Source organism: Lynx rufus, unplaced genomic scaffold (assembly GCF_022079265.1).
Source record: "Lynx rufus isolate CCGP_SWC_20201006 ecotype Redwood Valley unplaced genomic scaffold, mLynRuf1.p SCAF_48, whole genome shotgun sequence".
In the NCBI taxonomy this organism is placed as follows: domain Eukaryota; kingdom Metazoa; phylum Chordata; class Mammalia; order Carnivora; family Felidae; genus Lynx; species Lynx rufus.
Window position 1 is genome coordinate 1,171,494 of NW_025814865.1, and position 144,179 is coordinate 1,315,672.

General features: G+C 47.3%; 2 protein-coding genes, 1 non-coding gene and 1 pseudogene across 3 annotated transcripts in view; 3 read left to right on the forward strand and 1 right to left on the reverse strand.

Moving 5' to 3' along the window:
• Positions 1 to 41,068: 41,068 nt before the first annotated feature.
• Positions 41,069 to 94,938, reverse strand: LOC124525805 (G-protein coupled receptor 143-like). The gene is made up of 9 exons (XM_047098387.1): positions 94,671 to 94,938; positions 89,410 to 89,519; positions 88,026 to 88,120; positions 81,501 to 81,593; positions 78,312 to 78,421; positions 75,732 to 75,840; positions 73,807 to 73,924; positions 71,659 to 71,902; positions 41,069 to 41,163 (listed from the first exon to the last, which is right to left on the reverse strand). Exons 1-9 carry the CDS (start codon positions 94,936 to 94,938, stop codon positions 41,069 to 41,071), a joined length of 1,242 nt encoding a protein of 413 aa, XP_046954343.1.
• On the forward strand, positions 73,431 to 73,639 carry LOC124525814 (uncharacterized; annotated as a pseudogene).
• Positions 94,939 to 107,685: 12,747 nt separating the features above from the next.
• Positions 107,686 to 107,770, forward strand: TRNAQ-UUG (transfer RNA glutamine (anticodon UUG)). The gene has a single exon. It is a non-coding gene; the product is annotated as a tRNA-Gln (tRNA).
• Positions 107,771 to 142,070: 34,300 nt separating this feature from the next.
• LOC124525806 (protein Shroom2-like) overlaps positions 142,071 to 144,179 on the forward strand; it is a 90,076-nt gene continuing 87,967 nt past the window's right edge. Inside the window, exon 1 of the mRNA XM_047098388.1 lies at positions 142,071 to 142,211. Within this exon, the coding sequence (XP_046954344.1) occupies positions 142,071 to 142,211 (141 nt within the window). The remainder of the gene's footprint in view (positions 142,212 to 144,179) is intronic.

Consider the following 144,179-nt stretch of genomic DNA (forward strand, 5'->3'; position numbering starts at 1 on the left):
CCATCTTCCCAAGTCTGTCAGTAGGTCTGGAAGAGGGACTCCATCAAGTCAACCATTGCTTGTGGCTTTTCGGAGTATGGTGGAGTGTTGTGTTTCCAATTGAGGAGGTCGGTTGTAGAACAAGGTAGATAACACATCATGGAATGGCCGGTCTGGACTGCTCCATCCTCATTCTGTCTTTCATGCTCTCTCGTCTCCTTTACATGCATTTGGAGAGTTTTAGGTCTGGGTCTGAGGCGCAGTCTGGCTGCTGGCCCATGTTGGGGTGGGTTATCTGGGTCTGAGAGCGGCGGCGAGATGGGCGGCACTGACTGCAGTGGCAACTGCACTGACTCTGGCTGTGGCTGGAGAGACAGATGCAGGAGGAGTCTCAAGCTCCGGGGGAGGGGGGAGGGAGCTTGAAGAGTCATGAGGAGGTGGAAAGACAATATCTTCCTCCATATCTCCTTCAAATATTAGAGGAGCAATGGGTCACTTCTTTGGCTCCCTGGGTGAGCCTCCAGATAAAGTGGCTAAAACCTTTGCCTGGCTCTGTTTGCTAATGATGAATCACCTTCAAGGCAGTAGATTTGGGGCAATTTCATGCCAGGAGTCGATGTACGGAAATTGATCAGGGTGGCCTGGGTTCCCAGTGACTATTAGCCAAACCTGCTGCACTATTTGAGCATCTAAAGTCCCTTCTGGAGGCCATCCTACATTGAATGTGGGCCATTCTCGTTCACAAAATTTCCTTAACTTCTTGGGTGTCGTTGTCACCCCATGGTAACCTGAAAACCCCTTTTAACATTTTTTGATCACGACCTCTAAAATCGTAGGCTTACTCTGTTTTCATCCCATTATTAATTTTTTTCTCATATTTGGTGACACAAAGACGGACAAAGTTAGGGTATACCGCCAGATGGAAGGACTATTCAGATACTCCTCTGGTCGCATTCCTGAGGGAACGTTTAGGGGAGGTTTGGCTATAGTGGGCTCGGCTTTGTGACTTGTGATAGGAATCTGATCCGATACCGCCCTAGACCTTATACTCTCACAATGACACAGGGGAGCCCATTCAGACTCCATAGACCTTAGGGGACCTTAAGGGTGCCCGTCCATAAAGCCACAAACTCTAACTCGACTGGCAACCCTGGCTTAGCTGTACATCCTCTCTCTCTCTCTCTCTCTCTCTCTCTCTCTCTCTCTCTCTCTGTCTCTGTCTCTCTCTTTCTCTCTCTCTCTCTCTCTTTCTCCTTCTCTCTCTCTCTCTCTCAGACACACACACACACACGCACACACACACACACACACACACACACACACACACACACACACACACACACAGACACCCACACACACGGACACCAGAGTCTATTACATTTCCCTCCACAAATTTTCTACCTGGGACACCTATTAAGTCCTCTCGGGATTGATCATGTCCCCCTTCCGCTCTTTTGGGTATGCTTGCCTTCTTCGGGGTCCCGGCCTTACCAGTTCCATGGAGCAGGACCTGCCCAAGACAATGGAGAAGGAGGCTGCTGAAATTCAGGCAGAGCATGCACTTTCTCCCTTGTGAGCCTTTGCTTTGCCACCACCTCGCCGTTCTCCCAAACCGGTGGCAGCAATGGGCCAGTGCGTTTGGGTTTCCTGCTCAGCAATCTAGTATGTTATGGAACCAGGCTGGAACACTGGAGGAAAAACCAAGTGGCACTCAGAGACTTTGGTCAGAGAGTTTGGCTCACCAAAGGTCTGAGCATGGAGTCAAGTGGGGAGGGTAATTTATAGTCGTCAGCTTCCATATCTGTGGGGATTTTCGCACATGCACCAAACAAAGGAAGAAGAACCCAGAAGCGAGGTCTCTAAGCTAGAGACCAGAGTCTGTTTGAGCCCTGTTTACCACCCCGTACTCCAATAAAGTTGGAGTACTTTATTCACTTCTCCAACAAGAGTAGAGCTCTAAATACCACATAGTATATGCTCATTAAATCTATATTAAGTGAATGAATTCTATTGCTTCTGGATCGGACATATAACAAGATTTTTGACAATCTATATGGTAAGAGTCCCCAGACCATCACATTATAGGGATTTCAAGGTTGTCTAGTCTCCACACAATATTAAGGTTTTGTTACAACCACCATAAGCTAACCCTACAACCTCACATCCTGGATCATATAATGCCCCTGTCTCCTCCTCATTCACAATCTTTTGCAACTGAGTGCAGACAATTCCGTAATGTGGTCTTGGTTCAGAAAGCCAAATTCCTCAGTTTCTGTCAGTCAGACAGAATTAAATCTGACTGTGAACGTCTGCCAGTAATGTTGCAATAGAGATGAAGAAGATCAATTCAAGTGGACTCCCTGAGCTGATCCCTATAATCTCTTTAGGGCATGAGTACAGTTAAATAGAAATGCTGCACTCAGAAATATGTCTGCTGCTTATCCAAGGAACAAAAAGCAAGCATTGAAAAAAGTAAGCCGTTTCCCTGCAGAACAGCTTAATCAGGGAGAGTGAGTGGTGCAAAGTGGGTGAATTCTTCTCTAGGGCCTTAACTATTGCAGAGACACAGTTCAACCTATGGGGGTGTATAACAGAGACATGAGACCTGAGAGCTGCCATCGTTGGGTAACAATGTTCTCTAACTGTGCCTTATGCATTGACACGATAATCCAAGGGAGACAAGCACTAATTATAAGTGGCATAGAAGTGTACAATTTCTACGTGCTTCAACACCTCTTTGTAATAATTAATCCTGTCTGCTCTTTGCACGTGAACATTCCGTTGTTGGTCATTTTCCCCAAGAAAGAAATGGCCCCCTGTGTTTCAGTGGGCTTGTAAACTTAGCCTTCCGGAATAGGGTTGGAGACATCCAAAGGGCATCTCTTGGTACCTGTTGTTTCATTTTGTTCGATAGTTATGGACCTACCCCGATAAAAGGATTCGGAATTCTCTTAGTATGTCTTAAGACTGAATTGGAAGCCCATTTTCTGTATTCGATTCAACTTAACAAAGAGAGTATTGCATGTCAGACATTGTGAAACATATAACTGAAGGAATATTACTTCCCCAAGATTGACCCTCAAAATCAGTACACCTTGCTAATGATGCCTTGTTTTTTGGAAGGTCATGAAGGTGTGGATCAAGGGAAGAATGGATGAAAATTAAATAGAACCAATAAGAAAATATAAACGTACATTTACCCTTAGTACGGATAACCAATAATTCATGAAATGTTGTTTATTTCATTTATTTATATGTATGTGTATGTGTATGTGTATGCTTATACTGGGCTGTGGCAAAATATGTGTTCCTTACAGTAGATTGGGGATAAAATATTTGAAAGATGCTGTGCTAATGCACCTTATCAAGCTGCCTGGTGCCTCTGTAGCTTGGGTTCTTGATAGGGCTTAGGTTCATCCGCTTCATGCGCTTGCATGAAATTTGGAAGATATGATGGCTAATTTATGTGTCAACTTTACTGGGCCACAGAGGTCCAGATGCTTGGTTAAACGTTTTTCTGGTGTTTTGTGATGGGAAATACTTGAGTCTGTACAGTGAGTAAAACAGATTATTTTCCTAATGTAAGTGGGCCTTATCTAATCACTTGAAGGCCTGAATAGAATAAGGATGATTCTCCCAGGGATACTAGGGAATTACTCTTGCCTGCCTGAATGTCTTTAAACTGGGACATTGGCCTGTTCGCCAGATTCAGACTGAAACAGCAGCTCTACCTGAGATTCAAGCCTGCCAGCCATTGGACAAGAACTATGCCATCAGATCTCGTGGGTTTCCAGCTAGCCAACACATCCTGAAGATCTTGGGACTTGTCAGCGTCCACATTTATGGGAGCCTATTTCGTATAAGAAATAAATAAATAAATAAATAAATAAATAAATAAATAACATTCATAAGTATATAAATATATTTATATTAATACATTCATATTTTATATGAATGCATAAATATAAATAAATATAAATATAAATATAAATATAAATATAAATATAAATATAAATATAAATATAAATATAAATATAAATATAAATATAAATATAAATATAAATATATATTATACACTATAATATATATTATATATATCTGAGAAACAGAATTTTTCTCTGTTGAATCTTACTAATTCAGAAGGTGAAAAATATTATCTATTGGTTCTACAGCTGTTTTTTTGTTTAAAAACAGAATGTGGTAGACATTATTCTAAAAGAAAAAAAAAATAGCCCCCAACGTTCCATACCTTAAAGCTGACAACCCATGAACCCATATGAAGAGAGACCATTTCTATAGTCGTGTTGTATTATAGAGAGAGATTTTCTGGATCAACCTAGTATCATCATGAACCCATGCATCATAAACCCATGCAAAACAGAGAGTTTTCTCTGGCTGGCCATCCCACAATCTGAAAATAAAGAACTCAGTAGTATAACTGCAAGGAACTTAATTGTCCGAAACCCAAATAATCTCAGAAGTAGATTTCTCCAGATAAGAACCCAACCTACTGACACTTGACGCTTACCTAGTGATACCCTAGGCCCAGAACACCAGTGTGTCTGCCTGGACAGACCAGTGAGTCTGCTGGGGTTATTCTGGCAAGACAATTCTGCAGGGTTGTCTTTGGATTCTGGGAGTGCAGTGTACACCCCACTTAACTAACACTTCTCCTGATGGTTTGAACACACCATTCCTCATATTAAGTCACTGCTTGGATATAAGGTAATTTCTGCCATATGCTACTGAAATTTGACTATTTTATTTCCACATATCTCCTACTTGTGAAATGCAATGATACCTGTAGCTTATTTCAAACTCAAGGAAAACAAAACACAAAACTCTAAAGAACGGACCACTCCTTACCTCTTGAAAATACCTCTTCTTTTGTTTTTCATAACATTTGACTCTCCTGGTTTCTCTTATATATTCCCTCTACTAATTTTCACTCTATTCTCCTGCCTCATGTCCATTCATCAAGCATGCATTGAGCACGTACTAGGTTGTAGGCACTGTATACAGGGAACAGAGGTCTTATCTAGAACTAATAATGGACCTTGTTATCCAGGGATTTGCCACTGTGTAAACAAATTAATGATACTGAGTTGATAACATCTGTAATAGAGGTGGATAAATGTACCCTGGAATTGCAAAGAAGAAAACACATGATTCTCTAGGGCACCCAGGGAGTGCTTTACAAAAATGAGAGTCACTTGAAGTGAGTCTTCTAGAGAAGACATATTTCAAATCAACAGAGTAAGGAAGGGCATTGCAGGCAGGAAAAAAAAAGGAGAGAGAGAGAGAGAGAGAGAGAGAGAGAGAGAGAGAGCAAGACATGGAAGTTTGAAAATGTGACACATTAAAGGAGTAGCAAAGTTTCCTTTGGATGGATTTCATGTGGGAATGGGAGATTGGTAAAGAGTGAGGATTAATGTAGAAGGTGACATATGAATTGGATCCTAGAAACAGTTAACAGGAGATAGTGATTGTGCCCAAATGACTTTGATGACTACCCATTGTATTCAAATAAACCTGAAGACACTTCTTGGCTTAGTTAGAACGTTGCTCATCATCTGATTAATTCTATAAGGTTAATCTAATCTTATGTTCCTCTTCTCTACCAACCATTCACTCATTTACTCATTTATTTATTTAGTCAGAGAGGGTATGTGTGGGGTGCATATCATGAAGAATGTGAAAGTCATTATCAGGACTTTGACTTTTATGTTCGATGAGATGGAAAGTCAGTTGAGTAGTCTGACCAAATTCACATTTTAGTTGTTCTATCTATCTATCTATCTATCTATCTATCTATCTATCTATCTATCTATCTATCTATCTATCTATCTATCTATCTATCTATCTATTGAATTTAATGAGAGTGCCCGCAGGGGTTTAGAGGGAGAGAGAGACTGAGACAGAGAGAGAGAGAGACAGAGAGAAAGAGAGAGAGAATCTCAAACAGGCCCCATGCCTAATTCATGCCTAGCACAGATCCTAATGCAGGTTCTGACCCCATGACCTCATGATTTCTGGATCATGACCTGAGCCAAAATCAAGAGTCAGATGGCTAACCACCTGAGCCACCCACGTGACCCTAATTTGTATGTTAAACAAATCACTCTGACTACTGTCTGGGGAGCAGGATGGAGTGGGAAGCAAGCATACAAGCAACAACAGCAACAAAATAAGGAGGCTACTATAGTAATCCTGAAATAACTTCCATCCTGAATAAGGATGGAAGAAGGGGACATAGTGAGAAACTTATGATCATGTGTATATTATAAATGTGGATATAATAGGATTGCTTGTGGTTTGAATACAAGGTATGAGAAAAACAGACATAAAAGATGACACCAAGGTTGTTTTTTTGTTTTGTTTTGTTTGTTTTTGTTTTTGTTTTTGTTTTTTGGGCTGGACCACAGGTTGGTGGTAGTTGTAAGTTGTCTGTTAGAGATCATGGGTTTTAGGGGAAACATCAGGACTTGCTCTTTTAACATGGTGATTTTGAGATGCTTATCAGACATCCAAGCTGCCTTTTTGTGAATGTAGTTAGATATAGGCATCTGGAGTTTAACCTAAGAAGTTTAGTGTGGACTCTAGGCTGGATTACTTAGTATGCGATCGCATGAGATCAGCTAGGGAATGAGAATGGATGAGAGAGAAGACATCCAAGGACTGGGCTCTGGGGTCTCTAACTCTTAAAGTACTGCAAGATGTGGAAAAACTAGCGAAGGAAACTAGACACAGTGGCCACTGAAGGAGTAGGCGAGACATGAGGAGGGTCTTGAGTCCAGGAAGCCTGGTAAGGAATGTGTTTCAAGGAAGGAGGTATCAAATTGGTCAAGTGCTGATGGCAAGTCAGACAGGATGAGGCCAAATAAATGATCATCAGGGTCACATGGGGGGCGTCACTTGGTTAAGTGTCTGACTCTTGGTTTCACCTCAGGTCATGATCTCATAGTTTGTGGGTTCAAGCCCCAGGTCGGGCTCCATGCTGACAGTGTGGAGTCTGCTTAGGATTCTCTCTATGCCTCCATGTGTCTCATATCCTCCCCTGCTCACTCTCCCTTTCTTTCAAAATGAATATATACACTTTAAAAATTAGTAAAATATAAATAATCATTGTGTTTTGCAAAGTGGATGTCATTGACATGTGATGAGAACCATTTCAGTAGCACCGGGGAAAAGCCGAATGGGAGTGGATTGAACAGAGAATTGGAGGAGAATGACTGTAGACAGGGAGTAAGGCAATTCTTTCAAGGAGCATTGTGACAAAATGAGGGCGAAAAAGGAGGCAGCAGTGGGAAGGGAAGGGAGCAGGGTCAAGAGAGGGCTTTGCTTTTTCTTTCTAAAATTTGAAAAATAAAAGCATTTTTGTAATTTCCATATTGCTGATGGAAATGGTGATATGGCAGAGTGGAGGAGATTGCTGACAGAAATGTTCTTAACAGGGCAAGAGTGACTTTGGCCTAGTGTCCAAAAGATAATTGGCTCAGAGAGGATTGAACAGATCCTTCATATTAATGTTGGTGAAAGCAGAGCACAAGGAAATAGATGTAGATGGGATGGTAGATGCGATGGGTGATTTTGCAAATTCTCTTTTCACTGACCTGGTTTTCTCAGTGCGGCAATAGGCAAAGTTATAAGACCAGAGTGAAGAAGGGTTGGGAACAGTTGGAAGTTTGCGGAGAAGGATGTTGTGAACTAGATAGAGGTCTAGGGGTGTGAGGAAGTAGCCTTCTGACCTCACTTTAGTCAGTGGCCATCAAGTAACTTTTGTGTCGCTTTCCTCCAATTACATAGGATGTTGCTATGTGCAGGCAGTAGATTGAACTTCCTGCGGTTGCCCACTTCTTTACCTTTGCATAGGTAAGTTTGCATCTGCCTGAGAAGCCCTCTCTACCCTAATCACTCATATTTCAAATTTGCCTCAACCATTACTTACTTAATCCCACCAGGCAGAGTTAATTAGTCCCTTCTTGGAACTCTTGTGGTACAGTACAGTGCCCTGTACTGTAATTTTTGCCATAGTGTAATAATTTGCGTCCCCGTCTCCCTAGATGATTTGGCCACTCCTTGACGGTGTCAATTTGGTCATTGCAGTTCCCAGTATCCAGTTTGACTTATGGTTAGCCTTTGTTAATTGCCAATTGAATTGAGTTGAATTGAGTTGAATTGAATGGAGTTGAATTGAATCGAATGTACTGAATTGAATTGAATTGAATTGAATCGATTGTACTGAATTGAATTGAATTGAATTGTATGCAGGGAATTAGTAGAAAGAATTGGCAGGTCGGAGGGCAGAGCCTAGAAAGAGTGGTGACATTTAGAACAAGACTTGTCTGATCTACAAGGAGGGGAACTCCTGCTCATGAGAGTGGGAAAGGTAACTGTTTACTCACCTGTAGTGGTGGAGTGAATGGAGCCAAAACCCCAAATGAACTTCTGTAAATTGTGTCAACCATCCTTACTTCTATAGTGTTTGCTTTGAGGACCAAAAGAGTTCATATATGCAGAAGGATTTTATACATAAAAATGTGCTGCATAATGTAAGTTACTCTTTCTCACAACACTCTGTGCCAAGATAAAAGAAATGTGTTGATTTTATATATTTTACTAAAGGGTAGCATGTATAACAGAGGAAGAGAAGGATGGGTTAAAAAAAAAACAATGAGGATAGTTATACTCATCTTGTTGACCTTTCTACTCTTCAAAGTCTCTTTAGAAGATATCATCATGGTCTCTTTCAGTTACAGATGCCTCTTATTGTCTCTGAGACAATAGCCCTAATATGATCTAATTTGCTAAGCCAGGTGGTGTGGAAGACAGATAAAACTGCCAGCTCATTCTGCAGGAAGCAGCATATAAGGAGCCCACTGCTCTGACAGGCTTGTGTCACAATGCACAAGTTTGGGAATTGCCCAGGCTCAGAAAAGGCCACTTTTTCGCAACATTATAAAACTCAAGAGAACTCTCTAACACAGAGGCGATGTTCACAGTTCCACAGAAATAACATGTCTGATTCTTGATGCTGACTAGAAGTCAAGCAGGTATTTTAACACAGGTTTTAACTCTTATTGGTTTCACTTCACTTTCCCTTAAGTTTCAGGTTTCTTAAGGGCAGGGACCATGTTCTGGGCTTCATATCCTCTGCCCACACATGTCTACCATGGTATTTCCTGGGCGCTCCATTATCATCTGTTATTAATTGGGTTTTTTAGTAGGTGTCAGGCAGCTTTCATGGTGACCACGTTATTGGCAGAGCATAAAGAGAGTGGCAATAGTGGAGCTCTCTCTACCATATGAACCACATGTTACTATCTTAAAATTCCTGGAATATATGTATGATGTCCTGTATGAATGATTGTGAGTTTATGACACTCATATTCTACTCCTTTTTCCCAACAGTGTAAAGTACCTTTATGGCAGTTTACCTTCCTTTCATTCCCTAACTTAAAATAATTTACTTCTTTGGCTTTGGACTACCTGCCCACATGCTAAAAGATGCAGCACTAGAAAACATGTTTGCATTTTGATGTGTTCTTAGCAGGCTGCCTTACTTGCCAACTCTGCTGGGTGGGTTGGGTAACACTGTTATTTCTGGGAGGATCTTCTAAGATACAAGTATATTTCTTGGGCAAAGTAGCATGTTGAGTCCATCATCATTTGGAGTGAAACTCAGTCTACGTCCAGTAGACTTGGTCCCATTGGTTACATGAAAGAATGAAAAACAGGCCATATTCATTTTGATGTCATAACATTCTGGGACATGTAGTGATGCCCATGAAAACAAAAAGAATCAGACTGGGGACTCCATTTAAGAGATGTCTCAGCAAGCAGAATCAAGATGCCAGAATGAGGAACAAAGATGAATGCTGTGTAGGTTCTAGAGGTTGGAGACATTGCTTCAGCAGAGAGAAAACTCCTTCAGGGTTAAGGGAGAGGCTGGATGGTGATCTACAGGCCCCTTGTTACCACCTCCAGGCCATGATCTTTCTACTCCCCTGAAATTCCTGCCTTCACCTCCTTAGTCCATCTATTCAATCCCAGAGTGCCACCCTTTTCTTCATGGAAATTTCTGGAGTCCCTTCCTACTCTTCTTTCTTCTCATGTTGCTCCTGCCTCTGTTGTGGGCAATTTCAGAATCCTGGTAAAATTGCTCTAGCAATGTAGCTTCAGTGTTCTTTAAATTTTCTGGCTCCCACCACCTTAAGAGTCAGTTTCCTCCAGTAGCTAACTTCCGTGATGGTGCTCTGAGCTCTATGATCATCCACATGTCTCCTGCTAGAATGTCAAACTTAACGTGCCAATATCTCAGAAGATAGCCTCCCCTAACCAGGTGTCTCACTACTTGACTTCACAACTTGTCTTCTTCAGCCCGATAGAGACTTGTGGTCCCTCCTTCCTCCCTCTCATTTCCCTGCATATCATCCCTTGTGGTTCCACTTCCCTTCCTAATGCAGTGTAGACACCTCAGTACGTCACTTTGTGCTGGAACGTCCTAGTCCTCTGCTGCATCTGCTTTGGTGGCCTTGAAGCTTGGATGAGTCCTCCACTCTGTCAGCCCATCCTCTGTCTCACTCAGCCCAGTGAACTGTTACAGGGACTCACAGTCACTAGGGTCACTCACTATAATTTTATGGTTGCTGATGTCAACATACCCCCAGAGCTTCTTGCCAATCTTAAGCGGTCTTCTCCCCACAGCACCTATTCCATACCTCCATCATTTCCCTCAACCTATCTTTTCCACCTTTCCCTGGGAAATGGCTCTTATTTCATAGATAGAACGTAGATTGTAGACACCTTCAAACTCTCACTCAGACCTCATAATGACACCTTTCAACACAACTTTCAACCCCAACCCCAGTATGAGAGACAAAAATGTTCCTATTCCCACTCGAGATTTATTAGTTCATTCGGCAATCACTGAGAGCCAACTGAGTCCTACGAAGCACTGTGCTATATGCTTGGGGCATTAGAGATGAGGGGTAGACCCTACTCACAAGGCACTTACAATCACAAGGAGCTTACAATCATGTAGGGGAGACAGATCTTATGGTGTAATGGTCCAAAGATGCACAGAGCATTAGGAGAGTGTGAAGGGAAAATCCACGTAACTCAGCCTCCAGGCGAAGGAGATGAAGTGTTGTAAGGGACTTTTCAGATGGGGTGGTATCTTGAACTAATCCTTAAAGAGTGAGTAGGTATTAATTAGGCAAGGTTGGAGTAGGAAGGAGACAAGAGGTTCAGGCATTACACAGTAGAGAAAAATCACACTGGATATAGGGAGAGGGTATAAGTAAAAATTGGAAATTGAGTCATTCCAATTCTTGACTGTGTCCTACGCTTTGTTAAGAGGTCATCTCACAAAGAACCTCAAACGAGCACATTTTCCCAAAATTTCCTTCTCCATTTTTTATTCTTTATCCTAGTGTAATTCCTCTCATTCCCTCACCAGTATGATTCAATTAGTAACTCACTTCTGTGGATACTATGGCAACCACATTTCCTCTATGCCGCACCCTTCTGTATCTTTGCTTGGCATCAGTGGAGCCTCATGATGGAGCTCATATCTCTACTCCCCTTAGAGTGGACTTTGTAACATGCAAAAGGTATTACATCACTGCCTTCCAAGCTGTGGTTCCCCCACACTCCCGCATGAGAGAAAACACCTTTCCCATCCACACCCTGCCCCCACCTTTGCATCCTTACTGGTCCTGGGCCAATTGTTCATGCCCTTAGACTCCCTCATGATCAACTATCAGCAAATTCCTTAATATGCCCTATTGTTTTATACCTAGATGTCTTCCCCATCACCATGGGTATGTTTTGATGCAGCGTCTTAATTCGTACATATTTTAAGGCAGGCTAAAATAACTATCAAATATCTAACCTATTCTCTCTTTTTTTTTTTATTTCCCAGATAACAACTGTAATAGATGATCTTTTTTTTTTCATTTTTAATTTTCTATTATTGAAGTATAGATTACATACAGGGTTATTTTAGTTTCAGGTGTATAAAAATAGCGATTTGATAATTCTATACATTATTCAGTGCTCTCCGTGGTAAGTGTAATCACCATTTTTCACCATATCGTGTTGTTATAATATCAACTATATTTCCTGTGCTGTACTTTTCATCTCTGTAGGTTATGTATTTTATGACAGGAAGTTTGTAACTCTTAGTCACGTTTCCCTATCTTACACACCCCACCCACTTTCTTCTTGTGACCACAAGTTTGTTCTCTGTATTGAAGAATCTGTCTGTTTCTTTTTCTGTTTTGTTTTTTAGCTTCTACATAAAAGTGAAATTATATGGTATTTCCTTTTATCGGAATAATCCCTCGTAGCATAATACCCTCTGGGTTCACACATGTTGTTGCAAACGGCAAGGTTTTATTCCCTTTTTTTTTTTTTACAATTAAATCATATTCCATTATATGGACGCTACATTTCTTTATGTATTCATCTGTGGACAGACACTTGGGCTGCTTCCATAGCTGGGGTACCATAAAGAATGCTTTAATAAACACAGAGGTGCATGCCTCTTTTCAAATTGGGGTTTACCTTTTCTTTGGGTAAATACCCAGTAGTGGAATTATTGGATGATATAGTATTTCTGAGTTAATTTCTTGAGGAACCTGCATTCTGTTTCCTAGAGTGGCTGCACCTATTTACATTCCCAGCAAGAGTGCATTGGTGTTACTTTTTCTCTTACCTTCCCACCAATACTTGTTATTTCTTGTCTTGCTGATACTAGGCATTCTGTCAGCTGTGAATTGATGTGTCATTGTGGTTTTGATTCAGGTTTCTCTGATTAGTGATGTTGAGCATCTTTAATGTGTCTGGTGATGTAGTAGACACTCTTAATTCATCCCGTTCCACTTTCCTTTTGATTCTTTCCAGGGTGGTGATGACACTGATGATGTCATCTGACAGCTTAACTCACCATTTTAATCTTCCATCAAAGGTCATACATTACTTCAAGTGTCCTGCTTTCCTGCTTCAAGTTACATTGTTTCCAATGCGTTACATGACGTCCCTTTCACGAGTCTTCCTAGGGCACCCCTACTCACCTTTTATTACTACCCACCGTCACTCATACTCTTAGACAGTTGTTCTAGTTACTTATCCTGATCCAACACTCTCTTTCTATGCCCCGACTCTAATCTCTATACACACTTCAATTGACACCTCTTACACTTAATTTTTCCCTAATGTTTGTTTGTTTGTTTGTTTGTTTATTTATTTATATTTTTGGAGGAGAGAGAGACAGAGCATCAGTGGGTAGAGGCAGAGAGACAAGGAGGTGTAGAATCCGAAGCAGCCTCCAGCTCTCAGCTGTCAGCACAGAGTCCTACATGGATCTTGAACTCACAAGCTATGAGATAATGGCCCAAGCTGAAGTCGGCCCCTTAACCAACTGAGCCACCCAGGTGCCCCAACACATCTTACACTTTCGTGTCTGAAACATAGGACTTAATATTTCTGTGGACCGGGACTATCCATTCATTAATTTCTAGCACCTCCTACAGTTTGGAAATAAAGTAGACACTGAATAAATTGATGCTCAATTGACAAATAAAGGAAGGAATGGGTCTGAAGACAAAGGGCTCAATAAAGACTTTTGTTCCTATGAATTCAACCCAGAGTAACACTAGAGCATTTGAATTCAACTGGAGGGTCCTTTAGCCAATCGTGGGAGAATTTACCATATTCTAAGAGTTGTACGCTGAGAGAGTAAGATTTTTTTGAAGAAATATGAAAGGTAGTTTAATTTCCTAAGAGGCCAAGCCTTGAAAGCTTAGCTATAAGAACTATATGATGTAAGATGATTCTGGATCATGATGAAACTCAAGTGCAGTGAGAGCCGTGACAACATGGGGAACACACAGTAAGGACCACAGTAGTCCCGGAAGTGCTGTCCTGTATGAGAAGAGGGCTTAGTGACCCTGTATGGAGGGAGAGGATTAAGGGTGGGCAGAGTAGGGAGGGAGCAAGTTGGGATCCAAACTGCAATATTGAAATATCAGAGGAGTGTTATTGTCATATTCATAAACTTCCCTATATGTATCCTAAGGAAAACTTTTTTTTTCCTTTAACGAGCTTTTTAAAGGTAATATAGACATGGTAAAAATTCATATAGTAGCAAAAAAAGTTATTCAGTGAAAGTAAATCTATGTCTTCGCTAGGCCTCCATTATTCTTCCCCAGAAGGAGACCACTTTTAACAGTTTGTAGGGTTTTTTTTCCAGAATCTCAAAGTATATAAATATGCATATCTCACATGAAAAAAAGAATATATATATATAGCTGGTACCAAGATATTATCTAGAGCTCTCCATTAAAAAAATTTTTTTTCAACGTTTATTTATTTTTGGGACAGAGAGAGACAGAGCATGAACGGGGGAGGGGCAGAGAGAGAGGGAGTCACAGAGTGGGAAACAGGCTCCAGGCTCTGAGCCATCAGCCCAGAGCCCGACGCGGGGCTCGAACTCACGGACCGCGAGATCGTGACCTGGCTGAAGTCGGACGCTTAACAGACTGCGCCACCCAGGCGCCCCATAGAGCTCTCCATTTTATAGAGACATGATTTTTGTGATTGTGAAAAGGTATGACATGAGATTTGCCCTCTTAAAAATTAAAGTGTCTGGTCCAATGGGACATTATTTTTTAAATATACTTCATGGTATTTCCTACCCTGGCTGCATTAGAGGCATTTAATCTGTCCCCTGTTTATGTGTATTCAATTTGTTTGTAGTCTACGACTATAGAAAACAATGCTGCAGTGGAAGTCTTTGTCCATATGTTTGCCTGCCAGAGTCCAGCAGAGTGTGGGTGGTGCCTCGAACATCTTACGTGGAAAGAGTTTAATGGAGGAACTATGAACACAGGTGCTGGTGAGATAAACGGGCTCCAAACTAAGTGGTTGAGTCCTTGGGGACTAGCAAGAGAAGACTTCACCTCTCCCAGGCAACAAGGGACAAGTAACAAGTGTTACTAGAAGCCAATGAGCCCACAGCTGGGAGAGAAGCCACCTAACAGGAGATGTGGCCATAGACTGAGGAATAAGCCACTGCCAAAATTCCAGAGTTCAGAGTACGTATAATGACTGCTTTTCTTTTGCTCTCTGGCTACCTATAGTATACCTGCCAACTATGGATGGAAGCCAGAGGACAAGAAAGCCTAAACGATGCAGTCCATGGAGGTGAGCTTACTGGCAGGCATAGGATGATCAAAAATATATCTGCAAGGATGAATGGAGGACAGGCAGTCCCTGGCTTAATATCGTTTGACTTCTAGTTATTGGACCTTACAATGGTGTGAAAATGATAGCATTGTTTACAAATTGCGCTTGGAAGAGCACCTGGCTGGCTCAGTGGTGTAAGCATCTGACTTTAGTTCATGTCAAGATCTCACGGTTCGTGAGTTCAAGCCTGCCTCAGGCTATGCTGACAACTTGCATCCTGGGGCTGACTTGAGATTCTGTGTGTGTGTGTCTCTCTCTCTGGCCCTCCCCTGCTCGCACTCTTTCTGTCTCTCTTTCTCTCCAAAACTTGAATAAACGTTAAACGTTTTAAAAGATAATTTGTACTTCAAATTTAAGTTTTTGACCTCTCCCAGTGCTAATGAGAGGCGACACGACCCTCTCCTGTGATGCCTGGCAGAGCAGCCAGCCACAGCTCCCAGTCCACCACACGATCGTGGTGGCGAACAATCTATATGCTTACAGCCATTCTGTACTCACACAACCGTTGTGTTTATGCTTTCGACACAGTATTCACTGAAATACATGAGACAGTTAAACTTTAATGTAACATAGGCTGTGTGTTAGATGATGGCTCATAATTTCAGCTAATGCAACTCTTCTGAACACACATAATAGAGGCTAGACGAAACTAGGATATTCAGCCCATTGTGTGTGTTTAATGCATTTTTGGCTTAGAATAATTTCAACTCACACTGGTTTTATCTAGAGGTGACTCCATCCTAAATCAAGGAAGGTGTGTAATGTAAAAATCTTGGGAAATTTCCTAGAACTGGAATTGTGGTATCAGGAGGACAGAAAGAACCTCTTCCACATCCCTTCCTCCACCTCCTTCCCTTGCAGGTTATTACCAGCGCTTAGCTGTGCCTACGGGCACTCAGAATGAGGACTACATACCCCAGCTTCCCTTGCAGCCAAAGCAATATAAGAGGAAGTGTCATGTGGCAGCTTCTGAGAAAGTTGAGACAGCTGTGTGCCTTGTGTCCTTTATTTTGTCTTTGATGTCATTCACATGCTGCCTTGGATCCTGAACTCTAGGGCCAAACCATTTGGATGGAAAGTGAACTGAGACTCTTCCAGCAAGAGCTGGTAGGAACTAGATTTCTAGGCACTTCATCGAATACAGCTGCCCAATCAGACTTGAGCTGTATACCTCCAAAGTTCATTTATTTGGGAGAGAAATCCACTTTTACCCTGTTAAAACCATAGTTCTTCCTTGTTCTGTGTCGTAGGGAAAAACCTAACCCTCATGAAGGTATACAGATAACAGGTATAAATACGTTGAGTTTTTATGGATATTGTCAAGTTTGGTATTTTAAAGTGAATTTTAACTACTGCGTTTGAATTCAGCTACTCCATTCACAGCACATGTCTTAATCTTCTTGTGCCACTGATGTCTCAGAGGGGTAGTAATACAAAGCACTTCATTTGGTTGTTATGAGGAATAATTAAATAAAAATATGTGAAATAGATCAGTGTCTGTCCAACATGCCAAATACTCAATAAATGTTATTACTGTTATTTTTACCATTATCTTGTTTAACTGTCTTCCCAAGAAGAGGTACCAGTTCACCAATTACATTTCTGAAATGCCTCTTTCCTCTTCCCTTATCTATAGTGTGCATTACCAATGTTTTTGTCCAATAGAAGACTAGTAGTATTTCATTTTTATTTGCAATTGCTTTCTTTTTTTTTTTTAATTTTTTTTTCAACGTTTATTTATTTTTGGGACAGAGAGAGACAGAGCATGAACGGGGGAGGGGCAGAGAGAGAGGGAGACACAGAATCGGAAACAGGCTCCAGGCTCCGAGCCATCAGCCCAGAGCCTGACGCGGGGCTCGAACTCACGGACCGGGAGATCGTGACCTGGCTGAAGTCGGACGCTTAACCGACTGCACCACCCAGGCGCCCCGCAATTGCTTTCTAAAAATGTGGTTGTACGTCTTCACAGTTTTTAAAAGTCATTTATGCTTGTTTTCTGGTGAACTTCCTTTTTCTTTCCTCTATTCCTTCTATTGGATTTTTGTTTTGTTTTACAGTGTGGCTTAAAAAAAAAGCAATACAAGCATTATGGGAATGTGTCTTCTGTGTTTCTATTGGTGGTGCAAATATTTCCACTAATTTTCATTTGCCTTTATTTTATTTTTTTATTTTTTTAATTTAATGTTTATTTATTTTGTGAGAGAGAGAGAGAGTGCGAGCAGGGAAGGAAAAGAGAGAGAGGGAGACACAGAATCTGAAACAGACTCCAGACTCTGAGCTGTCAGCAAAGAGCTAGATGCAGGGCTCAAACCCACAAACCATGAGATCGTGACCTCAGTCAAATTTGGACGCTTAACCTACCAAGCCACCCAGGCACCTCACTTTATTTTTTCTTTTCCTTTTTTTTTGGCTTTATTTTTTCTTTACAAAATTAAAAAATATATGTTCAATATAATAAAAATGATCCTTCTCTACTATCGTTACATCTGAGCTTAATGTCCACCCCTATTTTAGAAAGATCATTGTCATTCTGGATTATAAGAATAATTCCCCCATGTTTTCTCCTAGGACTTCATAGATTGACTTACATTAAAAAATATCTTCTCCATTTGTAATAAAACTGGGGGAGGCAGTGAGATAAGATTTAAAGTGATTCTGCAGATGACTGTGTTGGAGCGTTGGCAAAAATGAACGCTTTGACACTTAAATCTTACCTAAGAAAGTTATAGTTTCCTTTGATCCACATAAAAGATACTTCTTAAAGAAAGCATGTGGGACACCATCCTCCTTGCAGGTATGGGGTAAGCTTGCCTCCTGGGCTTTTTTCTTTCTTTCTTTTTTTTTTTTTTTTTTTTTTTTACTGTTAGGGTAAACGTATAGGTTGTTTATAATGGAATTTTGTATTTCCAGATTAAGGTGCTGCCAGGTTCAGTATAACTAATTTACCAGTGTATAAGACTGCCTCTCACACATCGCTTCCTGGTGGTAGGCAAAATTTCTTTCTCTGCAAACAGGGCCATACTGCCACTTGTTCACAGGTTAAGTAATGATGCGAAGACATTTTTATGCCTATGCTAACAATGACCCACCTGTGGACAAGTGCAGGCAGATACTGCCTACCTTTTAAGACCAAGGAGGGATTGAGCCCATGGCCTTCCACTGGGCTCCACCATTGTTTCTGCTCTCTCTGGTGTTTGTCAGTTGGTATCATCACGTTTGAGAACACGCGCTCTAGAGTAAAACTATCTGACTATGTACTTCCATCTTGAGCTATAGGGAAACAAATAAAGTCCCCTTACCTTTTTTGTTCTTTGGTTTCTCTTTTGTGAAACGGGCATTATCACAGTGTGGAAATTCAATAATTAAATAAATAAATACGTAAGTGCTTAAAATTTCTTAGCAACAAACGCTCAGTAAATATTAAGAAGGCTTTTCCCAATAGAGAATAGAAAAATAACTTTCTTGTTTTCCCCTAGGATTTTATAGATGCATTTTTATAAGGAAACATATAACATTGGTAACAATATGATAGCATATAATAATATGACATAATGCAAATTAAGACATTTAAAGAAAAGTATTGAAACTTCATGAATAGTGTCATTGTTACTATTATTCGAACAATGCATTTGCTTTGAAAGGTTCACTTAGTTATATACTAAATTTGCATATGCTTTGAATCTACTTCTGGATTCTCTATGATGATTCATTCATTCAGCTTAACCACATTTCCTTTACAACATAATTTATTATCTGGTAGAACTCGCGTAATTCATACGCTACCTTTTCAGAAATTTTTTTCTGGATCAGCTTGAATTTCGATATTTATACAAAAATCTTCGAACCAGCTGATCTGATTTAAAAAATCCAAAATTTATTGGGCTTGCAACAAATTTACATAGTAATTTAGAGATAGTTGGCATTCGTACAATAACTACTTTTCCTATTCCAACACAAGGAATGTCTATATTTAAGCTTTTTTTTTTAAATATCTCTCAGATGAGTTTAAAGTATTCTGATAGGCTTATTTATATACTTCTTTCATGTTTCTTGTTAAGTTCCCTCCTTCCTTCCTTCCTTCCTTCCTTCCTTCCTTCCTTCCTTCCTTCCTTCCTTCCTTCCTTCCTTCCATCCTTCCTTCCTTCCTTCCTTCCTTCCTTCCTTCCTTCCTTCCTTCCTTCCTTCCTTCCTTCCTGCCTTCCTTCCTTCCCTCCTTCCACCTCCTTCTCCTTTTACTTCTGTTATGGCAAATGGCGCCAATTCTCTGGCTATATTTCTAATTATTTCTTGTTTCTATGGGAGAAGGCTAAATTGTTACCTTGTGAGCCTGGATCATGTAATTTCATCAGGAAGACTCATGAAAAATCTGATCTCCCTTCCTTCATTGCAGTTATGTATAATTGACACTTGTTGGAATAAACAGATAAACAGAGTCAAGAGAATTTCAGTCTTAGAAGAGAAGCCCCTGAGGTGAGAGTAGCCTGAGAGAGCAATTGGAGAGGGAACAAATGTGAGCCAGAAAGGAGCTCACTGAACAATGCGATTGGGATAACACCCAAAAAGCCGGTTGATTAGGAAGAGCACCAAAAAGTAATTGTCAGATATGATCACAGCTGTACAAGGGCAACTTTAAAGTGTTAGATGTTTTCCTTAAAAACTTTTGTATTTAACCAAGAAATTAAAAAGTTAACCAAGATAAAGTCAGTAAAATTAAAACTTTTTTCTTGTAAACAGAAAATTCAAGGAAACCAAATTATGAAAGTAAAACATGGGAACATTATAGAGCTTTTGGTTATTAAAAAATCCTATGTACATATGCCAATAAAACAGACAATGAATGGTTTGGAGACAATGTAAATGACTACAACTGGTTTAAGAAAAAGCAGCAAGAGAATGAAAGCGATGCAAGTCATTTCTTTGAAAAACTAGCATAACCCCATAACTCTAACACTGGAGCAAATGAGTAAGACTTGGGGACCAGCTAGCCTGGCTGAGATGTTTCTTGCCAACACTTAGTTCTTACTCATACCAGGTGAGCTTCTGAACATTTCACAAGTAATTCATGTCATTCTCCTTAGGGCCCTATGAGGGAGGGGTTACTATTCACCTCCTTTTACACAGCAGCAAATTGAAGAAGTTCAGAGGTGAAGGAACTTGTCTGCTCCCAGGGTCAACACAGGTGGCATGTGATGGAACTGAGAGGTGGCATGAAATAGTGTCCTCTAGTGGCAACTCACCCAAGTTTACATCCTGTCTCACCAGTACTAGGTGTATGATCATCGGCACAGATTTTTTTAATGCTTTTGTGCTTTAGTTCTCATATATGTAAGACCAAGAGATGAATATAATGATCATATAAAGAGTTTAGAACAATATCTGAAACATAGCAAACACCTCTTATATAGAATCCTATTATTACTGCTATTATTAGTATTAGTAAAACAGGACAGGACAGAGAATACCTAAAAAGATATAATAACACATATGCAAACAAATGCATTTCCTGATACCTAAAATATCAGAAAATCCAGTAATTTAATTAGGTGCTCTAAAGTGTTTTTTTTTCTTTTTCTTATAAATTGAATATATTTTTAAACATTTTATGGTTTTTAAACAATATCTTATTTATTTCTGAGAGAATGCAAGCAGGGTCAGAGAGAGAAGAATAGCATATCTGAAGTGGGCGTGATGCCTACAGCAGTGAGCCCAATGTAGGGCTTGAACCCACGAACTGCGAGATCATGACCTGAGCCAAAGTTGGATGGCCAACCAACTGTGCCACCAGGATGCCCCTTTTTTTTTTCACATATAGTGTTATATTAGTTTCAGATGTACAATATACTGATTCAGCAATTCCTTACAATACCCAGTACTCATGGCAACAAGTGCACTCCTTAATCCCCATCACATATTTCACCCACTACATCTGCATCCCCCCACACACTGGTAACCAGTATGTTGTTATCTATAATTAAGTGTATGTTTCTTGGTTTGCCTATTACTCTTTTTCCCCAACATTTGATCATTTGTTTAGTTTCTTAAATTTCACATATGAATGAAATCCTATGGTATCTGTCTGTCTCTGACTGACTTATTTTGCCTAGCATTATATTCTCTAGCTCCATTCATGTTGTTGCAGATGGCAAGATTTCATTATTTTATGTGGCTGAGTACTATTCCCCTGTGTGTGGGTATTATACATAATATACCACATCATATAATTATGTGTGTATAATACCACATTATAATACCACATCATATATACAGACTAAATCTTTATCCATTCATCATTTGATGGACACGTGGCTGTTCCATAATGCTGCCAAAATTATCAGGGTTCTCGTATCTCTTTGAATGATCGTTTCTGTATTCTTTGGGTAAATACACAGTAGTGTGATTGCTGCAGTTGTAGTTTTCACGTTCTGAGGAACCCACTATGTTTTCCACAGTGACTGCACCAGTTTGCATTCCTATCAACAGTGCAAAAGTTCTTTTTCCATATCCTCATCAACACCTCTTGTTCATTGTGTTGCTGATTTTAGCTATTCCAAAGAGTGTGTGGTGGTATCTCATTGTCCTTTTGACTTGCAATTTCCTGATGGTAATGATGATAAACATCTTTTCACGTGTCTGTTGGCCCTCTGGATGTCTTCATGGAGGAGTGTCTGTTAAAGTGTTCTGCCCATTTTTTGATTGGATAATTTCGTTTTTCAGTATTGAGTTTTGTAAGTTCTTTATATAGTGGATACTAATCCATTACTGGATATGTCATTTGCAAATATCTTCTCCCATTCTGTAGCTTGCCCTTCATTTTTGTGGAGTTTTTCCTTAGCTGTGCAGAAGCTTTTTATTTGGATGCAATCCCAATAGTTTATTTTTGCTTTTGTTTCCCTTGTCTCAGGAGATATACCTAGAAAACGTTTCTTTGGCTAATGTCAAAACATTACTGCCTGTGTTCTCTTCGAGGATTTTTATGGTTTCAGGTTCAGCATTTATATCTCTAATCCATTTTGGATTTATTTTCATGTGTTTTGTAAGAAAGTGGTCCAGTTTCATTCTTTTCCATATTTCTGTCCAGTTTTCCAACACCGTTTGCTGAAGAGAATACCTTTTTCCCATTTTATATGCTTTCTTGCTCTGTCAAAGATTAATAGACCAGACTTGTGGGTTGATTTCTAGGTATTCTATTCTGTTCCATTGGTCTACGTTCCAATTTGTGCCAGTACCATGCAGTTTTGATAACTACAGCTTTGTAGTATAACTTGATATCTGGAGTTTGTGATGCTGCCAGTGTTTCTTTGTTTGTCTGTCTGTCTGTCTGTTCGTTTGTTTGTTTGTTTGTTTGTTTGTTTAAGATTGCTTGGCTCTTCAGCTTCTTTGGTGGTCCCATATAAAGTTTAGGGCTGTTTGTTCTAGTTCTGTGAGAAATGCCGTTGGTGTTTTCATCGGGGTTACATTAAATATGTAGATCGCTTTGGTAACATAGACATTTTAACATTGTTTGCCCTTTCAATCCATGAGCATGGAATTATCCATTTCTTTGTGTTGACTTCTGTTTCTTTCAACCTTATTTAATAGGTTTCAGAGTATAGGTTATTCACCTCTTTGTATAAGTTTCCCCCTAGATATCTTATTTTTTTTTGGTCCAATTATAAATGGGATTGTTTCCTTATTCTGTCTTTCTGCAGCTTCATTATTAGTGTATACAAATGCAACAGATTTCTGTATGTTGATTGTACCCTATGACTTTACTGAATTCGTTCTTCAGTTCTCACAGTTTTGTCCGTGGGATCTTTCAGGTTTTCTACAGTAGAGTATCATGTCCTCTATAAATCGGAACATTTTTCTTCTTCTTTATTGATTCCATTGCCTTTTACTTCTTTTTAGTGTCTAATTGCTGTGGCTAGGAGTTCTCGTACTGTGCTGAATAAAAAAGTGTTGGGAGTGGACATCCTTGTCTTGTTCCTAAGCTTATGGGAAAAGCTTTCAGGTTTTCCGCATTAAAAAAGATTTTAGCTATGAGTTTTTCATAGATGGCCTTTATTATGTTGAGGTATTGTTCCTCTAAACCTAATTTGCAGAGGGTTTTATCATGAATCGATGTTGTATTTCTTCAAATGCTTTTCCTGCATCTGTTGAAATGATAATGTGGCTCTTCTCCTTTATCTCATTGGTGTACTGTACCATGTTAATTGATTTGTGAATATTGGACTATACTTGCAAACTAGGAATAAATCTACCTCAATTGTGGTGAATACTTTTTTTTATAATGTATTATTAGAGTCAGTATGCAAGTATTTTCTTGAGGATATTTGCATCTATGTTCATTAAACATATGGGCTTGTACTTCTTTTTCTTAGTGGATTAGTTTTCTGAGTTTGATATCAAGTTAATGCTAGCCTCATAGAATGAAGTTGAAGTTTATAGTAGAATTAATCTGGTGCTGGGCTTTTGTTTCTTCAGAGCTTTTGGATTACTAATTCACAATTGAGATTCTATCTCACCGTCTCTGTGCCCCTCCTCTGTACTCTCCCTCTCTCTCTCTCTCTCTCTCTCGCTGTCTCTTTCTCTCTCTCTCTTTCAAAATAAATAACTTTTAAAAAGATAAGTTGAGACATTTTAAAATCAAATAAAATATCAGCAATTTGGGCAATATTGTCGGATGGAATGAATTTGAGAAGCTTTTAAATATTGACTTCAAACTTGTCATCCCAATTTGCAATAAATAAAAACTCAAGAGGTGTAGCAAGATTGAAAATCAAATCATATTTTGAAGTAGCTTTTCAAAAATCATATATTAAAGCATAAAAAATTTGAGAATGAATGTTGAAAATAAAATCGTGAACAAAACAAAATACCTAATTTTTGATCAACCAATTTGATCACACACTCACACCCACAAGACTCCTGAAGGAGTCCTAGAATTGATGCCCTTGTTTGACCTTTGTTGTTTCTGAAATGACCTCAGGTTACGAATGGGGGGCCCAGATTGCAAGCCAACAGATGGGTGAGTCATGGGGAGGTGGGGCTCTTAAAGGCCACGGACACGCCATCCTCTCCCGTGTGCCCTCTGCCCTCTCATCGTCAGCCGTGATGAGTCAGGTGCTGCTCTTCCTCTGGGTCCACAGGCTTAAGCCGTGTGTCCAACACGCCATGTGAGACTTGTGAGAAGACTCCCAAGGGCAAACACCAGCAGGCGCTCAGAGAGGTCGCCTCGTCCCAGGCAGCCTGCGTTCCTTGGCCCGAGTGCCTGGACAAAGGCTGCCTCAGCCACACAGGGAACGATGGACTTGTGCAGCCTTAGCATTCTGTGCAGAGGTCCCGGGCAGGCCTGGAGCTTAGAAAGGACTGGGACGAGCCTCACCTGGGAAGAGGCGAGTGCTGGGGTACTCCTTACACAGCAGATGGCTGCTTGCCAGAGATGTCTGTGCTAGGGATGGGGCAAAAGCTCCACCGTGCTAGCAGGGCAATAGACAGAGTTCAGCCCTGTCCATCGCAGGCTCTTCTCTATCCCCAAGTTACACGGCCCCCAGCACAGCGTGCCTGAGACTGACATCCCCACACTAATCTTCCCATCTCCCAAGCTGCCCAAGCCCCCCAGGATCCCCACTGCACAGCTCTGCAGTACAAGAGCCTTCTCTGCAGTGGCTCTATTCCGGAGAAGGCATTGGCAGTCCCAATGCATGGAGGCTTCTTGCCCCTACCAGTACACAGACAACATGGTCAGCGGGCTGTCAGCACGCTGTGGAGTTGGGGATCTGTACGCCCAAGCCTTACCTCTTCCAGGGCAGAGGCTGTCGCACTCTCTAGAAGGGAAGGCAGGTCTTTCTCTCGCTGCTGTCTGCACACTGGCTGGAGAAGCACGTCTTCTCAGCTGCTTGATGTGTAAACGTCGGGGTACCCTGGAAAAGCTCCCTGTGCTGGCCCGTGTCTTTGGGTGTAAACATCCAAAGAAAGTATGGCCCATGATTCTGCAGTGGGAACACGGCCTCAGTGGTCACGGGGCCGGGCCCTTTGGGGCATCCTTCTGCACAAGCAGGCCGTTACTTGATAGGTCTTGCCCAGCAGGAACACTTTACGGGACAGGGGAACACAGGGTCCCCCACATGTTCATATCTGCCGCCAATACCTGCTGAGGGGCCAGGGTGACTTTTCCGCCCGGCCTGTCCCAAAGAGAAGGTACGGGCAAGGTGGGGTGTGGAATGCACTCACGGCCCCCAGAGCCGAACCCTCAAGTGTGGACACTTGTGTCCAGGGACCGTGGTCAGAGGCCTGGGTGCCCTGTGTCCGACGGATTACAGCCCTCATGCCGCACACCCTGCAGCCCCGGGTGTCCTCCCGTCACCGCAGCACTCCCTGGGGAGCCCCAGGGTCCAGGAGCTGCTAAACCCCCTGCACAACTCTATGTGCTGCCTAGCGGCCTCTTCCACCACAACACCAGCGTGTGTGGGCTCCAGAGTGCTGTCCCTCGACAGGGGACACCCTCAGCAATTCAGGAGCCTTCTGACTTCCATGTCTCTGAACCACACGTGTCTCTCATTGGCCTGTCGGGATCGTCCTGTTGTTCTCTGTGTACAGGAAATGTCTTGCCTTGCCTGTGCTCCTCTGTCTCCCTGAGTGAGCCCTGGCGTGTCTGTGTCCTTCCCTGGCTTTGCCTGTGCCAACGCCTCTCTGGTGATGCCTCCTTGCCTGGCCCAAGTGGGCACAGCTGTACCCGTGTAACCGCCTTCGTCTCTGCACACCTGTGTGTTGTGTCAGCTGCGGCTCTGCTGGCCTGTCTTGTCTTTGGTGTATGCTCCTGCGCTTGAGTGGGTTTCCCTCTGAATTCAACCCCTTTCTTCCACTGACAGATCCAATTGCTGTCCTGCTGTCAGGGGGAGGGGCTTCTGCGTGGTCTCTGATATGTTCCCGGAGCCAGAAATCCTTCCGTGCCCGTAGGACCTTCGTCAGAGGATTGGCCATGCACTCACTGCCAGCCAGGTAATGTCCCCAAACGCAGCTGCCTTGCTGTGAGCATTAAGTCGCGCCTCTATTTTCCGTCCTTCTGTTTCCCAACCCTTTGGACCCTAGGGGCTCAAACGTCACTGGCTTGCACGTTGCAGGTGCAGGCGTGAAGTGTGAAAAGCGGTCTAGCAACGTTTTCCCACTTACTCTTTTGCCATGTGGCATGTTCCTGGCTGGGAGAGACTTCCCCCTGCCAGCATGTGTCTCATTTCCGTGTGCCTCCTGTGCGTTCTGGTCCCTCATTGGTCCCTTACTTCCTACCTGGGAGTCTGATTCATGTTTGCGGGAACCGTGCAGACACCTTTGACTGCAGGGTACTGAGCTCAGCTTAGTCCACCAGGACTAGTGCGTGACTGAGGTGCAAGCGCTCCGTCCAGCCACCTTCACCGGGACATTTCTCAGCAAATGGGGCTCTAGTCATCCTGCTGGGAAGGCTTGCTCCCCAGCTCGCCAGGCCCAGCGCCCCCTCCCCAGCCCAGGGTCAGCTGTCCCTCCGGGCTGCGCTGCGTCTGCCTGCATCCTCCAGGATTCCGCCTCGGGGTTGGGCCTCAGGGTCATCCCGCCTCCCGGCCCATCCAGAAGGCCGTCTGCAGCCACACTCCTTTCTGCCCCCACGGCACACTGCGGCCGCCTGCTACAACTTTGCACCTGTGCTGTGTTGCGGCATTTTGTCTCCGGGCTGTTTGCTCTGGATTTTGAGCTCTTTGCCCTCCTCGAGGATTTTGTCTGTGGGTGTATCTCTAACAGTTACCACTTGTACGGCCGCGTTTGTCTGCTGGTGCGTTTAGGCCACGTGGCCTTCCACCTGCGTTAAAGCCCTGTCTTAAATCTCCTCCCACCCCTCCCGCCCCCGCCCCCACCCCCACCCCCAGAAGAGAATTTTCTGGGACGGATCTAGATGGAAAGCAGCCATAGTAAAAGGACTTAGGAAAACGATTTTCAGAGTCAGTTTGTAAACAACCGTGGTCTTCCTGGTTTTATGTGCTGCCCTGAATCATGAGTAAATTCACTTGGCTCCCTTCCTAGTTGAGTCTGTGTTTTTCCTTAGACAAATGCAGATGAGGCGGCTGGTTCCGTGTGGCACATGGTTGTGCTTTTATGCAAATGTGAAAGGCGGAGTAAGGAAAAGAGGGAAATGAGAGGAAATGCCACTGCTTCTCCATCTTTGTCATCCGGGAGAGAGGCAAATAGGCTCCTGGTGGAGACGACAGAGCGCTGCTGCCACCTGGTGGCGGGTTGTGGTATCTGCTCGCAAGCCGTTCTTTCTGAAACCCTTTGCTCTTTCAGAACGAGGTGAACGCCATCAAATGGGATCCTTCTGGAATGCTGCTAGCGTCCTGCTCTGATGACATGACATTAAAGGTACGGCTGTTGGGGCGCCTGGGTGGCGCAGTCGGTTAAGCGTCCGACTTCAGCCAGGTCACGATCTCGCGGTCCGTGAGTTCGAGCCCCGCGTCAGGCTCTGGGCTGATGGCTCAGAGCCTGGAGCCTGTTTCCGATTCTGTGTCTCCCTCTCTCTCTGCCCCTCCCCCGTTCATGCTCTGTCTCTTTCTGTCCCAAAAATAAACGTTGAAAAAAATAAATAAATAAAAAGGTACGGCTGTCTGCAAGGACGTGCTGCCTCCTGCGAGCCACAACCCGCGTACTCTGTGCGGAGCTTCCACTCACTGTTCCTCACACTTTTCCTGCCTCTGCACTTTGTCCCCATCGCTAACTAGATGTCACTGTCACCCACTTAACTCCCGTGTGTCCGTGTGTCCGTCACAGATCCTGCTGAGAGTCCTTCCCTTCCCCGTGGCGCCCTAGCCCTCTGTCTGCCCCTGTTCTGGGCACTGCGTGGCCGGCCACCTGCCGACCGGGCAGCGAGCTTCCCAGGAGCCAGACACGTGACTTAGGTTCACGGAATAGGTCATGTTGAACCATTTCTGGCTGCAGAGACGGCGGCTGCTCACATTGTTCCCGCTGTGTTCTCTAGACAGGAGTATGAAGCAGGATACGTGTGTCCATGACCTTCAGGCCCACAGCAAAGAGATCTACACCATAAAGTGGAGTCCCACCGGGCCTGCCACCAGCAACCCAAATTCCAACATCATGCTAGCCAGGTAAAGGGCACACGGTCCACAGCCCAGGCACGGTTCCTGAAAGCAGCCTTGCTCACTGTCTCAGCTGGCCACATGGCCAGTAAGAGTTTTTTGTATCCAAACAGAACAGGAAGTTTTGCTGAGGGGTGTTGCGAGTTTGCTCATGCCCTTCCAAAGGAAACGAGGTGGCTAGCCCACTTTGAATGCACCTCGAGACTCTCCGGTGACTTGTAACTGGAGGGTGAGGGTCATTTGAACCATGAGGTTGGTGGGAGGGGCTGGTCGTGGGGCCGGGCTTTGAGCCCTTGCTTTGGTGAAGGTTTTTGTGAAGACACAAAAAGGAAACGGAATTCAGTTGGGACACCGGAACCGACCCGACCATTTCTGTTGTGACACCAGCATCGGGTGGAGAGGAATGACCAGTCAGGCCACAGTTGGCCAGAGTGGTTATAAGTGATGCAGAGGTGGCCTCCCCAGAGCCACGTCACTTTAGGCCGCTGTCTGCGGAACTGGTTGGTCGCAATGCTCGTTGGACCCCTTTCAGGATGTAATGTTCTACTCTGGGTATTGTGTTTTAAAAAGAACATTCAGAAAACAAACCAAAAAGACTCTGAGACTGAGCCAGGAGACCTAGGGATCTGGGAGCCACAGTCCAAAGCCGCGTGGGTGTGTTTGCTTCACTGGGAAGGGATGAGACTTGGGCGGGATGTTTCATTACCAGGAACAACCAGGGGCTGGCTCTCACACTTGCACAGAACGGATATGCGGGCACAGGTGACAGGTGTCGATCAGGAAGAACGCTCCATCTTTGCAACGGAGCGGGATGGGGTGTGGCGGCCTCGCTGAGCAGCAAGGACTCTTGTTGCCGTGAGTGCTCGACCACAGGCTGTCTCTTAGAAAGTACTGGAAGGCATTCCTACACCTGCTGAGAGACTGAAACCAGAAGAACGTGGAGACCATAATTGTCTTATTTCAAGCAATTCTCCTAAAATCCACTTAAATTACTACGAGAACACACTGAGAATCGGTTTTTGATAGCCCGAAAGGTACTCTTGTGTCACGAGCATAAATTATCCTTTCGGCGAACGGGTATAAAGGGAACATAGCAGTGCCTGAGTCCCTGGTGAGAGCACAGCAGATAACTGCTCTGTGATACGTGCTGTTCTTTTCAACTTGAAAATAAGTGCAATTTGAGCTCGAGACAGTGTGGTTGCATATTTGGATGTGATTGTATTTTAATTCCTGTTGGATTAAGAGTCTTAATCACTCAGGTTGCTCTTTTTCCAGACTGTTGGTATCATCTTAGTTGCTAACAATAGATGTTGGTTTTTGGTTTTTTTTTAATGTTTTTATTTTTGAGACCGAGACAGAGCATGAACAGGGGAGGGGCAGAGAGAGAGGGAGACACAGAATCCGAAGCAGGCTCCAGGCTCTGAGCTGTCAGCGCAGAGCCCGACGCGGGGCTCGAACTCACAGACTGTGAGATCATGACCTGAGCCAAAGTCAGACGCTCAACTGATGAGCCACCCAGGCGCCCCAATAGATGTTTTAAATTGCAGGAGTATTTACTTTTTAGCTTTTTTTTTAATGTTTTTTTTTTTAATTTTTTTTTCAACGTTTATTTATTTTTGGGACAGAGAGAGACAGAGCATGAACGGGGGAGGGGCAGAGAGAGAGGGAGACACAGAATCGGAAACAGGCTTCAGGCTCTGAGCCATCAGCTCAGAGCCCGACGTGGGGCTCAAACTCACGGACTGCGAGATCGTGACCTGGCTGAAGTCGGATGCTTAACCGACTGCGCCACCCAGGCGCCCCATAATGTTTATTTTTTGAGAGAGAGACAGCGTGAGTGGGAGAGGGGCAGAGAGAGAGAGACACAGAATCCGAAGCAGGCCCCAGGCTCTGAGCTGTCAGCACAAAGCCTAACGTGGGGCTCGAACTCATGAACTCAAGATCACGACCTGAGCCGAAGTTGGGGGCTTAACCGACTGAGCCACCCAGGCACCCCAAACTGTAGGGAGCATTTTAGAAATCGAGTAAATGTTGTACAAGAGCATATATCATTCATCTCCGTAGAACATGCAGAAAGCAATGAATGTGGATGTCACCTTGTTTCCTTAATGACAGCCCCGGAAGAAAAGATCCGTTTTCTAACTATGGGCTTTTTTTCAATACGCCCAAGTCACATTTTGGAAAAGGCATATGCCCAGTTACTGTCTCTCGAAACCTCAGGGCCAGGAAGGACAAACAGCACGTGAGATCCGTTGAACGTCTTAGGGAAGTAGAGAGAAACCAGCGTGTTTCTCTGATGATGTTTTCTCTCCCGTCTTTCTAGCGCTTCGTTCGATTCTACGGTCCGACTGTGGGATGTGGAGCGAGGCGTCTGCGTCCACACGCTAACTAAGCATCAGGAGCCTGTCTACAGCGTAGCTTTTAGCCCTGACGGGAAATATTTGGCCAGTGGCTCCTTCGATAAGTGCGTGCATATCTGGAATACTCAGGTAATCCCCCGATTGCCGTGACCGAATCCTTTCCAGAAGTAATGCCCAAACAGCGTTTGTGGGGACCCAGGCCAGGAGCGGCGACTGGGAAGTCTGTGCTTAGGAACGAGCGGCCTCACACAGAGCCTGGAAGCAAACCCTGCCTTGCCCAGGCGGACCTCGGGCTCAGCACTGCGGGGCTGTGGGCCTTCCCCCCCCTGCCCCCTCATCAAGGGATCTCCCCATCTTCGACTTTCTCTAAGCCCCTGGCATGAAACCTTCCACCTGAAGATGACCTGCGGTCATCTCAGCAAAGTGTCGCCCAGCCCTTTCCAGAGATGCCACTGTCGGTCACAAGGGTTCGAGGGGGAGAGGCGTCCTTCCGTCCGAGCTTACCGGGCAGGGGTGCCAGGCCGGCCCTGACCTTCTGCGCTCCCCGCCAACACCAGTACCTTCTCCGTGCAGCAAACCAAGGGGCACAAAGGAGTGCGTTTGCTGTGCTCATGCCATTTAATGGTTTTTGACTGAAACGGTGTTTGGGTAGCAAAGGATAGGTCAATGATGGGTCGTCGTGTTATCAGAACTAAAAGAGAATGTTTGGCTCAGTGTAGCCACTGTAAGTACGTGCAGCCATAACTGAGGGTAAATAGCATTCTGAATATAGAGAGTAGAAAGACAGGAACTGGTATAGTACAGAAGATTTTTTAAGTGATTTTTGAAAGAGGCGGAGAGAGAGGGAAACCGAGAATCCGAAGCGGGCTTCGCGTTGTCAGCACAGAGCCCAAGGTGAGGCTCGAACTCCCGAGCCCTGCGATCGTGACCTGAGCCACAATCGGGAGTCAGACACTTACCTGAGCCACCAGGCACCCCCAGTACAGAGTATTGTATCGGGCAGTCAGCTCTCGGCTCTCCTGACGGAAGACAAATGCTGTTACGGTAGGTGTTGAAAACAGCCCGTGACCCTTTTTGTTGGATCTCAGGGTGGATTATGTGCCCCACTTCTGTGCTTTTAATCTGACCCACCTTCTTGATCCCCTTTGGCTGGGTTGATCCCCTTTGGCTGGATTTGCATTCTCCAGCCCATGGCCTCTTGTGGCAGGGAAAGGGGGTAGTGAGCCAAGTTCACTGGCATGGGGGTGTGGGTGTCCGCGGAGACTTCAGGCTCCCCGGGGAGTGCCATACGTAAACCAGTTCTCTCACAGAAGGAGAGGCGATGGTGGGCCCTGCGTGCAGGCAGCCTGACACCAAGGCGAGTTGCGCGGCCCCAGACAGGCCTCCCAGAAACCCCCCAGCCCCACGCCAGGAACAACGTGACAGAGGCTTTTGGTGAAACACTAGAAATCGTGATGGGCGGGTCTGCAACATGACCTCATTCATTAAGTGCTGCCTGCTGTCAAAAAGTCGTCAAACCCTGACACCCCCGTTTTAGAAATCACAAAACTCAGAGACATTTTATTTGCTTTTTTTTTTTAACATTTTTATGTATTTTTGAGAGATAGCGAGCGGGGGAGGGGCAGAGAGGGAGACACAGAATCGGAAGCACGGTCCAGGCTCCAAGCTGTCGGCACAGAGCCCGACGCGGGGCTCGAACTCACTACCGTGAGATCATGACCTGAGCCGAAGTCAGATACTTAACCAATGAGCCATCCAGGCACCCCTTATTTATGTTTTTAAAGACTTTAAGTAAACTCTCCGCCCAATGTGGGGCTCGAACTTACAACCCCATCCACGATCAAGAGTCGCAAGCTCAACCAGGCCAGCCAGGTGCCCCCTCTTTGAGACGTTTTATTTGTTGTGTTATTATTTTGTTAACGTTTGTTTATTTGTGAGACAGAGAAGGGGAGAGAGAATCCCAAGCAGGCTCTGCACCGTCCATGTGGAACCTGACCCGGGGCTCAAAGCCATGAACCATGAGATCATGACCTGAGCCAAAGCCAAGAGTCTGACACTTGACAGACAGAGCCACCCTGGCACCCCTCTTTGAGACATTTTAAAGCTCACTTTAATCCTCAGAGAGGGTACTGTGTGAATGTAAAAAAAAAACGTACGTGACGTTGTTGGCTTGCTCCTTCCCCTGTTCCCATCTCGTAGGAAGTCTGAGAGGCCTGTGTCTACAGCCGCTGGAGACCTTATTGCAAGTCGTTTTCATTTCTAGGTGTCAAAAATACCTGAGATAATGTATCTGTGATGACATTTCAGGATAACGTCCACAGGAGTGCCCATTGCACCACATCCATGTTTTGTTTCGTGTGTAATGCTTTGAGAGCATGAGATTGAGGTGGGTGCGTGAGTTAGGGAGAGGCAAAGGGTGAGAGAGAGAGAACATCTCAAGCAGGCTCCCTGCCTAGCACAGAGCCGCATCTCACGACCTCGAGATCATGACTTGAGCCAAAACCAGGAGTCGGACGCTTAACCGACAGCCACCCAGGCGCCCCGGCTACCGCGTCCGTGTTTCGAGTGTCCTTTTGCGTCGTAAGTGATGACTGCTTTGCTTTGCAGAGTGGAAGTCTTGTCCACAGCTACCGAGGCACTGGCGGCATCTTCGAGGTGTGCTGGAATGCCCGAGGGGACAAAGTGGGTGCCAGCGTGTCCGATGGCTCTGTAAGCAGCACCTGTGGTTTGCCGGGGAGGGGCGGGGAGGGGCGGGGCGGGGCACAAAGACGAAATGTCGGGCAGCGGATACCCGAGTGCAGCTGCAGGGGGTGTGACGGGCCCTGGTCTCTGACTGCTTTGCACGCAGGCGCTGAACAGACGTGCTTCTGGTGAAGGAAACTTCTGGGCTGACCCCCTGGGTTGGCACCATCTGTGAATGGCCACCTCTTCCTCCCTTCCAGGTTGTCATTCTAGCCAGCATTTTCTTAGGGATATTCTGCCCCGTGAGGATGCCACAGGGGTGATCCTGCCCTGTCACAATGTCAGGAGGCACTCTGGGCTGTCACTACTTTGACAGGGGCGCTACTGGCATCTGGTGCGTGGAGGGCAGGGAGGCCGCCAGTCCTCCCACAATGCGCAGAATGGCCCCCGGAGCGGGGAAGGATCTGGCTATGGGTGTCACTGGTGCCGAGGCTGAGAAACTTGCTCCTAGCTTAGTTCCATGTTTGTGACCCTGACCTCTTGTGATAAAGGCATGACCTCCTGGTCTTATTCTGCTCCCGTGAGATGTCTAGCCTCTTGGTTCGTTCCCGCACTTGGGTTTGCCATGAGCCCCAAGGCGGGGGGCAGCAGTGGGGCTGGCTCGGTGACTGTCAGCGAGGGCCGCAAATGTTCCTATCGTCTGCGTGCTCGGGCTGGAGTCGTCCTCTCCATCACGTAGCCCGCCCCTCCCCCACTGGTTCCTGGCATTGTCCTTGACCTGGAGCTTCCACGTAGTGCTGTTTGCTTGGTGTTGCTGGGTCCATGCTCACACACTAGCCTTTTATTAAAGCTGCCAATAAAACTTTATTTACAGAACATGGGTGGCGGGCTGGAGTTGGTCCAGGGGCTCAAAAGGCATCTTGCTGTCATCTGTGAAGATAAGAGGCACCTTCTGTTTCCTTCCAGGTGTGTGTTTTAGATCTCCGAAAGTAAACAGAAACTATTCTAGAAGAGAATTCTAACGGACCAGCAGTGAATGTGTGAAGCAGCAATGCTCAGACACCGTTCTTTCCGCTCCAAAACTGTACGAACTTGACTTGCATTAGCGTGTACTTGGAAATCAGTTCATCCTGGCCACAGGAGTCTCTACTTTCTCGTAATCTTCATCAAGAAGTTTAAACCAGAAACATACACAGTCATATCAAAGGGGGAAGGAATGGTTTCCACCCAGAACATTCAGCCTGGGAAGCATGGAGCCACCGGCTAGGCGGGGCACGGTTTGCTTTCCATCCAGAACAGGCTCTGATAGTTGAGAGGAGAAAAGACGAAGAGGAGAAAAAAGAAAAAAAGCTGTGCCAAAAAAAAAAAAAAAAGAAAAGAAAAAAGAAAAATGCTGTGATAAAACCAAAAGTGGGGGAGGGGACTCTCCTCCATGTGGTGGGTTCGTTTTTTCCCCCTAACAATTTGGACACTGCACTTGCTCTCACAAAGGATGTTCAAAGACCAGTTTGTACTGATGAAATGCACAACTTTGTAATCCCAACACTTTCTATTTTCTAGAATCTTCTTTGTCCGGTGGTTTTTCTATTGGCTGGAATCCTGTTGTCCGGGGGCCTTTGGTCTGAGATGGAAACTGGTTTTGGTTTGTTGCTTCCTTCCCACTGTGTGCCCCCTCCACCTCTCCTTCGTGCGTGTGGTGTTGGTTTGACTACACCTTCCGTAGACGCAGCCTCGTGGACACCATGCCGGAATCTCTGACGGTCGGCTTTCCCGTCCCTTCGTCTTCCCCTCCGCCCTTCCTCCCTCTCCCTCACCGCCCCTCGCTCACTCGCTGTCCCTTTCTCATAGTTGCTTTGGATCTTCGGTCTCAAGGGCACTTTCTTTTTTTTTTTTAATTTTTTTTTCAACGTTTATTTTATTTTTTGGGGGACAGAGAGAGACAGAGCATGAACGGGGGAGGGGCAGAGAGAGAGGGAGACACAGAATCGGAAACAGGCTCCAGGCTCCGAGCCATCAGCCCAGAGCCTGATGTGGGGCTCGAACTCACGGACCGCGAGATCGTGACCTGGCTGAAGTCGGACGCTTAACCGACTGCGCCACCCAGGCGCCCCTCAAGGGCACTTTCGATGCATAATAAGTGCTTTATGTAAGAAGGCAGGGCACGGGGACTTTTTACAGGAGAAAAAAAAGTACTTATAAGAGAAAGAGCCCGGAGTATTTTTGGAAAAAAAAATATTTTTATGTTAAAACAATTTTAAAATCCTAAAATGGCCATCAGACACAGAGAGCTTTGTGTGATTCATATTTTAAGCAAATCTTAGGAGGACACAGGCAGGGTCTGAGGTGACCTTTCCGTTCCCTGCAGCATCATGAAAGGCAGTTAGGAATCTGGGTGGAAAAGTCTGGGTGGGTCCTGGGGGTCGGCGGGGGGATGCTTCTGCAGGGAGAGACGCAAATCCCGGCACTTTTTGGTTCAAAGAAGAGTGTCGCATCGTTTCGGGGGTGTTCACCCTCGTAGCCGGCACGAGAGGAGTCAAGAACAGAGCCCTCTGACCCCAGGAAGCATTTCCCAAACCAAATGGAATTGAAGAAGCCATCCACACTGACAGCCGGGCTCCCTGTCACCTGTTAGCGACCTCTCGTTCACGGCGCTCTGAGTACCCACGGTCGCTTCACCGAGAGTGTTTGACCGGTCCTTGCACAGCTCACCTAAAAGCCTCCGGGATCTCACCCGGTGTGATAGTGACAGAAACGAACGGGAAAGGGAGACTCTCAGTCCTGAAGGTGAATTACGTAGGTAGAACATCACTAATAATTTCTGCCGTCTTCATCATTTCTTTCTCTCACAAGAGACCAGGAGAAAGATTTTTTTTTTTAAATAATGAATCTTTTTACTGTTTTTAAAAAATTAAACATGGCTTTGTGTTCCTAGAGGAGTTTCCTTTCATTGGATCAGGTGCCCTTTGTACTCTCGTCCTAAGCCGACACTGACCTGTTTTTTACATTAGCATCAGGGAAGGAGAGAAAGATTGGGACTCTTCTCTCCTCTGTTTCCCAGTGGGCATACGAAGGGGCGAGGAAGCTGGTCAGGCCCGGGGGCAGGGGTGCCGGTCGGGGGCAGGCTTTGGCTGGGTGCGCATCCCAGCAGTGAGACAGGGTGTCGTTTGGAGGGTGGCGTCCGTCCGTGAAGCCAAAATCCAGCCGGCAGGACAGCGGCCTCCCGCCGAACGTGGAATGTGCGGGGACCGGCGGCAACAGCCAGGGTGTGTTCTTCCTTCTAGAGCGTTCATTGCCCTCCGCTTGGATACCCGAGTTATGCAAGCCCCGTCTGTAGAAGACCAAAAAGGGCTCTGTGTACAAGCTGGGTATTTGATTCAGGCTGCGTTCCCTAAGTGTTTAGCCCGGAAGGTCCGAGTTCTGTGGCGTCACATTCCCGTTTTTGAAGGTCGCAGACGACCACCGCCTGCCCTAAGAAGTCATTAGGTTTGGGACGCTGTTTGCTGGGGATCCAGACCAACACCGTCTTGACCCCTACCCCAAGTAAAAATGTCACCTCTGCAGAGAAGTTGTTGAGGGCTGGGCCACGGTCAGCATGTGGCTCGTGTCTTACAAGCCAGTCGACGTCGGGCGGTCATGGTGGGATGTCCTGTCGGGTTCACTGGATAAGCTTCCCGTGGACGTCAGTGGCCGGGGTCCTGTGGAGCTGTGGGCTTTAGCCTCGTGATTCATAAGTCTGAATCACGTGGGAATGATCAGCTGGGAGCCACGGGCTGCAAGGCACAGAATGGAGCTGGGGTGACAGAGGCAGATGGTCCCCAACCCTGCCTGCCCCCCCCACCCCCAGCAGCCGCAGGAGAGGAGCACCCAGGCCTGAAGAGGGACGGAGCCTGAGCACGCAGGGCAGGCCTCCGGGCCACCCCCCCCCCTTGGCACAACAGCTGTCCACTGAGCCTCTCAGGTCGGCAACTTCCAGCAAGCCGGGAGGTTCCCCTTCACCGAGGGGTGGCCCTCGTGGGAAGTTCCTGTTTGCCATTGTTTACGGCTCCTAAACAATGGTGGGTAAACGCTGAAATCTTAGTGACCAAATTGAACCTTGATTCTGAAAGCAGAGTAACACAGTCATCCTTCCTGGAATCTTCGCTCGGGCTTGAAATGACCAAGAGCGTGTCCTGGGGTCTGAAGTGACCAAGAGCATGTCCTGCACCACAGGGTCTAAACGCTCTGACCCCACACGACACCCGGGACTTGACCTCCGTCTTGTCTTTCTAAAACTAGATCACGGAGCCCAGTGAAGTGCACTTTGTCAAATGTAAGGGTCTGCTTTATTCCTTGTTACTTTACTCTATTTTTTAACCTTCTGTTCCATCTTGTTTTTTCTTTCTTTTATCCTGTTTCTTGTCAAATGCAGAAATGTTCCTTCCGCCACTCACTGAACTTTTGAATTTTGGCTTCTGCAGTTTTTATTGTCTGTGTCAGACGTACAGCCAGATGTGGTCCTCTGTCTGCATTTTCTAGATTCGGTTCCGTTCACATCACCCCTCATTTCATCGTCCTCCACCCCCACTCACCTTCACGCTCTCTGAGAAGAAGAATCACTTTGTGTGTCATAGCTCATTTGTTTCAAGAGAAAATCAACAAATCATACTCAGTGTCTTGAATAAATTGCTCTATTTTGATATTAGAGAACTTGGTGGCTGTGCTTTCTTGGGTCTTGCTCGGTTAACTCTTGGTTGGGCCCGTGGGGACATGGATGAATGAAGAGCAAACTGCATTTTCTCAGGAAGACCGTAACTTGAGGGCCTCTTGGCAGGATTGCTGGGCTGAAGTAGGGCCAAGGGAACGGAACAGCACGATGTGGGAGGAGCGGCGGCCCCCAGTTACCGTAACGTGTTGTATAAATGAAGCATGTGTTCATGTGTTTCTTCATTACTTTCTTCCAGGCTGGTTGTGGTCAAAACTCAAAGCAAGTGAGTGTTCTCCTATCAGCAGCTTGCTTTGCTGGGGCTTTGCGTTCAAGGATTAGCTTTAACTTGGAGAACCTGAGTCCTAGGACACGGGTGAGTTTAGGACACAGGCTACCCTTCAGACATCTACCAGTGTCTCGAATGTAACACATCTGGCAGGTGCTTCCTGTCCCTTTAACCAATTGGTGGGGGGTGGGGGGGCTACATAATGACTGGGCACTGCCGTCCCAGGATTAGGGAGGGGGCAGTTGACGAGGAGAGGCAGGGAGTGCTGTACAGGTACTTTTGCCGTAGGAGTCACAGACAAGGTCATGGTATCGTTCCCTCCAAGTCCAGCCCGACCCTGCACTACAAGAAAGCAGAGGGCTGCGGTCCCCGTGTTGTCTGGGGGCTCAGCCTGATGCCTTTTCTAACACCTGCCAAGTTGACCAAGCATGTTCCCATGTTTCAGGAAATGGGGTGAAGCACACTCAAGCCGTAGGAAGGTCCTGGAAAGATGGGAGTCCCCAGGATAAAGGTACATGTGATGTGTGGCTTTGGTGGCTTCAGCAACAATGCTGGGTCACCTATAGCTCTCAGGGGGATTCTTCCTACTATAAAGGAAACTTACGTAATTTGGGGCCTCTCAAGCTTCCAGTCACTCAGCAGAGAACTTTTCATCATCCACATCTTGTCTCCTCCATGACAAGGTAAGCCGTGCAAGGGGATGGACAGGGTGTGGGGCACCATGGGGGGAGCGTGAGGACCCATGCACGGCGTCCACGCTCTGAGGACAGGGGCTCTGACTGGGAGCAGTGTTCCTTGAGCACACGTCACCGGGAGAAACCACAGGAAAGCAGCCGGGTGGGGTACGTCCTCAAACTGCACGGTGGGAAAGGAGCACGAGGGCATTTTGGGAGCGGGGAGCGAGTGGAGTCCTCACGAGAGTTTTTGTGCTGTGATAAGCCGACCGGCTGATAAACTGAAATCCTATGAAAGCTACCTGATGGGCACAGCCTCCTCTTTTCCACCCAAACTACACTCCCGGCCACCCGTCTGTCGTGTCCCAGCCCAGACTGCTGGGGCCCGGTCTCCTCACCTTTTTGAAAACTTCTCTCCCATCAGTGTTGCTTTCTCTCCACTGGATCATTGCTTTCACACCCACCATCTACAAAACGGTAATCAGATGCCCCCGCAGCAACCAGCCTGACAGGGAGACTGCTTACAACTGAGCGGCCCGTCATTTTCTGGCTTATCCCCGGGTTTGCTCCGTTGTCCCTTCTCTTCACTAGATGGACTCGGTGCCCGTCGGTGATGTTCATTTGCAAGTTCTCCACCACACGGGCCCACTCGCTGCCCGGCAAGTAGGTGTGAGGGGATATTCATGCATCTTCTGGCTTTCAGTCCCCCCCCCAACTCCCTCGGGCATAACCGCTGCACCAGCTGGGGACTTGGCCACCCCATCTCGGAGGAGCTGTCATTGGATCATCAGATCAGAAAGGGTTCTTCCTTGCAAGTCTCTGAACCTGACTCACTGGTGTAAGGCAAAAAGAACAAACGAGGATACCGGGCCCTCTGAGGGATCCTGGAGGACCAGGCCCATGCAAGGGAGGTGCACACAGACACAGCCCCGGGCACTGCCCACGTGTGGACATGACACCGGAGTGGCCCCTCGGCCCCTCTCCAGACCTGCTTCTCTGCGGCCCTTTCCCTCGGGCGCTAGCTGCTAACTAGACTGGCTCAGCCAGGGAGGTGTGAAAGCTAGTACCCATGCCTACAGGTGGAGGTGGGGGGGAGGGCTGGCCTCATGCTGTTGAGGGGGTTCCTCAAGCAGAAGAGGGGCTTCTGGTGCTGCTGGGGACTGAGGAGTCCACGCGGAGGCAGATAAAGAAGGCACATACCGCTCCGAAAAGCTAAGCTTCCTTCGCACGCCCCTGACACTTTGGATCAAGGGCGGGAGTGATGTAGCTTGGGCCCATCCTCAGGAATGGGCATGCCCAGGGCACCGTGGCCACAGTGCAGGTGTGCCCCGAATGCTGCTGCAGCCAGGCGACTCTCTAAGAGTACAAGTCCAGAAGCTTCCTGGACGGCTTTTCTAGAGCAAAAGGGCATCCTTGACCAGAAGGGAGGTGTCCCGTGGCCGGGCGGTCTGTGGTGTCCCGGGAAAACACCGCCTTGCTTTTTCTATGGATCTTCCCATGTGGCCTGTAACTCCAATGCATGCGACAATATTTTGCCCATAAATACATTTAAAAACTTCAAATATATACCTATAGATCCACCTGGATAGACCTATATTTCAACTGATGCAAAGATTCTAACCTGGGAAATGGTGTCAGTCAGGGCCAAGGAGTCCTTAGACCAGGTCACTGCTCAGCACAGCATGGGGACCAGGGGCTACGTCATCAAGACCTTGCTCAAGAGCATTTGCTAGAGATGTTGTTCAGACAGCATGCGAGCCAGGCCTGGAGCTCAGTTACAACGACTTTATTCACTTTTCTAAGGACCTGGGTCTGGCATTTACATTATAGGCAACCTCAGAAGAGGGGAGAGCAGCTGCTATGTCTGGTCTGGAAGGAATTCTCTCTGTTCCCAAGCTCGTGCTCACGGATCGCGTCTCTTACCACGGCTACTCCTCGGGAAGGAACCGTTACAACACGGTGAGGACAGGAAGGTTTGTGGGGAGAATGCAGTTCTAAAGAGTGAGAAACGCAGAACCTGAGGATGTGGGGACCGGACCCCTGTCACGTCCCTCTCAGAGGTCTCCCTGGGGTTCGGGAACAGATTCCACCTCATTTTTGTTGCGGGACCCGCTTGTGACATGGATTTCAACCGTGCTGGCGTCAGAACCTGGGGAGGAGAAGAGGGTCTCTTGTCAGCAACTGATGCAGGACCTCGCGGCCATTTTCTGCCCCTTTTCCCAAGCGTCTGCCCTGGGCAGCCACGTGTGCGTCTCAGCAGAACCGCATGGATGCCACAGACCAAACGGAAACCAACTGTGGGCCGACACGGGGGCTTCGGGGCCCTGTGCTGTCGGACTGGGGAGCACGGGATCACGGCACGCTTGGGTGACCATCGGGACAGCTGCCACGGGGGTGGGGGGTGGGGTGCAAAGGTCACCAGGGCCCCACGGGGCCCACACGGAGGAGACCGCCAGCCTCTGTCACACGAAAACACCTCCAAGTCGTCTTTTCATGCTTGCTGCCACGTGGTTCCAGGAAGAAAAGGCGGGTGAAGGACAGCAGAATTATTCCTCCCAGAAGAGGAATATTAACACACCTTCCTTCAGAACCTGGGGGCGTCCTTTGCAACAGACCTCAGAACTCTTTTTTCATTCTGCAAGTAGCCAGGCGTGCCTCCTACATGCCAGGTTCCAGGTTGGATGTGGGCAGTTGAGATGAAGACAGAAAGAAGGGTGGCCTTCTCAACTGCGCATGGGGCAAGTGAGTAACCTTCACAAAAACCTCCAAATCCCAAACTGCCTCCACCAGTGGGCCTTGCCGGTCAGTGTAGTCTCCACTCACGTCCCTCTCTGTTCCCTCCCAACGCTCAGGCACACTGGCCTCTCTCACGCTCCCAACTCAGTCCTGCCACAGGGCCTTTGCACAATCTCTTCTGCCTGTAAAGCTCTTTTTCAGATTTTCTCATGGCTCCCTTCTACACTTCACTCAGATCTTAATTCAAATGGCCCTGGGAGAACCTCATCCTCGGGGAGAAATCCAGGACACCCGACCTGAAATCACTCCGCTGCCCCGTATGGCTCTGTTTTTCTCCAAGGTATTTCACTACCCGAAAGATGATATAATCGTTTGTATTTTTCATTCTGTCTCTGCTGCTACAGTGGAAAGTCCCGTTAGATGAGGGATCTGTCGTACTCACCGTGGTAGTGCCTGAAACAGCACCTGGCACATGGAATGTGCTCAATACACAAGTACTGAACGGATAAGCACAGGGCAGCAAGTGCCGTGCCATCAGCAGGGTGCAGCACCAGTGTCCCGCGGAATTGGGACTGATGAGTAAGAAGAACGGCGGGAACCAGCACAACTTAAAAAAGAGACACGTGGGGCGCCTGGGTGGCGCAGTCGGTTAAGCGTCCGACTTCAGCCAGGTCACGATCTCGCGGTCTGGGAGTTCGAGCCCCGCGTCAGGCTCTGGGCTGATGGCTCAGAGCCTGGAGCCTGTTTCCGATTCTGTGTCTCCCTCTCTCTCTGCCCCTCCCCTGTTCATGCTCTGTCTCTCTCTGTCCCAAAAATAAATAAACGTTGAAAAAAAAAAAAAAGAGACACGTGTACAGCTGTGGGGAACGCGTAAGGAAGAAAAGAACATTAGCGTTCTCTGGAAAAGACAAGGCAACAGGAGAGCTGTCTGCGGAAACGCCTCGGAAGGCCTGGGTTACAGGAGGACATGCCGACGTGACCGAGAAAAACCCAGCAAGGTGCTGCAGTGCCCTCCCCCCACTGCACTCCAACCCTCCTCCCGGTGTCGGGCGAACAGGAAATCTGGGAGAACATGGGTCTGGGTAAGTCAGACCAAGTTCGATGAGCCCCATGAAGAGAGGTGAATTTAGCGGGCAGTGGGAGGACCCACGCCGGCCATGGAGGCCGCAGACGGACCCTGAGGAGAGTCTGGGGTGCCGGCAAGGATGGTGGGAGACCTGCTGCTTGCAGCAGTGAGCCTGCGGTTCCAGGAAACCAGGCACAGCTGGGAAGAGACACTTCCAGCACCGCATTCCTGCCGGAGAAGCTGGTGGCACTTCAAAAAGACCACATTTTCACAGGGTCACCCGCTGTTTATGAGGACACCCTGAGCTCATGGGAACTCGTCCGTGTGACTTCTGCGGTCCTTACAGAGACTGCAGGGGAATATCGCACGGTGGCTTGTGATCAAGGTCCGGGCTTTAGACGTTTCCCCATGACCTCACACTTTGGGGCTTGCTCTGGATCCTGGGGCTTCTTCAGAGTTCCGGGTTCTTTCATCCTCCCCCAGAGGCCCCGCAGAGGAAATCCATTTGTACCACGACAACTTTCTCAGATGCCAGTGCTGCTGAAGCCACGGCCCCCGAGTCCAGCCCTGCCTGCGCGGACTTCAGTGGGTCCAGCAGGCCTAGACCTCCATGGATCCTCTCTTCTGCTCATGAAGGTCTCCAGAGAGAACACGCTGGCCGAGTGAGCAAGACTCTGAGAAGATAATCCAATGAGGCTATTGGGGGATTGGGACGAATTCCATTGGTGCAAAGGGCAAGTACCTGACGAGTGTCCCTGCAGGAAAGGCAGATGCCCACAAGCTCGTGGCGCCCAAGGGCCAGCCCCCTTCCTAGTGACTCTTGAATGACCCTTGCAAGCCCCAGACAGGTGCTTGGGAACGTCGGGGCCCCATGGAGACCTGAGACTCGGGAAGGCACCTCACCTGTTGCTCCCGGATACCCTGAAAGCCCGCAGCCCTCGATCAGAAAGCCCCATCAGTGGGCACCCATGAGCCATAGAGAACACAGGGCACCAGGCCCTGGATCTCCTTGAAGTGTTGAATTGGATCCAGGGAGCACAAGAGTCAGAGCCCCGGACACACTCTCTTCCACACTTCCCTAACAAGAGCCGTCCACAGGGCCACCTGGTGTTACATTCAGGAGAAGAGCAAGTGACAACAGGGAACCAAGGGTAAGACAAGGAACTGTGGGAGCGAGAACTGTGGATGACACAAGGGAATACAGGAGGGAACAGAACTATGGGAAAGAACGGGAATTCTGGAGAGAATGAGGAACTATGGGGGAGAGGTGAGACCTGGGGAGAGACGGAGTTGTCAGGGACGATAAGAAATTAAGGGAGAGAGAGGGATTCTGGGAAGATGGCGGCGTAGGAGGACGCTGGGCTCACCGCGCATCCTGCTGATCACTTAGATTCCACCTACACCTGCCTAAATAACCCAGAAAACCGCCAGAGGATTAGCAGAACGGAGTCACCGGAACCAAGTGCAGACGAGAGGCCCACGGAAGAGGGTAGGAAGGGCGGCGAGGCGGTGCGCGCTCCACGGACTGGCGGGAGGGAGCCGGGGCGGAGGGGCGGCTCGCCAGCCAAGCAGAGCCCCCGAGTCCGGCTTGCAAAAGCGGAGGGGCCTGACGGACTGTGTTCCGACAGCAAGCGCGACTTAGCGTCTGGGAGGTCATAAGTTAACAGCTCTGCTCGGAAAGCGGGAAGGCTGGAGGACAAAGGGAGGGTGAGCTGCGGAGCCCCCGGACGACAGAGCTCAGTTTGGCGGGGAACAAAGGCGCTCGCCAGCGCCATCTCCCCCGCCCATCCCCCAGCCAAAATCCCAAAGGGAACCGGTTCTGGCCAGGGAAATTGCTCGCTCCGCGCAAACACCCAACTCTGTGCTTCTGCGGAGCCAAACCTCCGGCAGCGGATCTGACTCCCTCCGGCTGCCACAGGGCCCCTCCTGAAGTGGATCACCTAAGGAGAAGCGAGCTAAGCCTGCCCCCCCCCCCCCCGCTGCCGTGCACCTTGCCTTCCCACCCCAGCTAATACGCCAGATCCCCAGCATCACAAGCCTGGCAGTGTGCAAGTAGCCCAGACGGGCCACGCCACCCCACAGTGAATCCTGCCCCTAGGAGAGGGGAAGAGAAGGCACACACCAGTCTGACTGTGGCCCCAGCGGTGGGCTGGGGGCAGACATCAGGTCGGATTGTGGCCCCGCCCACCAACTCCAGTTATACACCACAGCACAGGGGAAGTGCCCTGCAGGTCCTCACCACACCAGGGACTATCCAAAATGACCAAGCGGAAGAATTCCCCTCAGAAGAATCTCCAGGAAATAACAACAGCTAATGAGCTGATCAAAAAGGATTTAAATAATATAACAGAAAGTGAATTTAGAATAATAGTCATAAAATTAATCTCTGGGCTGGAAAACAGCATACAGGACAGCAGAGAATCTCTTGCTACAGACATCAGGGGACTAAGGAACAGTCACGAGGATCTGAAAAACGCTTTAAAGGAAATGCAAAACAAAATGCAAACCACCACGGCTCGGATAGAAGAGGCAGAGGAGAGAATAGGTGAACTAGAAGATAAAGTTATGGAAAAAGAGGAAGCTGAGAAAAAGAGAGATAAAAAAATCCAGGAGTATGAGGGGAAAATTAGAGAACTAAGTGATACACTAAAAAGAAATAATATACGCATAATTGGTATCCCAGAGGAGGAAGAGAGAGGGAAAGGTGCTGAAGGGGTACTTGAAGAAATAATAGCTGAGAACTTCCCTGAACTGGGGAAGGAAAAAGGCATTGAAATCCAAGAGGCACAGAGAACTCCCTTCAGACGTAACTTGAATCGATCTTCTGCACGACATATCATAGTGAAACTGGCAAAATACAAGGATAAAGAGAAAATTCTGAAAGCAGCAAGGGGTAAACGTGCCCTCACATATAAAGGGAGACCTATAAGACTCGTGACTGATCTCTCTTTTGAAACTTGGCAGGCCAGAAAGAATTGGCACGAGATTTTCAGGGTGCTAGACAGAAAAAATATGCAGCCGAGAATCCTTTATCCAGCAAGTCTGTCATTTAGAATAGAAGGAGAGATAAAGGTCTTCCCAAACAAACAAAAACTGAAGGAATTTGTCACCACTAAACCAGCCCTACGAGAGATCCTAAGGGGGACCCTGTGAGACAAAGTACCAGAGACATCACTACAAGCATAAAACATACAGACATCACAATGACTCTAAACCTGTATCTTTCTATAATAACACTGAATGTAAATGGATTAAATGCGCCAACCAAAAGCCATAGGGTATCAGAATGGATAAAAAAACAAGACCCATCTATTTGCTGTCTACAAGAGACTCATTTTAGACCTGAGGACACCTTTAGATTCAGAGTGAGGGGATGGAGAACTATTTATCATGCTACTGGAAGCCAGAAGAAAGCTGGAGTAGCCATACTTATATCAGACAAACTAGACTTTAAATTAAAGGCTGTAACAAGAGATGAAGAAGGACATTATATAATAGTTACAGGGTCTATCCATCAGGAAGAGCTAACAATTATAAATGTCTATGCACCGAATACCGGAGCCCCCAAATATATAAAACAATTACTCATAAACAGAAGCAACCTTATTGATAAGAATGTGGTAATTGCTGGGGACTTTAACACCCCACTTACAGAAATGGATAGATCATCTAGACACACGGTCAATAAAGAAACAAGGGCCCTGAATGAGACACTGGATCAGATGGACTTGACAGATATATTTAGAACTCTGCATCCCAAAGCAACAGAATATACTTTCTTCTCGAGTGCACATGGAACATTCTCCAAGATAGATCATATACTGGGTCACAAAACAGCCCTTCATAAGTTTACAAGAATTGAAATTATACCATGCATACTTTCAGACCACAATGCTATGAAGCTTGAAATCAACCACAGGAAAAAGTCTGGAAAACCTCCAAAAGCATGGAGGTTAAAGAACACCCTACTAACGAATGAGTGGGTCAACCAGGCAATTAGACAAGAAATCAAAAAATATATGGAAACAAACGAAAATGAAAAGACAACAATCCAAACGCTTTGGGACGCAGCGAAGGCAGTCCTGAGAGGAAAATACATTGCAATCCAGGCCTATCTCAAGAAACAAGAAAAATCCCAAATACAAAATCTAACAGCACACCTAAAGGAACTAGAAGCAGAAGAGCAAAGGCAGCCTAAACCCAGCAGAAGAAGAGAAATAATAAAGATCAGAGCAGAAATAAACAATATAGAATCTAAAAAAACTGTAGAGCAGATCAACAAAACCAAGAGTTGGTTTTTTGAAAAAATAAACAAAATTGACAAACCTCTAGCCAGGCTTCTCAAAAAGAAAAGGGAGATGACCCAAATAGATAAAATCATGAATGAAAATGGAATTATTACAACCAATCCCTCAGAGATACAAACAATTATCAGGGAATACTATGAAAAATTATATGCCAACAAATTGGAGAACCTGGAAGAAATGGACAAATTCCTGAACACCCACACTCTTCCAAAACTCAATCAGGAGGAAATAGAAAGCTTGAACAGACCCATAACCAGCGAAGAAATTGAATCAGTTATCAAAAATCTCCCAACAAATAAGAGTCCAGGACCAGATGGCTTCCCAGGGGAGTTCTACCAGACGTTTAAAGCAGAGATAATACCTATCCTTCTCAAGCTATTCCAAGAAATAGAAAGGGAAGAAAAACTTCCAGACTCATTCTATGAAGGCAGTATTACTTTGATTCCTAAACCAGACAGAGACCCAGTAAAAAAACAGAACTACAGGCCAATATCCCTGATGAATATGGATGCCAAAATTCTCAATAAGATACTAGCAAATCGAATTCAACAGCATATAAAAAGAATTATTCACCATGGTCAAGTGGGATTCATTCCTGGGATGCAGGGCTGGTTCAACATTCGCAAATCAATCAACGTGATACATCACATTAACAAAAAAAAGAGAAGAACCATATGATCCTGTCAATCGATGCAGAAAAGGCCTTTGACAAAATCCAGCACCCTTTCTTAATAAAAACCCTTGAGAAAGTCGGGATAGAAGGAACATACTTAAAGATCATAAAAGCCATTTATGAAAAGCCCACAGCTAACATCATCCTCAACGGGGAAAAACTGAGAGCTTTTTCCCTGAGATCAGGAACACGACAGGGATGCCCACTCTCACCGTTGTTGTTTAACATAGTGCTGGAAGTGCTAGCATCAGCAATCAGACAACAAAAGGAAATCAAAGGCATCAAAATTGGCAAAGATGAAGTCAAGCTTTCGCTTTTTGCAGATGACATGATATTATACATGGAAAATCCGATAGACTCCACCAAAAGTCTGCTAGAACTGATACATGAATTCAGCAAAGTTGCAGGATACAAAATCAATGTACAGAAATCAGTTGCATTCTTATACACTAACAATGAAGCAACAGAAAGACAAATAAAGAAACTGATCCCATTCACAATTGCACCAAGAAGCATAAAATACCTAGGAATAAATCTAACCAAAGATGTAAAGGATCTGTATGCTGAAAACTATAGAAAGCTTATGAAGGTAATTGAAGAAGATTTAAAGAAATGGAAAGACATTCCCTGCTCATGGATTGGAAAAATAAATATTGTCAAAATGTCAATACTACCCAAAGCTATCTACACATTCAATGCAATCCCAATCAAAATTGCACCAGCATTCTTCTCGAAACTAGAACAAGCAATCCTAAAATTCATATGGAACCACAAAAGGCCCCGAATAGCCAAAGGAATTTTGAAGAAGAAGACCAAAGCAGGAGGCATCACAATCCCAGACTTCAGCCTCTACTACAAAGCTGTCATCATCAAGACAGCATGGTATTGGCACAAAAACACACACACAGACCAATGGAATAGAATAGAAACCCCAGAACTAGACCCACAAACGTATGGCCAACTCATCTTTGACAAAGCAGGGAAGAACATCCAATGGAAAAAAGACAGCCTCTTTAACAAATGGTGCTGGGAGAACTGGACAGCAACATGCAGAAGGTTGAAACTAGACCACTTTCTCACACCATTTACAAAAATAAACTCAAAATGGATAAAGGACCTAAATGTGAGACAGGAAACCATCAAAACCTTAGAGGAGAAAGCAGGAAAAGACCTCTCTGACCTCAGCCGTAGCAATCTCTTACTCGACACATCCCCAAAGGCAAGGGAATTAAAAGCAAAAGTGAATTACTGGGACCTTATGAAGATAAAAAGCTTCTGCACAGCCAAGGAAACAACCAACAAAACTAAAAGGCAACCAACGGAATGGGAAAAGATATTTGCAAATGACATATCGGACAAAGGGCTAGTATCTAAAATCTATAAAGAGCTCACCAAACTCCACACCCGAAAAACAAATAACCCAGTGAAGAAATGCCCAGAAAACATGAATAGACACTTCTCTAAAGAAGACATCCAGATGGCCAACCCAGGCACATGAAAAGATGTTCAGCGTCGCTCCTTATCAGGGAAATACAAATCAAAACCACACTCAGGTATCACCTCACGCCAGTCAGAGTGGCCAAAATGAACAAATCAGGAGACTATAGATGCTGGAGAGGATGTGGAGAAACGGGAACCCTCCTGCACTGTTGGTGGGAATGCAAATTGGTGCAGCCGCTCTGGAAAGCAGTGTGGAGGTTCCTCAGAAAATTAAAAATAGACCTACCCTATGACCCAGCAATAGCACTGCTAGGAATCTACCCAAGGGATACAGGAGTACTGATGCATAGGGGCACTTGTACCCCAATGTTCATAGCAGCACTCTCAACAATAGCCAAATTATGGAAAGAGCCTAAATGTCCATCAACTGATGAATGGATAAAGAAATTGTGGTTTATATACACAATGGAATACTACGTGGCAATGAGAAAAAATGAAATATGGCCTTTTGTAGCAAAGTGGATGGAACTGGAGAGTGTGATGCTAAGTGAAATAAGCCATACAGAGAAAGACAGATACCATATGGTTTCACTCTTATGTGGATCCTGAGAAACTTAACAGGAACCCATGGGGGAGGGGAAGGAAAAAAAAAAAAAAGGACGTTAGAGTGGGAGAGAGCCAAAGCATAAGAGACTGTTGAAAACTGAGAACAAACTGAGGGTTGATGGGGGGTGGGATGGAGGGGGGGGTGGGTGATGGGTATTGAGGAGGGCACATTTTGGGATGAGCACTGGGTGTTGTATGGAAACCAATTTGTCAATAAACTTCATATATAAAAAAAAAGAAATTAAGGGAGAGAGAATTGGGGGAGAAACAGAATTGTGGGAAACAGGCAATTGTGAGAAGGAATTATGGGGAAGAACAGAGTATTTAGCAGAAACAAAATTTTACAAGAGACAGGATGTGGAAGAAAACAGCACTGTAGAAGAAAACAGACTTGTGAGAGACCAGGAAGAACCCAGAACTGTGGAAGAAAGTGGGGACACTGTGGGAAAGAGAACTGGGAGAGAACTAGGCTATGGAGAATACGGAGAACTGTGGGACAGACAAGGCATTGTAGGACAAAAGGGATTATGGAAAAGAATCGCGGGAGAGAAGGAATTGCAGGAGGTCAGGGAATGTGAGTGAGACAAGGAATTATGGGAAAGGAAGTCGAATTGTGGGACAGAAATAGAATTACGAGAGGGGCGCCTAGGTGGCTCAGTCGGTTGAGCGTCTGACTCTTGGTTTTGGTTCAGGTCACGATCCCAGCCAGGGTCGTGGGATCGACTCCTGCATTAGCCTCCTTGCTGAGTGTGGAGCCTGCTTAGGATTCTCTCTCCTCCCTCTGCCCCTCCCCCCATTCGCACTCTCTCTCTCTCTCTCTCTCTCTCTCTTAAAAAAACAATTATGTGAACAAAGGGATTATAGAGAAAGGGGAATTGTGGGAAAGACAGGCATTGTGGGAAAAAGGGAATGGTGAGAAAAATAGGGCACCGTGCGAAAGACGAGAGCAGGGCAGTGAAAGGGGAACTGTGGGAACAACAAATGGTTATGAGAGAAAGGGTATTGGGAAGAACAAGGGAAACTGTAGAAGAAATGTATTATGGCAGAGACAGGAAATAGTGGGAAAGAACAATCTTGGGGGATGATGAATTGTAAGGTAGACGGGCAGTATGTTTTTTGGTTGTTGTTGTTTTTTTTTTTTTTGGTTGTCCACTGATATTTTTTAAAGTTTTTATTTAAATTCCAGTTAGTTAACATAACTATAATACTAGTTTCGGGTGTACGATATCGTGATTCAACACATCCATACAACACTCCGTACTCCTCACAACAGGTGCACTCTTTAATCCCCATCACGTATTTTACCCACCCACCCACCCATCACCTCCCCTCTGGTGACCGTCCGTTTGTGCTCTATGGTTAAGACCCTGTTTCCTGGTTGGCGCCCCACCCCCTGCTTTTTTTGGAATTGGTCTTTCTCTGACTCATTTCTTTCGCTCAGCATAATACTTCTCTAGCTCATCAAACGTGTTTGATGTTGCAAATGGCAAAGTTTCAGTGGACACTTGGGCTGTTCCCATAACGTGGCTATTGTAGACAATACTGCAATAAACATCAGGGTGCGTATATCCCTTTAAGTTAGTATTTTTGTATTCTTTGAGTAAATACCTAGTAGTGTGATTGATGGATCATAAGGTAGTTCTTTTTATAACTTTTGAGGAAACTCCATACCGAAAAACACAAAGTTAAACACCACGAATTTTCAAAGATGCACTCGATGTTTATTGCAGCATTATTTGCAATGACTAAATTAGGGAAGCGACTCAAGTATCCATCAACAGATGAATAAAGGGATGGTATATACATAAGGTAAAATATTTAGTTTCATTAAAAGATTGAAATCTTGCCATTTGTAACAAAGTGGATGGAGCTAGACGGTATAACGTTAAGTGGAAAAAGTCAGAAAAAATACCATATGATTTCACTCATCATAGAATTTAAAAAACCAAACAAACAGGGAGAAAAAACAAAAACATCAGACTCTTAAATATAGAGAACTGACGGAACCAGAGGGGAGGTGGGTTGGGGGAGGGGTGACAGGTGAAGGAGATTAAGAGGACACTTCTGGTGATGAGCACTGAGGTACAGAATTGCTGGATTGCTATGCTGTACACCTTAAACTGACACTGTAACTATATTGGAATTTAAAAATACTACAAGTATTAAATCAACAACCAAAAACAAAACAGCAAACTCTGGGTGAGAACAATAAAGTATGAAAAGACAAAGGGTTATGGGAGAGCAAGACCCGTGTGAGAAAAGGGGAGTCGCGCGAATCAGCGAAGAACCGTGGGAGGCCAAGCAGTGCAAGAATGACAAGAAATGGAGCGAGAAGAGAGCTGTGGGACAGAAGAGGATTACAGGGGAGACAGGGCACTGTGCGTAAGACAAGGGATTACTGGAAAGAAACGATTTTCATTAAGAAATGGCATTGCGGGGGGGAGGGGGAGGCTGGGTGCCTGGGTGGCTCAGTTGGTTAAGCCTCTGACTATAAAAAAAGAAAACTTCTTTTACTTATTTTGAGAGAGCGAGAGAACGTGCGCTCCCGAGGGCGTGCAACTGGGGAAGGGACAGAGAGAATCCCAAGGAGGCTCTGCACAGTCAGTGCAGAGCCTGACGTGGGGCTTGAGCCCCCAGACGGTGAGATCATGGCCCAAGCCCAAATCAAGAGTTGCATATGTACCTACTGAGGCACCCAGGCACCCCAACTCTTAATTTTGGCTCAGGTCGTGATGTCATGGTTGTGAGATCAAGCCCCATGTTGGGCTCCAAGCTGAGCATGGAGTCTGCTTGGGATTCTCTCTCTTCCTCTCCCTCTGCCCCACCCCCACATACTCTCAAAAAAAGAAAAGGAATTGCTGGAATATGGGGTTAAAGCAGAGAATCTTGGGAGAGGGCATCATGGGAAAGACCAGGGATCACGGGCATCAAAGGGGAGTTTTCGGGAAAAGGGAATTCTGGGACAGAGAACTCCTGGTGAACATGGAATTGCAGTAATAATGCAGAGTTTTAGAAGAAAGGGGAACTGTAGGAACAAGAGGGCTTATGTGAGACAAAGAACTGGGGGACAAAATACGGAACTGTGGGAAAAACAGTATGACGAGACATATGGGAATAGTGGGAAAATGAGATTATGGGGGAGAATTATGGGAGACACAGTTAATGTGAGAAAAGAGGAACAGAATGCGGGAAAAACAGGATTGCAAGAAAGATGAAAAGTGGTCAAAATCACAAGTATTGAGAAAAATACAGACTTCTGAGTGCCAACAGATTCCCGAATTGTGGGAGAAAATTGTGGGCAACGGAAGAAGGACTTGTGAGAGCAATAAAGTATTGTGGGAATGACAGCCCTTCTCATGGAAGAGAAAGGGCAACTGTGGGAGACTGTAAAACAAACTCTAGGAAAACTGTTTTGTGGGACAGATTAGGAATGTGGGAGGGACAACGGATTATAGGAGAAAAATAATTAGATTGTGGGAGAGGTAAGCAATTGTGAGACCAAATAAATTAACAAGGAAACAAAAGGCAACACGATATAAAACAATCACCAAGGAAAATGGAGATTTGTGCCAAACAAAAAAGACACCAGGATTGTGAAAGAAAAGAAGGAATTTTGAGGGAAAAAAAAGGGTATTGTGGGAGAGACAGGGAATTGTGAGAAAAACATAGGCTCATGGGGGAGAGAAGGAAATTTGGGGAGACAGTTATGAGAACAAGGAATTATAGGAGAAACACGAAATTGTGTGACAAAATATCGTAGGGAAAGCAATTAGGAAAATAAAGCATTGTGCGAGAGAATGGAAAAATGTGGAATACACAACTTTGCTACCAATGAAACTATGAAGAATAGAGAACTGTTGAGCCAATCGAGAAGAGGCAGAATGTGATTTGTGTGGGAATGACAAGGGATCACAGGAATTGTTAGAGAAAAAAAGAAACTGGGAAAAGTTGTGGGAGGATAGAGAGCTGTGGGAAAAGGACTGGATTGCAGGGGAGCTAGGGAATGGTGGGAGAAGGAACTGGCTGTACTAGAAGTGGGGAACCGTTGCAGAAATTATAAGGATTATAACTGGATTATAAGGAAAGCAATGGGTTCTCAGGGAGGTGAGGACTAGAGGTCAGAAGGAAAAGGGCAGAGAGTGGGGGAGAAGCAACGGATTATGAGACAGGCCGAGAATGGGAGAGGAGCAATGGATTGTGGGAGAAGCCAAGAAGGGAAAGGATTGTGTAGAGTTCGTTAACGGTGGTTAAGCAAGGCACTGTGCGAAAAGCAATGTATTCTGGGAAGGTCCAAGATGGCGGAGAAGCAAAGGATTGTAGGAGGGGCCAATATGGCAGAGAAGCAAAAGATTCTGGTACAGTCTGTTAACGGTGGCTAGGCAATGAATACTGGGAAAAGCAATGGGTTGTGGCAGAGACCAAGATGGCGGAGAAACAAAGGATTGTGAGAGAAGCCAAGATGTTGGAGAAGCAAAGGATTCTGGTAGAGTCCGTTAGCAGCTAGGCAATGAACTGTGGGAAAAGCAATGGATTGTACGAAGGGCCAAGATGGCGGAGAAGCAATGAACTGTGGGAGAAGGAATGGATTGTGGGAAGGGCCAAGATGACAGAGAAGCAAAGGATTGTGGGAGAAACCAAGATGGCGGAGAAGCAATGAACTGTGGGAGAAGCAATGGATTGAGGGAGGGGCCAAGATGGTGGAAGAGCAAAGGACTGTGGGAGAGTCCGTTAACGGTGCAGCAAAGCACTGTGGGAACAGCAATGTATTCTGGGAACGGCCAACATGGCAGCGAAGCAAAGGACTGTGGGAGAGTCCGTTGATGGCGGCTCAGCAAAGCACTGTGGGAAAAGCAATGTATTCTGGGAAGGGCCAAGATGGCAGAGAAGCAATGGACTGTGGAGAAGCAATGGCTTGTGGGAGAAGCCATGATGGCGGAGAAACAAAGGATTGTGGGAAAGTCTGTTAACGGCAGTTAAGCAAAGCACTGTGGGACAAGCAATGTATTCTGGGAAGGGCCAAGGTGGTGGAGAAGCAAAGGATTCTGGTTGAGTCCGTTAATGGCAGCTAGGCAATGAACTGTGGGAAAAGCAATGGATTGTGGGAGAAGTCAAGATGGTGGAGAAGCAATGAACTATGGGAGAAGCAATGGATTGTGGGAAGGCCAATGGTGAAGAAGCAAAGGACTGTGGGAAAGTCTGTTAACGGCATTCAGCAAAGCACTGTGGGAAAGGCAATGTATTGTGGGAAGGGCCAAGATGGCGGAAAAGCAATGGATTGTGGGACGGCCAATGGCGGAGAAGTAATGAACTGTGGGAGAAGCAATGGGTTGTGGGAGAAGTCAAGATGGCGAAGCAATGAACTGTAGGAGAAGCAATGGGTTGTGGGAGAAGTCAAGATGGTGGAGAAGCAATGAACTATGGGAGAAGCAATGGATTGTGGGAACGGCCAATGGCAGAGAAGCAAAGGACTGTGGGAAAAGCAATGTATTGTGGGAAGGGCCAAGATGGCGTAAAAGCAATGGATTGTGGGAACGGCCAATGGCCGAGAAGCAAAGGACTGTGGGACACTCCGTTAATGGCGGTTCAGCAAAGCACTGTGGGAAAAGCAATGTATTGTGGGAAGGGCCAAGATGGCGGAGAAGCAATGGACTGTGGGAGAAGCCAAGATGGTGAAGCTATGAACTGTGGGAGAAGCAATGGTTTGTGGGAGAAGTCACGATGGTGGAGAAGTAATGAACTGTGGGAGAAGCAATGGATTGTGGGAAGGGCCAATGGCGGAGAAGCAAAGGATTGTGGGACACTCCATTAATGGTTAAGCAAAGCACTGTGGGAAAAGCAATGTATTGTGGGAAGGGCCAAGATGGCGGAGAAGCAATGGACTGTGGGAGAAGCCTAGACGGTGGAGAAGCAAAGGATTCTGATAGAGTCCGTTAACGGCAGCTAGGCAATGAACTGTGGGAAAAGCAGTGGATTGTGGGAGAAGTCTAGATGGCGGAGAAGCAATGAACTGTGGGAGAAGCAATGGGTTGTGGGAGAAGTCAAGATGGTGGAGAAGTAATGAACTGTGGGAGAAGCAATGGATTTTGGGAAGGGCCAATGGCGGAGAAGCAAAGGATTGTGGGAGAGTGTTAATGGCTGTTCAGCAAAGCACTGTGGGAAAAACAATGTATTCTGGGAAGGGCCAACATGGCAGAAAAGCCATGAACTGTGGGAGAAGCAATGGGTTGTGGGAGAAGTCAAGATGGTGGAGAAGTAATGAACTGTAGGAGAAGCAATGGATTGTGGGAGAAGTCAAGATGGCAGAGAAGCAAAGCACTGTGGGAAAAGCAATGTTTGTGGGAAGGGCCAAGATATCGGAAAAGCAATGGATTGTGGGAAGGCCAATGGTGAAGAAGCAAAGGACTGTGGGACACTCCGTTAACAGCAGTTCAGCAAAGCACTGTGGGAAAAGCAATGTATTGTGGGAAGGGCCAACATGGCAGAAAAGCAATGAACTGTGGGAGAAGCAATGGGTTGTGGGAGAAGATGGCAGAGAAGCAAAGCACTGTGGGAAAGGCAATGTATTGTGGGAAGGGCCAAGATGGCGGAAAAGCAATATATTGTGGGAAGGGCCAAGATGGCGGAGAAGCAATGAACTGTGGGAGAAGCAATGGATTGAGGGAAGGGCCAAGATGGCAGAGAAACAAAGGATTGTGGGGGAAGTCAAGCTAGCAGAGAAGCAAAGGATTTGGTAAAGTCTTAACTGCAGTTAAGCAAAGCACTCTGGGACAAGCAATGTATTCTAGGAAGGCCCAAGATGGCGGAGAGGTAATGGACTGTGGGAGAAGCGATGGGTTGTGGGAGAAGCCAAGATGGTGGAGAAGCAAAGGATCATGGGAGAAGCCAAGGGTTCTGGTAGAGTCCGTTAACGGCAGCTAGGCAATGAACTGTGGGAGAAGCAATGGATTGTGGGAAGGGCCAAGATGGCAGAGAAGCAATGAGCGGGTGGGAGAAACAATGGGCTGTGGGAGAAGTTGAGATGGCACAGAAGCAATGGATTGTGGGAATGGCCAAGATGGCAGAGAAGCAAAGGATTCTGGTAAAGTCCCTTAAAGGCGGCTAGGCAATGAACTGTGGAAAAAGCAACGGATTACGGGAAGGGTCAGTAATGGCGGAGAAGCAAGGGACTTGGGGAGAATCAAAGGATTGTGGGAGAAGTTGGTAATGGTGGTGAAGCAGTAGACTCAGAGAAGCAAGGGACTGTGGGAAAGGCCATGATGGCAAGAAGCAATGAACTGTGGGAGAAGCAAGGGGTTGTGGGAGAAGTAATGGATGGCTTAATGCATATGGAAAGAACGAAGAACCGCATTTAAATTTTTTCTGGGGTTCCTAAGACAGAAACCAACCAAGTTTAGGTTTGTGAGAAGTCCCATTTTTAACTTTTAGTCCCGAGGCAAATTTCAATTCCTTGTGAAGATATTTTACATGACACTGTCGTAAGAAATTACACACAGATCCCCTCAATGGAAACTTGCTACAGTCACAAAACATGATCATCCAATCAATTCTCCCACACCAGGTAGTCCTCTAAGCAAACCTACAGTCTGTACTTAAAAGCCTTATGTAGGCCTTTGGGGACACAGATAAAATGCAAGCTCTTTAGCAGAATCTACAAAAGTCCTTCATCATCTGTTCCCAGGCTGCCTCTCCGGATCCGGAAAACCCATGACACCATGTCGTGCTGAGGCCACCCCAAACCACATGTAAACATTCTGCTCTGTGTCTCTGGCCTTTCTCCTCTCCCATTCAGGTCTCCTGTGCAACACCACGTCTGAACATCTCCAGAAACTCTCACCCATGCGCCCCAAACCAGCATACATAGCTGCATTTTCTGCGTTTAACACCTCACATTTTTCACAACAAAAAATAGCACTGTGGGGGCACCTGGCTGGCTCAGTCAGTAGATCATGCAACTTTTGATCTCGGGGTGTTAAGTTGAAGCCCCATGTTGGGGGAAGAGATTACTTAAAATCTAAACAAATAATAAATAATAAAATAATAGCACTGTCTTACTTCTAAGTTTCATACATGATACTTCTCAAGAACACTCACCCTCCTTGACCAAAACGGTGTTGACCATACAGCAGATGCTCAAAACCCCTTTGTTGAAGATCAAATTAACTTACATTAAGTGCCTAGTAAGCACCTGACACCACGTCAGATAGGTACTAATGGAGGTTCAAGGTGAGCCTATTGGCCTTAGAGCGAACTTCAAAGTTGTAGATGCTTCAGAGCAGGACAAATAAGTCCATTCATCACAACAGTACAAATGGAGAGACCTGTGTTTACTGCTTTGAATTACATATCTGGGCCTTTTCTCACACATGTAACAGTATTTTCTGCATTACACATAGTTCCCTGTTACTGAAGAAACCTTTATTAAAGCAGTTGGGGGAAAAGGAGGAAGGAGATGCCCAAGACTAAGCCGGATCTCAACCCCAAGATGGCCTCTTTAGAAGACATGGCTGCCGCCTACAGCAAGCAGCACGTGGCCTAGGGTAGAATACCCAGAGTCGGTTGTGGGGGAACCACTCTGCCTGGGCTGTTACCCTACATGTGCCAACACCTCTTTAGCCCAGACTGAACTGCCTTGGTAGTTTAGATGCAGCCTAGAAATTTGCACTCTGTTTTGCTTCTGAATTCCACTCCTTACCAACATTTGCCCCATTTTCCCCTCAAACTATGAGTACGTAAGATTATTTATCACTAGAGTTAGAGTTACTGAATGTCAGCACCACTGAACACAGCATACGATCTATTTGATCTTATGAAAAATTACCATTGTCAGCACCCTGTTAGAGGTAAACAAATCCTAAGTGAGGTTTGCCAGCAGGGCTTCTTGTCAGCTCACCTGGATGGGGCCGAGTGAATAGTCCTGTGCCCAGAAGCCACTAACCCTTCCTTGAAGCTACCATGACAGGTCTTTCCTGGCAAGTCCATTCCTTATACTTCCCTCATATGTCACCTAGCTTCTGATAAGCTTAATAAACGTTGCTATTATTCAAGGACAGAGAACTTAACTCCTTACGCATTCTTAGCACCCAAAATGTTCAAGATCTCAACTCTTTTTCCCCAGCTCTACTGAGATGTCATTGACATAGTACCCCAACACTTACATTATTAAGAATTCTTTCAATCTTTTACCTAATGACTCTTATTTTTCAGTTAGGCCTTCAGTTAGCCATGACCTTCATGACCTACATATTTTGCATCAAAAATCTGTAATTTAACATCATCATTACAAGCAACCACTGAGCACTTATCATATGGAAGGGTCAAGCTTTGGGTATGAATGCAAGAAGGAGAATGAATGCATCACGATACTGGTAGTGAACATGCATTAGTTCAACGTGCTTTCCAACAATCTCAAAGTAACACAGTGGGAAGTGGAAGGAGCTTCAGGGTCTCAGTGGAAAGAGGAGAAGTGAGGTGGCCTCCTCCCCGAAGAGCATTTGTGAGAATCAACCCACTGATCCGAAGAAGAAAGTGCTCCAAACATGTGGTCTCTCCTTGTAAGAATTTTCTATCTTGTTACTCAATGCTAACAGCAACATATTTAGTCAAGAAGAATCTTCTGAGGGGTTAAAATCTAAGTATAGGAGGGAGGATAAAATCAATGTTACCGTAACAATAGTAACGGACATTACTCATGACTCATCTTGATTAGAATATAAGTGAGCTTATTGTAATAGTAAATTCAGAATATAGAACAAATGATAAATTATCAGGTTGTAATAGTTTAATGAAAAACATATGATGTACTTATTAATAGATATATGTGAATATATATAATTATAAAATTTATGTGATAGGTTTCGTAAATGGCAATCTTTAGAGAAACAATTATTTGAGCCTTAATTGGTACTTTCTACCTCCTTATCAGTTGGGTTAGTGGACATAACCCCAAATAAGAATAGGAGTTTAAAAAAGGGAAACATAAGGAAAGAAGATGTATACATTGATAAGATAGGTTGATGGTACGAGGAGAAAACTTCATAAGAACAGAGCGCTAAACAGCCAAAACACTGTGATAAAAAGTCAACTTTTACAAAGCGAAGACTCACAGATAACCCAAACAGAAAAATCAATAAAGAAACAGTGGTTTTGAATGACACACTGGATTAGATGATCTAACAGATACATTCAGAACATTCCATCCTAACACAGCAGAATACTCTTTTCAAGCGCACATGGGACATTCTCCAGAAGAGATCACGTCAGACCACAAAACAAGTCTCGACAAATTTAAAAACAATGAGGTCATACCATGCATCTTTTGCAACCACAACACAAGGAAACTAGAAATAAACCACAAGAAAAAACCTGGAAAGAGCACAGATACATGGAGGTTGGATAATCTGCTGGTAAATAACGAATGGGTCAAATAAGAAATCATAGAGGAAATCACAAATACATGGAAACATGTGAAAATGAAAACACAGTCCCAAATCTTTGGGATGCAGCAAAAGTTATCCTAAGAGGCAAGTTTATAGCAATACATACCTACCTCAAGAAGAAAACTCCCTGACAAAAAAAAACAAAAAACAAAAAACAAAAAACTAACCTTATAGCTAGAGAAGCTAAAAAAAAGAACAATCAAAGCCCAAGGTCAGTAGAAGGAAGGAAATAATAAAGATTAGGGCAGAAACAACGACCAAAAAAAAAAAAATACATCAATGAAACCAGGGGATGATCCTTAGAAAAGATCAACAAATTGATAAACCTTTAGCCTGACTCATTCAAAAAGGAAGAAAGAAAGAAAGAAAGAAAGAAAGAAAGAAAGAAAGAAAGAAAGAAAGAAAGAAAGAAAGAAAGAAAGAAAGAAAGAAAGAAAGAAAGAAAGAAAGAAAGAAAGAAAGAAAGAAAGAAAGAAAGAAAGAAAGAAAGAAAAGGACTCAAACAAAATCAGAAATGAAAGAGGTGAAATAACAACACTGAGTACAAAACAGAAGAGAATATTATAAAAAACTACATGCCAACAAACTGGACAAACTAGAAGCAATGGACAAATTCTTAGAAACATTACCTCCCATGGGCGACCAGGTGGCTTAGTATGTTAAGTGTCCAACTCTTTATTTTGGCTCAGGTCATGATCTCATGCTTCATTAGTTCGAGCTCCACATTGGGCTCTGTACTGACAGCACAGAATCTGCTTGGATTTCTCTCTCCCTCTCTCTGACCCTACCCCTCTCATGCTCTCTCTCAAAATAAGTAAATAAACTTAAAAAAAATCTTAAATAAAATTTTTAAAAAGCAATGCTTTAAAAAAAATCATTAAAACTCCCAATAAGCAAAAATCCAACATGAGATAGCTTCACAAGTAAATTCTATGAAACCTTTAAAGAAGAGTTAATACCTATTCTCAAAGACAACGTAGAAGAGAAAGGATAGCTTCCAGATTCATTCTGAGGCCAGCATTACCCTGGTACCAAAAACAGATAAAGATACTACAAAAAAAAAAAGAGAATGAGAAACCAGTATCTCTGGTTAACATAGATTCAAAAATCCTCAAAAAATACTGGCAAACAGAATCCAACAATATATTAGAAAAATCATTTACTCCGAGTGGGATTTATTCTCAGACACAAGAGTTGTCCAGGATCTGCAAATCAATGTGATACATCACACATCAACACATATGATCATCTTAATATATACAGAAAAACCATCTGACAAAGTACAACATCCATTTTTTTTAATGTTAATTTTTGAGAGAGAGACAGAGTGTGAGCAGGGAGGAACAGGGAGAGAGGGAGACACAGAATCCGAAGCAGGCTCCAGGCTCCGAGCTATCAGCACAGAGCCTGATGTGGGGCTCGAACTGCCGAACTGTGAGCTCATGACCTGAGTCCAAGTCAGCCAGTTAACTGACTGAGCCAACCAGGTTGCCCCTATAACATTCATTCATGATAAAAGCTCTCAACAAAGTAAGTTTAGAGGGAATATACCTCAACATAATAAAAAAAAGCCCATAGCTAACATCGTATTCCATGGTGACAAATTGAGAGCTTTTTCCCTAAGACCAAGAACAAGACAAGATTTCCACTCTCACCGATTTTATTCAACATAGTACTGGAAATCTTAGCTATAGCAATCAGATAAGAAATGAAAGGCATCCACATCGGCAAAGAAAAAGTAAAACTACCACGATTTGCAGATGACATACTATATACAGAAAACCCTAAAGACTCCACCATAAAACTACTTGAACTGATCAATGAATGCGGCTACAATATCAATATACAGAAATCCACTGCATTTCTATACACTAATAATGAAGCAGCAGAAAGAAATTAAGAAAATGATCCCATTTGGGGCTCCTGAGTGACTCAGTCAGTTGAGCATCCGACTTCACCTGAGGTCATGATCTTGCAGTTCATGGGTTGAAGCCCCATATCAGGCTCTGTGCTGACAGCTAGGAGCCTTGAGCCTGCTTCGGATTCTGTGTGTGTGTCTCTCTCTCTCTCTCTGCCCCTCCCCCACTCGTGCTCTCTTCTCTCAAAAATAAACACTTAAAAAAATTAAAAAGAAAATTATCCCATTTACAATTGCACCCAAAATAATAAAATACCAAAGAGGTAAAAGACCTGTATCGTGAAAACTATAAAACAATGATGAAAGAAATTAAAGTGACATAAACAAATGGAAAGATATTCCATTTTCATGGATTGGGAGAATATTAAGACGTCCACTCTACCCAAAACAATCTATAGATTAAATGCAATCCCCATCAAAATACCAACAGCTTTTTTCACAGAACTAGACTAATTCTAAAATTTGTGTGGACCCACAAAAGACCCCAAATAGTCAAGCAATCTTGAAAAAGAGGAACACAACTGGAGGTATCACAATCCCAGATGCCAAGATATATTACAAAGCTGTAACAATCAAAACAGTGTGGTACTGACGAAAATAGACACATAGAGCAATAGAACAGCATTGAGAGCCCAGAAAGAAACCCATGACTATATGGTCAATTAATCTCCAGCAAAGGAGGCAAGAATATACAATGAGGAAGAGACAGTCTCTTCAACAAGTGGTGCTGGGAAATTTGGACGGCTACATGCAGAAGAATGAAACTTGATCACTTTTTTACAGCATACACAAAAATAAACTCAAAATGGATTAAAGACCTAAATGTGAGACCTGAAACCATAAAAATCCTCAAAGAGAGCACAGGAATTAATTTCTCTGACATAGTCAATAGCAACATTTTCCTAGATAGGTCTCCAGAAGAAAGAGAAACAAATGCAAAAATAAACTATTGGGACCTCATCAAAATAGAAGGCTTCTTCTGCACTGCAAAGGAAATAATTAACACATCTGAAAGACAACCTACTGAATGAGAGAAGATATTTGCAAATGACATATCCAGTAAGCGGTTAGTTTCCAAAATATATAAAGAACTTATACAACAACACCAAAAACGCAAATAACCCAGTTAAAAAAATGGGCAGACGATGGGCGCCTGGGTGGCCCAGTTGGTTGAGCGTCTGACTTCAGCTCAGGTCATGATCTCACAATTTGTGGGTTCGAGCCCCGTGTCAGGCTCCGTGCTGACAGCTCAGAGCCTAGAGCCTGCTTCGAACTCTGTGTCCCCCTCTCTGTCTGCGCCTGCCCCGCTCATGCTCTGTCTCATCACTCTGTCAAGAATAAACATTTTTAAAAAATAGGCAGGAGACATAAACAGACATTTCTCCAAAGAAGACGTGCAGATGGCCAACCAACACGTGAAAAGACGCTCGTTGATACTACCTGAAGCAATCTACACAGTCAATGCAATCCCTATCAAAATACCACCAGCATTCTTCACAGAGCTAGAACAAACAATCCTAAAATGTGTATGGAACCACAAAAGACCCCGAAGAGACAAAGCGATCTTGAAAAAGAAACCCAAAGCAGGAGGCATCACAATTCCAGACTTCAGGCTATACTACAAAGCTGTAATCATCAAGACAGTATGGTACTGGCACAAGAACAGACACACAGATCAGTGGAACAGAACAGAGAACCCAGAAAAGGACCCACAAATGTATGGCCAACTCATCTTTGACAAAGCAGGAAAGAATATCCAATGGAATAAAGACAGTCTCTTCAGCAAACGGTGCTGGGAAAACTGGACAGCGACATGTAGAAAAATGAACCTGGACCACTTTCTTACCCCATACACAAAAATAAACTCAAAATGGATGAAAGACCTAAAGGTAAGACAGAAAGCCATCAAAACCCTTGAGGAGAAAGCAGGCAAAAACCTCACTGACCTCAGCCACAGCAACTTCTTACTCAACCCGTCTCTGGAGGCAAGGGAAACAAAAGCAAAGATGAACTCTGGGACCTCATCAAGACAAAAAGCTTCTTTCCAGCTAAGGAAACAATCAGCAAAACTACAAGGCAACCGACAGAATGGGAGAAGATATTTGCAAACGACATAGCAGATAAAGGGTTAGTATCCAAAATCTATAAAGAACTTCTCAACTTAATACCCAAAAAAACAAATAATCCCATGAGGAAACGGGCAAAAGACCTACATAGACTTTTCCAAAGAAGACATCCAGATGGCCGACACATGAAAAAAATGCTGAACATCACTCATCATCAGGGAAATCAAAACCATGATAAGATACCACCTCACACCTGTCAGAAGGGCTAAAATGAACAACTCAGGCAACAGCCAATGTTGGCAAGGCTGCGGAGAAAGAGGATCTCTTTTGCACTGTTGGTGGGAATGCAAACTGGTGCAGCCACTCTGGAAAACAGGATGGAGGTTCCTCAAAAAACTAAAAACAGAACTACCCTATGACCTAGCAATTGTACTACTAGGTGTTTTTTTTTAATTTTTTTTTCAACGTTTTTTTTTATTTTTGGGACAGAGAGAGACAGAGCATGAACAGGGGAGGGTCAGAGAGAGGGAGACACAGAATCCGAAACAGGCTCCAGGCTCTGAGCCATCAGCCCAGAGCCCGACGCGGGGCTCAAACTCACGGACCGCGAGATCGTGGCCTGGCTGAAGTCAGAAGCTTAACCGACTGCACCACCCAGGCGCCCCTGTACTACTAGGTATTTATCCAAAGGATACAAAAATGCTGATTTGAAGGGGCACATGCACCGCAATGTTTACAGCAGCACTATTGACAACAACCAAAGTATGGAAAGAGCCCAAATGTCCATTGATGGATGAATGGATAAAAAGAAGATGTGGCACTTATGTATGTATATGTGTATGTGTGTGTGTATGTATATATATACGTATGTATATATATATATATACATACGTATGTATGTATATATATATATACATACGTATATATGTATATATATACATACACACACATACATACATATATGTATGTATATACATATATACATATATGTGCGTATATACATTGCATATACATATATGTATGTATATACATATACATATATACATATTTGCATATATACACATATACATACATATATACATATATACATACGTATATACATACATACATACACACACACACAATGGAGTATTACTCAGCAATCAAAAAGAATGAAATCTTGCCATTTGCAACTACCTGGATGGAACTGGAGGGTCTTATGCTAAACAAAATTAGTCAGAGAAAGACAAATATATGAATTCACTCATGTGAGGAGTTTAAGATACAGAACAGATGAGCATAACGGAAGAGAAGCAAAAGTAAAATAAAAACAGGGAGGGGGGACAAAACAGAAGAGAATCTTAAATACAGAGAACAGAGGGGTTGCTAGAGGGGCTGTGGGAGGGGGCATGGGCTAAATGGGTAAGGGGAGCATTAAGGAATCAAGTCCTGATATCATTGTTGCACTATATGCTAACTTGGATGTAGATTAAAAAATTAAAAAAGAAAAAAAGAGTCACCGTTCCTGTTCTTGTATGTGTACCGAGTTTTCTCTACACCTGCTCAGGTCCCAATGCTCAAGCTCTATCAATACAAAAACAGTTCTTGCAAAGGCTTTTCCCTGACTTTATGCACAGAGCTGGTATCATGTGCACATGTAACTTACTCAAACACAGCCGTGTTTAGTGAGGGGTGGGGTGGGTAGGAGAGGGGACAACAGGTGAGGAGGACATCATCCCTGGGATCCTGCCGGCCAGCTTTCCACCTGCTAGCCTGTGCCCACATACTGCACGTTGGAGAAGCCTCTAGAGAGAATACGTGAATGGCCTTTGAGGTTCCTCTACCACTGATGGAGAAGTGAAGTGACTTCTCTGGTGGCAGCCAAGTGGCCCAAGAGGCACACTGACCAGGGAAGAGTTAGAGGGGATCGTGAACTTGTCCCCAGGGGTCAATGGTAAGGACAGCCAACAGTCTGACGTAGACCTCTTCATGAATGTGCTGAAGCAACCTAGGCAGCAAGACCTTTAAATGATTTAATTTCTGAATGACACTGCTGTTGTTTTCACTGTAACCTATGCAAAGTCCTGCACAGGATGACCATACAAAATACGAGGCTGGATCTCAGGAGCAATGTTAAAAGATCCAAGGGTGACCAGATACGAACCAAAAACCCTCACTGCCACTTCCGTTACATCTCTACCATACACTTTTGCAAATGTCAGTGGTTAACTTTACAAACTTAACTCTGTGCTTCAGAAATTCCTCGAAAAGCCTGACTCAACAGACGTTAATTAACAACATGTCACTATAGTTCTGAACTCATAGCCGCTCTTTTTGTATGTTCTTTCCATAATCAAAAACACCGACGACAGGGGCGCCTGGATGGTTCCGTTGGTTGACTATCCAACTCCTGATTTTGGGTCAGGTCACAATCTCATAAGACTGAGCCCTGCTTCAAGTGTGGAGCCGGCTTGGGATTCTCTCTCTCTCTGTCCCTCAGCCCCTCCCCTGGTCATTCTTTCTCTCAAAAACAAAACAAAACAAAAACACCACTGATGCGTTCCTTGCTTTTCTCAAAAGGCATTCCTTATAGGCTTTCTTTCCCCTCCAAATTTTTCTCAAACTGGCATTTCCATTGCTTATTCTATTCCCAGCTTTTCTATTGTGTACCATAGACTGTGAGATCCTTGAGGGCCAGGATTGCAGTCTCTGTTCCCCGCACCCCACAAAGCTCCCAGGACAGGGCTTGGTGGCAACGTGGGCAGTCATGGGTCACCACTACCAGAAGCAAGTGCCTCTCCATCCACACAGTGGAGTATTTATTATTTAGCCATAAAAACAACGAAGTTCAGACTCCAGCTACAATGTGGGTAAACCCTGAAAACATGATGCTAAGTGAAAGAAGCCACACAGAAAAGGACAAGCAGGTGTCCATTTAGAAGAAATGCCCAGAAGAGGTAAATCCATACAGAGAGAAAGTAGATTAGCAGTTGCGGGGGGGGGGGGGGGGGCGGGCGGAGAATGGGAAGGGGTTGAAAATGGGTACAGGGTTTCTTCTTGGAGTGAGGAAAATGTTCTGGAATTAGATAGTTGCACAACTTTGTGACTATACTAAAACCGACTGAAGTTTAATGTTAAAAAGATGAATTCATGGTATGTGAATTAGACCTCAAATTCTTTTAAGTTTATACATCTTGAGAGACACAGAGCAAGCACACACATAAGCGGGAAAGGGGCAGTGAGAGAGAGGGAGAGAGAATCCCAAGCAGGTTCTGTGCTCTCAGCGCTGAACCCGACTCGGGGCTTGAACTCATGAACCATGAGGTCATGACCTGAGCCGAAATCAAGAGTTGGATGTTTAACTGACTGATCTGCCCAGGCGCCCCTTTATCTCAATTAAAAAAAAAAAAGCAGAGGACAGAGGCAAAAGCTACATGTGACTGAGACCAGTCTTCTCCGCAGCTACAAGTTTGAGGCAACCCCACCAGGGAACAGCAACTTTGGTGCTTGTATAACTCTCCAAATTCAAAGTGCTTTTTAATGTTTATTTTTTTGAACGAGCACAAGCGGGGTCGGGGGGGGGGTGGACAGAGGATCCAAAGAGGGCTGTGTGCCAACAGGCTGACAGCAGAGAGCCCGATGCGGGGCTGGAACCCACAAACCGCAAGATCACGAACTGAGTCGACGTCTCAACCGACGGAGCCACCCAGGTGCCCCCAAATGCAAAGACTTTTAAGACATTTCCTTATCCTACTATTTTCCCAAAAATAAACTGATCGCCCAAACGGAGTTCAAATTTCAAAGACAAACTCTTCTTCCTTCCTGGCTGTGAGTCACCCCATGACGTCAGCCTCGCTGAGGGCTTTGGCTAGGGAGGGGGGAAGGGAAGGAAGGAAGGAAGCCTTAAGAGTGTCCGCAAGGAATCGATGCCCCATTTGCTCACCTCTCTACTGGATCTGTCTGCTTCCTCTAAAAGCTCTGTGTGCATATTCCCGACCTCAGAGGGGCAGGCCCGCTCGACAGCTCGCTGACAGAACGAGAGCAACATTACTGACTGGCCCTGTTCCTTGCTGGTGACTGGGCTCGGGCAGACTGGGACTATTTTTATTATTATTTCTAATGTTTGACTTGACTTCCAGAGATGGGCTCAACCACTTTAAAACATCAGGCGGGGGGGCGGGGGGGGCAGGTGCCTGCGTGGCTCAGTCAGTTAAACGTCTGACTCTTGATTTCGACTCGGGTTGTGAGATCAAGCCCCCATGTCGGGCTCTGCACTGAATGTGGAGCCTGCTTGGGATTCTCTCTCTCTCTCTCTCTCTCCCTCCCTCCCTCCCTCCCTCCCTCCCTCCCTCTCTCTCTCTGCCCCTCCTCTTGCTCTTTTGCTCACTCTCTCTCCCTCAAAATAGATAAACTTAAGACACCAGGACGGAAATCAAACAAAACTGAATGTATCAAGATAAAAATTTCTGGCTCATTCCCCAGGTGGGACTATGCTAACAGCAATTTCCCCTCCCTTCTCCCGCCCCCCACCCCCCGACCCCGGTGGTTCTTTAAGCCTTGATGAATCATTCGCACTAAATAAAAGTCGATGAACACACAGCCTCTATCTTGCAGCTTGAGCCAGAACTACCATTTTCCTTCGAGGTTTGTAATTACAACCAGACGATACCCGTCTCCGGGAAGCCATCTATCAATTTAGCACTACGTTTTTTGGCCCTGAAAATAAACCAAGCTTGCCACCTGAAAACAAACCCTCCTTCAATGTATCTGAATTGCAGGAATGCAAAACAAAACAAAACAAACCCTCTAAAGTCACTTCCAAACAACCTTCTGCGTATTTGCGTATTTTCTTCACTCTCAAATGTCAACATTATTTCTGTACAAAGCCGTCTGGTTGGTGTGTTTGCCTTTGCTTTCACACACGCGTGTGCATGCATATGCGTGTGTGTGTGCGTGCGCAGTTCACTCAGGCAACACATTGGGGAAAGCAAATGTACGGATCTAAGCTTTCTGAAAGCCTGATTACTCTAAGACGTTGGTTCTGAACTGGGGTCACTGTGCCCCCAAGGGGTAGTTGTTGAGGTCTCGGTTGCCACAATCAGGAGGGCGCGACGGGCATGGAGTGGGCACAGACGTGCCACATCCCACGGTGTCCGAGTCGGCCCTCGGAACAAGGCATCCCCCAGCCCCAAATGCCAACAGTGCTGAGGAGGCTGCTCTGGAGACAGACACACAGACGGGACGTGGGCTGAACAGAGGCGGCGGCCCACCCCGCCGGCCCCGGTGCCCGCTGACGGAACGCAAAGCAGTCCCCATGTCCCAGAGCATGCTCAGTTGCCCTTAATTTCTTTTTCTTTTTTATTCTTTTTGGAGGGAGGGAGAGCACACATGCGCATGCGTGGGGGACACACTGAAAGCATACTCAGCATGGAGCCCGACTCCCAAGTCAGGCTCTGTGTCACAACCTTGAGATCATGACCTGAGCAAAACCAAGAGTCACATGCTCAACCGACTGAGCCACCCAGGCACCCTTCAGCCAATATTCTTAAACATTCTCTCTTAGCTTCTCTCTTGCTATGTTTTTATAATACATATGTGTGTCTTGGGGGCACCTGGGTTGCTCAATCGGTTGGGCATCCGATTTTGGCTTAGGCCACGATCTCAGTTTGTGGGTTCGGGCCCCGCATCAGGCTCTGTGCGGACAGTGCGGACCCTACTTGGGATTCTCTGCCTCTCCCCCACTTGTGTGCACGCTCGCTCGCTCTCTCTCTCAAAATAAACTTTAAAAAACATAAAATGAAATAAAATATGTATTTGTTATTTTAAAGAGAGAGAGAGCATGATCCAGGGAGAGAGGCTGAGGGACAGAGAGAAAATCTTAGGTAGGCTCTACGCTCAGTGCCTCTACACTCATGGGGCTCGGTCCTATGACCCTGGATCATGACCTGAGTTGCAATCAACAATCAGACACTCAACCAACTGAGCCACCCCAGGCATCTCTCTCGCGCTGCTTTTTAGACAACCCATGGGCAACCATAAAATTATAGCTACCAAAAACCTAAAGGATCAATCGGCTTGTCCATTACAAACCATCAGGCGAGTTACAACTTTGGGGACATCAGAGTGGGGATTTTCAAACCTCTCCTCACCAACATTTTGGCTAAAACAAAACTTTATTAGGAACCTCAACAGGGAGGAGAGTAGTCTATTAGCAAGAAGTTATTTCATAAGATACAGTCTGGATTGTAAAAAAAAAAAAAAAAAACCCAGATATAATCAATTAGATCCATGAGGCCCGCTTTAGTCAACACAAAAACTCTGAGACGAAAAACTGACATCTCCAAGACATTCTCCATCACACTCGAACATCTAACTTTTTCTGTTTTTGATCTGATAAATAAATAGCACCGTAACCTGGAAATTCAGTTCCACACAGCGACGGAGCTGAAAACGTGATGGTTTCAGGTAGCACTTCTTCCCATGTGAGGCCAGTTTTCACTGAAACCAAGAGGGCGGGCAAATGTTTCTCTGAGCTAACCCGGGAGGACAGATTAATGGGCTGTGGGCCTGGATGGGTTAGTATTTGGTTACCAACGCATTTCAGTATGCGCAGTTCTCCCCACAGGATTTCATGCCAATTCTGGAAGTGAATCATTTCCTAGATGCCTAAACGTCCACACTAGGATTCCACAGAACGCAGTCTGATGACCACAGAGAGGTCTGCAGACCCCAGCACTCAAGTCTTTCAGTGAAAAGGACAGATGGGAAGAGCCAGCGCTGGCAGACTGGGCCTTCATCTGAAACGTCCCACGTGAGCTGGGCGCACCGAAGCGTACCTGGAGCCACAGAGGTCCGGTCACACCATTCACGGCCTTACAGCACAGCAGGCGTATGTGATGGGTCTGGAGTGACTATCTCACACTGATAAAGCCATCCAGCCAAGCGGGGGGAACCGCTTATAATTACATAAGTCTTGGGGCGCCTGGGCGGCTCAGTCAGTTAAGCGTCCGACTCAGGCTCAGGTCATGATCTCGCAGTTTGTGGGTTCAAGCCCCACGTCAGGCTCTGTGCTGACAGCTCAGAGCCTGGAGCCTGCCTCCGATTCTTTGTCTCCCTTTCTCTCTCTCTGCCCCTCCCCTGCTCACGCTCTGTCTCTCTCTCTCAAAAATAAACATTTTAAAAAATTACACAGGTCTGCAGTGCTTAATAAGTGCCATTAAAATATTAAAAAGACAAGTGGGTAACAGAATACAAGAGGAGCATCATTGCTGCTATTGTAACTTTCCCCTCACACCCTCGAGGGTATTACAGGTGTCGCGGACACCTCTCCCACAACACATCACTTCCTGGTTTGATAAAGGACTTCCGGGTGGCCCCGGGGCTCCGCAATTTACCTGCATTGGCAGACAAGGCTCACCTTCAGACAACAGGCTCAGGGCCTCGTCGGACACGTGCCCGCCGAGTCGCAGCACCTTCCTGGGAGTGAGGCTCTCACCGGGTGCGCTGGAGCCATCTGGGGACAGGCAGGGCTGCTCCGCGGCAGAGGTTGCCATGGATTCCCACTGAATCTCCTTCCTGGGAGACTGAAACTCCAGGCTGCATCCTGTCCAGCCGTAGAAGGCCAAAGACAAGAGAAATCCCTGGGCTGGGTTCAGTATCGCCTAGGAGGAAGGACAAAAAGACACGAGTCGGCCAGTCTGTGTACTGGGAATTTGAGCATTAACTCCACTCGGATGCTCGCTCACTGGGCTGCCTCACTTGGAAGTGACCCGGCTGGCTGCTTCAGGGCAAGACCAAGATTGGCTTTAGGTGCTGTACCTTCACGAGGAGGCGGGGAGGGGAGAGCTGGAGGGGGTGGGGGGAGGGGATGCATGCGACACAGGGCAATCGAAACGATCCTATTTTCACCCCTGCCAGGCAGCTAGGCTCTCCTACACAGAGATGCTCTCCATCTTGTGCTTCTGAGTCAGAATGTGATTTAACAAAGGTACCTGAGGCTAAAAACGAGTCTAGGGGACGTTCCTCTATTTCCGTGTGCTAAGGACCCATGAAGTGAACCAAAGGAACCAAGAGAAACTCCAAACCAAAGCAAAGAGGTGGAGGCAGTGAATGCTCGTCTTATTATAAAGTTCTCATGGGTCAGATTCTCCCCAGCTCGGAAGCAGCAGAAACACCAATTCCGTACAAGACAACGTCTACCTCTCCGCTAACAGTTTTGTTTTTTCATTACAAATGCAACACAGCGAAAACACTGGGAGGAATCTACTCATGGTGTTTCCACCTTATTTCCATTTTGTGTATTTTTTTTAATGTTTTTACTTATGTTTGAGACAGAGACAGAGCATGAACAGGGGAGGAGCAGAGAGAGAGGGAGACACGGAATCCGAAGCAGGCTCCAGGCTCTGAGCTGTCAGCACAGAGTCTGACGCAGAGCCCGAACCCACGGACCGCGAGATCATGACCTGAGCCGAAGTCGGACGCCCAACCGACTGAGCCACCCAGGCGCCCCGATTTTATGTATTTTTTTAATGTTTATTTTTGAGAGAAACAGAGAAAGTTGGGGAGGGGCAGAGAGAGAGGTGGACAGAGGATCTGAAGCGGGCCCCACGCTGACAGCAGACAGCCGGATGTGGGACTCGAACCCATGAACCATTGAGACCATGACCTGAGCCAAAGTCGGACGCTCAACTGACTGAGCCACCCAGCTCCTTCACCGTTCTGTGTATTTCTATACGATATTTTTTTCACACGTGTTATTATGTAGTTGTAACTAGTGTAATTTTTATACCCTGCGTTTTTCACTTAAAACTACAGATTTCAGGGGCACCCAGGTGGCTCAGTCCGTTGAGCGTCCAAACTCAGCTCAGGTGATGATCTCGAAGTTTGTTGAGTTCAAGTCCTGAGTCGGATTATGCAGACAGCTCAGAGCCTGGAGCCTGCTTCAGATTCTGTATCTCCCTCTCCCTCTGCCCCTCCCCTGCTAGCACTCTTATCTCTACCTGTCTTAAAAATAAACATTTAAAGAATTTTTTTAAAAATACATTTTCAAAATACTAGAGATTTCATAATTGTCACGTTTAACATCTACATAACACTCCACCAGGATGAAAAATTGTAATTTACTTAGCCATTTCCTTGTATTTGTTTCATTTGGGTTGCCTATAACACTTTATAGTCACGGATGATGGGATCGCTTCTTGGCCTTTTGGCTAAGATCAAGTGTGGTATCTGTTCGTATCAGTTTAATAATCGTGGATGTTACAAGGAACACCTTCATCCCTATGGCTTTTTCATAGTTTCAAATATTTCTTCAAGTGAAATTCTCTGATATTTTGGGTCTGCTTGAAAGGTCTGAAAAACTGGGCCAAACTGATTTACCAGAGTTGTCCCCATTTAATAACGGCCCCAACAATGAATGAGACTAGCTAGCTGGTACATCAAAGCCAGATACAGGTACGTACCGTTACATATTTAACCAACGACACATCATACTTTGGAGTGTTTTTTTTTTTTCTCTATGAACTTTACTTTTCAAGAAAAAAATTTTAAATCAAGGTTGACCTACCATTATAAACCACGTGGTCTTGGCCGCATTTCTCACAGGTCTCAAAAAGCTCCCGTTGATATTTGGTTGCATTTCAAGATAGAATAAAAGGATTTCGTTGATGATGTTTGTCAACCAGCTGTCAGAAAGAAAAGAACCCTGGGTAAAGAGAACATGTAACCCAACTCATCTTTAAATGTCGGCGGCGGTCAGGAAACCTGTCCTCCGAGACCACCATGTCCTGGAGGGGAATCCACTTGGGCACATGGAGGAACCAGCACATCACATCCAGGATTTAATTTAGGAGACCTAACTCTTTCTGTAAAGCGGAGATCAGCGGCTTCTTCCAAGGGTAACACGCAACACCACATCGGGTGTAAGGCTCTAACGTTATAGCTAATAACTCAAAATTCAATTTTCACTTGAAGAGTAATGTAACGTTTTGAGGGAGAGCTGCACCAATCTTGCTCTTTCACGTGTGAACCGTTTGATGTTATTGTTGGTAGGCCAACGACATTTAAAATGAGGAGTTGTTGGGGCGCCTGGGTGGCTCAGTCGGTTGAGCACCGGCTTCAGCTCAGGTCACGATCTCGCGGTCCGTGAGTTCGAGCCCCGTGTCGGGCTCTGTGCTGACAGCTCAGAGCCTGGAGCCTGTTTCAGATTCTGTGTCTCCCTCTCTCTGACCCTCCCCCATTCATGCTCTGTCTCTCTCTGTCTCAATAAATAAATGTTAAAAACAATTAAAAATAAAATAAAATGAGGAGCTGAGTGTATTTTGAGAGGGAGATCATTTCCATCTCGCCTAGGACCACGTCCAAACAAACCTCCTCCTATCACATCAATTATTAACACCACGAAGGCACGCCCTGTTTTGCAAAGTATTGATTCACCCCAGCAAAACGTTTTCTGGTTCCCATCTGTTTTGCATGGGTTACAGATCTGTTTTCAAAGCATGCACCTGAAACTGGGCAGAATGCCAACTGTGGGGCCAACTGAGGTTTAGAGAAAAATGGCTCTCTCTTATGTCTTGATGGAACCATGAATCATCCCACCAAAAAATGTGCCCTTGTCCTGTATCTTCGCAGATCCAGGAATCCTGGGGTCAAGAATGATACAAACAGGTACATTTTAAATTTTTTTTTTCAAAGTTTATTTATTTTTGGGACAGAGAGAGACAGAGCATGAACGGGGGAGGGGCAGAGAGAGAGGGAGACACAGAATCGGAAACAGGCTCCAGGCTCTGAGCCATCAGCCCAGAGCCCGACGCGGGGCTCGAACTCACGGACCGCGAGATCATGACCTGGCTGAAGTCGGACGCTTAACCGACTGCGCCACCCAGGCGCCCCTAAACAGGTACATTTTAAAAGTGTGCTCCAGGGGCGCCTGGGTGGCGCAGTCGGTTAAGCGTCCGACTTCAGCCAGGTCACGATCTTGCGTCCGTGAGTTCGAGCCCCGCGTCAGGCTCTGGGCAGATGGCTCAGAGCCTGGAGCCTGTTTCCGATTCTGTGTCTCTCTCTCTCTCTGCCCCTCCCCCGTTCATGCTCTGTCTCTCTCTGTCCCAAAAAATAAATAAACGTTGAAAAAAAAAAAAAATTTAAAAGTGTGCTCCAGCCGTTTTATTTCAGAGTTAGCCCTGGCAGTGGGCCAAAACACCAGATGCACGTTCACGGTCTCTGGAAACTAAACTCAGGAGTTGTTTGTTCTGAGGGCTTTATATATAATCTGAGGAGATATGAGTATCTTTCCAGGAGTTCACAGATCGTGGGCCTGCCTTCCTGTCTCGCGTGTATTTCCTCAAAGGGCACCTAGTGCAGTTTCAAAGATCTCCTTTCCAAAGACTCTCTGCTTTGCAACTTTCGGGTCACACTTAGAAAAGCAAAATGGCAAGTTGTTTACGTATCCCTTCCCAGCGGCAATTAAAAAATAAAAAATAGAAGAAAGGTTACCAAATAATTAGAACCAGCATTATTTTGAAAAATCGGATCTTGATCACGGCTCCCATCCGTCTCTCGTTCTCTGTGTAAATGCCTTTTCTTCCTTTTAGTAAAGAGGCCACTGTGAAAAACAGAGGGGAACTGCATGTCACAGTCATTATTTGCATCTCCTGAGCGACAGGGAAGAGAGTCAACATGGACGTAAGCCCGAAAGCAAAGGCAGAAGAGCAGGAGACAGCCCAAGATACGGCCGTTCCTTCCCCCACACTCCAAGCTGGGGTCCTCGCAGACTCGAAGGGACACGGGGTCTTCAAAACGTTCAACCTCCCAAGAACTGTAGACTTCCAGAAGAGTTGCAAAGACAGTACGGAGACTTTCTGCATACCTATACCCAGACTCGTTCAACATTAACATCTTACACACCGAGGGTCACATTCGTCACCGGGGAGAAATTAGCAATGGTCCGTTACTATTAATTAAGCTCCAAATTTTATTTGGATTTTACCGATTCGAAAACTGTATTTTTAGGGGTACCTGGGTGGCTCAGGTCACGATCTCACAGTTTGTGAGTTTGAGCACCATGTCAGGGTCTCTGCTGTCAGCATGGAGGCTGCTTCAAATTCTCTCTCTTGCCTCTCTCTCTCAAAAATAAACGTTAAAAAAAATCTATATATTTAGGGGCATCTGGGTGTCTCAGTCGGTTAAGCGTCCAACTTTGGCTCAGTTCATGATCTCACAGATCATGAGTTCGAGTCCCCTATGGGGTTCTGTCAGCTTCAAATCCTCTTTCTCCCTCTCTCTCTGCCCTTCCCCTGCCTTCTCTCTCTCAAACATTAAAAAACGAAACTATATTTTTAAAGGTTTGTATTTTCTATTACAAAAATAATGCACACTGTTTTGAAACATTGAAAGATTAAAAATTTCTCATTATAGACAAGTTGGAAAATACTTTACTTTTTAATGTTTATTTATTTTTGAGAGAGTCAGAGTGAGAGCAGGGGAGGGGTAGAAAGAGGGAGACACAGGATCCGAAGCAGACTCCCAGCTGTCAGGCAGAGCCCGACGTGGGGCTCAAACTCACAAACCGCGAGATCATGACCTGAGCCGAAGTCAGATGCGTAACCAACTGAGCCACCCAGGCGGTGCCTCAACAAGTTGGAAAACATTAAAAAAGGTTAGAGGAAAATCAACAAGCTATTGTCTATCCTGAGACAAGCACTGTTAGCATCTTACTGTCGTTCTTATCAGTCCTTTACCTAGACATGATTTTTGTTTGATATAATTGACTCGGTACTTTTCTGCAAATCTGTATAAAAAGTTGCTGTACTTAACATACTGTTTTTATTTTAATTTTATTTTTTTATTTTAGAGAGAGGGAGAGAGTGCACACGCAGGGGAGGGGGCAGAAGAAGAGAGAGAATCCTAAGCAGGCTCCACACTCAGCAGAGAGCACTCAATCCCATGACCCTGGCATCATGACTGGAACCAAAATCAAGAGTTAGATACTCAACCAACTGAACCACCCAGACGCCCCAATACACTGTTTTTAAACGCAACGTGGAGGAAAAAAACTGATCCAAAGAGCCACATGATTTCCTACTCTTAGTGGCAGAGCACTTGAAATGTTTTGAAGTTCTACAATCAACCGACCTTTCCATTAAGGGGCACTTCTTTTTATTTATTTTTTCTTTTAATTTTTTTAAATGTTTATTTTTGAGAGAAAAAGAGACAGAGCATGAGCAGGGCAGAGGCAGAGAGGGAGGGGGACACAGAATCGGAAGCAGGCTCCAGGCTCTGAGCTGTCAGCACAGAGCCCGACACGGGGCTCGAACCCATGAACCGTGAGATCATGAGCTGAGCCGAAATCGGATGCTTCACCGACTGAGCCGCCCAGGTGCCCCAAGGTGCATTTGTTCATTCTCATTCTGCACAGGAGAGATCCATGCAGCTTGAGCAGGTTGGAGGTTTGCCCCAGGTCACGCCTCCGTGAGGATGGGGTGGAACCAGAATGCCAAGTCCCCAGCCTCAGCTCAGAGTTCTTTCCAGGGCATCCTGCTGGCTCATAACATCCTTCTTACTCAGTTCTTACCATTTGCACCCGACTCCTTTCCTGCACTCTACTTCCTGTTTCCTGCCCAACTGAGTAAAGACACAAGGCCAAGCACCTCACGGGAGTAACCAGGCTCACTCTTCAGGCCACACCCCATCCCTTCCCCCCCGGCTCCCCACTCCTCCCCTTCCGCTCCTATCTGACCTCCACAGTTTTCCACGGGCACTCCTGGGGCCTCCAAGGCACCCCGAGGGCAGACCCAGGATGAGCCTAGACGGAAGTGAAAAGTCCACTGGCCCTGGCCTTGAGCTATTAAACATTGGCAAAGAACTTGTGTAGCCCATGACCAGATAGGCTTGTTCGCTTTCACTTATTAAACCTGCTCACTTTCTCCAAGTGTATTGTCCTTATGTCTCTAGAGGATGACAAATGAGGTCTAGCGTCCTAGATGATTCGAGGAGCACAACGCATGCCATTATCTGAGCCCAAGGCACGGGGCCATAGCCCTGGTCACGCACCCAGACAGCTTCCCTGCTGCTCACCTGCGGTCACGGTCTTCCAGAATAGGATGGGGTTGGCCCCCAGGACGATCAGCAGCGGCAAGTACGTGGTGACATAGTGCGGGATGGCGAGCTCCGGATCCCGTTCACACCTGAGGGAGGAGGACCAAGCCATTCTTGAAAACAAGGCTTTGCCTAAAATATACACACTTACCTGGAAGGTGAGATCAGAGGGTGAGAGAGAAAAGGCAAATGCGTAAATCTACTTCTGACTCTGCCAGAAGGAAATGTGACTCACATCTTATGTCTGCAAAGGAGCAATCAGTCAATCACTGAAGAACAGGAGAGACCAATCATGTTTCTATTTGTCCTGTAAATGTGAGGCCCTCTAGGGCACTCCAAGGGGGAGAGATTTTAAAGGTCACTGCTAACAAAAGGAAAGATAGGAAAGGACACTCGAAAAGGGGAGTCCCCCCACTGGGTCTCTTCAAGGAGAAAAAGACACAAATGGGAATGCAAACTGGTGCAGCCACTGTGGAAAACACTATGGAGGTTCCTCAAAAAATTAAAAACCGAGCTACCCTACGACCCAGAAATTGCACTACTAGGAATTTATCCAAAGGATACATAAGTGCTGATTCGAAGGGGCACGTGCACCCCAATGTTTATAGTGCTGCTATCCACAATACCCAAATTATGTAAAGAGCCCAAATGTCCATCAACTGTCGCATGGGTAAAGAAGATGTATGTGATATACATACAATGGAATACTACTCGGCAATGAAAAAGAATGAAATCTCGCCTTTTGCAACAAAGTGCGTGGAACTAGAGTGTATTATGCTAAGCAAAATAAGTCAGAAAAAGATATCACATGTTTTCACTCGTATGTGGAATCCGAGAAACTCAACAGATGAACATTGAGATCGGAAGGAAAAATAAGATAGCAGAGAGGGAGGCAAACCGTAAGACTCTTAAATACAGAGAACAAACGGAGGGTTGATGGGGGTGGGGAAAATGGGTGATGGGCATTAAGGAGGGCACTTGTTAGGATGAGCACTGGGTGTGATGTGTAAGTGATAAGTCAACAAAAAAAAAAGGCCAGTCCTGTGAATAAGATCCAGTCTCTCCCCTTTAGCGCCTCAAAATACCCAGCCCTCATATTCCAAGGGCAATGTGTTGCCATGGTTGTGTAGAACAATCAGAGCAGAGGTGCTTTTCAGGGGAAGGACCAGAACTTCTACTGAAGGATCATGGGAATTGTCAGTCAGCAGGTGGGGTAGCAGAGTGCCACACAGGCACGGCTTACCCACGTGGGAGCCAGGAGCGAAGAAACGCATAACGTCAGAGAGCAACGAGGAAGAGAGAATCAAAGGCAAAGGGGAGAGAGGACTGCTCAGGCCCAACCCAGGTAGGAGGTGCAAAAGCAGATGAGGGAGCAGCCTCTGTGGCCACAGAAGGCAGAACGATAAAAATGCACACACGCACTCTTGTTCTCACAGGCCTGGAGCGGTCCAGCCCAGAAGGGGAAAATGACTGAATGCAAAACAACTTGGGTGGGAAAAACGCACGGCCACCTTTTCTCGCCATGAGAAGGAACACAACACCATCTCACAAGGCTACCTTCCTTTTAATGGAAGTTTTCGTTTTCAGCTGTGCAGGTTCAGATGTGGTCTGGAAAGGCTTGAGGGGACAAAGAGGATCAAGCAGCAGAAAAGCCATGACTCGGGGCGCCTGGGTGGCTCACTCGGTTGAGCATCTGACTTCAGCTCAGGTTATGATCTCACTGTTGTGGGTTCCAGCCCCGCGTCAGGCTCTGTGCTGGCAGCTCGGAGCCTGGAGCGTGCTTTGGGTTCTGTGTCTCCCTCTCTCTGCCCTGGTCATGCTCTGTCTCTCAAAAAATAAAATAAACTGCTAAAGAAAAAAAAAAAAAGGAAAAAAAGAAAAGCCATGACTCTGACCAAAAGACAAAAGTAAGCGATGATTGAGTGAGTGGGGACAGCAGTTTGCACAGGCCCGGGAGCAGCCTCCTAAGGACCAAGGGGGCACCTGGGAGTGAGCCCCGCAGCGATGGCTCCCTCATGCTCAGGTGCAACCTTCCCAGGAGGCTCCAGGAGCCCACGGGTGAAGCGGAGTGATGAAAGCTCCCTTTCCACTATTAACCATTAAGCGCACCCCACTACAACAGCCACGGACACCGTACTTGTCCTCGTAAAGTTCCTCAGAGCAGCTGTATGGATGCGTCTACACAGACTTTGGGAGTATCCGCCACCGAGAAGGCAACACCAATTTGGAGACATCCGAGTAGCTACAAGAAGTCAAAAAAGGGGGAGAAATTGTCCAACCACGAGTCAGCAAACGTTTTCTGTAAGGGAACTTTTACCGTAAGTATTTCATGCTCCACGGGCCACCCATTCTCTGTCAAAACTCCTCTGGCACTGCAGTGGGAAAGCAGCCATAGACCGTGCGTAAACAAAGGGCATGACTGTGTTCCAATAAAACTTTATTTATAAAAACCAGCAGAGGACCAGATTTGTCCTCGGGCTGGGCTGTGATCCTTGTCTACACTGCCCTAAGATCCCAGACAGAGACCATGTCCCCACCTGTTGCAGTTTTCCATTGGAAGCTAGAGCACACATCCTGGGAGGGACCGTGAGCCCTTGCAGAGGACTGACTGCACTGAGGAGATTCTTGAGGACGTAGAAGAAACACCTAAGACAATTTCAGATTATCTGTTTCCCCGGATCTGTGTGTTCAGGATAGCGGGAATACAGCTGGAAGAGAAGCGGCAAAGTGAAGCAAGCTGACGCTTAGATCCAGCTCTTCTAAGAGCAATCTTTGGGTTTCTCCAAGCCATTTCGAATTCATCCTTAGGATGTTAAACTGCCCTGCTCATCCAGATGAAGCTGGCCTGAAGCGTAACAACTAAAGGGTGTGCATGAGGAAGCCCCATCGATATGGAGAGGAACACACCTAACGCTGGGTGCACACCCTGACACGAGGACGCACCTCAAGCTGGGTGCACATACTTGCATCCACAGGCACCTACAGAAACGTGAGGGGCTGAGGCGGGGAAACGAACTCCAGGGTACAAGTACCGTAGCGAGCGCCCCAGCGCGGGTCTGGGCAGGTCCGTGAACAATGGCCTGACCTGCAAGGTGCCCACTCCGCGTCAGGGCCTGTGTATTTGTCGCCAGAGAACAATGAGTCAGGGAGCAGGGAGTCCCCGCTTACCTGGACACGGACGGGTAGTAGAGCATGACCACTCCCTCCACACACAGCAGGACGGCCAGGCCCCAGGCCATGATGTGGTAAAGCAGGATGGTGCTAGGAGAGAAGCAGAACCAGGGGGGCGGGGCCTGGCCTGAGACGAGCTACGGAGACGCCCAGCCACACAAAGTACCGGACCAACTCCCGGGGGGGCCCCCCAGCCATCAGGAAAAGTTACACTGAGCAAACCCTTGGTAAAGACCTGCCCCATTCTACCTCTGAGTTTTCCTTTTGTAATTGAGATGAAATTCACGGAACATAAAAGTAACCACCGCTCTGTCGCCTTGGGCAACTTCACATTATGCAACGGCCTCCTCTCCCCAGTTCTGAAACAGCTATGGCCCCAGAGGGACGTGCCCGCAGGCAGTCCCCATTCCTCCCGCCCCCAGCCCCAGCAACTGTCCCCGTTCCTCCCGCCCCCAGCCCCAGCAACCACCCGCCTCCTGTGTGTGTCTTTGGCTTCTCCCACTCTGCACAATCCGTGTAAATGGTGGCACACAACACGTGGCCCTCTGTGTCTGGCTTCTTTCACTTAACAGGAGTCTTTCAAGCCTGACAAGAACAAGGCACCTCATCAGTCCTCCTAAGGACCCAGCTCACCCAACAAGCAAGGAGTTCCTATCCCCACACATCCCCAAAGGTGCATCTGTACCTAGAATTCACGGGTCTTAGTGCTAAGTGCAAACCAAGGTCTCTGAAGAAATGTGGGTTCGTTCCATGTTCCGGGACAGCGGGGAGCTCTCCTTTCTCGCCTCCCACCCCACACCCCACCATTCCCTGCATGCTTAACATTCCTGGACCATCTCTACCCTCTGTCTTTGTCCTCCCACACGGCCCTCCCTTTCCCCCAGGGACTCAGTCAGCCCTGCAGATGGGGTCTGGGAGAGGGGTGCACAGCCATCTGTTAAAGAGCATTTAACCGGCCTCTTCTGTGCCACGGGACGGGGGCCCACGGCTCCGTCGAATGCGCTCACCGTCACCCGTGACTGTACCAGGCTCCCGGCAAACAGTGCCACCCCCAACCCACTGGGATTTTAACTCTGAAAACCAGCTGTGTAGGCAAGGGAACGGTCAGGGATCCGAGTGCAAGGGTGCCCTTCCACAAGCAGACAAGGGACGGCACACAGCAATGAGCTGCAGGAAGAAGCAACTTTTCGCAGCCAGTTCTCCGGAAGGCCACAAGGAAAGGACCCCAGCATGCTGTGCCTCTCGCAGCGTTAGAACCGGTTCTGGAGCAGCCCTGCCCCTACCTCTCTGGGTTTGGGAGCTGATGGGGTGTGTCCCGTCCAGAGGTCAGAGGCTCTGCATCAAAGAAAGAAATGAAAGGAGCAGCTTTCTGCAAAGGCCTGGGTTGTTGCATAGAGCAGGAGCTCCGCATTCCAGAACCTAACCTTGGGCCGAGGGAGCCAGGGGTGTTGTCCAGGGGTGTTGTCCGCAGAGGTGGGAGGGAGCAGGCCAGGCGAGTGCAGGCCTGGGGGGGGGGGGGGGCGGCCGGCACAGACTACTCAGCGGCGCTCTGGCCCCAGATGGCCAAGCAGGGAGGGAGCCAGACTGGGCCCGGCTTCTCGGGCAGCAGCCACTTTAATAACCGCTGTGACCCCGAACCCACACCAGGTGATGAGTCTCAAGTGCAACGCATCCACAATCAAGAGCAGCCGGTGGCTGAACACGCTCGTCTCTTTATCTGACCGCTAGACCGTTTTTATGTGCAGGCACGCGAGGGCCCTCCCCGGACCCCCTTTCCCCCACACTCCTATTCACAGAGCAAGTCGGGACTTCGATTTAGGGCTTTCCCCACGATCTCAAGCAACTTCTGCTGTTGTTTAAAACCTGTACATCCCACAGCTGGAGCCGCAGGAGGTTACATTTTAACTCTAAATCTGTCTTCATGACATTTCTTAGGATGAGGATTAAAAAAAAAAAAAAGATTCTCCTGTGCCAAAGAAAATAGCTAAGGACTGGAAGGATCTAGAAGGGAATACAGACTTTAATCCAGCCATACCTGCAAAGCCTGGCCCCCTGCCCTGGAATTCCTCGGGACCCTCCTGGGAGGCTGCAGTGTCTTAACCGCGGTATCGACCGCACCCTGGGCTCTGGAAGCAAGCTGGCTCTTAACGGAGGAGCCACACTCGCAGCTCTGGCCCCTTGGAGCCCTCACACCAGGAAGCAGGGCTTCTGCCATGACGAGGCAGGGGCTGGGTCTCCGTGCCTACAGAGCGCCTGTCTTACTGCTCTGCTGTGATCCCTGCTCCTCTTTGATGGCAGAGCCGCTTCACTCTCAACAGTCTTCCTAGTCCCGGGCCCCTGCGCTTGCCCCTGTCCTTGCATCCGAATGTTTCACATCTTTGGCTGTTTGCCTCCCGCACGACCGGCCGGTCCTCGGACGCTAGGCCCTGCCAGCATCCTCTGAAGTGTGGAACCCCCCCCACCACCCGCATCCTGCCTGTTCTCACGCTGTGCTCCAAAATGAGTTGCAAACACTGCTGGCTATGAGGAGGGCTTCCTGACGGCCTGTCCTGGTTTCTCAGGGCTCTGCCTGTCTTCTCGCTCCAGAGAGCTCTCAGGCTGCCCTGTCGGACCGCAGTCATCCGTGGGTGGGGGTGGGGGTGAAGCAATGCCTCCTCCTGCGACAGAACCAGCTTCCTGGAGGTGCTCCAAGGCTCCTCTTATCTCCACAGCTGGCTGGCTGTGACACCTCTTGTTGTGCCCTAACTCCAATCCTTCCAAAACTGAGTGAGAAAGGTGTCACACAGGAACACACACTTATTTGCACTGGCCTCCGGGTCAAACACTTCTCATTGCTGCTAGTTGCCTACCCAAAGCCATTTCCCCTTTTTCCTTGGTAAAATAACCTTGATGGCATGCCAAATAGCAGCATGCTTGCCTAACAGACTATGTTTCCAATCCAACCTCCTCTTGCAGCTGTGACCATGAAACTAAATTCTGTCCATTCCAAAAATGGAATAGTTGTGTAAAATCCCCAGGGAGGCTGCTTAAAGGGAAATGGCTCAGGAGAAAACAGGCCCCTTATGCATTGCCCCTTCCTCTTTCCTGTGGCCTGGAATGCAGATGTGATGGCTGGAGCTCCAGGAGCTATATTGGGCCATGACGCCTTGAAGATGAAAGTCACACAACAGGACGATGCAGCAAAAGATAGAAGACCCTGAGGTCCGTTATAAGGGCCCGGGATTGCCTACCTCTGGCCTCCTTTGGCATGAAAGAAAACTTACTTTAAAGTTATTTTATGTGTTCTATGTAGCCAAAACTAATCCTCATTGATATACCTGGTTGGCTGCCCTTGACCTTAACTCTCTTCCCTAGAGAATTTTCAAAACCAAGAATATCTAGGTTCTGTACACATGTATAAAAGCCTAGGACTGAAGGTAAAAAGGTAGAAGGAACAAGCACACAAATAAACACTAAACTTCAGGCCAGAGATACCAAAGTTACTGATGATGATACATAAGGAATATCAACAATTTTAGAGCAAGAATCTACTTAAGTTTCCCAGTGTGTTCTACAGCCTGAATGTGATTTCTGTTTACTAATTTTGGCTTCTAAAGTGAATTTATTCAGGGGCCCCTGGCTGGCTCAGTCAGTGCAGCAAGCAACTGTTGACCTTGGGGTTGTGAGTTTAAGCCCCACGTTGGGTGTAGAGATTAAATCTCGAATCTTGAAAATGGATCAGAGACCTGGGCACCTGGGTGGCTCAGTCAGGTAAGTGTCTCTTGATTTCAGCTCAGGTCACGATTGCACAATTTGAGAGTCGGAGCCCCATGTTGGGCTCCTGTGCTGACAGCATGGAGCCTGCTTTGCATTCTCTGCCCCGCCCCCCTCTCAAAATAAATAAACCTTAAAAAAATAAAATAAAATGGATGAGACCTAAACTGAAGTGTTCGAACCATAAAACTCTTTTTTGGTTCCCAAGTTTGATGCACGAACTCATACAAAATATTCCAGATAAAGGATCCTCCTCCTTCTGGTTAATCTAGTTAATTCGTAACTCTCTTTGCGGTTAACAACTGTGTGCAACCAATCACAGAGATCACTCTTTAGATATTTTGGGGGGACAGGTTTCAAATACCTTTTGGAAAAGGGCACCTCAGAAATTACAGTAATCTTGGGGCGCCTGGGCGGCTCGGTCGGTTGAGTACCCAACTTCGGCTCAGGTCATGATCTCACGGTTCGTGGGTTCGAGCCCCGCATAGGGCTCTGTGCTGACAGCTCAGAGCCTGCAGCCTGTTTTGGATTCTGTGTCTCCCTCTTTCTCTGCCTCTCCCCTGCTCACACTGTCTCTCTCACTCTCTCTCAAAAATAAACAAACATTTTTTAAAAATTTAAAAAAATGCCATCAAGTAAAAGACAACCCAATGAACAGAAGATATTTGTAAATCCTGTACCTAATAAGGTACTTGTATCTAGAATCTATATGAAGAACTCTTACAACTCAATAACAAAGACCAATTAAATGGGTGAAGGAACTGAACAGATATTTCTCCAAAAAAAGCATACAAATGGCAACTAAACATGTGACAAGATGCTCAGCATCACCAGCCACCAGGGAAGATACCATTCACACACACACTAACATGGCTAAATTTTAAAACCAAAGTAATACGTGGAAAAGAACAAGTATTAGCAAGGATGTGAGAAACTGGAACCATTATACGTTGCTGCCGACAATATAAAATGGTGCAACCAGCCAGGCTGGAAAGCATTTTAGCAGTTTCTTAACAAGGTTAGAGAATTACGATGTGACCCAGGGTATAAAGCCCCTGAGTACATGATGAAATAGCACGTCCACACAAACATCTGCATACCAGCGGTCGCTGGAGTATTCCTTATAGCCAAAATGATGCAAACAACCCACACGTCCATCAACCGATAAATGGATAAAATGTAGCACATCCGCTAAGCCGAATACTATTCAGCAAGGAACAGGAATAAAATGCTAACACCACTGCGCCATGGGTAAAGCTTGACAACGTCTCGCTAAGTTTAAGAAGCCAGACACAAGGGGCACCCTGGGTGGCTCAGTCGGTTGAGCTTCCGACTTCGGCTCACATCATGATCTCACGGGTTGTGGGTTCAAGTCCCATGTCAGGCTTTGCCCTGATAACATGGAGTCTGCTTCAGATTCTCTGTCTCCCTCTCAAAAATAAACATATATTAAAAAACACAAAGAAGCCAGACACAAAATGTCACATATGGAATGAATGTGCTTTCAAGCAATACCCAGAACAGGCAAACCTAGAGACAGGGGCCTGGTGGGGGCAGGAAGGGGGGTGGGGATTAATCACTGGTAAAGAGATTGGGGGGAGGTGAGGATTAAAATGTCCTAAAACTAGTTGGTACGATGGTTGCATGATTCTGTGAATATACTAAAAAAACAATGGATTTTGGATTTTATACACTTAATTGGGTGAACTTTATAAAACTGTTTAAAACAAAACGAAACAAAAAAAGAGCATGGGGCACCTGGCTGGCTCAGTCAGAAGAGCATGTGGCTCTTGATCTCAGGGTTGTGAGTTCAAGCCTCACCTTAGGTGCAGAGATTACTTCAATAAAGTTCAAAAAAAAAACAAACAAAAGTAGGGGGGCACATGCTTCCTGGATGAAGCGTCAGAAGACCCAGGCACTCGTCCCATGCTGCCATCCAGCTTCCCCTTGTCACTCAGGTGCTCTGTTCCCCCAACACACATGCTCACCCCAGCTGCCGTCACAGGGCACAGCGCCCGACAGCCTACTATGTGCCAGGCACTTTCCTCAACCATTCACAGAGCATCGATGGACTCTCCTGTGACCTGATGCGGTTGCTACTATCCTACATCTGGGAAAACAGAAGTCAGACACGTTAAGAAACTTGCCAACGGTGCCACGGTGAGTGACCCCTATACAGATGGGACCCACCGTGGACGCTCACCGGGTAGCCACCGGGAGCTCCAATGTTCGGCTTCCGTATGTGGCCTCAAGTGTGAACACACACTTCCCAGAATCTTCTCCAATCTCTAGACACAGTCAAAAACTGTTTATATTCATGCCAATTCTGTTAGTATGTGTCCAGTTGCAAATATTTAATTTATAGATTACCTGCTGTCATGGTTTAAACTCCTCATTTGGAATCTGCCTTCAGCTTTTTATAAAAACAGCTGCCGGAGGGGCGCCTGGGGGGCTCAGTCGGTTAAGCTTGATTTTGGCTCCGATCGTGATCTCACGGCTCGGGAGATCAAGCCCTGTGTGGGGCTCTGCACCGACAGCACAGGGCCTGCTCGGGATGCTCTCTCCCCCCTCTCTGTGCCCCTCCCCTGCTCGCTCTTGCGCTCTCTAAAGAAACTTAAGAAATAGCTGCCAGACACAATCCTCAAGGGGCCGGCTGACATTCTGATTGGGTCCGCCATACCGAAAACTACTCTGCAGCCCTCAAAGGTACCCCCGACCCCTCTTCGTACAACAGAAATTGGGCAGAAAGCTCTAGTTCCTCGTGCATACCTCTGTCCTGCTGATCTCCGGATCACCAGAAAGGCGTCGACCGCGTAGCAAAACAGCCACCAGAAGCAGGCACCGTACAACAGCTGGATCCACATCTGTAATCAGGAAGAGCCTGGCATCAAAGCTCCTGGAAACAGGCCCCGGACTGTCCCCACCCGTGAAAGGAGCGGGCAGATGCCGGTTTCCTCTGACGTCAGGAAGCAGCACATGAAAGCCCTCCGGAGACACGTGGACAGTCTGGGAAACCAAGGCTGGGGCGTGGCCCAGGGCGGCGTGTGCCTCCGTGCTCTGTCCGCCCAGCGGCGCCGGACTAGCAAGCCCGCTGGCCGGGTACGCTTGTCGGCACGGGACGTAAAGGCCTCAGATGCGCAGCCTTCCCCGGCGTGAGGGCTGACAGTGCCTCTGAACGACAATGAAGGAGTGTGGGCAGGAAAGGTCTTCTGAGCAGAGGGGAAGGAAGGGGCCGGTCTGCTAGAGGCAGCGGGACACTGACCAGCCTCTGGCGCGGGCGGACACTGCGCTCCCCTCTGCAGCCGGGAAGCACCGACGGGCACAAGGAGAGAGGCTGACGATTCTGCTACAGCTCGGTGCACAGAGCAACAGAGATACACAGATTGAAATAATATATTCCGGGGCGCCTGGTGGCTCAGTGGGTTAAGCGGCCGACTCTTGATTCCTCATGGTTCCGGAGTTCAAGTCCCGTGTTGGGCTCTGCGCTGACAGTGCGGAGCCTCCTTGGGTTCTCTGTCTGCCTCTCTCTGCTCCTCCCCCGCTCTCTCAATAAATAAACTTAAAAAGCGAAGGCACAAATATGTATTTCATTAAGCACAATATATATCCCATAAATCAACAACTTTCATTGTCCTTTCTTTTCCCTTTTTGGCCAGCTGGTTTTAACTGCAGCTCCACCCTAGGTAAGGACTGTATATGTGGGCTCACATACGGTGGGGGGCAGGGGGGAGCCATACTAGCGCAGTGGTCCTCAAATTTAACTGTCAGTCAGAAGTCCCTGCAGGGGGTGTAACATCACAACAGACCCCACACCAAGGTTCTGAGAATTTGCATTTCTTTTTTTTTTTTTAATGTTTATTTATTTGAGAGAGAGACAAAGCACGAGCAGGAGAGGGAGGGCCAGAGAGAGGAAGACATAATCCAAAGCAGGCTCCAGGCTCCGAGCTGTCAGCACAGAGCCCTATGCAGGGCTCGAACCCACGAACCGCGAGATCACGCCCTGAGCCCAAGTTGGATGCTTAAATGACCCAGGCGCCCTTGAGAACTTGCATTTCGAACAAACTCCAGTGGGCTCAGACCACACTTGGAGGAACAGAGTGTCACAGGAGCACAGTGGGAAGAAAGGGTTATCAACACAAGCAGGTGGACTTACTGCAGTCCCCACGCAGTACGCAGCAGGCCAAAGGTCCGTCCCATTCACGTCTGAGATGCCCTTGACGAAATCGGGGAATCCCAACCACACCGCAGGCCGGAAGACGATCCCTAAAACCGAGTAAGAGGACACAGTCATCCCACGGGAGATGCATTCCAGGCCCCGCATTTGATGCCGAAACTGCACATTGTACCGAATCCTAGGTGGACCACGTTTTGTCCTTTACGTACATTCCTACGATACGGCCTGCTTTATAAATTAGGCACAGTTAGAGACTAACAACTAGTAAACAACGATAATACGCTGTAATGGAAGTCATGTGAACGTGGTCTCTAAACACCTTACTGTACTCACTCTTCTTCTCGTGAGGACGTGAGATGTAGCAAGGTGAAGCATGCAGGCACCGTGATGTGGTGTTGGGCTATACGGACCTTCTGACAGGGCAGATGACCAACCGCTTCCGGACCAGAACGGACCGCGGGGAACCAGAACCGCGGAAAGGAAAACTGTGGCTAAGGGTGAGCTACTGTCCTTTGTAATGGTCCTAATTCGGATCTAAAGCCAACTTGCTGCTCTGTTAAGAGTAAGTAGATGGTGGATGGAAAAATAGAGAGAGAGAGAGAGAGAGAGAGAGAGAGAGAGAGGGAGAGAGAAACGAGGGAGGAAAGAAACACACACATCGGTGTGTGTACAGAGACAGAGAATAAGATCTAGGAATAATTATTTCGGTCACAGAGCAATCCCAGGAATTTTGATTTCAACTTGAACCACCATTAGCCACAATCATATGCCTAACGTAGTTGTTTGCTTACTTGGTATGAAGAAGCAATTGTGTGAACAACAACCGGTATTTCTTGGCTATATTTTTAATACCCACGTATGAACCATTCCTGACATTTAAAGAAATGACCGAAACAGCACGATTCTGAAATGTAAAAAGATCATTCTTTCATTCTTTAAAAAATGTATTTAGGGCGTGGGTGGCTCAGTCAGTCAAGCCTCTGACTTCAGCTCAGGTCATGATCTTGAGGTTTGTGAGTTTGAGCCCCGCATTGGGCTCTCTGCTGTCAGTGCCCAGCCTGCTGCAGACCCTCTGTCCCCCTCTCTCTCTGCTCCTCCTCCACGAGCACTTCTCTCAAAAATAAACATTTAAAAAATAAAAATAAAAAACAGGGGCGCCTGGGTGACACAGCTGGTTGAGCATCTGACTCTTGGTATTGGCCTGGGTCATGATCTCATGGTTTGGGGGACGGAGCCCTGCATCGGGCTCTGTGCTGATGCACGGAGCCCGCTTGGGATTCTGTCTTTCCATCAAAAGAAATAAACATTTAAAAAATTATATAAGTAAATAATGCAATTAAGATTCTCACAAATTAGCTCTCCTCAATAATTTGCTCTTGACGTTTATTATTTGTAAGTTTTCCTTGCTATTAAACCCAAATACCTCATTCTCCTCAAAATAGTATACACGCTTTAAGGTATACATTAAGGTTTTTTGTTAAGAAACGTGATATGCTCTAATAACATACTCCGTAGGGGTGCCTGGGTGGCTTAGCTGGTTAAGGGTCCGACTCTTGATTTCGGCTCAGGTCATGATCTCACAGGTCATGGGTTTGATCCCTGCGTCAGGCTCTGCACTCCCAGTGCAGACCCTGTTTGGGATTCTTTCCCTCTCCCTCTCTCTCTCTGCCCTCCCCTGTTCCATCTCTCGCTCAAAATAAATAAACTTAAAAAATAATAATATACTATGGAATACAATGCTAAAAAGTAATTGTAAACAGTACGAAGTTTTGTGCTATGTGCTCATGTACACTAATATAGTATGTAATAGACGACTAAGTATACAATACGTAACATACTAAATCTATTCTACGTAATACACTGCCAGACTTACGTTGCATACTATACTACCAACTATATGCTGAATACGTCACCAAATACAATCTGTGTATTTAAATCGTATACAATCTAAATATAGTGATACCCTACCAAACGTACATTATATACGATATGAAATTTGTGTTACATAACACACTACTACACGAACACCATGTAATACATCACTAAAGAGGAACTATGCACACTGAGACATTTAAGATATACCTTCTCGTTATCAAGCACTGCTCACAAAAATAATGCTTTTCTTCCATAGAATGCTTACCATTTACGGCACATAGCATTCCTTCGAGCTCAAGAAATGCCCAATGTATTTTTGTAGCGATATGAGCTGATGAATGTCAACTTATTGTGATAAACATTTCACAATATGAGTATGTCAAGTCATTCTGCTATCTTAAACTCTTACAGTGCTCTATGTCAACTGTATCTCAATAAAACCGGAAAAAAAAAAAAACTCTGCCCTATGAGATAGGCATCATAAGTATTTTTCAGTGATGTGTCAGTCACCAAGCCTTGCCCTGAATTCTGCTTCTGCTCATTTGTCAATATCACGCAACTCCCTTCCAAAAACAAGCATATATGCAAATATTATTTCACGGATCCTCAAAAGATATCTGGGTGCATCTTTATTTTTAGATATCCAAGTTATAGAAACTAAATTGCTGTTAAGATGCTTTTCCAGAGGCACCAGGCTGGCTCAGTCAGGAGAGTGTGTGACTCTATCTCAGGGTCATGGGTACAAGTCCATATGGGGTATAGAAATTATTTTTTTAGTATTTATTTATTTATTGAGAGAGAGAGAGAGAGAGAGAGACGGAGAATATGCAAGTGTGCACTCATGCATGGTTTTGAGGGGCAGAGGGAAGAAGGGAGAGAATCCCAAGCAGGATCCACGTTTTCAGTGCAGACCCCAATGAGGGGCTCGGCTTGAATTCACAAACTGTGAGATCATAACCTGAGCTGAAATCAAGAGTCAGGCATTTAATCGACTGAGCCATGCAGGTGCCCCAGTAAATAAACTTAAAAAATAAAAATAAAAAAGATGCTTTTCCAAAATGTTTCAGCAGAATCAGGAAGAAAACCAATGTCTGATTTATTTTGCCTGCACCAAGATGGTTTTATCCCTAAGAGAAAGGAAGTACTGCTTCCTGTCTGACTCCTGGAGTCTGAGAAAGTGACTGAAGGTTATACAGTATGTACTGGAAGTCAAGTTCCTTGAGGGTCTCTGACCACAAGGGCACAGAACTGGAGAACGGCACGCTGAGACAGCCACCTGCGTTGATATCAGCTCAAGGCGGGGTGAAAGCTGCTGCCACCCCCTCAGGGATGTTTCAATACCATCGACAGCCTTCAGCTTCACGAGTAAAATTATGCAAAAGTACATGTCCAAAACGGTCAGCGCCTGTCAGCCAGTTGCCAAATGTGGGCAGCATCTGGATCCTGATTCGAACGAACCAACTATAAAACAGCATTTATGAGACAACTGGACATACACCAGGGATGTTAAAGAACTGGCTTTCGGGGCGCCTGGGTGGCGCAGTCGGTTACGCGGCCGACTTCCGCTCAGGTCACGATCTCACGGTCCGTGAGTTCGAGCCCCGCGTCGGGCTCTGGGCTGACGGCTCGGAGCCTGGAGCCTGTTTCCGATTCTGCGTCTCCCTCTCTCTCTGCCCCTCCCCCGTTCATGCTCTGTCTCTCTCTGTCTCCAAAATAAATAAACGTTAAAAAAATTTTTTTTTAAAAAGAATTGACTTTCATTATTATTCTCCGGCGACAATACTAGCGTAGTGTGTATATTTAATTTTTAATTTACTTACTTAAATTCAAGTTACCTAACACGTAGCATAGTATCGGTTTCAGGAGAACCCAGTGATTCACCTCTCACATACGACACCCAGTGCTCATCCCAGCAAGCACCCTCCTTTTTTTTTTTTTAATTTTTTTTTTCAACGTTTATTTATTTTTGGGACAGAGAGAGATAGAGCATGAACGGGGGAGGGGCAGAGAGAGAGGGAGACACAGAATCGGAAACAGGCTCCAGGCTCTGAGCCATCAGCCCAGAGCCTGACGCGGGGCTCGAACTCACGGACCTCAAGATCGTGACCTGGCTGAAGTCGGACGCTTAACCGCCTGCGCCACCCAGGCGCCCCAACAAGCGCCCTCCTTAATGCCCATCACCCGTCTAGCCCATCCCCCCACCCACCTCCCCTCCAGCAACCCTCGCTTTTCTGTATTTAAGAGTCTCTTACAGTTTGCCTCCATTTTTATTTTTCCTTCCCATCCCCTACGTTCATCTCTTGTGTTTCTTTCATTCCACATATGAGTGAGTTCATGTGGTTCTTGTCTGTCTCCACCTTAGTTCAATCAGCACAATACACTCTAGTTCCACCCCGCGTCGTTGTGAATTAATCCAGTGGTGGGTGATACCAGGACGGGGTATAGATGAAGTGTGAGCATAGGTCCGAAGGCGGTTCCTTATACAGTCTGTGTGATTTATGTTAGAAATTTTCCCCAAGTAAAAATGCAAACAAATGGCTTTGGAAAAGAGTTTAGGCTTTACGGGCCACAATTTCTCTGCCATCATCCACCTCTGTCCTTGCAGGGCAAAGATAGCACTAGACAATGCACAAGGGCAGGGCACGGCTGTGTTCCCACAAAACTACTGAAGGACACGGACATTTAAATTTCATGGAATATTTATCAAAAACATTTCACGAAGTATTTTTCTTTTGATTGTTAAAAACCTTTCGGGCCACAGAAAAGAGGCAACAGGTGGGATTTAGTGTGGGGTCTGCGGTTTGGCCGCCTGTGGTAGAAAACCCAAACCTGAAAAAAATTATGTACTTATACGCGTTAGAGGTAGACACATCAAGTTTTCTTCCCGATTCTGCCAAACCGTTCGGGAAACGGTTGTGGATGCACAGAACATTGTCAGTCTCTCACTCGCAGAAGTTATTAGGGAACCGTTGTATTTTCTGGGGTTTTTGTTTAATGGCAACCGTCTGAAGTTTCCCCCAGTAAGCTTGCAATAACGAACATTGTAAACTGTTTCTTCTCTTTAAACAAATGTCCCCTGGGCATAATTTTTACTGCCTGTCTTGTTTCGCTGAGTCCCTCGGTCGTCCTGTCCGGTCCCTAGGGAGCCGCCTCTGTGCTCCGAGGACACACCCTGCCCAACCTCGCGGGCCGCGCACGCTCACCCGGGCACCGAGCAGCTCCGGACCCGCGGGCGGCGCACCTTACTGAAGCAGCCCAGAAGGTCCCAACCCGCGGGCCGCGCGCCTCACCCAGGCACCGAGCAGGCCCCAACCCGCGGGCCGGGCTCCCCCACCCCGGGCGTCGAGCAGGTCCGCGCCCCTTACCCAGGCAGCCGAGCAGGTCGCAGGCGGCGGCGGCGCGCAGGATGCGGACGGAGGCCGGGGCGCGCGCCGAGGCCGGCGGGGACGTGGACGTCGGCCCCGGGCCCGCGGGCCGTCGCCCCGGCAGCAGTTGCAGGAGGCCCAGCGCCGGGCGGCACGCGCCGCCGCCCAGACACAGCGCGTGGAAGGCCCGGGGCTGGAAGCCCAGCACCAGCTGCGTGGCGGCGTCCCGCGTGGGGCAGCAGAAGGTCCCCAGGCGTGGGGAGGCCATGGGCCTCATTTTTGAGAGAGACACAGAGAAAGAGGGGTAGAACCCCAAGCAGACTCCGCACTCCGCGCAGAGCCCGATGTGCGGCTTAAACAGAGATCATGACCTTGGGTGAAGTCAAGGGTAGGACGCTTACCTGACTGAGCCACCCGGGTGCCCCGGGAACCCAGTTTTATATGCTTTATCTTATTCCTTATATCTCTCTAAGGAACTGCTCATTACTTTTTACGTGTGATAGCTATTGGAACAGATGTTTGGGGATAGACGTCCAGAGTTGCAAAGTTGGTGGATGGCAGAGCTGTGAACTGGGCTCGGCTCAGTGCCCTACGGCCCTGGAGGTGGGGCTCTGGGACTTGGGGCTGCTCCTTTGAAAGCCCCTGAATCCAAGTTCACTTTCATGCATGTACTTCCAGCGTTGACAAGATGAAATGAAATATGAGGTATGTAAGTGTATGATCAGCAGTCAGTGATGCACACCGATGTTTAGCTTTTTATTTTTAAAATTTTTTTTTCAACGTTTTTATTTATTTTTGGGACAGACAGAGACAGAGCATGAACGGGGGAGGCGCAGAGAGAGAGGGAGACACAGAATCGGAAACAGGCTCCAGGCTCCGAGCCATCAGCCCAGAGCCTGACGTGGGGCTCGAACTCACGGACCGTGAGATCGTGACCTGGCTGAAGTCGGAAGCTTAACCGACTGCGCCACCCAGGCGCCCCTAGCTTTTTAAAGAGTGCTTATCTGGACCTTGTGGAGGGTTGCTTTCCACCTTATGAGTGACTGTCGTGGCTTGGGTTTTTCTTAAAATCCTGTGTGTGTGTATACTTAAACACAGACACATCTTTACAGACGGCAAAGCAATACTTACTTCCATTTGAACAGGCAAGCAAAAAAACCTCAGCAAGGTGTCAAGCCTGTAGAATCATGTGGGAGTTAGGAAACCGGATGCTAACCCCTATTTGTGCACTGACCTGGGAGAGTCACTGAAAGTCTCTGAGCAGTTTTCCCGTGTGAAAGTTGGGGACATACCAGGGAGGTTTGAGTAGTGGGCTAGAGGGTTTTATGCACGTTTTGGGCACACGTGTATGCTGCTGATGGTATTACAGGCAACACTAGTCAGATCCCCGCCTCAGCATGTCCTTCCAGCAGGCGCCCTTGGTTTGTCGGGCCGAGGGCTGATGCTGCAGGTTGATGGCGGCAATGGCCAGGGCCACGCGTTGGCTGTGGAATCCCAGGGATGCCCTGTCTCCGCGACGGGTTAACCGAGCCACCGTTTGTCCGGACAGCAGGTAGCCACACACTCTTTGCTTCCCTTCAGTCCTCAGGGGGACAACAAGAGCACATGGAGGGTTCTAGAACTAGAAGACTGGGAGCCAGTCCTAGTTCCAGAAACTTTTTTCATACATGGAAACCAGGACCCAGAGTCTCAGGGTTGAGAATTTGCTGTTGGCTGCAGATGAATCATAAAGGTATTTTCTGAAGTTAGCACTTAAGATGGAAAGTATGATTCAGGTTGGAAAGAGTATGCACCTATCTGCTCCAGCAGTTACCTGAATATGCGTATGACGACATTCTGATCGGGGTGGGTTAGTTACGGCGAGTGCTCTCGTGATGAGAAAACCAAAGCCTGAGACCTAATGCAGCATGATTCTGGTGTCACGTTCAGCTGGGAGAACACTGCAGCCCAGTGTTCTTGAAGGTCAGTAGTTGATGTCTTCAGAAAATAAGCAGGTGTTTTTCCAGCAGCATGTCAGGGTGCTTCTGAGGGTTTGGATGTACAAGAGGCAACGTACACACTATTTACACTATGTCAAGTGAGTGTGATTGGGTTGGTGGAAAACGGAAAGAGACCCTCACATCCTGGGATGAGGAATGCCGTGCCAGGGCGCCTGGGTGGCTCCGTCGTTAAGCATCCGACTCGGCTCAGGTCATGAACTCCTGGCTTGTGAGTTCGAGTCCCACATCGGGTGAGCCTCAGCCCTGCTTCGGGTCAGCCCCAGTTCCCTCTCTCTGTCGCTCTCCCTCCCTCTCACTGCCCTTGCTCACTTGTACTCTCTCTCTCTCTCTCTCTGCTAAAAAATAAAAAAGGAGTAGTGTGCCAGCATACATGTCTTTGAGGAGTCTTTTGGGACTCTGCTGTTCACCTTTAACCAGAGTGTGAGATTCCGTGTGCCAGCCATCAGAGCTGGTGACGGAGGCAGGCTAGGGAGCCGTGTATTCAGCACGGGGAGCTCCCTAGTGAGCTGGAAGAACCAGCAGGAGCACGCCTGTGGAGCAGATGGGAGGCCATAAACCGTGGGGATTAGTGTGTGGCGGGGCCATGAATCACCGGCCCCACTGCCTGTCCAACACTAAAGGGCGTGTAGCGCTGTGGGGCGGAGGCACCCGCTACGAGCCCCAGCTTCACCCTGGCTGGCTGATTTATCAGGTGTTCCCCTGGCCAAGGTCAAGACATCAAATACTTGATGTCTCCCGTTTCGTGTCTAGGCCTTAGCAAAAGGCCACCTCGTAAGGGGTCAGAGGGAGGGTGAGGACTTATTTGTTCTGGTTTCCGGGCAGCAGGTGGCCAGATGCAAGGGCTTTCACGGACCGAGCATTTGCAGAGGAGAGGAGAAGAGAGGAGGGCGCTGTCAGTATCACCCAGACCCGACCGTTTTCTTTCTCCTGATAACAAATGTTTTCTGGTATTGTTCTGGCAGAGGAAACCTTCGGGCACTGCTCAGCCTCCGTGTGCTAGGGCAGGGCACGTCTGACAGCTGCAGCCTTAGAGGAGGGCTGAGCTGACCGTCGCAGGGGCAGCCAGTTCCCCGGCTGGGGCAGAGACCGGCCTCTCCGGGGAGTGTGGGTGCTCCCGCCGGCCGCTTCCCGTCGCCCCTGGGGAACTAAATCCTTTCTCGCTGGCTCTCTAAGATCTCTCTGAGATCTCTCTAAGATCATGAGTTGGCTTCTCCTCTGCAAGCCTGCCAATTCCATTCCCCGTTTTCCCAACCTTCCCGAAATTCCCCTCTCCTAGGTGATGACTGAGAACATGGTTCAGAATATTCAGTGATATTTGATCTGCAGATTTTTGCTTCAGACTTTGCTGTGAACCTCTGTTTCTTTTTAGTCATGTCCCCCCCACCCCTCTCCCGGGACCTCATTAGGAACCTCCCAAGTGAGTGCTTGGTTATCGAGACCTTGAATACCAAGGGTTCCTTGCATTGCAGAGCCCCTCGTGCTCATCTGTGTGTGGTTATCGGAGCCGAGAACTGGAGAGAGCCAGGGCTGTTCTGATTGAATGGACAGCAGCCTCTGTGGAAAAAGGGACCGTGTGGGCTCACCCACCTGGGGGGTCCCAGGTGTGTCTGCCATAATAGGAGACGTGGGGCTCGTAAGACATGCCGGGAGGCCTGTCCATATGACCGTGTCATTCCTGCTGGCTTCATTCTCTACCAGATTCTGGGGCACCTGGGTGGCTCAATTGGTTAAGCATCCAACTTTGGCTCAGGTCATGATCTTGTGGCTCGTGAGTTCGAGCCCCGCATCGGGATGCAAATGCTGGAGGCATTTTGGTTGCGCTAGCTTGAGGGGAAGGTGGCTGTTGGCATCTCGGGTGAAGACCGGGGGCACTGCTCAGCCCCCTACAGTAAACAGGATGCCACCCCCTCCCCACCGAGAACCATCTGTCCCAACGTGTCAGTGCTGCTGCATGGAGAACTGTGGCCTGGAACCCTCCCTTTCTCCAGGGACTGTGGTCCCTAGCCCAGGGTAGGGTGGTATGACCCGGTTGTTGGGAGTAGGGCAGAAGAAAAGGGAAAGCCAGTAGTGGAGAGATGGTTTCCTCAGGACAATGGAACACTGGCCAACAAGGAGCCGTTGCGAGTTAGACACTAGGTGTGGGCCCTGGGGGTGCCGTGTGTCTGTTCTCCAGAGTAGTTCCGGTGGGTGTTCATCAATGCCTGCTAACGTGTTTGTCAGTCATCAATCCATCTGGGTTTCATTTTTTAATATTTGTTTATTTATTGTGAGAGAGCAAGTGAGGTGGAGTGTGAGTTGGGGAGACAGAGAGAACCCCAAGCAGGCGCCTCGCTGTCAGCAGAGAGCCCGACGAGGGGCTCGAACTCACGAACCGTGATTTCGTCACCTGAGCCAAAGTCGGATGTTTAACCGACTGTGCCACCAGGCACTTCAAAATTGCCCCTTGTCTTAGAGGACAACGGTCAGCTCTGTTGTGCGGAACCTTGTCCTCCACCCCCTCTCTGTGATCTTCCGCTGTTGTTCTCTGTCTTTACGTTCTGTCCCCTGGAACCTTCTCTTCTGTGCATTCAGCCCTGTCTGGTTTCTAGGCAGCTGCCAGGCACTCCTGCCCTCCAGCTCCACCTATTCTGCAGCTTCCTTTTGCTTCCTACCCACACACCATGCCGTGGCGTGGGGGCGGTGGGTGGACCTAGCTGTGGTTAAATGCTTTGCATTCGTACATCTGGTAGACCACACCGCCTGTGAAATCTGTTTCTGTTTTCTTTGTGGAAGGTGTTCGGGGCTTAGCTGGAAATGCCCGCTCGGGAGGTGTTGGGCTGGGGGGGAGGGCACAGGCTGGAGGTCCACGGTGGTGGTAAATTGTGCTTCAAGGCTCTGGATTGGGGAAGGTGGCCCAAGGACAGCAGAGAGAGGGAAGGGACGTGGCGAGGGAGGAAGACAACAGCTAGGGAGGGGGAAGCCCACACCAAGGGTGGACTGTGGTCTAACCTGTGTGTGGACATGTCCCAAAGGAGCATCTACTCTGTGTGCTGGTGGGACGCTTCCTATCTCGCCTTCCCTGTGATTTCCCCGCCCCTGCAAATATCCAGGTTTGCCTGGAACTGCCTCCCGGAGCCACCATGGGAGGGGTTAGGATAGGCATCTTCTGGGAAGAAAAGGGGTCCCGAAGGGGGCAGAGACGGTATGCTGGGGTTTTCTCACTGCGCGTGAGCACAAATCCCAGACACCTGCATCCCATGAGCAGACACACAGCAAACCCGTCCGTGGGTTTCTGCCCCGCAGCCTGGTGCCGGCATGAAGAACCAGGCGGCTGTATTAAGCTTGCTGCTCGTGTGTCCTCGTTGGCCAGTCAAGGTCGTCTCTGCTCTGGAAAGTAGATTTTAGCCTGCTTACCCTGGAAACGGCTTGCTGATGGGGAGAAACACAATAGCAATATTTACTGTAAATAGGGTGACCTAATATTTTTGTTTTAGAGATGGGAGTCAGGAAATTTGACTTGAACTGCCACTTTTTTTTTGCTTGACCTGTACCTTGTGCTTTGTGGTTGGTCGCATGGAGGAGAGGGACCAGAAGTCCATAGGAACAAGGGGCGGGTTGGTATATATGTGCACGTGTGTGTGTGTGTGTGTGTGTGTGTGTGTGTGTGTGTGTGTAGCCTGTGGTTTCTGGGAGTCCTGTGTCCCCTTCTCCTCCCCTCCCCCTTTCCTTCCTTCTCGGGTCCCGCTTCTTCTGCCCCATGTCTCTATTTCTTGGCTGGTGAGTTCAGGTAAAATCCAACCCTTGCCTGCCTGTTTCCTCGTCTGTAAAAGGATTTGGAAAACCCTACCTTACAGCACTTATTCCAGAATGTGGAGGGTCTTGTATGTTGCCTGAAAGTCAGATGGTGCCTAGCAGAGCAGGGCTAGAGCTGACTAAGAACATCGGATGCTCGCGTCGCCTGGGTGGCTCAGTTGGTTGAATGTCTGACTTCAGCTCACGTCGTGATCTCATGGTTCGTGAGTTCAAGCCCTGCATTGAGTTCACTGCCTTCAGTGCAGGGCCCACTCTGGATCCTCTGTCCCCGTCTCTCTCTGTCCCTCCCCTGCTCATGCTTGCTCTCAAAAATGAGTAAGTGTTAAAAAACAAAAAACACATCTGATACTCACGTGTGCCTGCCACCCCTCGCTGTTCTCCCTCTGTGTGCCGGTTCCTTTGTTCCTCCCTGGTCCCACGCCCTGCCTCCTGCTTTCTTAGACACCTTTATGCAGGCATAGCATTTCCTAATTCACCCACATTGGGGCGCCTGGGTGGCTCAGTCGGTGAAGCGTCTGACTTCCGCTCCGCTCGTGATCTTGCGGTTTGTGGGTTCAAGCCCCGCGTCGGGCTCTGTGCTGGCAGCTCAGAGCCTGGCACCTGTGTCAGATTCTCTGTCTCCCTTTCTCTCTGCCCCTCCCCCAGTCACACTCTCTCTTTCTCTCTCAAAAATAAACATTTAAAAATAATTGAAAATAGAATAAAATTCACCCGTGTTAAGTGTGCACGTCAGGGACCCAGTCCCCTCAGAGCTGTGCGCCCATCACCGCTGCCCAGTGTTTGGGGCCATTTCCATCACCCCGGAAGATCCTTGGCAGCCTTTGTACCTCCGTGTTCCCGCCTCAGCCCCAGGCAACCTCGAATCTTCTGTCTCGAACAGGTTGGCCTATTCTGGACATTTCCCACAGACGGGAGTCCTGCACTCCTCTGGCCTCTGCGTCTGGCTTCATTCGCTCGATGGGACCTTTCCAGGTTCATCCACACTGGAGCGCGTACCGGCATTTCTTCCCTTTTCCTCGCCGAGCGCTGTTTCCCTGGGCGTCACATCACATTTGTCCGTTCACCTGCTGATGGACACGCTGAGCTCTCCACGCGGGCGGTCCTCCACGTCTTACAGGTGCTCTCGGGAGGTGGCCGGGCTCTGTGGTCACTTAAGTCCTCGCGATATCCATTCCATCACTCGTGAGCAGGGATGGGGGGTTTCCTCTTAATATATCGTAGGACTGTTAGAAAATCTAATAAGCCAACTATTTGAACAATGTGTCTCGTGGCGTTTCTCTCTGACCTCAGGAAGTAACTCTGAATTCTTGTAATGTGGAGAAAAATCCCCAGCTTTGTCACACTGACAGCTAAATGGAGAGCGGTTCGGGAGGCATACTGTCTAGGGAGCTTTCTCTGAAAATGTGTGGTGCGGTGTGCACATGTCTCGTCTTGCCCTCCTGAGAGGGTGGGATGCGGAAGGAACCTGGGAAGGGAGGCTCAGTCTGGGCAGAGGCGAGCCTCAGCTGTCTGTGATAGTGGCCTGCACCCCGTTGCTCTGCTTTCTCCGTGGCGTGGCGCTGGCACGAGGCGCTCGGACGCTTGCTGCCCTGGGCCTCCGGGGACCCCAGCTCCTTCCCGGATGTGGCAGGGCCCCCGAGTCGTCCTCGGCCGGGGAGATGTCTTCCACTGGGCTCAGCGGTCCCAAGGACGGTGGGGAGGTGCTCCTTGGGGGGTGGGGTGTCGAGCAGGGGCAGGGTTTCAGTACGGGATTTGGCTGCACTTGGCCTCCTGCGGACCCCCGTGAGGCAGGTGTGGATCTTGTTGCCGCCTCCACGGGAGCCTCCCGCCCCACAGCACAGATCGAGTCTTGACTGTTGAGGCAGGTGGAGTAGTTTGCACCAAAGCATCTAGGATAGTAAGCTGTGCATCATGGTAGAGCCTTTGTTTGTTCTCACACTTGCAGTGTGACCCTAAGCCCTCCAGAGCTAAATGAGACAGAAGGAAACAAAACACCAAAACACCTCAAGAGAAGTTGGAGCTAACCTCTTCTTGATGGCCCAGCTTCTTTTGGAAAACATTTGCATACACTGATCAAAGAGGGCAGGCATGGGGCGCCTGGGTGGCGCAGTCGGTTAAGCGTCCGACTTCGGCCGGGTCACGATCTTGCGGTCCGTGAGTTCGAGCCCCGCGTCGGGCTCTGGGCTGATGGCTCAGAGCCTGGAGCCTGTTTCCGATTCTGTGTCTCCCTCTCTCTCTGCCCCTCCCCCGTTCATGCTCTGTCTCTCTCTGTCCCAAAAATAAATAAACGTTGAAAAAAAAAAAAAAGAGGGCAGGCACTTTGTCCACAGCCAGCTTTTCTCCCTTGTCACTCAGGGGCCACAGCAATGCTCCGCTAAGGGGCTCACGATTAGGCTTCTATGGAAGCCATCAGAAACCAAGCAACAGGGCGGGATCCACTGAAACAGTGGCATCCCTTTCTTGACTGAAATTTCACCAGGTGGCTCTTGGTGTTGATAGCCATCATTGAGCCGTGTCTGCTTACATCGAATATTATTTGTCACTTCCTGACTGCTCTACTGGGTCCCACCGACCTGTGTGTGTGCTGCGTGTCGTCTGTGCCCACGGGTGCCGGGTTTCTGTATCGACAGGGTGGCACGGGGAGGGAGGAGGCTTTCCGTTGGTCACCTGTGCTTTCGATGGGGCATGTTTGAGTGATTGGTGGCCTTCTCTTATCTCCCACGTAGCCTTACCCAGTCTGGAGGGAAACCTTGCTTGTTAATCTGGCTGGTCCTGAAGTTCAAGAGCTTCTCCACACCCCCAGCCCTCCAGAAAACAAGCGACTTCAGAGTTTTTGGAAACTACAGTTGAAACTCTTGGTGGCCTAATGTGATTCTTAATTGCTTAGAACCCAGCCATGAGGCCTTGCAAAGTCTTTCGAGAGGAATTTTTTTTTAAGCCTTTAAAGAATAGAGTTTAGTCAGATGGTCCAGTGGAGGTTTTCACGTACGTATACATCTGTTTCACGTATACGTATACATTTCACGTACGTATATGTAGATTGACACTTCTGGGGATCGTCTGTGTTGTTGAATTCGCCCGTTCCCTCTGTTGCGCTGACCGGTGTCACATTGGCAGATTGCACATTAGATGCGTGAGTTTCTTTTTTTTAACATCAGAGGCTAATTTTCAGAACATAACTAGGGGTGCCTGGGTGGCTCGGTGGGTTAAGTGTCCAGCTCTTGGCTTCGGCTCACGTCATGATCTCACAGTTCGTGAGTTCTGCATTGGCAATGTGGAGCCTAGCTGGGATTCTCTCTTCCCCTGTGTCTCTCTCTGACCTTCCCCTACTTGCACTGCCTCTGTCTCTGTCAAAATAAATTTTAAAAAAGATTAAATTTCAGGACATAACTGTAAGGAGAGCCAACAGGAGAACAATGTCTGTGAAGATACCTCTCCTTGTTGATGGAGGCAGGCAGCTCTGTGCCTTTTCTGACTTCTGCATGTTTGTCATCTGCCACGGAGCTCTCACTTCAACCTTGACTTGACTTGCCCACTTGAGATAAGACCTGTTTTCTACCAGATTTGAGGTCCTTGGAGACCCTGGTTTTATCAGGAGCAGGAGGAGAAGGTGACAGATGACTACAGGGCATGATACCAATTTGGAAAGAAAACTCCACTCTCCGAAAGCTTTGTACGTCTTCCCGTCCATGTACATTTATTTCTAAGCCCTCTTGCTGTGCTAACCTTTTAAAAATTAAAAGAATGTATATCACTTAGAGGCGGTCTTTTATACAGAAGATACTGTGAATGGTACTCCTGTGTATCTTTGGTTTCTATCCCAAATTCTTGTGAATAGATTAGATTACAAAAATTTTAATTTAACCTCAGGATTAAAATCCATCCCTGCTATTTTAACAGTTGCCTGCTTGGGATTGTCTCTCTCTCCCGCTCTGTCTCCCTCTGAAATAAATAAATAAACATTAAAAAGAAAAAGAAGTTGTATACGTATATGCAACAGAGAAAGAAAAATTGAGTATATCAAGATTGGTAAATGTTTTTTAGTTAGGGAATACAGGTGAGTGCCCTCTCCCCCCACCACAGACACACTTTTTATGCTTTTGTGTAATTTAAAACTGTGTTGCACTGAATACTTTTTTTTTTCTAATTTCTAAAAAATTTTTTAAATTGTAGGGGCGCCTGGGTGGCTCAGTCGGTTAAGCGTCCGACTTCGGCTCGGGTCATGATCTCGTGATCCGTGAGTTCGAGCCCCGCATCGGGCTCTGTGCCGACAGCTCAGAGCCTGGAGCCTGTTTCAGATTCTGTGTCTTCCTCTCTCTCTGACCCTCCCCCGTTCATGCTCTGTCTCTCTCTGTCTCAAAAATAAATAAACGTTAAAAAAATTAAAAAAAAATTTTTTTTAATTTTAAAAATTTTATTTGGTGGGGAGAGGGGCAGAGAGAAAATGAGTGAGAGAATTCCAAGCAGGCTCTGTGCTGTCAGCGCGGAGCCTGACGTGGAGTTCAGACTCTCGAACTGTGAGATCGTGGCCTGAGCTGAAATCGAGAGTTGGCCGCTCCATCGTCTCAGCCACTCAGGTGCCCCCTAAATGCTTATTTTTAAGAAAGCAAATGAATGTTGTATACAGCTTTGCAGAACTTGGCTTTTCCAACTAGGGTCATTTGGAGATGGAAAGATTTATTTCCTTTTTAAAAATTCATGACATCCTCCGTTGCAGCGCATCTGGTAAAACAGTGTGTGCGCAAGGATTTTTATGATGCATAAAATAGGCTGTTAGGTGTCACATATGCCTTCTGACACGTTTCATGCCTTTTCCCTCTGGCTTCCGTGATGCCTGGTGAAAAAGCCCTGTGGAGTTTTCGATTTGGACCTTCTGAAATCCCGAGGAAGAGGAAGAGGAGGGGACAGGAGAGAATATCCTGGAGGGGGTGGCAGGATGCCAGCTGCGTGGTTCCTTACCCTGAGGACTCCTGGGCCACAGTCCCTGCACCTTATCCTGGGTGGCCGGAACAGCTGAGTCTGTGTTGTCTGACTCTTCCTTTCCGGCATCGCTGGACCCCCTCCAGCAATTATTCAGAATGCGTTCTGTGCAAAAATTACCGGTTTTCTCTAACGGGGCACAGAAGTGGATACTTACGTTCAAATATTCTGATTGATGCTGTGTGGGGTGTGTGTGTCCATGTGCTCGAATTGTCCAGCAACTTCTTTAATGAGCATTCTGTGTTGGAAATTTCTCTTATTTATGACTTCCTGGGATTTCTTGCTTTCAGTTCTTGTTAAAGTCATGTCACGTTTTAGGGAGTTTGGACCCCTTTCCCTTTTAACCTGGTGTTCTACTTTGCGATACATTTTTTATTTAAACAAATTTCTGAAGGTCCTTGTGAGACTTGGAGGGATTTCACTGAAATATTGCTTTTTAAAATTTTTTTATTTATTTGTTTGTTTGTTTGTTTGTTTGTTTATTTTTGAGAGAGAGCACAGAGAGAGAGAAAGAGAGGGCACGAGTGAGTGAGAGCTAGAGAGAGAGAGGGAGCGAGGGAGAGAATCCCACACAGTCGCCGCACTGGGAGTGCAGAGCCCCAGGCAGGGCTCTAGTTCTCCTGATGTGGGGCTCGAACTCACGAGCTGTGAGATCATATCTTGAGCTGAAGTCAGACACTTAACCGACTGAGCCACCCTGAAATATTCTTAATTTTTCCTTTGAACTACGGTAGGCAGGTTCCTGTCCTAGGGTCCTTGTGAGAGAATTCACACTGCGTGGTGCATAGTGCTGGATGGCTTTCAGCCCTGAATCACAGACATGGTGAGCTCGTAAGAGTGAATCACAGGGTCCCCTCCTTGAGTCTAAAGTGCGTGCCTAGGGTCGCCTGGGTGGTTCAGTCGGTTAAGTGCTCGACTTCAGCTCAGGTCACGATCTCACGGTTCGTGAGCCCGAGCCCCGCGTCGGGTTCTGTGCTGTCAGTGTGGAGCCTGGAGCCTGCTTTGGATTCTGTGTCTCCTTCTCTCTCTGCTCCTGCCCTGCTCATGCTCTGTCTGTCTCTGTCTCTCTCTCTAAGATAAACATCAAAAAACATTTTCTAAACAAATAAGTAAAGTGTGTGTCTAATTTGGTGGCCCAAATGCCTGTGGTTCAGGGTTTTCAGAGGGGTCTCCCCGACGCCACCCCATGAAGACAGGAAGCTGAAGCAGGTTTCTGTCCGGTCGTTTGGTTAAATGAAACTGCCCGGCCTCAGGAATGCTGTCGTACATTCCATGTCTGGTAGTGAGGGCAGGAGCCTGGAATTTGGTGGTGTCCTCTGTCCCTCCCTCTGTCCCCTTTCCCTTCCCTGCTCCCTCTTCTGGGAGTGGAGTGGGCTTGTCTTGGGGCGTGGGGGTGGGGAGGAACAAAGCTGGACTCTGTCCCCAGGGCTCCTGTGATCTTTGCTGACCCTGTCCTGCCGCAGTCAGAAATGCAAGGTGCCATCCACCCACCTAGGAGGGGCTCGTAATCCAGCGTGCCCTGACTACTACCAGCAGCCTGCCGGCCCCACTTCTCAGGAACACAGGGGCTCCTGGGGTCCCCAGGCAGGAGCGAGTGCTGGTCACTCATGCGGCTGGTTTCCCATGTCCTGGCCACACACAGTACATTGTTGCTGTTTTTAATAAAATCTGTGTTTGGGGAAGAGTTTGTGATCTACAGAGAAGTTGCGAAAGTGGCACAGAGCACCCCCATGTGCCCCACGCACCCAGTTTTCCCCTTGGTAGAGGGAATGGCGGTAGTTTTCTCCAGTGACCCAATATTGATACGTGACCACTAAGCTCGTATTTTATTCAGCTTTCCTTAGTTTTCCTCTGATGCCTTTTCCGTTGCAGGATTTCATCCAACACGCCACAACATACTCGGTTCTCTTGCTGCCTTGGGCTCCTCTTGACCGTGACCATTTCTCAGGCTTCCCTTGTTTTGAGCCGGGCTGGTTGGCTGTTGTGTAGAGTGCCCTGCTCTACAGGGCATTGCAGTGCAGTGCATTTGTCTGATATTTCTGTCACGGTGAAACTGAGGTTCTGGTTTTTGGGGAGGAAGATCACAGAGGTCAAGCAGCATTCTCATTACCCATAATGTTTTTTACTTTGATTTTCCAATTTTCCTAATTTTAGAAGTTAAGATTTTTCACATCTGCTTTGGAAATTTTGAACTCCAGGGGAGGAAAAGCATGGAATTTCCTTCTGAAACTCTTTTTGTGGGAGCCTGGGTGGCTCAGTCGGTTGAGCGTCTGACTTTGGCTCAGGTCATGATCACACTGCTTGTGGGTTCAAGCCCCACGTCGGGCTGGGTGCTGACCGCTCAGAGCCTGGAGCCTGCTTTGGATTCTGTATCTCCCTCTCTCTTTGCCCCTCCCTTGCCTGTGTTCTGTCTCTGTCTCTGTCTCTCAAAAATGAATGAACATTTAAAAAAAAATTTTAACTCTTTTGGCAAAGCAACTTTTTTATTGGAATTGTCCAGCTGGGGTGCAGTTATGGGCTGAATTTTTGTCCCCCCTCTAAATTCATGTATTGAAACCCTAATTCCTAGCCCCTCAAAATGTGATAGGGCATTTAGAGAGGTGACAAAATTAAATGAGGCTCTAATCTAACCTGATGGGGGTCCTGACATGAGGAGGAACAGACAGACACCAAGGATTCTTGCAGACAGAGGAAGGCCACGTGAGGAAAGTAGCTGTCTGCAAGCCAAGGAGAGCGGATGGATTTCTATTGTTTAGGCCACCCCATCTGTAGGATCCGAGCTGACTGATGTGGCGGGGTGGGGTGGGGTTGGCGATTACCGCTGCTGTGCTGTTTGGACGTTTGTAGACGTCATTGTTTTGGACAGGAAGCCTGCCCAGCATGTCCTATAGATACGTTATTTATTCTGTTCTGTTCTGTACACTACAAATATGTTAGGTTTCAGAATATGGCTGAATGAGGAAATAGGTTTCAGGGATGGCTTGAATTGATACGTTGTTGTGTGCACCTTCTCCCCACGTCAGCAAAGCTGTCCTTTGTCAGGGCACATCGTATTTTTTGTTTTTTTTTTTTAATTTTTTAAAATTTATTTTTGAGAGAGAGACAGAGAGTGAGCGGTGGAGGGGCAGAGAGCGTGGGAGACACAAAATCCGAAACAGGGTCCAGACTCAGAGCTGTCAGCACCGAGCCTGATGTGGGGCTCGAACCCACGAACCATGAGATCATGGCCTGAGCCGAAACCAAGAATCAGACACTTCACCGACTGAGCCACCTAGGTGCCCCGGGCAGATCTCATTCTGTTGGGCTGACAAATTACTGTCCTTCTCTAGAGCGGCAGGCATTGGCAAGCCATCTGTGTTAAGAGCCAGATTGTGGCGTTTTCGGTTTGTGGTGTGGCAGGCCACACGGTCGCTGGGGCAGGTGCTGAGTGCACCTGTTGGCCAGCCCTTGCTCTGTTGCGGGAGGACACAGAACCATGACTCTCTCTTGAGGCTGTTGTTTATTTTTGCGGTCATGTCGTTGCTTTTTTGTGTAGATGGGCCCATCTCTAGGTAACAGTGTCATGTTTTCTCTGGGAAGTTTTCCCGGGCATCTCCTCTGCAGGCCTGCTTCCCAAGTGCCATGTTGCCACAGAGCGTCTCAGAGAGATCGAGAGCAGCCCATCACCCTGACCAGCGGCCAGCCTGAGCCACTAGACTGGCTCACTGTTCTCCAGAGCATGTACCCCAATCCTGCCTTTGAAACTGCAGGGGAGTCCTCTCAAGCTAGCATCCCTCCTCCTAGATGGGTGTGTGTGTGTGTGTGTGTGTGTGTGTGTGTGTGTTCTTGAAAACAAAGGCTTTTATTGTCTCTAGTTGTGGGGAAGGATGAGGGGGTGGAAGCTTCCAGAATGGAAAGGGCTCAGAGCCCAGGGCTGAACCTTGTCTGCACGTCAGCCCTCCCTGGCCCCTCCTCACCCTCGTTTCTGCTTTTCTCTGCCCTCCAGTCCCTGTCTGCTGCAGACGCCCTTCCCCGCGAGTTACACATCATCCTTGGCAGCTGCCGTCCAGCCTCAGGGAAGGGGGATGACGAGGGACTCCGTGTGGCCCCTGTGCCTTATCCAGCTGCCTCCAGTGACTTGTTCTGCCTTGTTCTCCCTGCGGTCCCTGGGCCATGCAGAGCTGGCCTCGATTTTTTGTCCCCCCTCCCAGTGACCTAACCTCTGCTTCTGTACTCACCCATCCCCTTCCCATCCCAGTTCGCGACATCGTCTCAGGTACGTCCCTATATGCATCGAGTCCTGTCCCGGCTGGCTCCCCTTCCAGGTTATTAAAGTAGTCTCCTATGCTGGTCTTCCCCCTCCAGCACATCTATGAGCCTAGCTCTGTGTGTGCTCATTCCCTGCTTGAAATACTGTAGTGGCTCCTCCCTCGTGCACTGCTGACTTTTAAAAATAATCTGGGCAAACAGGCCAAGGTCACTCACCTGCCGTAGCCTGGATATCTGTATTTTCCTCTCTCTGAGCCTGTGGACTCAACTGAGAAAGCCTCTGTGTTGTTCCCTTTTATGACCCGCCTGCCACTGCCTGCCACTTCGGTTCCCGTGTTCCCTGTGCCCAGAACTGCCTGCCTCTCAAGGGTCCCGTGCCTCACCCCATCTGAAACACCCACCCCCTCAAATCCACCGTCTTCCTAGAGTTTTCAGTATTTGGTCCAAGTAGAGAAAGGCTCTCCCTGTGATTCCACTTGGAGCTTTGTTTTTATGTTTCCTATTTTATTTTATTTTATTTATTTTATTTTATTTTATTTTATATTTTATTTTATATTTATTTTATTTTGTATTTATTTTATTTTTTATTTTATTTAATTTTATTTTTATTTTAGAGAGAGAGAGTGCACAAGTGGAGGAGATGGGCAAAGGGAGAGAGAGAGAGAGAGAGAGAGTGAGTGAGAGAGGGTGTGTATCCCAAGCAGGCTCCACACTCAGCTTGAAGCCTGATGTAGGGTTCGAGCCCATGACCTGGGATCATGATCTGAGCCGGATTCAAGAGTAGAATGTTCGGGGTACCTGGTGGCTCAGTTAGTTAAGCATCTGACCCTTGACTTCGGCTCAGGTTATGATCTCGAAGTTTGTGAGTTCGAGCCCCACATCAGGCTCCGAGCTGACAGTTTGGAGCCTGCTTGCGATTCTTTCTGTCCCCGTCTCTCTGCCCCTCCCCCGTTTCTCCCTCCAAATAAGTAAATAAACTTAAGAAAAAAAAAAAAGTAGGATGCTCAACTGACTGAGTCACCCAGCTGCCCCTGGAGCTTTGCTTTGTGACCTTTGCTTTGTGCCTGATACTGATGCTTTGTTTCACGTATACATGATTCCTCGGAGGACACTGGCTGCCCCTGTGGCATCCGTTCCCTCCCGAGGTACCCACCTAGTTCCCACCTTCCTGGGCTGTGTCCGGCTTTGGGCATGGACCTGACTGGTTTAGGGGGGGCCCACTGGTCTTTCCAGTGGTTTATTGTTGTTGTTTTGGTAGTGGGTATGTGTTTCCATTCTGGCCAGTAAAGTGGGTAGGGAGCTCTGGAGGGGGGCTTCAGGGAATAGATGCCCTGTCTTGTGCTGGGCACAAACCCAGAACAGAGGGGTAGGCCTCGCAGACCCCTTGGCAGAGGGTGGGCTCACCTGTGAGCTTCTAGGCTTCTCCCAGCCTCACTTTCTCGTTTTCAGTGTTTGTCCAGGAGATTAGAAAACTTGGACTTACTGTACCCTTAAAGCTCTATTGTGGTTTAATTGTAGAGGGATTCTCTAACACGTTTCATTTAGTGACTTGCATCGGGATGAACGACGGGTGATCCAAACATCCGTTTCTTCAGGGCTCACTGGTGTTGTCAGGTTACTGTCAGGGAACCAGTAACGAGAGGTGAATTTATGCCTCACCTCCATGCCTCACCATAAGCTGGAAAGTGCATGTTTGAACCGGGAGCCCTGCCGTGTTCAGCTGTCCGTTTCTCCAGCCTTCCGGAAGGCAGTGCAGTGGTGGTGGGTGTCTGGCTTTGTCCTGTTCCTACTTCCCTGTAGCCTGCTCTGTGAATATTCTCCTGTGCTGTTCCCCCACTAGCTCCCCTGGCCATCATGTCTCCGGTCCCACAACTGCCAAAATGTACGGCGGGGGGTGGGGGGCTGGCTGGCATCCTGGTTTCCTGAGGCTTTTGCTGAGATGCCTTTTATCAGTCAACATAACCTTGACCCCAGGGGCCCTAGGCGTCTTACCTAGGGAATGAACTGTCCTGTCGTTGCATACAGTTCTTGGACTGCAGCTCCCAGACACCAGCATTGTGATGGTAATGATGTACGCTGACCTAACATTGGCATATGGAGGTGCCAGTCTGCACCCCAAGAAGGAGCTGATTCCATCTAGAAAAGAACTTCTGGGGATCAGCTCCTATATGTTCTCTCAGTGTTACTGCTGTTTTTTAAAATTTATTTTCCTTTTATTTATTTTATTATTATGAAATAGTAGGTGCTCTTTATTTGTTAATATGTATCTTTTGGTAGTGAAGTAGAACTTGCATTCAGAAAAGTAAAAAATGACAACAGCTGGATGAATTTTCCTGGAGTGAACACGGCTGTGTAAGTCATTATCCAGATCAAGAGATCGAACTTTCCTGTTTCTATGTCCTAGGCCCCACAGGTGCCACTGAACCTCTCCCCTGAAGATGCTGTGTCTTAAATTTTCACACCATAGATTAGCCTCTATTTGACCTTTATGTAAACGAAATAAAAATATTCGTGTCCAGCCTTTTAACTCTTTTGTTTAGGAGATTGTAGCTATAGTAGCCCATTTTCTTTGCTGAACCACAGGGCCGTGTGTGTGTGTGTGTGTGTGTGTGTGTGTGTGTGTGTGTGTGTGTGTAAGGGGACTTTAGAAAATTCTCAGTGGCTTTGACATCCTTGTGGTCCCTTTTCATCCTTCCCCAGAGATGAGCCATCTTGAACACAGATTTGACATCTGTTGCCTCAGAGCCCACCCCTGGCTGCTCTGTGGCTGGGGTCTGCCTTCCAGAAGATTTATTGTTTTCTCGCAGACACTTTGTAACTACTTCAGTAGAGTGCTCAGATGCATGCTAGCTGCTTCTGCGGTTGATTTCCTTTCATGGAATTTTATAGATGGAATCTGGACTCCCCAAGACATATCAACTTCCGTCTTATAAAAGGGTAATCCAAGTGATAGAATATTGCTTTTGATCTGTTGAGTTTTGTCTTTGGGTTGCTTTTTTTTTTAATGTTTATTTCTTTATTTGAGAGAGAGAGAGCAAGAGAGAGAGCGCGTGCATGAGCAGGGCAGGGGCAGAGAGGGAGAGAGAGGATCCCAAGCAGGCTCCGCACTGTCAGTGCAGAGCCTGACCTGTGGCTCAAACCCCCGAACCGTGAGATCAAGACCTGAGCCAAAGCCAAGAGTCAGACACTTAACTAACTGAGCCACCACCCAGGGTGCCCTGTGTTTTTGGTTTCTTAAAGCAGTTAACTGTACTTACTGTTCCGTGCTTGTCTTGGCCTCAGCTCAGTATTTGGGAATCCAGGCAAATCTCCTTGTAGAGTAAGCCTGGCGTACCAGGATGATAACATTCAAATCCAAGGGCAAGGAGTGAGGCCCTTCACAGGTTGGGGTTCATTTTGAAGCACAAGATAAAGCGCTGAGAGAGTGATGTTCACTGTAAGGACTTGCAGGGCACATCCTGGTCTCTGAAAGAAATGCTATTTTACCAAGTCTTTTGCAGTGAGTGACCACAGTGCTCTGGGACACAGTGTGCACCAAAGGAGGTAGGATTGATTGATTGATTTTTTTGGTCCTAAAAGCTGTGTGAATCCAGAGATGACTGGAAAGTATCAACATACTAAGATATTCACAGACGAACACAGGAGATGCAGTGCTCTGGGGGCCTCCAGAGAAACTGAAGTCTGATCAAAGGAGGAAGAGGGTAGCTAGTGGAATAATTAGGTAGCTCAGGAGAGTGACCGACCAGCATCCAGCTGTATAAAGGGTGCTGTTCCTAAGAAGTCTGTGTGGCAAGCCTTGGCCAGTCCTGACCTATGATCACCGTTCTTACCCTCACTAGTGATTTTGCAGCCTGAGTTCTGATGTCCTGCAAAAATGCTGCGTTAGCTTCTGGACGCAGCATTCCCCCGTGTCCTTGAGCGGTGGCTGATTCTTCTAAGGATGTCTCCCCTTTGATTTAATCATGTCCCAATGGAATTAACTTTTTTTTTTTTTTTTTGAGAGAGAGAGACAGACAGCACAGGCGAGGGAGGGGCAGAGAGGGAGACACAGAATCCGAAGCAAGCTCCAGGCTCTGAGCTGGCAGCACTGAGCCCGACACGGGGCTCGAACTCACGGACTGGGAGATCATGACCTGAGCTGAAGTCAGACACTTAACTGACTGACCCACCCAGGTGCCCCTGGAATTAACTTTTAAAATAGTTTTTCTTTAACCTTTGCATCTGTAGCTGCATTTCTCCTTACCCATAATGGAGGGTAGGGGCGGAAGAAGGAATCTCTTATGGATTTGAGAAGCTTATGTTATTAGGGCGTTAATGCCCCATATGTGTTGGGGCAAATGTGAGGATGGAAAGGAGAAGCTGTTGTGTAGAGTACAAATCTACATTTATGAATTCAGCGGTCCATCGCCGGGTCACAGCAGACCCCAAATTTGTGTGTTCTTCGCGGCTGTTGGTATGTTACTGAAGTTAAGTCAGGTGTCTAGAGAGAGACGTCCTAGGAGGTAAAATTGACAGAGAAGTTCTAGGAGATAAGATCTTCTGCTACAGGGTTATCGGGAGAGGAAATAGAGGGAGCCCATACGATATGTTTTAATGGTTCACCACTAATTAGATATATGACCTTGAACGAGCTACTTCATATCTCTGAGCTGAATAAACTGCCCTTTGACCAACTTTTTAACCCCATGAATCTGTTTATCTCCACGATGAGGGTGGTCAGGTGCATGTCCCACATGGTGGGAAGGTTTCACAACGCATGCCAAGTGCCCACCCAGTGTCCTGCATGAGTGAGCCATTGAGTGAAGGGTGTTTTGTTGTTATTCCTGGAACACACAGCTTCTGTTCCATTCACGTACCTTGATCACCTAAAAGTCCAGAGCAAATGAGCTTCCACTTAGACGGGAATGTCCCTGGGGTTGGAACATTTGCCCAGCAGTACAAGCTAGGTGTGTGTGTGTGTGTGTGTGTGTGTGTGTGTGTGTGTGTGTGTGTGTGTGTGTGAGAGAGAGAGAGAGAGTGTGTGTGTGTGTGTGAGAGAGAGAGAGAGAGAGAGTGTGTGTGTGTGTGTGTGTGAGAGAGAGAGAGAGAGAGAGTGTGTGTGTGTGTGTGTGTGTGTGTGAGAGAGAGAGAGAGAGAGAGAGAGTGTGTGTGTGTGTGTGTGTGTGTGAGAGAGAGAGAGAGAGAGAGAGTGTGTGTGTGTGTGTGTGTGTGTGTGTGTGTGTGTGTGTGTGTGTGTGTGTGTGAAATACAGAGCACGGGAGCATGGTGAAGGCGTCTCTCCCTGCCTCCCTAATCATCTGCAGCTCCAAACAGTCCCAGCGCAGCTGCTTTTGACAGCTGGTGTGACAGTGCTGCAAGCCACGGGCATCTGAGGGCCCAGGAAGCAGGGAGTGCCCGCTGTGCTTAAGCAAACATGCCAGAGGAGAGGCTGGAGGTGCCCGCTGGCAGGAGCGGTCCCCGTGGAGGCTGGTACGCGCTCACCATCTCTGCTTCCTCTGGTTGATCTCGTCCCCTCTGCGACACGCTCTGCTTTTCTTCCAATCTCCCAGTGACTCGCTCCGGGGAGACACAGCTTCCCGTGGCCTTGGTTTCAGAGGCTGCCTCAGATATGGCATCACATCTTTGGCTCTCCCGCGGGGGGTACTGGTGGCCTCCCAGCCCTTCCTACGTGACCTGGGCATCGCTTGGAGTTTTGTGGGGTAGAGGAGGTCTCCCCTCCACCAAGGCCTTGCGGGGCCAGTTCCTCTGGGGTGACTGTCGGTTTTACAGGCTGCCTAGAGCGTGTCCTTATCGGCCCCTCATTTAAGAGCCTTCTGCCGGAAGTGGGGGGCTGAGTCCCCCTCTCCTTCACCCCATCCCGTCCACGTATCTTCCTCTGGAGTGGAGGCGCTAATGGGAAGACAGAGCAAGGCTGACCATCACCCTGACACCTCTCATTGTAGTGAACTTGGCCAACCTGTCAGCTAGCACTTGGACACAGTGGAGAGAACGCCGACAGACAAGACAGGGTGCTTTTTCCCAAGGTTGAAAGGAATGGTGACTGCTGTATGCCGTTAAACGAGGTACGGATACAGTACATTGTATGAAAGCGTGCGTGTTGGTGTTTAAAACAGGTGGACGCGGAGCAGATGGTCCGTATGTTCTGTGAGCGTTTTGGGTCGGTGGGGGTCCTGGGGTCTGTGGTTTCCTCCCCTCACAGCTGGGAGCCCTTGAAGGGACCGCCACTCTGCTCATCAGCAAACGATTCTGCCATTTGAGTCGCATACACCCAAGGCCCTCACGTGTTCATTGGATGGACATCTTGGGTCCGGGCTGGGCTGTCCCCCCACCCCCCCGCCCACCCCCCGCTCCAGCACAGAGTAACCTCACGTCCCTTGTTGGCTCATTCCCCCCCTCCCCACGCCACAGCACCTGCGGGGCTGTCCACTGCAGAGACTGAAGTCCCCGCCAGTGTCCACATCGTTCTCTGGTCTCCCACACTTGGGTTTTGCTAAGAGCCATCACTTTCTTGTCACTCCCCCCCGCCGCCCCTCCTGGACCCCAGTTCCCTTTATGTCTGTCACTGGTGCCAGGGAGAGGTCATGACTTCAGGAAGATACGCAGTTTTGTTTTCTGGGTTCAAGTTACTGTGCATGTTCCTACTTTCCTGCTGGAAGATGGTAGACAAGTATGAAGTCAGACACTGGCCGTCAGCTGGACTTAGGTTTTTTAATTTTTTTTAATGTTTATTTGTTTATTCTTGAGAGAGAGAGAGAGAGAGACAGAGCATGAGCAGGGCAAAGAGAGAGGGAGACACAGAATCCAAAGTAGGCTCCGAAGCAGAATCCGAATCCAGGCTGTCAGCACAGAGCCCCACGTGGGGCTCAAACTCACAAACTATGAGATCACGACCTGAGCCGAAGTGAGACGCCTAAGTGACTGAGCCACCCAGGTGCCCCTGGACTTAGTTCGTAAGTATTCCCTGCAGCTTCCTAACTTTACAAAACCCAGACCCCTATTCAGGAAGGACTACAGGTGATTCAACATGAAAATTCATGGACTTGCGGTCTCCTTGTTTTATCAAACCTTCAGTGGCTTGAGGGGATCCGATCTCTCTCTTCTACCCTATTTAAATGTTTCATACGGTTCTTGAATTTAAAAAGATTTTCAAAACAAATGCTTCACACGTGTGTTGCCCATTTGCTTTCGAGTAAGGTGAGGGGACGTGACCAGGGACGGCTTGTTACAGGTTTCACATTATTTTCCCTCACTTGTTTGTCCAGAGAGTATCTGAGTGCTTACCATCAGCTAGGTGCTGTAGTAGGGAGTGTAGCACATGAACACTTCCAGCAGGAGGAGCTGGTTCTGATTTGGATTTAAATTTTTTGTTTTTTTAGTGTTTTATTTTTTGAGAGACAGAGAGTGAGTGTGGGGGGAGGGGTGCAGAGAGAGGGAGACACAGAATCTGAAGCGGACTCCAGGTTCCAAGCCGTCAGCACAGAGCCCGACGCGGGGCTCGAACCCACGAACCCCGACATCACGACCTGAGCCGAAGCTGGATACTCGACCGGCTGAGCCACCCAGGTGCCCTGGTTCTGATTTGGATTTAAATGACAATTTCATAATTGTCCTCAACTCCAGCAATATGTCATTATTTCAGTTTTACCATCATATATTCATAAGCCTTCCTAGCAATGAACCGAAAATAAGGCAGGACAGGCTTTATCAGTTTCAAAGGAGTGTTCATTTAAAAACGGCCCTTTAAATTATGTACTGGAATGAGTACTCTGCTCATCAGCAAACGATTCTGTAGTTAAAAATCTCTTACTAAAAAGACCTCTTATTAAGCTCAGAAGGACATGCATCTAATTCCAACGGCTTTGTGTTTCATTGAATTAAAGAAATTCATATCAGTGAAGTGTTAACTGATATAATGTCTAGCTGTCAATTAAATTGGAAAATGTACTTGTTTATTATAAAAACTGAGTGCCTTCCATGCTATGAAAACCTAATAGTGTGCTTGCCTAGAAGATCAAAAGGGGGCTGCATGGGTGCGATGTCCTAGAGATCACGCTCTGGGATTCTTTTGATCCCCATAACTTCCGGTTAGTTTTTCCATGGCTGAGTGCCTAACAGCCTCCTGAGTGTCTGTGACAATGAATGACAGGCTGTATCGATGGAACTTGGGTAGAGTCATTTGGGGAATATATTTTTTTTATTTTTTATTTTATTTTTATTTATTTATTTTAATTTTATTTTTTATCTTTTAAAATTTTCATCCAAATTAGCATATGGTGCAACAATGACTTCAGGAGTAGATTCCTTAGTGCCCCTTCCCCATTTAGCCCGTCCCCCCTCCCACACCCCCTCCCGTAACCTTCAGTTTGTTCTCCATATTTAAGAGTCTCTTCTGTCCCCCTGCCTGTTTTTATATTATTTTTGTTTCCCTTCCCTTACGCTCATCTGTTTTGTCTCTTAAAGTCGTCATGTGAGTGAAGTCATGTAATATTTGTCTTTCTCTGACTGACTCATTTCACTTAACATAATACCCTCCAGTTCCATCCACGTAGTTGCAAATGGCAAGATTTCATTCTTTTTGATTGCAGAGTAATACTCCATTGTATATGTATAGACCACATCTTCTTTAAATTTATTTTTTAATTCTTTTAACGTTTATTTATTTTTGAGACAGAGACAGAGCATGAACGGGGGAGGGTCAGAGAGAGAGGGAGACACAGAATCTGAAACAGGCTCCAGGCTCTGAGCTGTCAGCACAGAGCCCAATGTGGAGCTTGAACTCACGGACCTCGAGATCATGACCTGAGCCGAAGCTGAACGCTTAACCAACTGAGCCACCCAGGTGCCCCCGCATCTTCTTTATCCATTCATCCATCGATGGCCATTTGAGCTCTTTCTGTACTTTGGCTGTTGTTGATAGTGCTGCTTATAAACATGGGGGTTCATGTGTCCCTTCGAAACAGCACACCTGTATCCTGTGGATAAATGCCTAGCAGTGCAACTGCTGCATCATAGGGTAGTTCTGTTTTTAGTTTTTTGAGGAACCTCCATACTGTTTTCCAGAATGGCTGCACCAGTTTCCATCCCCATGGGAATATATTTAAAAAAAATTTTTTTTAATGTTTATTTTTGACAGAGAGAGAGAGAGAGAGAGAGAGAGAGAGAGAGAGAGAGACGGAGCATGAGTGGGGGAGGGGCAGAGAGAGAGGGAGACACAGAATCTGAAACAGGCTCCAGGCTCTGAGCTGTCAGCACAGAACCCGATGTGGGGCTCGAACTCAGGGACCACAAGATCATGACCTGAGCTGAAGTCGGGTGCTGAACCGACTAAGCCACCCAGGAGCCCTGGGAATATTTTTAAAAGAGGCTTTGGGAGTGCCTGGGTGGCTCAGTCAGTTAAACGTCCAACTCTTGATTTGGCCTCAGGTGATGATCTCACAGTTCATGAGTTCAAGCCCTGTGGAAGGCTCTGTGCTGACGGTGTGCAGCCTGCTTGGGATTCTCTGTCGCGTGCGTTCTCTATCTCTCTCTCTCAAATAATAAAAGCAACTTCAGGTCATACAGTTAGTCCCCTGCTCCTTGGCTACAGAGAGAGAGCTCACCATATCCTCAGAAGTGTGCAGACGTCGATGCTGTTTGCTTTACTGGCTCACGTACCCCTTTCTCAAAGCACCCCCATTTCCTTACGAAAATCTCCCCACTCTTAGGTCTTGTCGAGAGGAACCCCTGCTTGTCACCATGCCCTTCTAAGGGTCAACCAAATCTCTTGGCTTCCTGTCCCTGGTAGAGCCCTAGTAGTCTCATGATCTCTCAGCCAGTCTTTCCTTTTTCCTCTTAATTAAATACTTATTTTGCAGTCACTGTAGATTCATTTGCCAATGTCAAAAGATAGAGGGGTCCCTGGTGGTAGCATCTTGTAAAGCTCTAATAACGATGTCCCAACCAGATACTGATGCGGATACAGTCAAGATATAGCACCTTCCCATCACCATGAGGACCCACACTGGTTTCGCTCCAGCCCCTTCCTGACGTTAAGCCCTAGCCACTGTTTTTATAATTGTATTTCAAGAATACTAGCTACATGGGATTGGCTGTTTTCACTGGGCATAATTCTCTAGAGATTTGTCCATGTTCCTGGATCGAGAGTTCATTGTATTGCTGAGTAGTCCCGGCTACTTAATATACATAATACATATTCATTCATATGTAATACATATTCATTCATTGCATCTTGACCAGCTGGTTTCTGCCCTGAGCCTGACTTCCTGCTTTCCTCCTCTTCACTTTCTGGAACCTTCTGGGGCAGTTCCCAGTGCTGTGGTTTCCATGATTCCCTACATCCTTGTAATAGATCTCACTTTGCTTTTGAGAACCAGACCCTTCCCGTCAGAGCCCTCAATGATCCAGAGTCTGGGGATTACGTGGTCAGATCAGCGTGGCTCGTGCTAACGAGTCAGCCGACAGGCTGGAGCTTAAACAACAGTGCAATTCTTGCCACTCCGATGTTTGAGTTCCTTGCCCGTTCTTCCAGCATTTTCCTACAAGGTCTGTGTGGAGACGATGCCATCATTCAGATGCACATATAGAGATGTGGAAAGGTACAGAATTTCTATGTACTCTGTCAGAATACTGCGGCTCTCACTCTTTGGTAATACTGTATTCTTTCAGCTTCTGCTTTCTGTGCTACCTCTGTTCTGCCTTTATAAAGATAAAAGTCGAGGGGTGCCTGGGTGGCTCAGTCAGTTGAGTGTCCGACTTTGGCTCAGGTCATGATCTCACGGTTTGTGAGTTCACGCCCCGTGTTGGGCTCTGTGCTGACGGCTCAGAGCCTGGAGCCTGCTTCGGATTCTGTGTCTCCCTCTCTCTCTGTCCCTCCCCCATTCATGCTCTGTATCTCTCTCTCAAAAGTAAATAAACATTTGAAAAAAAAAACTTAAGAGGTTGAAAATCTTCTGTAGTAAAACTGTTATTGTCTGTAGCCTGGGATTAGAGCCGAGGCGACTAGAGTCTGTTTTATCCCTTCAGCTTCTAGTTTTGAATTAACAGGAGTTCATTCTATTAGATAAGAAGCCTGTCACTGCTTCATTCTGCTCATTTAAAGAGTTACAGCCCTGCAGAAAGAGCCTGCTCATTAAAGGCAGTCTCTCGTGAAGATAGGGATCTATTGGAGTGCAGGACGTGACCATCAGTGGTCGAGCCATTCAGACCTTGGGGAGGTTAGTGCCCGAGAAAAGGCTGTGTGGCAGAAACCCAGCAGTACCTCCTGGCAACACATTCCACTAAAGATGATTCATTGCAGTATTCAGTTAACTAGACTTATTTTCCATGCTCTGCTTTTTGTTGTTGTTGTTGATTTTTTGAGAGAGCGCTTGAGTGAGCAGGGCAGGGGCAGAGAGAGAGAGAGAATCTGCACTGTTAGAATCACACACGGGGCTCCAACTCACAAAACTGCGAGATCATGACCTGAGCCGAAACCAAGGGTTGGCCACTCAACCGACTGAGCCACCCAGGTGAAGAAGGACCCTTGTCCCTCCTCTCTGCCTTTGCAGCCCCAGGGGTACGCCACGTGTAAGAGTTGTCCTGCTCAGCATCTGTCTCGATCCTTGCTACCTTTTCATAACATCTGGGGCTTAATTCTTATTGCCAACACCTTGAATCTTTGTTTGAGCTGGGTCTGTTGAAGCCTTGCTTTCTGCTACACGCAGTGTCCCCTGGGACACACTTCATGCCTTACCAGTGCACAAATCAGCATGAACTGCAGGTTTCAAGACTGTTGAATTAGACCCAGGGTAAGAATGACTGTAGGATTGGAGTTTTGAGATTGTAAAGCTGAAAGATCTGAAGTACAGTCGGGATTGAATTGCTGATTTTGATGGGTAAGGAAACAAAGGCCCAGAAAAGATCAATGGTTTGACCCGAGTGTGTGTTTGCATCTCTGGGGAAAGCTGGAAATTTAAGTTCTTTCTTCAGTCCCTGGCATCCAGCCTGTGAGTTTTCAACAGTGGATGATGTAGTCCTATTATCTGCCTTATCCCGCCCCCCGCATGCGATTTAAAACAATCCAGAAAGTATTTTCAAAGCTCTGAGAATGTACCTCTTGGGCTTTGCAGATTACTTGTTTTAAGAGGAAAGGAAAGCCTGTTATAATATGGCTGTTTCTTGGGGTGTCTGGGTGGCTCAGTTGGTTAAGCACCTGACTGACTCTTGATTTCAGTTCAGGTCATGATCTCACAGTTGGTGAGTTCGAGCCCCACTTCAGGCTCTGTGCTGACAGTACAGAGTCTGCTTCAGATCTCTGTCTCCCTCTCTTCTCTGCCTCTCCTCTGCTTGCGCTCTCTGTCTTCCAAAATAAATAAACATTAACATTTTTCTTTAAATATGTGGATGTCAGGGCATCTGGATGGTTTACTCAGTTAAGCATCTGACTTTGCGTTCAGGTCATGCTCTCATGTTTCATGGGTTCGAGACCAGTGTCAGGCTCTGTGCTGATGGCTCACAACCTGGAGCCTGCTTTGGATCCTGTGTCACCCTTCCCCCCTGCCCCTCACTTGCTTGTACTCTGTCTCTCTCTCAAAAATAAACATTAAAAAAAATTTTTTAAATGTGGGTGTTTCTTGGGCACCTTAACCCTAACCCTAACCCTGGTACCACCAGTTCATAAAGGAGCCCCCTAAGTCCTTCCTTGGTGGGGGGGGGGCCGGGGGCGGCGGGGATCGATGATCCCGTGGAAGGTCAGGATGTCCCCATTCCCCTGCCAGGACTCCGAACGGCAGACGGCCAGTAGAGGAGCTGCTGTGGCTTCTTGGCAAAGCCCAGGTCTCATTCTGGAACCTTTAAGTCACTGTGGCAGAAGGTCTTTGCTCCCATCTTGGTCATACCCTTTTCCTTTTGGTAAAAGGAAGATGTATCCTTTCCCAGGGCTGTCCCAGCAGAGATGCAAACAGGTTGCTTAAACAGGTTTATTGTCTCTCAGTTCTGGAAGCTGGAGGCCAGGTGTCAAGGTGTCAGTGGCCGTCCTGCCCTGAAGGTTCCTGGGGACAATCCTTCCTTGGTTACGGATGCATCCCTCCAGTTGCAGCCTCTGTCTTCGCGTGGTCTTCTCTCCTGGGTGTCTGTGTCCAAATTTCCCTCTTGTAAGGACGTCAGCCATTGGATTAGAGCCCACTCTCATCTAGTATGATCTCCTCTTAAATCGAGTCCATCTGCAAAGATCCTGAACCGAAATAAGCTCACATCCCCAATTCCTGGAACTAGGACTTGGGCATCTGTCTTTGGGGCACACAGTTCAGCCCATAAAAGAGAGCGAGGGGCGCCTGGGTGGCTTAGCCCGTCAAGCATCTGGCCCGTGATTTCCACTCAGGTCATGATCTCTTGGATTATGCGTTTGAGCCACCCCCCTCCTCTCCCCCTCCCCCACGCCCTTGTCGGGCACTGCGCTGACAGTGTGGAGCCTGTGTGGTACTATCTCTCCCTCTCTCTCTGCCCCTACCCCCATCAAAATAAATAAATAAACTTAAAAATACGATACAACTTGGTTTTGAGTTATAATCTACATATAGAACACTGTTCACATTGTAAGCATAGGCACTGATGAACTTTCACATAGTATGCCCCACTTGTAACCCAGATGAAGGAATGGAAGAAACCGGTGTCTTTTTGTCTTTGCCTTTGCCTTTGTCTTTGTCTTTCTTTTCTTTTCTTTTTTCTTTTCTCTTCTTTTCTTTTCTTATACCTTTTTTTTATACCTTTTTTTAAGGTATACACCTTAAGGAAAGCCTCCCCTCTTACCCCAGGCTCTTTAGTTTGGTTTGTGCTTTTAATTCTTGTATGTTGCTGACACTTCTGGCTGGATATACTGTAATAAAACCTCTGATGATAGGGGTTAGGAAGAAATTCCTGCGATGCTTGCATCTCAGGTGTATTTATATCTTTAGTTTTTACTTAGGGAACCCTCATATTGAACAAGTACACGTTTTGACCACAGTGGCTTCCTAAGAACTCTATTGTAAAGAATACATATAGGGGCACCTGGGTGGTGGCTCAGTCAGTCAGTGTACGACTTGGACTCACGGTTCCTGAGTTCGAGCCCCACGTCGGGCTCTGTGCTGATAGCTTAGAGCCTGGAGCCTGCTTCGGATTCTGTGTCTCCCTTTTCTGCCCCTCCCCAGCCTGTACTCTGTCTCTCTCTCTCTCTCTGTCTCTCTGAAAAATAAACATATAAAAAAATTTTTTTTAATGAACTCTAAGCAAGGAGGGATGGCCATTTTTTGTTTGTTTTTTAAAGTTGAGAGTGAGAGAGGGCGGAGAGAGGCGGAGAGAGAGAATCCCCAAGCAGTCTCCACACTGTCAGCACAGGGTCTGACGGGGAACTTAAGCTCATGATCCATGAGATTGTGACCTGAGCTGAAGGTCGGATGCTGAAGTTGGATGCTTAACCCACTGAGCCACCCAGGCGCCCCAAGGACCCCTCTTTAAATGAGAGCAAGAACATTGTTGACTTTTGTCACTTAGGTTTTAAATTTTTTTTTTCAAATCACAGGCTGTTCACTCTTTTATAAAGAGAAAAAGTGGCATTTCTGTCTTATGTCCTACATGTCAAATACAGTGAAAAGAACCTCTGCCTGTTGTGTAAAATATTTTAGCTGTATTTGGAATCGGTCACTGTTCCTAAGCTGACTTTGTTTTCCAGATCCTTGGGTAGAATTTGTTTTATAGTCTGTCATGGGAGATAGCTGCTTCCCTGCTCTTTTGAACAGTGATTGTAAAATCCCAAGGAGTCCCGCATCAGTCCTAACAGACAAATACACACTTTACATCAAATTTTCCCCTAAAAGGACTGGATAAAGCACAAGAGACAGAATGACATCAGGCTGCAGCTAGCCTAAAAAATGACTTTGCTGAGAGCTTTGCCATGTTGTGTTAAGCCACCGAGACCCTGGAAGAGGTGGTGACTCCCTCTATCCTCAACGTACACAACCTGGAGGTGTGTTGGGGCTCCTACCTCTGTGCCTTGCCTCTGCACACTTTTACGTATGGTAAACTAAGCGTGTAAAATTAACTCAGTGTCTTTAGTTAACTGGTGAGTAATTCAATCTTTAACTTGGGAAAAACTGGAAGTGGGCTATGAAGCATATTTTTTTTAATGTTTATTTAAATGTTTTTATTTGTTTTTGAGAGAGCGTGAGTCGGGGAGAGGCAGAGAGAGAGGGAGAGACAGAATCCGAAGCAGGCTCCAGGCTCTGAGCTGTCAGCACAGAGTCCGATGCGGGCTCGAACTCATGAACTGTGAGATCATGACCTGAGCCCAAGTTGGACACTTAATGTATTGAGCCACCCAGGCACCCCAGCATATTCTAACGTCTAGTAAAAGATTGTACGCCCCCCTCCCCAAACCACAACCAAAAGGTCTGAATTTAGGGCTCCTTGAGTGGCTGGCTCAGTCAGTTGAGCATCCAACTTCAGCTCAGGTTCTCACAGTTCTCACAGTTCAGATCTCACAGTTCGTGGGTTCGAGCCCCATGTCAGGCTTTGCACCAACAGCATGGAGCCTGCTTTGGAATCTCTGTGCCCCCTCTCTCTGCCCTTCCTCCTGCTCATGCTCTTCCTCCCTCCCTCCCTCCTTCCCACTCTCTCTCAAACATAAACATTAAATAAACAAAGAGGTTTAAAAAAAAAAAAAGCTCTGAATTTGCTCTGTCTTGGCTGAAGCTGTGGCCACTACTGTGCCAGGAGAATTAAGTTCTTTTATTTTGAGTCTCTTTTTTTTCTTAAGACTTTAGAATGTTTCCATATTTGCTCCCAAAGCTATGAATGAACTTGGGAGAAACAAACAACATTAAGCGTTGAAGGTTTTGCCTGGACAAGTTGGCCACTGGAAAAAGTCAGCGAAGAGTTTTCTGATTTCTATGCAATCTCATTAGGACTGGAGTAGCTTAAATCTCCAGTGTTTTTCTTTTTCATGACTGAGAAGGGTTCCAAATTAGATAATAGTTTGGCTAACTTTGGTTTGATGCTAACTTCAGTTCACTGTGGATAAATAATATTACTCATGAGCTGAGGAATGTGTTTAGTGTAATAAAAACTTGCTTTCATGTAGTCTCATTTATATTTAAACAATTAGATTTTGTACGTATCAACCCTGCTTCCATCCATGGTTTTTAGTTTTTTCTTTTATGGGTTTTTTGTTTTGTTTTGTTTTTTTTGGTTTTTCTGGTTTTTTGTTTGTTTGGTTTTTTTTACAGTGGTTTATACCATTAGTCTTTGCCATCAAAGAGTACAGGCGTTAGACAAACAGAAATGTGATGACTCCTCATAGCTGCTGGATTTTTTTTTCTTTAGGGTATGTGCAGTTTGTCTTACTCTTTTTTTAATATAATATTTTGTTTAATGTTTATTTTTGAGAGCGAGAGAACAAAGCTGGCGCGGGGGTGGGAGTTGCACAGAGAGAGAGAGACAGAATCCAGAGCAGGCTCCGTGCTATCGGCCAAAGTCGAATGCTTACCTGACTGAGGCACCCAGGTGCCCCTTCAATACAAACATCAGTAAGCAAGACATGTAGGTTTTCTTAGCCTGTTTCTCAGACATGATAAATTATGTGTCTCAAAATAAATAACATTTTAAAACATTTATTTATTTAATTTTATTTAATTTTATATTTTATTTTATTTTATTTTATTTTATTTTATATTTTATTTTATTTTATTTTATTTTATATTATATTTTATTTTATTTTATTTTATTTTATATTTTATTTTATTTTATTTTATTTTATTTTATTATTTTATTTTATTATTTTATTTTATTTTATTTTATTATTTTATTTTATTTTATTTTATTTTATTTTATTTTATTTTTTTAATTTTTTTAATTTATTTTATTTTATTATTTTATTTTATTTTATTTTATTTTATTTTATTTTATTTTATTTTATTTTATTTTATTATTTTATTGTAATGTTGAGAGGGATCACATACTTGCAGGGCAGGGACAGACAGAGAATCCCAAGCAGACTCCACACTGTCAGTGCAGAGCCCAACATGGGGCTCGAACTCTTGAACCATGAGATAGTGACTTGAGCCAAAACCAAGAGTCAGAAACTTAACTGACTGAACCACCCAGGCACCTTGCTCTGGACACTTAAAGAATCATGACTCATTTGAAGGCACCCATGTCTTCTGGCCGGATTGTTCTGGTTTTCTGAGGACCTCGCCGCAGGCACGTCACGGCAGCATGGGCGACCTAGGCCGTTGAGTGTGCTGCCCGAACACCCAGCTCTGGTGCGTGGCCGGCTCCCACCCGTGGCTGGCCACCTCCTGGGCCCCGAGACTCTTCGGGGCTCTCTCTGCTGTCTGCACGGTAGCTATAGCATCTGCGGGCCCGTGTGCTCTTTCTCGGGGGCCCCAGATGTGTCTGCTTCTGGTGCAGCCTCACAGGGCGCCTGGGCGCCTCGTCGGTCAAGCGCCTGACTCCTGATTTCGGCTCGGGTCCTGATCTGTTCATGGTTCGTGAGATCAAGCCCTACATCAGGCTTTGCACTGACAGCATGCAGCCTACTTGGGATCCTCTCTCTCCCTCTCTCTCTGCTCCTCCCCTCCTCTCGGTCTCTCCCTCTCTCTCTCTCTCTCAAATAAACAACAAAAAAAACCCTGATGCAGCCTCCAGCTGACGCCTGCTTCCGTCCCCTGTGCCAGGACCACCGCACAGCCACCCTCCCTGCAGGCGAACATGGCCGTCCCCTCGTGGCGATTCCTACTGTGGGGAGAGCAGGGCTTCTGGCCTCCAGAGACTGATGCTCACCAGTGGTGGGAGGGTATCGCCCTGGAAGATACAGTCGGGCCTGGAGAACTCAGTGCTTGTCTAGAGTGCTGAGGGAGCCCACATGACAGGGGAGGAGGGGACATGCGGGTAGGGATAGTGGCAGAATGCTGGGTGAAGGGACATGAGGAAGACCGCCTGGGGGGTAGGGTTCCCGCGTGCTGCCGTGGCTTCTGACACAGGAGAAGAGGCGTATATGACAGAGGAGGACCAGAGGTGCGTGTGTGGTTACGTGTATGTGACCTTCTGATAATGATTTTTTTTTTCTCACCTCATTTAAAAATTTGTTTTGATGTTTTATTTTTTTATTTTTTGAGAGCGAAAGCATGAGTGGGGGAGGGACAGAGAGAGAGGGAAACAGAATCCAAAGCAGGCTCCAGGCTCTGAGCTGTCAGCACAGGTCCCGACGCGGTGCTCGAACTCACGAACCATGTGATCATGACCTGAACCGAAGTCGGACGCTCAACCGGCTGAGCCACCCAGGTGCCCCTCACTCACCTCCCTTTTAAAAGCCAAGGATTGGGGCGCCTGGGTGGCGCAGTCGGTTAAGCGTCCGACTTCAGCCAGGTCACGATCTCGCGGTCTGTGAGTTCGAGCCCCGCGTCAGGCTCTGGGCTGATGGCTCAGAGCCTGGAGCCTGTTTCCGATTCTGTGTCTCCTTCTCTCTCTGCCCCTCCCCCGTTCATGCTCTGTCTCCTCTGTCCCAAAAATAAATAAACGTTGAAAAAAAAAATTTAAAAGCCAAGGATTGCCAGCCTTTGAGGTCCTAGGGAAATTATCGATAAAAATCCAGATGGTCAGATTTAGGAGAATTAAAAGAAAAAACAAAAAAAAAGGCCTGCTCCCACTGAGTGCTGATTTCACTTCCGCGAGTGGCATCTTTTGTACACGTGGCCCCTTCTCGACCTTATGAGCACTTGCTGTGCAAGTCAGGGCTTCGTGTTCTTCCCGCAGGGCTCATCGAGGCCCTGTGGGCTGGACCTTTGACATCTGCCTTTGTCTCTTCCGGCTAATGTAACAACAATACCACAGACTGGGCAGCTCATAAACAAATAGTTATTTCTCGCAGTTCTGGAGGCCAGAAGTCCAAGTTCAACGTGGTGGCAGATAGGGTGTCTGGAGAGAGCCCTCTTCCCTCTGTATAGACAGCTGTCTTTCCACGGTGTCCTCCCATGAGGGAAGGGGTGACGGAGCTTGTGGGGTGTCTAGTAGAAGAGCACTAAGCCCAGTCCCGAGGGTTGCACCCTCATGACCCGATCCCGCCTGGGAGTGTCCCACCGGGCATCAGGGCTCAACATGTGAGTTTGGGGAGGACACAAACATTCATTCACCGCCAACATCACTGAAAAAAGAGTTTTTCAAGCAGAAAGACAGCCCTTGTGATGGAGGAGATCATCCATATTTTACCCAGCACAAAAAGCGAAGGGTTTAAGGGAGCTCTGAGTTTACCCAAAGGAAAGGTGAACGTAACTTTGGCCACGTTCCCTCTGAGCAGCGCGTCTCTTGGGTCGCACAGGGGCGGCGTTATCTGAAGGGACAAGCGCTGTTTCTTTGAAATGGCAGTAGGCTGGGAACGTCCATTAAAAATAAACAGCCGTGTGTTCTGAAAAGCCAGGGACACTTTGTTCTAATATCCAGCGGTTCCTTTTCCTGTTTCGTGATTGCCTATCAGCTCTTGGAGATTGCTTTTCTACTTTGAAAACTGAAAACCTAAGTAATTCCAGTCATCTCTGTTTAACCGGCACTTAATGTTCCCACCATTTGTTTCCAGAAGCTCTGAGAGAGGGGCGCCTGGATGGCTCGTCTGACTCAATTTTAGCTCAGGTCATGATCTCACAGTTCATGGGTTCGAGCCCCACATCAGGCTCTGTGCTGACATTGTATAGCTTGCTTGGGATTCTCTCTCTCTCTCTGTCTCTTTCTCTCTCTCTCTCTGTCTCTTTCTTTCTCTCTGTCTCTTCTTTCTCTCTCTCTCTCTGCCCCCTCCCTCTGTGCTCTCTCTGGCTCTCTCAATAAACTTTAAATAAATTAATAAATTAGAATATACATGCATGCATACATACATATATGCTTGGGGTGGTTTTGTCCCAACCAGTCTTGAGATTTCTAAGACTGACTTGAAAGACCAGGACTGGGGACACCTGGGTTAAGCACCCAACTTCAGAGTCCTTGTGATTCGCCGTCTATGATTTGGAGCCCCGTGTTGGGCTCTGTGCCGACAGTTTGGAGCTTAGAGCCTGCTTTGGATTCTGTGTCTCCCTCTCTCTGCCCCTCCTCTGCTCATGCTGTCTCTGTGGCTCAAAAATGAATAAATGTTAAAAAAAAAAAAAAACTGTAGTGGGGTTTTCGTCCCACGGTCCTTAGGATGAAGGCAGGGCTTGAGACAAAAACCTGGCCATCTTCACTGGTTCCCTTCCTCTGTTCACCCCTTCCACAGTGTTGCCTCCTGCCGTGCAGCAGACATTGGTATAGGAGGGACTAGCAAAGATGCCACCTGGGCTTTGTTCTCAAAGACGGGCTAGTCCCGCCACGGAGCTAGAAGCAGAGGCAGAGGACCATCAACGGGGTTCATTGCAGTGGTTGGCGGTGCAGCCTGGGTGTCGGAGAGGCCAGGAGGAGGGCCGCCAGTCCCGCGGTGGAGGCAGGAGGAGGCTTGTGTGGCGTCCAATGGGAGTGAGCCAGGTACAGTGCGTGCATGTCCATGATGGGGGCGGCGGCCTGAATGGAGGGGACCTGGCCAGCAAAGCCCGCAGACAAGAAAGACCATTTTCTGTGGGGACAAAGAACAAAGGCTTCTTAGTTGCGGGTGTGTGATGTTGGGACAGGACCCGTGGTTCCCAGAACAACAAGGCCTGCTTTGCATGGTAATGATGGGCCTCATTAAACACGGTGGCTCCACCTGGCCCGATGGGCCTTGTGCGCGGCTGCCAGTGACCAGAGAGCCTGTCCCTGTGAGGCTGTCTGCTTCTCACCACGGTGGATGGGGTTTGCGGGGCAGGCGTAAAAATGGGATTTAGGCGGTGTCTTGCTTTTTGTGCAGATGTTCACGAGAGCTGGCCTGGTTGTCCCGGATACTTAATCCTTTCTCTAGAACAGTGGCTCTGAACTAAGGGTGATTTTTTGGGGGGTCCCCTAGGGGACATTCGGTAATATCTGGAGACATTTTTAGTTGTTACAAATTGGGGTGACGGATGGTCCTGGCATCTAGTAGGTGGAGAGCAGGGATACTGCTAGTAAACATTTTGCGCCCAGCACGACCCCCCACAACAAAGAATTACCCAGCCCCAGTCTCAGAGGTAGAGAAGTGTGACGTGATATTCCACCGTGAGCCGTCCCATAGTTTACTTTTTGGACATCTGGGTTGTTCTAGGGTCTTAGGTGTCATTGATGATGCTGGTGTGGACATTGTGGTATGGGCCCGTTGGGTAATGTACAGTCACACTGATGAGGTATAGGTTATGCAGTGTGGTTTCCCACGTGGTCACATTGATCCCACGTGGTCACATCCATGTAGCCTACAGGACTTGCAGTCATTGAAGCAGCCCACGTGTCCACTGACAGGTGAAAGAATAAAGAAGGGGCACCTGGGTGGCTGTCGGTTGAGCGACCGACCGACTTTGGCTCAGGTCATGGTCTCACGGTTCGTGAGTTCGAGCCCCGCATTGGGCTCTCCGCTGACTGCACAGAGCTTGATTGGGATTCTCTTTCCCTCCCTCTCTCTCGTCGCCCCTCCCCCGCTTGTGCACGCTCTCTCTCTCTGTCTCTCTCTCTTTTTTTTTTTTAAAATCTTAACATCTTCATGCCGGTATTTTTTTTTCAACGTTTATTTATTTTTGGGACAGAGAGAGACAGAGCATGAACGGGGGAGGGGCAGAGAGAGAGGGAGACACAGAATCGGAAACAGGCTCCAGGCTCCGAGCCATCAGCCCAGAGCCCGACGCGGGGCTCGAACTCACGGACCGCGAGATCGTGACCTGGCTGAAGTCGGACGCTTAACCGACTGAGCCACTCAGGCGCCCCTATGTCTCTCTCTTTCTTAAAAATAAACATTGAGAAAAAATAAAGACAAGGCATATATGTACAGGGAATATTATTGAGCTTTAAAAGGGAAGGCTGCTATGCATGATGTGCTGTGGCATGGATGGACCTTGAGAGCTATAACCAGGCGAAAGGACAAATACCGTATGATTCTACTTATGTAAGGTGTCTAGAGCAGTCGGGTTCCTGGAAAGAAAGAAGAATGGTGCTTGCTGGGGGCTGGCGAGAAGGGGACTGGGGCATTGTTCGGATATAGGGTCAGTTGTACAGGATGAAGTTTTAGAGATGGGGTATACACGATGTGTTTATACTTAACGCTACTGAACTGTGCACTTTAAACACAGGGTTTTTTAAATTTTTAATTTAATTTTAATTGAGAGAGAACCAGTGGGGGAGGGGCAGAGAGAGAGGATAGAGGATTCGAAGCAGGCTCCATGCTGATAGCAGACACCCAGACACAGGGCTTGACTCATCAACTGTGAGATCATGGCCTGAGCTGAAGTCTAACACTTAAGGAGCTGAGCCACCCAGGCGCTCCGCGCCTTAAACACAGTTAAAAGAGTAGATTGTGGCGCATGTGTTTAAGCACTGTCGAAGAGCTGCAGGTGACCCCGTTTTCCTTTCAGGCACCCTGTGCTCCTGTGCAGGTCACCGAGCAACTGTGCACCCTGGGGCACACCCTCCTTTTCCTGCCTGAGGGCGCTAGGGGGCGACAGGGAACGTAGGTGTTGGGAGCCGCACAGATGATGAAGACATATTAAAGGAACTAGAGCTCATGGAATTGTGGGAGAACGTCCTCAGGGGGCATGTTGGGCAGCAGGAAGGCCTCTGACAACCCATGTCCACCCGGCTTGGGAAGACTGAGGGAGGCAGGCCCCTCGGTGTGGCCAGGCATCCCCCTGGCGGGCCACTGGTCTCGCGGCCCCAGTGTGGAGCAGTGGCCTGTGAAGACGTCCTGGGGCCTCCTGGGCCCCTCTGCAGCCATCCCTTGCTGACTGGGACCTTGTAGAGACCTTGTCACCAGTAGAGAATAGTGCTGCTGTATCGATTCTGCCTCCCATAGTTGGGCAGGTTCATTCTAATGCAGAACCATACAGAGACGGAGATTCTGGAAAATGTAGTTCCCATTTTAACCAAGAGGACCCACTACTGACGCCTAAGTTGGAAACACCTTTTACTTATTGAATCCGTTCAAAGGGCCACCTGGGGAAATTCGTGTTCCTTTTTTTCCCTTTGCTTGACTGCAAATCTGTGGTATTTAAGCCACAAGTATTTTCAAGTATTTGTATCTTGAGAATTTATCATGTAAATCATGCTTTTTTAAAAGGGGGAACTGTGGTCTGGTTTCTACATAATCCGCTTAGGCTAAATTTTTGTAAAATATCATTTATATACTGTGGCTTTGTCTACTTAAGTTTTCTGTGATGCTATTATAGCTAAATAATGGAAAAAGGAAACTTTAAGTTAGGTTTAAACAATAGCATCTAGGATAACTGAGCTTTGGGATTTTTTTTTTCTTTTTCAAACAGCTTCAGGAAAGGACTTAGAAACTATTGTACCTAAATAAATAGCTTGGAGCATTGTAAATGAAGCATTCTCCCTTACCACTTCAGCCTTATTTCCTAGTGTTAAAATCAAGAATGGGGGGTGCCTGGGTGGCTCAGTCAGTTGAGCTTGGGACTCTTGATTTCAGTTCAGGTCATGATCTCAAGGTTTGTGGGTTCAAGCCCCACGTTGGATTCTGCACTAACAGTGCAGAGCCTGCTTGGGATTCTGTCTCCCTCTCTCTCCGCTCCTCCCCCACCCGTGTTTTCTCTCACTCGCTCTCTCAAAATAAATAAATAAACACTTAAAAAAAATCAAGAATAGAATCATTAGGTCACTGAAGCCTAGCCAGGTAGTTCCACTTGTTACACCAACAAATGGTAAGTGAAATAATTTGTGAATATGCTTGTGTAATACTTTAGAGTTTACAAAATATTTTTTTAGGTGACAAAACAGACAAAAATGAGTGACTTTAAGTTGACTAGTTAAGTAAATGGAGGAGTCAAGGCTTTTTTTTTTTTTTTTTTTTTTTAGTTTATTTATTTTGAGAGAGAGCAGGAAAAGCGGAGAAGGGCAGAGGGAGAAAGAGAGAATCCCAAGCAGGCTCTGCGCTGTCAGTGCGGAGCGCGATGTGGGTCTCGAACTCACAAACCACAAGATTATGACCTGAGCCAAAATCAAGAGTGAGACGCTTAACCACTGAGCCACCCAGGCGCCCCTAAACGTTTTATTTTTTTAAGTAATCTCTACACCCAGTGTGGGGCTCGAACTCACAATCCTGAGAGCAAGAGTCCCACACTCCCACCTCTTTTAATCCTTCGCTGATGCTCATCATCTCCTTGCTCCCTAGCCAGCCCGTAGTATAATTTTGCTGCTTGGGCCCCGCGGGTGTCTGTTACTGCACTTGCCACGGGGAATTTATATCTGTCAGTGTCCGGAGAGGAGACAAACCGTTCAGTAATTTGGACAGGAAATGCTTCATATAAAGCAGGATTCGGCAGACCGGCGACATACAACACAGCGTTCTTTGTCTTGTCGGTTGCACAGAGTCGAGCGCTGGCTGTAGGCTGCGAGGCCCACGAAGCCTAAACTGAAACACTGCTCGCCGTGCGGCTCTTTACAGAAAGGTTTGCCCCCCCCCCCACAAAAAAATTATTACCTCTTAATGGATAATTACTCGAATTGACAAGTAAAGAGGACTGTAAATGCAGAACCGCGGCTGTGAGGCGCAGCCACCACCCCCGGGGCTGAGGCGGGTGAGCAAAGGAAGAAGGCCTTAGAGGTAGCCCACCCCTCCCGCCGGGAGTCAGGCCTCCGTGGGGGCGCATGTGACCGCGTACCCCCCGGCAGGGACGAAACTCAAGGAGTCACAGAGCAGCAGGGAGCGGGGCAAGGGTGCTGCCAGAGCCGGCTGGTGTGCCGGTGGAGAAGCCTCTGGGGAAGGCACTGGGGTGACGCTGCTAAAACTCGCGGAGAAGCCGCCCCCGCCCCCCAGCGTATCCGCAGAAGGTGCCCGGAAGCTACCGTGCTGCTGGGCACGCCAGGGGACTGCCACGCGCGGGGGACTGCCGCGCCCATTAATGTGGCCAGCCGTGACTATTATGCCACGTGACTGGCGAGCCAGGTGACTGCCATGCTCACGTGAGCACCGCGCCCTTTGACGCCTTCGGGTGACTGCCACGCCCATCACTGTCATGCTCACGTGACTGCCACGCCCACATGACTGGCGTGCGGTCATACCTACAGTCACCCATGTGACTGCTGTGACCACGTGACTGACGCGTCCCTGACTGCCACGCCCATAACTGTGGGCACGTGACGACCCATCCACATGATTGCCACGCCCATGTGACTTGCGTGTGGGCATAATGGCCACACCCACATGAAAGCCATGCCCCCAAACGGTCATGCTCACGTGACTGTCACACTCACGTGACTGGAGGATGGACATAAAGGCCTCGCCCATGTGATTCCCTTGCCCATTAAGGGTTGGGTCCCTTTGACGCCCTGCCCATGTGACTGCCACGCCCATAGCTACTGTGCTCATGTGACTGCTGTGCTCATGTGACTGCTGTGCCCACGTGACTCAACGCCCACGTGACTGGCGGGTCGGCCTAATGGCCACATGACTGTTATGCCCACGTGACTGCCACGTCCATTAACATGGGTCAACCCATGCCCACATGACTGCCTTTCCTCTTGGCTGCCACGCCCATTAACTGTGGAGTCCCTGTGACTGCCACACCCGTGAACTAATGAGCCCATGTGACTATCACATTCATGTGACTGCCTGACCTGTCCACGTGAGTGCTGTGCTCATTAACGGTCACGTCGGTCTGATGTGACTGGCACACCCATTAACTGCTGAGTCCAAATTACTGCCATGCCCGCGTGACTGCCATGCCCATTAACTGCCTCACCCACGTGACTTTTGCTCCTCCAATGACTTCCATGCTCCCGTGACTGCCACACCTGTTAGCTTCTACGTCCGCGCTGCACCCACGTGACTGCCGCCCCCATAACTACCATGCTCACGTGACTGCCACGCCCATGTGACTGACGTGTCCCTCGACTGCCACACCCGTTCGCTGTCACGCCAAGCTACTGCCTTGCCCATTAACTGCCGTGCTCGCCTGACTGCCACACCCACGTGACTGCTGTGTCCATCAGCTGCCTTGTCCTCGTGACTTCCACTCCCGTGTGATGGTCGCGCCCATTGACTGCCTTGTCCACGTGACCCTAGTTCACGTGACGCCAAGCCCCAGTGAGTGCCACGTCCACGTGACGGCCACGCTGAATCACGGCGCCACGCCCACGTCTCCGCCTTGTCTGCGTGACGACGTGCCCACGTGATTTTTCATGGCCACGTGAGTGTGGCACCTCGTGAGTGCCATGCCCATGTGCCGGCCTCTCCCACGTGACTGGTGCACCCACGTGATGGCCGCATCCACCTGATGCCGTGCCCACGTGACTGCCGCCTCAGGGGAGCAGGTATAGAGGAAGGCAGGCCGCAAGTGGAAAGGGTGACGGAGTCCCCTTCTGGTGTCCCTCCCGTGCCCTCTGCTGACGGTCCTTACTGGTGCCTGCGGCAAGGAGAAGCGGGCACAGGGCCCCTCTGCGGGATCTTCAGGGGAGGCCGCGGAGGGCAGAGCTAGAGCCGAGGCGGCACGTTGCTAACCGGCAACGTGAGAGCCGGAAGTCTTCGTGTCCCTTCTGGCCTGAATCCTCCCTGACACCTGACGGTGTTTAGAAGATGCTCCTTGGATGTGGCTTTCCGGAAGCCGTCCCTTACGTGCGTAGGCCTCTGTTCCTGGGACGCAGGGACGATGTGGTGATGAGGACTTTGCAGAGTGTACTCCTGTCCCGGACCTTGGCCCCGTAGAGAGGAGGCCCTCGCTCGGGCCTCATCCGGCCGTAGGCGGGCAGCCGGGCCCAGGCTCGGGAGGAGCGCTTCTCCTTTGGCTCCTGGCGCGGCTGGCCTGGCTTCTGCGCTGTACTCCCGACCGCCTGATGCGGAGCCCCTCCTCTGCCGATTGTGCTTGAGCCGTCCTCCACATTTCGGTTTCCGTCTCTGGCTGTCCGGTGCAGCCTCCAGATCTTGTCCTCCTCTTCCGTGGGACTTCGCCTTGACGCTTTTGTTGGCCACATTCCCCCTCCGCGCACGGGCTCGTCACCCAGGCGTGTCTTCCTTTTATATATCTCGTCGGCCGGGGTCTGGTCTGGCGGTTAGTTAACCTGCCTTTGTCCCGTTGTGCAGGCCACATTTGCCTTTCTTTTTATGGGGTCTCACGTGACCAGCTCTCCTTTTAGGGAGGCTGAAAGGAACGTGTTAGAATAGTCAGAGCGAGCCGTCGCGTTCTTAAATGCCTCGGAGTAAACACCAACTTGCTCACCGGGAGACCAAAGCCCAGGAGGTGGGTTGTGGTTTCTTTTGTTAGTTTTAGGGGGGCATCGTTTTGTCTTTTCTCTTGCTTTTTGATTTTGGTTGTCAACCATGAGGGAAAAAAAGAGGTGGTTTTTTTTCTTTCCACAATTGAGATTTCGTTGGTGGTTTGATGATCCGTACACAGACGTTTCATTTTGTCTAGATTGTTTTGAAGTTTATTTATTTATTTTGAGAAAGAGAGAGAGAGAGCATCCCAAGTAGGCTCTGCAGTGTCAGCACAGAACCGGACATGGGGCTTGAAATCACAAATAGTGAGATCGTAACCTGAGCTGAAATCAAGAGTCGGACGCTTAACCGACTGAGCCACCCAGATGCCCCTCATTTTGTACAGTTTTTAACACAGATACCAAAGACCTAAAAAGATGTAGTCTGCCACTCTTATGTAAACCGTTATTCCGGTGACTTTACAGCTTGAAATGTGGAGGCAGATTTTCCTTAGGAAGAGATAAGTATCAGTATCTTGTGTGTCGATAATCTGTTCAATCACAGTGCTCCCCACCTCATTCACAATTCACAATTTAACATCCTAAACACGACTTGTTCAAACTTCCAGGTTTTTCATGGCACACGACCAACGTGTTTAGGGAAACTGGGCTAGCACGCTCAGGAACTGAGCGCACCGAGATCAGGGAATGGTTTTCTTTAGGAATTGTGGGGAGAGAGTAACTTTCAGTGTTCGAGACACACGAAATACACGACCGTGCCTCCAGATTGCCACGTAGCATGCTTTGTACTGTCGGCTGTAAAAACTGCTCGCCTGACCCGTGGAATGTTAAGCTGACCCAGACAGCCAGAGCCTCCTGGGATTCCATATCTTGCTCTTTCCTGGTTGTACTAAAAAATACATAACCAGCGAATGATTTTGCCTCTTAAAAAAAAAAAAGTTACACTTAACTCGGATGAAGTGAGATTCTCTCCTTAAAAATATTCCCAGACTTAGTAAAAAGCTTACATTCCCAAAATAGCGATGAAACTCCCCTCTGGATTCTGTAAGGAGACAGGGCCCACCAGTAAGACGTGGCGTGTGATCTTAGGCTGGGCTTCCTTCACCTCTGCTTCTCCAGAGGCTGGGCTCTCCTGAAGCTTTCGTTCCTCTGTTTCCTCAGGTAGATCTGTAGTTTCTTGTCAGTCCCTTCAGCCTGTTTTCCCATTTGTTTGCCCTTTTTTTGTTTGTTTGTTTGAAGAGGTTTTGCTCCATTTCCACTTTTGCTGGTGCAGGTTTTAGCTGACAACTTGCGTGTCTCCTCTGGGGCTCCCTCACCGCCCCTGCACCCGAGTTGACCTTTCTCTCGGGCATCTTGGCCGTGGAGAGGGTGCTGGTCGGTCCCGAGATGCCGAAGAGCCTTCTAGAAGCTGGGCTGCCTGGATTGTGTGGCTTCTCTCGTCACAGGGGGCCGGCAATTATTGCTTGTTCGAGTCTCCAACACGTTTAGGTGGAAGTTTCCAGTTTTCAATGGGCTTGTCTGTTACCAGAGATACACATTCAGGTTGTTTCACTACTTGATACTTCCCCTGGATGAGTCAGGTTTCCTTTCCGAAGCTTTTTGGTTCTGGGAGAATGAGTAAAATACTGAAATTAAGCAGCCTGAAGCGGTGACATCAGGGGCTGACATCAGGGATTGCCCCGTCTAACAACAGGCATTGCTTTGTCATGCAGTTCCTGTTGTCTGGACCATTCTTGAGGTAGAACTGATAAGTTGCACGTGTGATTCATGGCCTTTGAAATAGGATATTAGACTCCGTGTCGTTTTCTTCCTTTCATTTTGATCTCTGGCCATCGTGATTTTCTGAATCACTCGAGCACAACACCTCCGCACCACTGGCTTCTTTCCTTTGGCCCATTGTGTCCATCTGTGACGACATCGTGAGGTCTTCCCTCACAGCGTCTAAAGTCCTTGCCCACGTTCCTGTTCTCTGCCCTGTGTCATTTTGAGCCCTCGTTTCTGTCCAGCACCAAGATGGAGGTGAGGATCTTCGTCATTGCCACCTTGTTCTTAGGCAGAAATTCATTTCACGTGTTGTGCCTGCGAGGTTCATCTTCCACAAATACTTGCGTGAATACTATCATTTCCCTACTTCCATGCCTGCTTTCTCTGCGCCTTCACTGCCTACGGGATATTGTCCCAGATTCTGATTCAAGGTCAAGTTCCTAATCTTCTCCCTTCTGCCCTTATCTTCAAACGCCCTCTTGTGAGAGCTTTACACCCTGCCAGGCTGACATTCCTGTGACACGCCTGGGCTTCCCGCCCGTGCCCCTGTCTTCAATGTCAAGACCCGACTTTGGGATGTCCTCCCCGAAACACGCACTTCCTTTCAAGTTGTGTTCATGGCCCTTCCCATTTGTGAAACTGCATTTCCGCCCCCGAGACAGAAGTGAACGATGCCCCTCGTGCTGCCCCCTGCGTTGGACGCGATTCCTTTCAGCGTATGTCTGGTCCACTCCCAGACCCGATTCTTTTGCCTCTGTGGGTCTTCATTCCCGATCATCTGTAACGTCCGTTCCAAGAAGTATGAAAACTTTGTTCCAAAATGACTCTCGGGCGTTTAGGTGACTCAGTCGGTTCAGTGTCTGACTTTGGCTCAGGTCGTGATTGCACGGTTTGTGGGTTCGAGCCCTGTGTCAGGCTCTGACCTGCCAGCATAGAGCCTGCTTTGGATTCTCTGCCTCTCTCTCTCTCTCTCTCTCTCTGTGACCCTTCCCCGTTGATGCTCGCCCGCTTGCTCTCAAAATAAATAAATGATAAAAAATGAAGGCTTGTGTTAACTGTTTCTCCCCACTGCTGTTTCCAGACAACATATTGCTATAAGAAGAGTAAGGCCTTCTTTACGTCACGGGACATCTCACTTCATTGGGATGGTGAGCGTGGGTTTGCCGTAAGGAATGCCAGTTAGTGACTCCGGGTGGAATATGTGGACTGGCGCGGGTGCTCGGGACTCCCGTTCTGTACGTGTGAAGTGCGTGCCACGTGGGCCCGCATTGTGGGCACAGCAGGGTTTGTCTCTGCCCGCCTCCCGTTGTGCGGGGGACTCTTCTGGGTTGGAGCAGGTGACCTTGGCCGGAACTGCCCTGCTGGTGGCTCCCACCCTCTGTACACGTGGGTGGTCGCCCCTACTGGTTAACAGTGCCAAGCACGGTCCTTTGTAGTGTGTGGCCCTGGGGACGGAATGCCCATAAGCATTGGGTTTGGATACACTGTCACGTGCGGGCAGGCAGAGTCCTTATCCTGTGCGGGTAGCACCGACTTCAGGTTTGTTCTTCGCCAAGTTGAAGCCTAATTAATCCCACCTGCTGTGAGATGTTTGGGGGGTGGTATAGAATGCAGGTTTTCAAAGCTGCTTTTTCTTTTCCAGCTTCTTCCCCCAAGAGCACAATAAATATCAAAGAGAAACTTTGTCTTGGGGAGGAAGCCAAGGGCGGGGGTGCAGGGGGGAGGGTAAAGCCCCAGCTACTTTATCTCCCAAACCCAGACCGATTTTTTTTTTCTGGGAAGTGTAGGTGGAGTGCGTTAGGGCGAGGCTGAAGGAGGCTTTGGAATGCAGTCTTCCTTTATAGAGGGGAAACTGGAGAAGTCTTTACGGATGAGAGGAAGTAACATGGTGTTCGTCTCCGTGGCGAAGCCGGAGGACATGACGGGGCTTCACGGGAGTCTCGCACAACTTGTCCATAGAAGGGTTTGTGGGGATGACGCAGAGAAACCCACCAAGTGGTAGCTGAGCCAGACACCGGTGACGTGTTCCCTCCAGGGCCTGCTGCCTTCACAACTGTCCTGAGACCCTGCAGGTCATCAGTCACGGTGGTTTTGCCTAAAGACGTTCTCTTTCACTGCAATTCAAAGGGAATCACTGTAGGGAGGACGCTTATGTTCACTCTTATCATGGCGTCAGGATCTTTTCTTGTAGATACAGAAGGATGTGTGACTTTTAGTATGCTAAATGTGTCTGACACAAAACTCACCATTTTAACCCCTTTAGAATGTGTGATTCAGGGGCGCCTGGGTGGCTCAGTCCATTAAGTGACGACTCCTGGCTTCAGCTCAGGTCATGATCTCATGGTTCGTGTGTTTGAGTCCCGTGTTGGGCTCTGCACTGTCAGTGCAGAGCTGGCTTGGGTTTCTCTCTCTTCCTTTAAATAAATAAATAAACTTAAAAAAACTTGTATGTTCTGTGGCTTCCTCATGGTGCCTGGCCCTTGTGTGTTGTGATGAGTCTCCAAAAAGCGCATCCTTCAAGGCTGCACCAAATGCCATGGGCTCTGTGAAAATGTTCCTGGGGGGTCCATCCACACCATAGAGGGCAAGCCGACTTCTCACTCGTCTGGTACTTCATTTATCTGTCCCTATATCTCTACACTGCAACTCAAAGCACCGTCTCCTCTCCTGGGAGCTTGTTAAGGATAGTCTTAGAGACGCAGAAGTTCAGGCCCCACCCAGGACCTGCTGAATCAGATCTGCATTTAAAAAACATTTTTTTAAAGTTTTATTTATCTGTTTTGAGAGAGAGGGCATGAGCAGAAGAGGGGCAGAGACGGGGGGGAGGGGAGAGAGGGAGAGAGACAGAATCCCAACCAGGCTCCACACTGCCAGTGCAGAGCCTGATGCAGGGCTCAAACTCACAAACTGTGGGATCACGACATGAGCTGAAATCAGGAGTTGGATGCTTAACTGACTGAGCCACCCAGCCACCCCCAGATCTGCATTTTAAACCCCGGGAGACTTGTGTGCACATTACAGGTTGAGAAGCATTGGCCTCTAAGCCTAGAAATGTCTTCGAGGCGGGAACTACATCTTGCAAGACCCACTGTCCAGTATCTAGCGGTTTTTGTGCATAGTACTTGCTCTGTAGATGCTTACTGAAAGAATAAGTACAAACTCTGCACGCAGATGGCTTTTTTTGCACTCATGCCACCAAAGCATTTACCTAATGGAATTCAGGCAATAGTTCGCTGGGTACAGACCCAAGTTACCATCTGCATGTGTTCTGTATTCTAGATTTTGCCCTCCAGATTGTGTACTTAGCGCCAAGAGGAGAGAGAGAGAGGAGATGAAACTGACCCAGGCACGCCTTGAAGGCCGCCTTGAGGGCCTGCAGCGTCTGGGTCCCCGTTTTGGGGGACAGGTGCTGGTCTTGACCCCAGCCACCACAGTGCTGCGGGCTCTGGTAGTGACCCCAGCCGGAGCGTTGGTCAGCTTCCCCTGGGGGCTTTCCCCGCACGGGCAGGGTCGCCGGCCGTCCTCGTCAGTGTGAACTTCGGTGGTGGAGGCTCTGCTGCGATGCTCACCCTTTCTCCTTTATCTCCTGTGGTTTACCTGGTGCCCTCTTTCACCAGCGCTCTAATTGTTGGGGATCCAGGGTTCCATCTCTGTGGTTATCTGCCCGTGACTCTGTCTTCTGTCCGGGCAGCCTCCTTCAGTCTCCCCAGCCCCCTGGTTTTGTTTTTTTTTTAAGTTTTATTTATTTCTGAGAGAGAGTGAGTGTGTATGCACAAGCCAGGGAGGGGCAGAGAGAGAGAGAGAGACAAACAGAATGGAAGCAGGCTCCAGGCTCTGAGCAGTCAGTACAGAGCCCGACACGGGGCTTGAACCCATGAACCACAAGATCGTGACCTGAGCTGAAGTTGGACACTTGACCTACTGAGCCACCCAGGCACCCTGCCCCTCAAATCTTTAAATATCTTCTGCTTGGGGTCACTCCATGGGTGGGCCACCTTTCCCTGGATGCTCTTCTCCCACAGCCAGCTGCCCACGGACCCTCCACCTGGACAGCCCCTTGGCCTCTCGCACAGGACGTGTCAAAAACCTAAGCTCTCCACTGAATGCCACCTGCACCTTGACTGTACCTGGCTGAACGTGTAATCTTGGGCAGGTGGAAATTTATTTACAACGTGTCTGTTACTGTGTTGGGATAAAATTGTCTAGACTTTTTTTTTTTTAATTTTTTTTTCAACGTTTATTTATTTTTGGGACAGAGAGAGACAGAGCATGAACGGGGGAGGGGCACAGAGAGAGGGAGACACAGAATCAGAAACAGGCTCCAGGCTCTGAGCCATCAGCCCAGAGCCCGACGCGGGGCTCGAACTCACGGACCGCGAGATCGTGACCTGGCTGAAGTCGGACGCTTAACCGACTGCGCCACCCAGGCGCCCCTAAAATTGTCTAGACTTTTGAAACCAGTTGTTAACAAAAATATGAAGCCATCCATTCGGTTAAGAAGTGGCCGTTTACTTGCATTGATGGTGTTGACTTACAATGAATAATTGCTTGGTTAACCTGAGAGTTCAAACGTTGTCCTTAGATTTAAGTGGAGATTTGAGGCAACTATCATTCACTTGCAGAACTGAGGCATATAAGTTGCTTAGTACCCAGTTTTTTAACCGGAAGGAAAGATGTACTGCTCTACTGCTTTGTGAGGGCTTTGTAAGTAACTGTTAGGTTGGCCACGGCAAACAGTCAGGCAGTGACCTTTCAGACTGTACACAGATAGTCTCACAAACGTTAACTTTGTTCACCGGTTTTCCTAGCAGTTTGTAAAGATAATTGCTTTTTGGTATAAAACTGGGGTTGGCAAACTGTTTTGTAACAAGCCAAGTAGTAAATACTCTTGGCTTTGTGGGCCAGGCGACTCATTGCTGTCCTGTAGCCATATGTAAGCAAGTGGGTGTGGTTCTATTGCAGTAACATTTTATTTACAAAAAAGGCAGGGGGGGGGCGCATCTGGCTGGATTTCGCTCATGGGCCATAGTTTGCCAAGCACTAGTAGAGAAAGCAGACAGGGTTAATTGCTGCTGAGATTATTATTACTGTATAGAAAAAAACTAGGTTTAGTATTTAAAGACCAAGATTTCTTGGGGCGCCTGGGTGGCTCAGTTGGTTAAGTATCTGGCTCTTGATTTTGTCTCAGGTCATGATCTCTTGGTTCATGAGTTTGAGCCCTGAGTGGAGCTCTGTGCTGACATCATAAAGCCAGCTTGGGATTCTTTCTTCCTCTCTCTGCCTCTCCCCTGAGTGGGCACTCTCTTTTTCTCTCTCTTAAAATAAATAAACGTTTTTAAAAATGCCACATGTTGCAGAATTCTTTTTATTTGTTTAAATGTTTAATTTTTAAAATTTATTTATTATGAGAGAAAGAGAGAGAGAGAGCACAAGTGGGGGA

Coding starts and splice junctions, on each gene's coding strand:
- LOC124525805 (XM_047098387.1), bottom strand. CDS start 94,938: ATGGCCTCCCCACGCCTGGGGACCTTCTGCTGCCCCACGCGGGACGCC. Junction 88,121..89,409: donor CGTACTGCGTGGGGACTGCA/GTAAGTCCACCT, acceptor TCCTGATTACAG/ATGTGGATCCAGCTGTTGTA. Junction 71,903..73,806: donor AGACCACGTGGTTTATAATG/GTAGGTCAACCT, acceptor CCTTCCTCCTAG/GCGATACTGAACCCAGCCCA.